Genomic DNA, 131,369 nt, shown 5'->3' on the forward strand with positions numbered 1-131,369 from the left:
GGCCACCCTGCAGCACATGGACGTTTCTGGGCCAGGAGTCAGAGCCAAACCCCGGGTGTGACCCACACGGAAGCTGTGGCAACGCTGGATCCTTTAACCCACTGTGCTGGGCCGGGGATTGAGCCTGTGTCTTGGTGCTGCAGAGACACTCCCAATCCTGTTGGGCCACAGTGGGAACTCCCTTCCTTTCTTTTAAGGAGATGATTTATGGAGGTAAAATTCATAGAACATAAAAGTAACCTTTTTACAGCAAACAATTCAATGGCATTTAATACATGAAAAATGTACAACCACGGAGTTCCCGTCATGGCGCAGCAGAAACGAATCCGACTAGTATCCATGAGGATGCGGGTTCGGTCCCTGGCCTCACTCGGTGGGCCGGGGATCCAGCGTTTTCGACTCTGCACCGCGGCCTCCAGCCCCTCCCTGCGGCCCCCTGCCCACAGCCGCCTGCTGTGCTAAGCGGTGCCCCCCTGTGGCACCGACGGGAGAGGCCAGAGCCCAGCGTTGGACAGCGTGTGCCCCGCGCACTGCACGGGGCTTGGGGACTTCGGATGGGACAGAGTGGCCTTGGCACCCATGGGCCAGGGCCGGGTGGCCTCTGCCCGCTCTTCCGCGTTCCGCCTGCCTCCCCTCCCTCTCAGAAAGCAAGCGGGCACCACAGCCGCGTTTAGCGAAAGCTGGATGACTTTCCGAATCATTTTTATTGCAAATCACTTAACAAAAAGATGGGAAAAATACATCATTTTCATCCTCTAGTTTTGCACGTAGATAACTTTTTTGAAAAGTTTCCTTTTTATGTAAACTACACTATATTTTATAAAACACAAGAAGAAGCACGATCTTAAGACGTGTCTGTCAATGCCCAACAGGGGGTCCCGCATCGCCCCCTCCCCTCCCCCCCAGGCGGCAGGGCTGCCCTGCGAGGGGCAAGGCCTTTCCTGGGTTTGCTCTGAGGAGCTACTGTTCCGCTTCTGGCGGCTGCAGGACGCGAGGCCTGGCTTCTAACGTCCCTTTAACAGCAGGAACCCTGACAGGTTGGTCCAATCAGGTTTCTTAAACAAAATCCCCTTGAAGATGTGTGTACAGACATTTCCTCCGCCACAGGCGTGTGCTGGGTCTTCTAAGAATCTGCTCCTCCCGGGCACGCCGCCCCCAACCCAGGAGGGGTGGCCGGCGAGCAAGCTCCAGGCGCCCCGAGCGCCCCACTGAGCCTGGCCGCGCCCTGGGACCAGGGTCTCTGCGCACTGAGGCTGGCTGGGCACGGCTGGCTTTTTCCTTGGAAAACCAGCAGCTGCGGTCCACCTTCCTGCGTCTGGAAGGTGCAGTTCGAGCTGAGATGCTCCAACGAGGCGGCCCAGGCAGTGTCCTTCCCCAGCAAGGGGGAGGCCTCCCCACGGGGGGTCCAGGGTGGGCACCACACCTCCGACTTCTCCCTCTGCACGATGCGTACGCGTCAGCGGTGCAGAGGAGCCTCCAGAAAGAACGAGAACTCCCCAGACCCCCGAACAGCGACGTGACACTGAACCCCAAACAAAGATTCATGACTCGGTACCATGACACGTACCCTCGGCCCGTGCTTGAGAAAAGTCACTGACGAGCACACCAAAGCACATGAGCCACATGGTCTTGTATTTTACGTTCCTGCCTCGGATGCAGATGCACCCACGCGCCGGAGGAGTAAAGGGCTGGCTTCCCTGGCTCTAGAGGCATCTTCCAACGTGCGGGCGGTGCTGGGAGCGGGGGTCCGGGTTTGGGGGAGGGGGCGCCTCTGGGGACCTCGCCGCCGGGCCCGGACGCGCCGGGAGCTTTTGGAGCTACATTGCTCCCTCCTCAGACATCCTTTCTCTTGAGTACAGTGAAAGGAAATCAATAAATAAATGGCATTTTAAAACCCTGAATCTTTGTTTATATTGTACACACACCCAGGAGCCTTTATCCGAAGTAGGAAAGTCCTGATCGAGCAGTAGCTTTTTGTTTGTTTGTTTTTCCGAGTAGATAAAAGTTTTTACCTGGTGCCATACAAAACAGTACATATAAATAAAAAGGCAGTGTTTCTGTGTAAAATAAAAGTACATAAATAAATACTAAAACAAAAGAAAAGTCTCTGTCGTCGTCTTCTGTATCAAAGCGTTTCTTGAAAAAACCCTCCTTTGGTCGGCCCTGCAGGGCTTGGGCCAGGAAGCGCGGGGTCCCCCACCTCCGGGCTCGGGCTGTTTACTTGAAGGCCTCCGGGATGTGGGCGGCGGCCTGCGCCGGGGGCACCCCGGTGGGCGGGCTGGAGACGCCCTCGGACCAGTCGGAGATGTTGGAATGCGGCGACGAGCTGGACCACTGGTCGGGGGACTCGGGGGACGGGGTGAGGAAGGGGTGCTCGGGCACCTGCAGCTGGTGGCTGGGGGTGTTGTCCACCGGCGAGGAGGAGTAGCTGTGCTGGGAGGGGGGCGTCAGGAACTGCGTGGTGGTCATGGGCGGGGCCAGCGCGGGCGGCAGCGCCGTGGGCAGGACCTGGCTGTCCTGCGGCAGGACGGTGTGCACCGCCAGGCTGCTGGGGCCCAGCGGCTGCACGTCGGCCTGGCTCAGCTCCCCCCCCAGGAAGCTCCGGCCCACATGGCTGGCGGTGGCCGAGCTCACGCCCAGGTGTGGCTGCGGCGGCTGCGGCGGCAGGTTTGGCTGCGGCGGCGGTGGCGGCATGCTGGGCGGCTGCAGGTTCTGCGGCGGCTGCATGCTTGGGGGCTGCATCTGTAAGTTCTGCTGCTGCACCTGCTGCAGCTGCTGCTGCGTCTGCACCAGGTGAGGCTGGGCGGCCAGCCGCGCGCCGGGCAGGGCCTGGTAGCCCATCATCTGGGACAGGGCGGTGGCGGACAGGCCACCGTGCAGCGGGCCCATGGCACCGTGCTGGAGCGCGGGGGCCTGCGTGCTCAGGGTGCTGGGTGCCACGCTCCCTCGCAGCGGGTTGTACTGGCTCGGCATCAGGCCGTTCTGCAGCCGGGACAGCCACTCGCACTGGCCGTTCAAGCCTGAAGCCCCACCCACGGTGAAATTCACAGCCCCGCTGCCTCCACCGGCGCCCAGGACTGTGCCAGTGCTGGAAGCCACGGGCAGGTGGGAGAGGCGTGGGGGCCCAGCCTCGAAGGCCAGCCGGCCACCCCCGCCCAGCGCCGCCATCTCGGGCTTGGCCGCCACACTCAGGTGGCTGACGCCCAGGTGGGCATCAGGCATGCCGGGCAGGTGGTTGAGAGGCAGAGACGGAGACTGCTGGAAAGGGGAGGGCAGCAGGGGCGGGGAGGCCACGTCCGACAGGTAGCCGTGGGGGGACTCCAGGGAGTCCACGGGCGACAGCGCGCTCGAGCTGTCCAGCAGGCAGCCCTTGCCGTCCTGGGGCTTCCGCCTCCGCGCCCTGAGCTCCTTGGCCTCCTTGCCGCTGCAGGCCAGGCCCTTGGTGCTGGGCTTGCGGGCCTTCTTGCCCTGCCCGGCCGGCTTGAGGTTGCCCAGGTAGCCGTTGGGCGAGCAGAGCGGGGGGGACAGGGTGGGCGCGCCGGCCAGGGCGGCGCCGTGCAGCGGGGGGCTGCGCACCAGGCTGCACTCGTCCAGCAGCCGCACGATGTCGTGGTGCATGCGCTCCTGAGCCACGTCGCGAGGCAGGCGGTCCATGTGGTCCGTGATGTCCCGGTTGGCGAAGTGGTCCAGCAGCACCTTGGCCGTCTCGTAGCTGCCCTCCCGGGCGGCCAGGAACAGGGGCGTCTCTTCCTGGGGGGGCGGGGTCAGCCTCGTCGATGCTCGTACCAGAAGGACCCCCACGGGGAGGACGCTGACCTCGCACCCGCCCCTCCCCATCGCACCCCAGCCTTCTGGTACCTGGCCTGGTAGGTCTTAAAATAAACCTTCAGTGCCTCTTCTAAGATGCACCAGGGCTGGTCTGTGGGACTCTGCGTTCCAAACCAGTGGGGTTTGTCCCTTGAGGGGACCTAACAAACGGAGCCCCCTCCTCCAAAACCGTACAGACGCAGACACTGCTGCAATTTCAGGGGCGTGGACGTCCCTAGAGTGCATCTCTGGTCACCCAACAGTCCCTGAGGGGCCCCGACATCTTAGCCCCGTCCCTGGGTCTTGGGTTTCTCATCCGTCCTGCGGACGGGCCACACGTGCCCTTGAGACCATCGCGTGGGAGTGGTGCCTGCCTGGTACACGGGAGGCCTCGGCCGTGGCTGTGGCCATGCCAGGCGGTCCCCGGGGCCAGCCCCTGTCTCCCCACCAGGAGGCGGGACTGTGCCTCAGCCCCGCCGCGCACTCAGGAGCGCCGCCTGCTGCCCCTCACCCAGGCGAGGAGATCCCAGTTTAAACCAGGGGTCAGTGAAGGACAGGGACAGGCTTGGCGCACAGAGCAAACTGACGACAGATGCAGGCGACGTGGGGTCAGGCCGGGGTTAGGAAGGAAGGACAGTCTCCTGAACCTCAGGGACAGAGCCTGGCAGTGCGGGGGGGACGAGGGGGCAGTCCTTGTGCAGGAAGGTGGCTGCTGGCATTTATTTATATCTGGGGGCCTCTCGATGCAGAGCTGCGCCCCCCCCCCACCTCTTGGATCCATTGGCACCACATGGGTCACCCCGCCAGCCCCGTGATGGCCAAAGGCAGGTGAGGGCCAGGTCTCTGGGACAGATCGGGCGGCTGGAGCTGCTGCTCACAGCACTGGGACACAAGCCTCGGGCTTAGAAGGGGGCAGGAGGGGAGGCGGTGGCAGAACACACGGGCACCTGCTGAGGGTCACGTCTGGGGCCCAGGGCTTCGGCTGGGACCTGACCGATTAGGGCGCCGAGGCCCAGGCGTTAAGGTCCCCGGGTGGGAAGGCGCGCCCGGGGCACACGCTGGCCGCCCACCTTGTTGTTCTGCATGTCCTTGTTGGCCCCGTTCTTCAGCAGCACGACGGCGGCCTCCACGTTGTTGACCGCGGCGGCCCAGTGCAGGGCGGACTTGCCTGCGTGGGGAAGCAGAGCGCGGCTGGGGAGGAGCAGGCGGCCGGGCGCCGCCCCCCGCCCCCCGCCCGAGGGCTGGGGGCCCGGCTTACCCAGGTCGTCCACGGCGTTGACGTCGGCGTGAGAGTTAATGAGGTCCTCCAGCATGCCCTCGACGGCCAGGCGGGCGGCCAGGATCAGCGGCGTCGTGCCATCGTGCATGCGGGCGTCCAGGTCGGTGGCTCGGTTCCGGATCAGGATCTGAGACAAGGAAGACCTCAGGGGAGGCAGACCCCGCCCGGAACAGAAGCCCGGTGTCCGATCCATCCCTGAGGTGGAAGAAGCCCCTCCTGGAGACCCGACGGCTGGGGGGGTGGGGGGGTTGGGGGCAGAGCCCCACCGGCCCCGCACATGTGAGGACCTGGAGGGCGGAAGAAGCCGCGGCCAAGCAGAGAGCAGGACAGCCTCACTCCGGCAAAGCACCCGAGGGAATCGCTAAGTGCCAGAGGCGCCAGGGCAGACCCCGCCGGCTCATTGAGAATGGCCTCAATTTCTTATTTCCAAAGAAAGACGACACGTCGGAGATCATTCAAGGAAAACTCTGTGATCCCTCTGCCCTGGTGCCCGAGAACCAGCCCGTCTGTACAGAGCAGCACGGCCCAGAGGCTGGGGGTTTGCGGCAGAGGAGCCTCTGCCAGCGACCTCCCCCAGGGCCCCCGGCATCGGAGCCTCTAATCCGCCCTGATCCTGGGAGCCCCAGCGAGGCCAGAGCCCCGGGTGTGCAGGCGGCTTTCTCCCGACCGCCCGAGGCCATGCCTCCAGCCACAGCAGGGAGGAGAGGCAGGTGCGGCGAGACGCACCGCACGCCTGTCTTGGGTGCAGATGAGGAGGCCCTGCCCCGCAGGTCCCTGCGGCCTCCCAGGGAGGGGGACACTCGGGTCTGACGCCCTCCCCGCCCCCGCCCCGGGTGCAAAGGCTCGGGAGGAGGCCACCCGCTGGCCCGGCTCCGCCCCGCTCAGAATCAGGGCTCCGGGGCCCTGAGCAGGAGCATGGAGGGCACAGGCTGGCAGAAGGGCCGCCCACCTGAAAGACACCCTGTGCGTCGGCGGACACGGCCGCGTGCAGCGGGGTGCGTCCCATGTTGTCCTGGATGTTGGCGTCGGCGCTGGCCTCCAGCAGGCGCTTGGCCGCATCGGAGCGCGAGTAGCGGGCGGCCAGGTGCAGGGCCGTCTCGCCGGTGCGGTCCGTCTGGTTGTGCAGGCTGGCGCCCTGGTAGATGAAGTCTGAGATGACCGCCGGCGCGTCCTCCTCCTCCTCGCTGTTGCCGGTCTCCAGGCCCCCTCCGCTGCAGGAGGCGATCATGAGGGGCGTGAAGCCGTCTGCGGAAGCGGCACAGGCGGGGCTCGGTCAGGGGGGCGGGCCCTCGCGGCCGCCCTGCGCGGCCCGCGCACACGAGGCCGGCCTGCCTGCGACCAACCCACTCAATCCGGGCTTTCTGCACGACAGAGCCACGTCCAGCTGCCAACTGGCAGGTGGGCAACGAAGACCCCTGCCCGAGATCACCAACAGCCCAGCTGGAGGAAGCCAAGGTAACGAGCGGGTAAAGGAAGACTTCGGATGTCTTGGAAGAACTGTCTGGGGAGGAGGCGGCTAGAAGCTTCGCGTGGGCTCTGACCCGCAGCCCGAGGAGGGCGCCCGTGGAAGGCAGGGCGACTCCTCCACTCCCCGCCCCCCTGCCAGGCCCCGCTGCGCCCGGCCCGCCGAGCTGAGCCTCCCCTAAACCTCCAGGGACTGACTCCTGGGAGTCGAGCTCGGGGGAGCGAGGCCAGTGGCTCACGCGGTCAGGGAAGGGCCGGCTGCCCAACAAGAAGGAGCCCATCCAGGTGACCCTGGCCAGGAGCCCCTGGGGCGGTGTGGGGCACGGGCTGCACCTACCAGGCCCTCGGACGTTGACGTCCATGCAGTCGGCGTCGGCCTCACCCTGGGGTGGCGTGGGGGCCATGGCAGACACACGCAGGTCGGCGGCATCCAGGTGCTGCTGGGTCCACTGCCGGTGGTCCGTCTGGTCGTCCAGGTCGGGGAGGACCACGGGCTCCTCGAACTACGGAGGGGGTCAAGCCGAGAGCCACGTGCCACGGGGCCCGGGCGGGGTGGGGCGGGGGGCGGGGGGGGGGGGCCCTGGGGCCCGGACTCACCCGGAACTTTTTGGCCTCCAGGTCCTCGTCGCCCCACTCGTTCTGGTTGTCGTCCATGAGGGCGCCATCCGAGGCGTTCTTCAGGGGCCTGGGGGCGAGGGTCAGGGAAGCGGGACTGAGCCAGGAAGCCCCGGAGGCCACCGCTCAGCGGGCGCTCGGCGTGGGTCCAGCCCCGCCTCCCGAAAGCCAAGGCCGCCAGCGGCTGTGCCACTCACTTGAGGCCCACCGAGTCCTCGCCGAGGGGCTCCCGCCGCTTCTTCTTGCTGGCCTCCGACACCTTGAAGCCCTCGGGGAACCAGAGCTGGCCATGCTGCCGTCGGCGCTTCCGGGACAGCAGCACGCCGCAGCCCACGAAGAAGAGCAGCACGAAGGCGACCACGGCCACGTACATGAAGTGCAGCGGCGGAGGCGGGGGCGGCTCCACTGTCTCACCTGCGGGCGCAGGGGCCGCGGGCGGGCGCCCGGACATCAGGCAGCGCTACGGCAGGCCGGCGGCCGGGGGCAGCGCACTGGCTCGGCGGCCAGGCGCCTCCTCGCCCACCAGCCTCCATCCCGCCCCCCAAAATAAGGTCATTTTCTACGCGATTAATCAGAATTGCAAACGATCGCTAAATTCTCTCCTGCACCAGCCGGCTATCTGGAGACGGCGTTTACTTTTTTCTCCTTTAAGGGAAAAGGATTAACCAACTTCAAATCACCGCACTCGCATCGAGCTGTTAAGACAGAGGATTTAGGGGGATTTTCCGGATACAAACTTCAACACTTCACATGACACCGATCAATTCTCTGCTCTCTCTCTCTCTTTAAAAAAACGCTGTAATGATTTTGAAATAATACCCAACAAAGAAAAATCAGGAGGAAGAGGTGGGGAGAGACACGGGCTCCCACTTTCTGGTGGGTGCGCCTGCTCCCCTGGGCCAGCCTCGCTGACAGCTGGCACTATGGGTGGGGGAGCGTGCCAGGCAGGAAACGCCAGAAAAGCACTTCCCAAACCCTGGATGGCGTGACACGCCCCTGTGGGTGGCAAGAGGCCCCAGAACAAGAATGGGGGGGGAGCTGGGACGCAGCCCCTCGCAGGGCTCCCCTCCCAACCCAGGCCACTCGTCCCGAGGGGCTGTGGCTGGGACAGCAGGCGGGCCACTCACTCTGCACGGCCTCGATCTTGTAGGGGATGTTGAGGCTGCCCAGCGAGGCGAGCGCGCCCAGGAAGGCGGCCACGTCGGTGGCGCTCTGGAAGCACTGCGAGGACGACTGGACGCACTGCCGGTTGTCAATCTCCAGGTAGACGATGGACCTGGGGGGGCACCCGGTCAGAGGATGAGAACCCAGCCCAGTCCGCGTCCGCCCAGAGAGCCGTCTCCAGGGACAGCCCTGGCCCCGCGGCATCTTTCCGATGGGCAGGGGAGGCTTCCGGAACCCGGGTCTGGACGGGAAAAGCCCCGGAGGTGGGCAGGGCCCGGCCCGTCCCCACGTCCAGCACCAGCCCCAGCCAGGCAGCGCCGGTACCCATGCCGGCCCCCGGCCCCGTGCTCCCCTGAGCCCCACGAGCATCCCTGCCCTCGGCTCAGGACAGAGTCCTCTAGAGCCCGAGGCCCCCCAGAGCTGACCTCAGTCGGGTGTGGCCGTGGCGTCAAGAGCCCGGGGCGGGGGCTGGTGGCGGGGAGTGCTGTTGCTGCCCCCGCCCGTCCCCGGACCCGGGCCTCCCCACCGCCTCCCCCAGCGCCAGCCCCGAGGGCAGCAGGCCCGGGCTCGCACCCGCGGACATCCATGGGGTCCAGCTCCCTGCGCCGCCGCCCGCCCCCTGTGCCGCCGCCGCCGCCGCCGCCGCCACCGCCCGGGAGCAGCGAGGCCCCGCCGGCCACGGAGCGCCGGATGGGGTGCTTGTGCAGCTCCTCCTCGCGGCCGTAGTAGGGAAAGATCATCTGCTGCCCGCTGGCGTCGCGCTTGAAGACCACGTTGGTGTGCAGCAGGCGGCTGAGCTCGCGCAGGAAGTGCAGGGAGTGGTTGCGCAGCTGCTCGGGGGGCATCAGCACCACCAGCACCAGCGTGCCCGCCGCCAGCCGCTCGGGCACGTGCTCCGCGCAGTCCAGCCCGTCCCACTCGCACTCGGCGCTGTTGCAGCCCTGATCGCAGTGCCCGTCGCTGAAGTGGTCCTTGCAGTACTGGTCGTACAGGGGGCTGCGGGCACGGGGCGAGGGTCAGGCCTCCCTCCGTGCCGGCCCCCAGCCCCGCCCTGCCCCGTGGCCCTGGGAGACCCCGGGGCCGGTCCGGCCGCCGCCTGCCACCCCGCCCGGCCCCCACCTGGGAGCGGACGGCCGCTCCGTGAGCCCGGCCCCGCGGGGAGGAGCGGCCTCCTCACTTGCACTGGCCTTCCGCGCGCTGGCAGTCGAAGCCGTCAAAGAGGCAGCCGGCCGAGTTGCACTGGCTGTCGCAGTGGCCGTTGCTGAAGTACTTCCAGCACTGCAGGGACTGCGTGCAGTTCTGCCAGGGGTCGTTGAAGTTGAGCGAGCAGTCGCCGCCGTCCCAGCCGCAGGCGTGGTTGTTGCACTGCAGGCTGCAGACCTTGTTGCCGGCCTCCTCGCGGCACCCGGGGAGCTCACAGGCCTCCTCGATCTGTGGTGGCGGGATGTCGAGGCCCACGCCGCCCTCGAAGCTGTAGTCCAGGATGTGGCACAGCAGCCCGTTGAACTTGGCGGGGCACAGGCAGCGGTAGAAGGGGCTCTCAGGCGTGGGCTCGCAGCTGCCCTGGTTGTAGCAGGGGTTGCCGCCCACACAGGGGCTGCTGGCCGGGAACTGGCACTCGGGGCCGGTGAAGGGGCCCAGGCACAGGCAGGTGGGGCTGCGGGGGCCCGAGATGCAGGTGCCGCCGTTCAGGCATCGCAGGCTGCCGCAGCTGCGCGCGTCATTCTCACACGTGGCGCCCTCGAAGCCCTGGCGGACAGGGGCACAGCGGGTGTCAGGGTGGGCCGGCTTCCCCGACAGCACGGGACCCGCCCAGGCCCGGCCAGCGCACCGCACGCCCCCCCCAGAAGGGCCTGCAGCCTTTTCCCGGGCAGCGTGGCCCTGTACATCAAGTCTTTCAACGTGAGACGGTCAGGGGTTCCCAGGGGCTGAGAGGGAGGGGGCACAGGCAGAGCACGGGTCCTCTCAGGGCACCGAGAAATTCCACGCAACGCGCAGTGGTGCACACGGGACACGGCACGCGTGTCAAGCCCACACAACGCACGACACTGGAGTGGCCTTCGCGACGTCTCAGTGCTGGTCATCAGCCGGAGCCGCGCGCCAGAGGAGGGCAAGACGCTGATGGGGGAGGGGGTGGGGGGGGGCTCCCCGGCACCTTTTCTCTACGAAGCGCTTGCTCTAAACGCGGTTTACGAACGTCACAAAGACAACCTCAAGGACAAGGCGGAGGACGGAGCCCAGATGCTCCGGCCGGCCTCTGCCCTCCGGTGTGCGCAGGCCCAGGGGCTCTGGCCACCTCAGCGGGCCGGGTGCCCCGAGCGAGGGTGCGGACTCGCCGCCTTCAGACCAGGGAGCCCTCCCGGCTGCACGGGGCCCTCCGCTTACTGCCGGGCATTTGCAGATGAACCCGCGGGCGGTGTTGGCGGCCACGGCGCAGGTGCCCCCATTCTTGCAGGGCCTGTCTTTGCAGCCGTTGATGATGGACTCGCAGCGGCGCCCTGGGGACGAGAGCAGGTGTGAGGGCGGATCCCCACCTGGCACCCCTCCCCCCCCTCCCCCGGCCGGCCGGCGGCACCCACCGGTGTGGCCAGCGCGGCACTCGCAGTGGAAGTCGTTGACGCGCTGCACACAGTTCTGGGCGCCGCGGGGGTCGCAGGGGTTGGACAGGCACTCGTTGACGTCGCCCTCACAGCGCTCGCCCACGAAGCCGGGTGGGCAGGTGCAGCTGTAGCCGCCCACCTGGTCCACGCAGGTGCCGTTGTTAAAGCACTTGGGGCCCCGGGAGACGGGGTCGACGGGGGGGTCGCAGTCGTCCACGTTGGTCTCACAGTGCACACCTGCAGGGCCCAGGTGGGCTCAGACCCCCGCTCCCCGGCCCTGCTCCTCCCAAACGTGCTCCCCTCGGCCGGCGGTCAGGATGGGACTGCAGGCGCCCGGGAGACGGACGCCAGCGACCGCCCACGGCCTCCCTGCCCCGGCCCCTTCCTGGTCGGCGCTGCGTCTGCCCGGGCACTGCCCGCCTACCCTGCGTGCCCCGGGGGCAGGAGCACTTGTAGGTGTTGGTGAGGTCGATGCAGGTGCCTCCGTTCCGGCAGGGCTGGGACAGGCACTCGTTGACCTCCTCGGAGCAGTTCACCCCGTGGTAGCCAGCCACGCACTGCAGGGGGACAGAGGGGCCAGGCCCGCGGCTCAGTGGGCGGCCCGGACGCGGCCCCAGCCCCTAGGCAGGGGTGCCTTCTTGAGAGCGAGGCCGTGGGCTCCTCCCAGCTGCAGACCCAGACCCCGGGAAGGGCGCCGGTCCACTGGGGGCCTCGGCCAAGGTCAGGGTTAGATGTGTTCCCTGGGATGGAGGTGGGCACCTCGGGGCAAATCCGGGGGAGGGCAAACCCTGCCCACTTGTCGGTGAATTTTCCCCTTCCAGGGGCCCCTGGAAAGGACTCCTCCTGTCAGGCACGCCGGACGCCCCAGCCCCCACGGGAAAATGGGTCTGAGAGGGGCACACGTCCCCTGGGTTTAGTGTTCCCAGCCCGGGGCCCGGCCCTTGCAGACACCCATGCCCGGCACCCCCGCCCTGACCCGGGACGGGCCCCCACCTCGCAGGAGTAGCCGCCGGGGTAGTCGGTGCAGGTGGCGCCGTTCTGGCACGGGCTGGGTGAGCACTCGTCTACCTGGTCCTCGCAGTAGCTGCCCGTGTAGCCCGCCTGGCAGTGGCAATGGTGCGTGTTGCCCGCGTTCACACAGAGCCCCCCGTTTCGGCACAGGTGGGTGACGTTGATGCCTGCGGGGATGCGCGGGGACAGCGTGAGGCCCGGGCTTCCTCCCGGGGCCACGTCCGGCTCCGGACAGCACCCCTCCCGACCTCGGGAGACAGACGCCCGCTGGGCGCAACGCGGTGGCTCACCTTGCTGCCAGGCGGCCACCTCACAGGAGACGCTGGGCACGTCGCAGTAGACGCCGGTCCAGCCGCTGTGGCACTCGCAGCGGTACAGGGTCTGGGCCTGCCAGCACTCGCCGCCGTTCTTGCAGGGCGACGAGTCGCACCAGCGCACGAGGTTCTGGGGGCGCAGGGGCAGCCTCGCTCAGGCTGCCTCACCCGGCCAGCTCCCGGGGGTCCAGCCCCCCTGGCGCCACACCCCCACAAGAGACCCTCGGCCCGAGGGGCTTGGGACCCCACCCTACAGAAAGGGAAGCTGAGGCCCAAGGTCCCCGCTCAGGAGCAGCCCGGCGGGGCCGGGGGGGTCTCAGGCTCCGGGCCCTCGGTGAGGCGGGACACCTGCTGCCTTTCCTGAGGCCGCGTCTCCTCGCAAGTAAACCGCTCGCCTACAGTGGCTGCTTTACGCGAGTCTCCCTCATGCTCTTCCATGAAGACACTGGCTTTTGGCTGTCTCCCCCACATCAGCCCACCCACGTTCTTGCTCCACGAGCCCCCAGTCACCACCTCCGGCTCCCATTCCTCAGTACAGCCCAGGCCCAGGCACCAGGCTGGCAACCCAGGCCCCCAGAGCCGCGAGACCGCGCCGTCTGCCCTCCCGGCGGAACCCGGGAGGCGAACCCGGCTGGAGCAGGTGCACCTTGCATTGCGCGGCCCCTCCCCCGCCCCTCACTCACCTGGCAGTTGAGGCCAGTGTAGCCCTGAGGGCAGGTGCACTTGTAGGCGCCATAGCTGTCATGGCAGGTGCCACCGTGCAGGCAGGGCCGCGAGTCACACTCGTTGACGTCGTGCTGGCAGTAGCTGCCCGTGAAGCCAGGTGGGCACAGGCAGGTAAAGGAATTGATGCCATCCACGCAGGTGCCGCCGTTGAAGCAGGAGCTGGAGGGGTGGGCAGCGCGGGTGGTGAGCGGGGTAGGGACCCGCCCCAGCAGCTGCCTCCATGCCAGCACCTCCCCTGGGACCAGTGTGAGTGCTGGGTCCCAGGAGGCCCCCAACGCAGGTCCAGGGAGCTCAGGCCCCACACGGCGTCAGACCACGTTTTATAGCTCATGCCGAGAGAAGCTTTGTGACACACGCAGGGTGGAGGTGTTGAGACAGAGCAAGGCAAGAACTGGAACTGCAGACACCACATGGGCGAGAACTAGGGCAGAAACCCGGGGGTGGGGGGAGGGGGCATTTAAGGCTGAGCTCCCTGGCAGCCCAGGCGAATAAGGAAAGGTGGTTGCAGGTCTGAGAGGAGGTGGCGCCCCAGTTCTTCAGCACACGCAGCCAGGGGTCCTGCTCCCAAGTCACACGACATGTGTGACACTGCCACTGCCACACGATGAGCCGCTGCCATGCAACAAGCAACACCCGACTGCGCCTGACTGGTCCCAAGTGCCAGCCGGGCACACACTGTGCGCAGCTGCAAAGACGCTGTGGGCAAGGCCCCCTCCCCATGCGGGCCCGAGGCCCGGGACCACCCCGCTCGGCTGCCACACACCTCTCCGTGCAGTCGGGCGTGTTGTTCTCACAGTGGATCCCGCTGAAGCCCGTGGGGCAGGTGCAGGTGTAGCTGTCCACGCAGTCGGTGCAGTTGGCACCATTGTGGCAGGGGTTGCTGGCACACTCGTTGATGTCCTCCTCGCAGAAGGCACCCTGGAAGCCGGGCAGGCAGTCGCAGAAGGCCGTGTTGACGCCGTCTGTGCAGGAGCCCCCGTTGTGGCACGGGTCTGGGAGGCGACAGGAGGCCGGGCCTGAGGGGCGGGCGCCACCCCTGCCGCCAGGGCAACTAAGGCAGGGAGGGCCCCGGGCCCCGCCCCCACGGCAAGCGAGGGGTCTGCCGGAGCCCCCGCCCCATCTCTCACGCTTAGGGCCCGAGGCCACGAGGGCGGAGGAGAGCGAGCAAGGCCGTGGTCACCACCTTCCCCGTGAGCCCTGGACCCCAGGGCTCTGTGAACCGGGAGCGGGGCGGGGAATCTGGCTGGGAGGGGCCTGGAGCCCCGCAGGCTGGCCCCAGAGCCTCTGGGTCGCCTGGAACCGCCTCGAATGGCCCCCACAGGCCCTCGATGACACGGCACCAATAGCAGCCACCTGCCCAGCGCTTCCTCTGGCCCCTGAACGCGCAGGCCCAGGCCAACGCCGCCTGTGCCAAACCAACCCTGCACCCAGGCGCTGCCTGTCCACTGTCCACCCAACCCTGACCAGGCCCTGCCCCGTGCCGCCCGGGGACACAGTGCGGGGGCCCCAGAGGGCAGACCGGCCGGGCCACTCACTGGGCCGACAGTCATCGATGTCCGTCTCGCAGTTGCGCCCCGTGTAGCCCGCCGGGCAGTGGCAGCGGTAGCCGCCGTGCGTGTTCTGGCAGGAGGCGCCGCTGCGGCACGGGCTCTTCACACACTCGTTGACGTCGACCTCGCAGGCCTGCCCTGCGGGAGGAGGGGAGGCGCCCTCGGCTCAGCGCTGCCCCCGGGCCCAGGGCCTCTGCTGGGGTGTCCTGGGAGGCAGGGCTCTCGGGCGCGCTGTCCCGGGTCCCGGGCCAAGCAGGACACAGGTGCTCAAGGCCGGGAGGGCCCGTTCCTGCTCGGGGTCCCCTGGGCGGGCGGCTCTGCAGCCCGCTGGCTCGTCTCCAAAGACAGGGAGCTCACTACCTCTTGCTCTAGAGCCGGAGCCCCTGGAACACCCCCCCCCCCACCGCATCCCTGCGCCTCAAGCGCAGCCCAGGCTGCCTCACCCTGCCAGCCCGAGGGGCAGGCGCAGGAGAAGCTCTCGTAGTCCTCGGACTCCTTGCACTCGCCACCATTTCTGCAGGGTCCGGGGGCACACGGGGCCAGCAGCACCTCACACGTGGTTCCTGAGGGGAAGAGGGACAGCTGAGAAGCCCCGGCCCAGAGGTCAGTGTCCCGTGGTGCCAACTGACAGAGGCCACCGTGGCCAGCACCTGCTGGTCCTTCCCCATCGAGGCATGTCAGGCTGGCCCTACAGAGGGGGTATCGGTGCTGCCCCGGGAGCCCGCGTGAGGCGCCCGGCTGGGTCGGGACCTGAAGACAAACCAGAGGAAGCCCGCCCCCCACCAGGCTGCGGGATGCAGCCCCCGCCTCCGCATTGCAGGCCCAGCACCTGCTCCCAGCCTCACACTCCCTCCTCGCCTGGCAAAGGGCCCTGCGCAGAGCAGGGGGCCTGGGAGCTAACCCCAGGGGTTCGGTGTCAAAGCACAAGTGCTCATGGCCGGAGGCCACTGGACAAAGGCTATGGCAGCAGGGGACGAGCCCCCCACTGCCGGGGGATGTGCCAGCCTCAGCCCCAAGCATGTCCTACTTATCAGGGGCGTGTCGGGCGCGGCATCGGCGCCCTGGGACGGGACGGGACTCTGGCTAGAACCCTGTGCCTGTGCACACAGGGTGACTTTTCCTCCGTGCTGTTTCCTGTTGACAGCCCGTGGGGGCTGAGTCCGAGGCGGCCAGGAAGCGCTATCTCCCTGCAGCCCGTTATCTCCCCGGCTTGCGGCTGCGATTGTCCAGGGCCTTTCTTTCCATCGGTTTCCACAGCGACCTGGGCTGCCAGGAAATTCGCCAGAGTTTCCGACAATTGTGCAGAGGGAAGCAGGAAGCGGGCAGACGGGAAGCAGGTCAGCGCAGGGCAGCTCCTCCCGCCCGCCAGCCTCCGATGTCGACGCGTCCGAAAGGGACCCGGGTGCGCCCTGGGCGGCCACCAGGGGGGAGTTTCCTCACCGACATAGGAGAGAGTCCAGGTCCCCGGCTTCGGTCAAGGAAAACATTGCTCTGGCCATGGGCCGCCCGATGTCATGAGAACCACTGTCTCGGCCCCCCCAACACACACACACTGGGCCAGGCGGGGCCTCGCGGGACCTCCAGGGCCCACAGCCATCCCAGGGGCAGCGCCCTCTGCCCGCTCCCCCGTGGCCGCGGAGTTTGCTTTTAACCACTGGGCAAGTCCAAGGAGGGGACCGTATCCCGCGACCCCCGTGGCCGCGGAGTTTGCTTTTAACCACTGGGCAAGTCCAAGGAGGGGACCGTATCCCGCGACCCCCATGGCCAGGCCATGGCCGAGACGCCTGGGGACACGTCTGCCGCTGCTCTCGCTGCAAACAGTGGGCTCCTTGTTCTTTCTCACAAAGAGGCCCGCCATCAAAGGCGTCCCTCAAGCCTGGCCAGTGGGCGGCGAGGGTGGCCTGGCCCCCGGGCCCAAGCAGCACGAACTCCTGGCCGAGAAGGCTGACGGCCCAGGCCCAGCTCCCAGCTCCGCCAAGGGTTCCACCTTGTCACCTTCCAGACAGGCTCCTCAGACACGACAGTGGGGGCCTCCTTACGCTAAACTCTCTCCCGGGCACCCCGCGTCTCTGTGTGCTTAGCCGGCAATGACGCCTGCAGGGTGATGGCCCGAGGAACAGAGCAGAACCCTGGGGAAGGCCGGCTAAGCAAGGCCAGCCCAGCACCTGCCAGGCCCCGCCCTCACCTGTGTAGGGCAGGAGGCAGTTGCACTTGTACCCGGCCACGTCGTCGATACACGTGCCCTGGTTCAAGCAGGGGCTGGACGCACACTCGTTGATGTTGGTCTGGCAGTTGGGGCCTGGAGAGGGGGCAGCAGTCAGGGTGGCCGCCCCCCCCCGGGGGGCTCTGGCCAGGTCCCACCCCGGGGGCCGCTCTGTTCCGGACGCCGCCACTCACCACTGAAGCCTTCGCGGCAGGTGCACACGTAGCCGCCGGTCATGTCCTTGCAGGTGCCCCCGTTGACGCAGGGGTTTGACGCGCACTCGTCGTTGTTGACGTCACAGTTCGCGCCACTCCACCCGGGGTCGCAGTCGCACTTGTACCTGCAGACGCGACCACACTGCGGCTCGGGTGTGGCCGGGCGGGGGGGAGGCGGCGGGCGCCATCCCGCGATCTGACGGCAGGGGGGCGCCAGTCCCCTCTGACCCCTGGGGTCCCTTCCACTCCTCGACAGCCCGCCTTGCCCGAGATAGAGAGGAGGCTCATTAAACTCGACGTGGGACAGCGCCCCGTGCAGGGCTGTGGTCGGAAGGCCCTCCACCATTCGGCTGCCGCTGTGCGGCTCTGCACAGAGCACCTGCCCTCTCTGTGCAAGACGAGGCCTGTTTGCACAAAGCAGTGCTGGGCACGCAGTGGGGGTCAGAAGCCAGAAGCTTGTCTCTTCTCCACCCTAAAACGCTTGATACCACGTGGGGGGCCGGGGGGGGTCCCCACACCAAACCGTCCTCCAGCTCTGGGGACCCCAGCTGGCTGACCCACAACCCAGTTCCTGCGCTAACCACCCAGAACCAGCACAGACCCCACAGGGGAGCGGCTGGGCCCTGCAAGGCTGCGCTGGGGTCAGGCACTAACCCTGAGGCCCAGGCCGCCGCCTGCACTGTGAGCAGCTACCAATCAGACGCTTCCTCGTGACTGGCTAGAACGGCTCAGAACCCTCTCGAAGGTAGCTTCCTTACGGGACTAGCGGTTTGTTTTATTACAAAAGCTTAAATCAGGAACAGCCCCCTGGAGGAGCGGCACGGAGCCAGGAATGGGGAAGGCTCAGGGCCCACCCTGCCCCAGCCCCGCACCTGGGCTCACCAGCCGGCAGCTCTGAACTCCCTCGGTTAGTGTTTTATGGAGGCTTCCCTCATAACCCGCTGGCTGTTAGTGATTAACTCCCGCTGCAGCCCTCCCCGTCCCTGGAGGCTGGGGTGGGACTCGGGGCCCCCCGGTCCCAGGCTCCCCGGCACCCAGCCTCATCGTCAGGTGGTCCCAGCAGCCTCCGTCTCCTAAACTCAGGTGTGCTCACAAAGGCTCTTACAAACAACAGATGCTCCTTCCACTTTGGCGGATCTGAGGGATTTCAGGGACCAGGACAAAGACCGCACAGTCACCTCTCATTGGACACAAGGCCCAAGAATCGCCAGCCGTTGCCTGGCACAAACGTGTTTCCTGAGCCCACGCTGGGGCCCCCGATAGCGCCGGGCATGGGCCAGAGCTGAGCATGTGCCTGGCTGGATCCGTCTCCGGGGGAGCACCCAGCCGCTCAGCCCAGGCCCCCGACAGCCCGTCTGAAGCCTGCCCCCCCTACCCCCCGCAGCTGCTGCCTCCCGGGGCCGTGTGCGCACCCGTTGAGGCTGTCCCGGCAGGCCCCGTGGATACAGGGGTTGCTGTTGCACTCGTTGACCTCCGACAGGCAGGTGGGGTCGTGGTAGCCCTCGGGGCAGCGGCAGGTGAAGCCGTTGATGCCGTCCTCGCAGGTGCCACCGTTGTGGCAGGGGCTGTCCGCGCACTCGTCAATGTTGATGTGGCACATGCTCCCTGAGGGCGGGGTGGGCTCAGACACCGCCGGCAGCGCAGGAGGGGTCTCCGCCCCAAACCCCTCTGCCCACGTCCTCCCGAGGCACAGGCCCGGCCAGCGGGCTCTGCACACACGCGACTTGCACCCACATGGGCCCTCCTCCCAGGGGTCCCGGGGGCAGAGCTGGCTGACAGCACCTGGGGCGCAGGACGCCCTGGACGTGCTCAGCACAGAGGGTGGCGGCAGGACAAAACAGGCCTGGGCACCTGGCTCTGCTCTTGGCCTGCGGGGCCGGCTCTGACCAGGAACGAGAGGCTCGAGGACGCCCGCCCTGGCCCCGGCCAAAGCCCCAGTCCTTCCGTGGTCTCTGCTGCCGTCAGCCAAGGCTGGCAGCCTGACGGCGGGGCCCCCCAACCCGCCGGCAGGGCCCCCAGACCTGCCCTATCCCAGCGACCCTGAGCAGAGGTGAAGCCGTGAGGAGGGCTGGGGACAGAGCCCTGCTGTCCTGCCCCAGGCGGCTCACCTGTGTAGCCCGGCTCACACGCACACTCGTAGCCGTCGATCTTGTCCAGACAGGTGCCCGAGTCACAGGGGTTGCTGGCACAGTCGTCCAGGTTGATCTCACAGTTGGGTCCTGGGCGGGGGGCGGCAGGCGGTCAGCTCCTCCCCTCTATCCTTGGGCACCCCCCCCTCCGCCAGCCCACAGAGACACCTGTGGTCCCCTTGAGGCAGAAGCAGAGGTAGGCATTGTCGCGGTCCTGGCAGGTGCCCCCGTGGCGGCAGGGCTGGCTGTGGCATTCATTGACGTTGGTCTCGCAGTGGTGACCGGTGTAGCCGGGCCGGCACAGGCAGGTGAAGGTGGCGACGCCGTCCTTGCAGGACCCATAGTGACAAGGGTCGGGGCTGCACTCGTCGATGTCCACCTCGCAGTGGGGCCCCGTGTAGCCTGCAGGGCGGGTCCAGGGGACTCAAGGTGGCCCAGGGCACGCAGCTGTCCCTGTCCCACCGCCGGACCCAGGGCCCCTGGTGCTCGGGTGGGAGAAGACCAGGCGGCCTGATGGGAACCTCGCCGTGCCGTTGAAGCCTGGACAGGAGGCCCCACTGAGGGGTCACCTCCTAGCCTCAGCTCCCACCTGTCCCCTCCCTGGGACCGTGGTCACCGGCTCCGCTCCCCACGCTTGGCCCTCACCTTCTGTGCACACGCAGGTGTAGGCGTTGGGCCCGTCCAGGCACTTGGCGCCGTTCTTGCAGGGCGTGCTGGCACACTCGTCCACGTCGTACTGGCACAGGTGCCCGGCGAAGCCTGTGGCCCAGTGGGAAGGGGACACTCAGACAAGGTGGGCTAGGGGCGGGGCGTGATGGCCCCAGCCACTGACACGAGTGCCTGGGAGGGCTCCCCAGAAAGCCCTCGGGCCGGGCGCCCCCATCCCTCCTCTTGCCCCCTCTTCAGGTCCAAGCCCCGGCGCCCCCATCACAGGAGGGCCCTTCCCCTCGGAGCCTGGTTCCCATGACTACGGCCCCGCAGGGCGGTGAGTGGGCTTCCCGCTTGGCGTCTGGGACAGCCGAGGTGCACCTCGCGGTCCGAGGCTCTGGCCCATCTCAGACGGACCCGGGCACCCACGGGGCTCCCTGCGTCCTCCTGGCCATTGCGTCCACTGCAGGCTGCCGAGGCCCCAGGGGAGGTCCAGCAGGAAGGAGGCTCTCGAGGCCCCAGGCTCCCCACCCTGAGCGAGCACAGCAGGAAGGTGGGGGGCCGGCACCCCTGCGCAGCAGCCCTCCGGGACAGCGGGCACCCGGGGGACCAGGCCGGGCGGGGCCTCACCCGTGGGACACTCGCACTGGAACTCGTTGATTTTGTCCAAGCAGCGGCCGTTCTGGAGGCAGGGGCTGCTGGCACACTCGTCCGTGTTCACCTCGCAGTGCACGCCCTCGTAGCCTGGCGGGCGATGGGCGCGGTCAGGGCTGCAGGGGACCCACAGCAGCCCCCCCACGGCCGAGGGCTCGGCCCCAGAAAGCAGCGGCCTGCCCTCCACGTTCCCCGGGGCCCAGACAGCCACCCAGACGGGGATGCTGTCTGCCGTGGCCATGGGCCTCGGGGCGGAGGCCGGGGGGCCGGGCGCTGGGGGGGTCCCCTGCCTCCCACCGTCCGGCGGCGCCCCCGGGGAGGCATACCCGGCATGCAGATGCACTGGAACTCCCCGATCTGGTCCAGGCAGGTGGCGTCGTTCTGACACGGGTTCGACACACACTCGTTCACGTCGATCTCGCAGCGCGGGCCGGTGTAGCCCTGCAGACACTGGCACTCGAAGGAGCCCAGCGTGTTGATACACTTGCCTGCGTGCTCGCAGGGGTTGGCGCCTGGGGGGCACACCACAGATGAGGGGCTGCCCCAGGAGCCCTTTCCCCGGAACACTCTGGGGCTGCCCGCCTCCTCCGTCAGACCGGCAGTGCCCCGCAGCGGCGGCGGGCCACCTCCCTCAGACTAGGAACCCCAAGGACAGGACAGCCCGGGCGGCGCCCCAGCCATGCGTACCCAGCGAGCACTCGTCCACGTCCTGACTGCAGGCTGGCCCCGTGTACCCCGAGGGGCACGTGCAGATGGCCTTGCCGTTGACGGGGTTGGTGTCACAGTTGGAGCCCTCGTTGCAGGGGTTGCTGATGCAGGCGTCGCTGAGGTGGCACAGCAGACCTGGGCAGGATGGCGGCAGTCAGTGGGCACTGCCCCCGGCCTGGGAGTGGCTGGGAGCCCACAGCTGGGGTCACCAACCCAGGGAGCGGCTGCCACTGTGACACGGCAATAATGCTGCAGAGCGTCCGGGAACCCTGGGAGGTTCACGGCCAGCAGGCCCAACCACAGGCAACCCCCTGCCTGCACTGCCCGCTTCCCTCCAGAAAGGCCCCTTTGGGGTCATCCCTACAGGTCCTGAAAAGCCACAGTCTGTGTCTGCGCGAGGCCTGGCTGCCAGGCTGACCCGAGAGCGCCGACCGAGGTCCCCGCCGCCCCCGGCCCTCCCTCAAGCAAGGGCAGCAAGACCCCGCCTCTCCGGGCCCTGGCACTCACCTGTGCGGCCGTGGGGACACTCGCAGTAGAAGGAGGCGACGCGGTCGTGGCAGGTGGCGCCGTGGAAGCAGGCGGCACTGGCGCAGTCGTCGATGTTTTCGCTGCAGTCCTCGCCCGTCCAGCCGTTGACGCACACGCAGTTGTAGCTGCCGTGGGTGTTGTGGCAGGTCCCGCCGTTCTGGCAAGCGTTGGGCATGAGCTGGCACTCGTCCACGTCCTCGGTGCAGTACTGACCTGCGGGGTCGGGACTCCTGAGCCGGGCGGCGCCTCCAAACCCCTCAACCACAGCCGAGACCCTCGCCTTGGGGCGCAGGGCCGCCTCCACTGGGAAGCCTTCCTCGTGGACTCCTCCACCCTCCGCCAGCCTGACTCGCTCCTTCCCCTGCACCCCTGGCGCTGGGGGGCTCTCGTCTTGCTGGTCTGTGGCCACAGGCCCCCTGAGGTCCGGCCCTCTCCAGACGGCGAGCCCCTGAGGCCAGGACCCGTGTCCCCTCCACCAGCGTCCCCGTGTCCCGCCCGGCAAGCTGGGCTCACACCTGGGGACCTGATTCCAGGCTGCCTACAGCCTGCTGACACCACGTCACTGCTGACCGCTGACAGCTGAGGGGCCATCAGACCCTGGCAGAGGGGCAGTCCCGGGTCCCGGCCCCTTTCCCGGCCCAGCCAGGCTCTCGGCCCTCCACCCCCCAGACCCACGCGCATTGGCTCAAGCAGCGGTGGTGCCCGCGCGCGCACCTGTCCACTCGGGCGGGCAGCGGCAGTTGTAAGTGTTCACGCCGTCGACGCAGGCGCCTCCGTTCTTGCAGCTGTTGCCGGGACAGTCGTCAATGTTCTCCTCGCAGTTCTGGCCGGTGAAACCTGGGGCGGGAGGAGCCAGGGCCGCTCAGGCCTCCCCACGAGGCTGGCCGCAGGGGCTGCGTCTCACCAGCCCCACCACGCTCTCCTGGGGCTCTGACACCTTCCTGGCCGGACCCGCGACCCCCGGCTCTGGATGGAGCTGCCCCTCTGAGGCCTGCCACCGCCTTGGAGCCGCTGGAATCCCCACCCCACGCCCTGCCCCGCCACGCCTGTGAATGCCGCACACCCAAGCCCATGGGCAACGCGTTCCTCCCCAAGGGACCATCTTGCAAAGGGCGGCTGAGCAGACGGATGCAGGGGCACGGCTTCTAGAGGTTCTGTGGTGGAAGGCGTTCTCCCACAAGAGGGCACTGCCCGAGGGCAGCGGGCTCTCGGCAGCGCCCGGTGTGCAGCCAGTTTCCCATTCTGCAGGGGCTGCACTGGGCCTGGGGACCAAGCTGGTGACCGGAGACGGTGGGCCCGGGGCGGGGGGGGGGCATCCCGGGGGGGCCGTGCAGACACAGCTCTCCGCTTCCCGGGAACGGAGGCGCTGACCCACCCCAGCCTGGCCGACCTCCCAGTACCGCCTCGGTGGCCAGCCGGTTAGCTATTAATCCGTCCAACTCCCGCTGGTTCAATAATCAACCCAGAAAGGTGCGCCTGGCAATGGCCAAGCTGCAGCCAGTTACTAATCACTGCCCCTCCCTCCGAGCTCCCCCCAGCCCAAACTCCAGTCCCACTGTGTGTGGGGACGGGGGCATCGGCACCCACTCCATGTGTGGGGTGGCCCCCACCACGGCCCCTCTTGACCCAAGTGGCCAGACTCCAGGTCCCACAGCCACCAGCAAGGCATCTGAACCCAGAACCCAGGAGCAGGCCTGGCAAGAGGGCTCTGCCTTCAGCCCCTGGAGGGCACAGGGGCCCAGCCGGGTGGCCAGCAGCGCCAGGGCCAGCAGGTGGCGAGGGGAGCACCCAGTGACATGCAGGAAATGCATGCGCCTGCTGTCTGCACTCAGAGGCGGCCGCTGCAGAGTCGAGGCCGGGGCCTGGCAGACAGCGGGCAGGCAGGGCACTTCCTCTTTGCAGGTCCCGGGCTGGCAGGGGCAGCGTAGGGGCTGGGGCAGCTCTGGGTTCACCCCTGGGTCAGCCGGACCGTGGGTCCCAAACCCCAGCAGCCCCCGCTCCTCGTCCCCTGCCTCTCCTGAAACCCCGCCCCTTCCCGGTTCCTGCCTAACCGCTGTGTGCGGCTGCCGCACTAGAGGCTCTCAGACCTATCGTCATTACCATTAATTTTAGATCCGCGGCAGCAAAACTTACTCAAATGAAAACTACAGCGGAAAGTGTGGGACACACAACAGGGACGGGAGCTGCTGCAGGGATGGTGGGCGCTCCGCCCGCCTGTCACTCTCCCCCCAGCCCCCGTGGGAGACAGGCAGGGCCAGGAGGAAGGGCCACCATGGGGGCAAGTGACCCGCCAGCCTCAGCCCCACTGTCCCCACCCTGGGGAGCAGGGGAGGCCCCAAGGGCCACACAAGCAAGGGCGCCCCCTGCAGCGGTGGAGTTTCGTGATTTGTACGTGGTCCTACGGACTCCTGAGTGGCTTGAAGAAGGCTGGTGCCCACCACGCCAGGACGCTCAGAGCAGGGACCACCAGGTGCCAGGGGCCGCGAGGGCAGGAGGGACCCAGGGCGGAGCCCCACACTCCCTCCGGTGGCCTTGGTTCCCGCCAGCCACCCGCCGGAGGAAGCGGGGGCTGCCCCCGAACACACCACCCACGGGGGCCCGTGGGGCAGTACCTGGCAGGCAAGCGCACTCATGGGTGGTGTCCCCCGTGGGGCGGCAGGTGCCCCCGTTCTGGCAGGGGGAGGGGCTGCAGGGCACGTAGGGCAGCTCACAGTGCGGGCCGGTGTGGGTGGCGCGGCAGGCACAGCGGTAGGAGCCCAGCTCGTTGTGGCAGGTGCCCCCGTGTTGGCATGGCCCGGGACTCTGGCTGCACTCGTTGATGTCCTGCCTGCAGGTGGGGCCGTGGAAGCCGGGAGGGCAGCGGCAGATGTACGAGGCCTCGAAGGGCAGGCACTGGCCGCCATTGGCACAGGGGTTGGAGGCGCAGGGGTCGGCCTGCTGGCAAGTCTTCCCTGGGGAGCGAGGGGGCGAGAGGGTCAGGCAGCCTCCTGCCCCCGGAGCCAGGCCGCCCTGAGAGTGCCACAGAGGAGGTGCCCGCCGGGGATGGAGCAGAGGGCACCAGCTCCTCGAACCCCAGGACCCCGACCATCTTAGAGGCCGAGTAGCTGTCCCAGGATCCAGGGCGGACGGGGGCACTGACCCAGGCAGTTCCTCCACAGCCTCTGCTCTTTTTTTTTTTTTTGTCTTTTTAGGGCCGCACCCATGGCATAAGGAGATTCCCAAGCTAGGGGTCCAATTGGAGTTGCAGCTGCCAGCCTACACCACAGCCACAGCAACGCGGGATCCATGCCGCAGCTTGTGGCGGCGCCGGATCCCTGACCCACCAAGGGATCTAACCTGCATCCTCATGGATAGCAATCAGTTTCTTAACCTGCTGAGCCACAACGGAAACTCCCCGAGCCCATGCTCACAAAACTGGTGCCCTCCTGGCAGGAAGCAGGTGGGGTATCCCCTTTTCTCACAGAGGCAGGGAGGGGTGGGGGCCCTCGAGCCGAAACCCCCCCACCCCCAGGGCTGGAAAGGGGCAAAAGGACCCTCAGGGCGGTGGGGGGACGGGGTCTGAGTGATTTCTAGGTCACAGACCCTGACCTTAACAGACCCTAAGCACAGCCTGGGACCCTGTTCCAGCAGCACAGACGGGAGCCCGGCTCTGCCAAGCACATCTGGCTACCTGGGCAGCTCGGGGGGGACCAGGCCTGCCCAGCCCTCTTGAGGGCTGAGGATCCAGTGGGAGCCCTTGGGTGTCCTTACCTGACCAGCCTGGGGGGCAGCGACACTTGAACTCGGTGAGCGTAAGCAGGTCACAGGTGCCACCATTGAGGCAGGGGCTGGCGAGGCAGGCATTGTCGCGGGGCGTCAGGCACAGCGGCCCCGAGAAGCCCAGGCGGCAGGTGCAGGCGTAGTCCACCACACCGCCGCGGTCCAGCGTGTGGCATGTCCCGGCATTCTTGCAGGGGGCGCTGAGGCAGGGGTTGGGGGCCTGGCATCGCTGTCCTGCAAAGGCTCCGCTGCAGCTGCAAGAGACATGCCAGGGTGAGTCCCGGCTCCCCAACCCCGGGCAGCAGGCACAGCCAGGCACCAGCCTCTCGAGGGGCGACGACCGGGGTGGCAGTTGCACAACCTCACAGTTGTGCCAAACGCCACGGAACTGTATCCTTGAAAGTGGTACATTTTTTTTTGTCTTTTTGCCTTTTCTAGGGCCGCTCCCACAGCATATGGAGGTTCCCAGGCTAGGGGTCGAATCGGAGCTGCAGCCGCCGACCTACACCAGAGTCACAGCAGTATGGGATCCGAGCCATGTCTGCGACCCACACCACAGCCTCACGGCAACGCTGGATCCTTAACCCACTGCGCAAGGCCAGGGATCGAACCCGCAACCTCATGGTTCCTAGTCGGATTCGTTAACCACTGAGCCACGACGGGAACTCCTAGAGCGGTTAACTTTATTTATGTTAAACGAATTTCACCTCCATTAAAAAAAAAAATTATGTTAATTGAAGAAATGGGCTACAGACCAGAAAGTTCTGTGGGACCTGGGTTAGACTTTAAAACCCACGCAGGCGCCTGTCTGTAGCTTGGTGGGCTGCCCAGAAGGGGCCACCCGGGTCAGGTGCAGCCGTGCTCGGTGGAGGGAAAGGGTGCCCTGTGAAACCTTTTGGTTTTTTTGGGGGGGGGCGCTTGTCTGCTTCTTTTCTCTCCAGCCTTTCTGGAAGGCACATGTGTTATCGGGTGATAAAAGGGCTCCGGCTTTCTCCTCTTTCGATGGCAATATGATCAGAGGGAGAGGATGCAGACACATGGTCTGGCTTCCCATTTTCTTTTCGGCGTGAAATTCTGTCGGGGTCTTAGGGGACGGGGCTCGTGCTCGCTGGCACCCCACCTCCACCCGCACGTGAGCTTTTCCCTTTGGGCGTCGAGTCTTTACAGCAGATGTCCCCACAGCATCAGCAGGGAGAAGCACCCACTGCCCAGCTGGGGAAGCCAGGGTCCAGGGACCCACCTCAGCGCTCCGGCAGTCCCGGGCCGGATGGGCGCCCTCCCCGGGTACACGCTGCTTAGGTTACGACGGGAGAAGGGGAACCGCGACGGGGGGGCCCTGGCTCCCTCGCCCCCGGGCCTGGTCTCCCCTGTTCCCTGTGGGAAAGGGTGCAGCACTTGCCACCCCCCCACCACCTGGTGGTTCAGCTTCTAGAGGCTGGGCCATAAATTGCCCCTCGAGGTCACCGCGTGGCCTCGCACTCAAGGGGACAGCTCCGTGGCGGCCCTGGGACCAGCCAGGCAGTGCTCTTCCCAGCGGCAAAGCCTCTGAGGCAGAGCGTGCCCTGGCGCGGCCCCCGCCCGCGGGCCTGGGAGGGCAGCTCTGACCACGCTGGGCCCACAGGTCAGGGTGCTGGGTGGACAGGGCCCCCTCCCACCTGGGCGGAGGGAGGGCTCTGCTGGGCACGGGCCACTCCGCCTCCCAGAGCCCACCAGCGGGGGCTGCTCCCTGGGGCCGGCTTCACTCCAGGGACCCCAACAAATGCCAGCCCAGTCCCCCCCCCCCGCCACTCCCCGCCTGCCCCAGGGGCCAAAACCAAAGCGCACCCGGGAAAGGGGGTGGGGCGGCCCCAGAGAGGCCCTGTCCCCGAGCCCGGCAGTTTGGGGGGCTGGGGTCTGTGTGTCTCAGCAGCTGGACTGCTCCCCTGTCCTCACGGCCTGGGAGGCATCTGTCTCCCTGAAGGCCTTTATCTGTGGCTGTGGCTAGGGCAGGGCGGGCGGGGAGGACGCAAAATGGCCACTCGGGCCCACCATCTGTTGCCAGAAGCCAAAAGTCCCAAACCAACTGGTTTAAAGAAAACCAGCTGCCCCTCTGGGAGGGGTCCGGGGGGGTAACTCAAGCCTGAGCCCTGGCTCCCGACCAGCCCGCTCAGGAAGGGGAGGAGGGGGAAAGGGGAGGCTCCTATGAGGGGCAGAGACCCTGGGGCGCACCCCCCAGCAGCTGGTGCCCTGGCACCTTGGGCTCCTGCAAGGCCACACCCCGGGACTGTGCGTGGATCCAGTTACAGGCGCCTGGTCCTGGCCTGAGTGGAGCTGGGAACGCGGGAGCTGGGGGGAGGGGAGACCAGAGGCAGCGCCTCCCCCGGACCATCAATGGCCTTCATTGTCAGGCGGGAGCTGGCCGGCGCTCCCACCCCACCGGAGAAAAGCCTCTTTTTCCTCTGGCAGCTACGATGGAGCAGGCAGGCGGTGGGTGCTGGACAGGGCGCTGGGCCCCCAAAGCGGGGGTAGGACTCCTCCCTCTCCCCCTTGGTGCCGGGCCCCACCCCCCAGCTCCAAGGGTAGGAAAGCCCACCAAGGTGGGGAGGCCAGGCCCACCCTGCTCTGGGGGATTCACACAAGGCTGCCCAGAGCCATCCTTTCATGGGCCAGGCCTCATCACGGTGTGTGGGGGGGACACGCTGGGGACCGCCACCACGAGAGGAGCCCCCTTCTCTGCACCTCAGTGTGTCAGAACGTGAAGTGTAAGCACGTGGACCATGAGGCCCTGCCCAGACACACAGCCCTCCGCCCGCCGGCCCCCTCCCCCGCGCCCGGCATGGGGCGCGTAAGGGGGGGACTGTGGGAGAATCCGCCTGGACCGGGAGCATCGCGGCCAGCAGGCTGTATGATGCTGGGCCAGCGAGAGGGAAAACACGCCCAGTAAATCGGGCGTCGGCAGCATGGACAAAGGGCAGCCGGGGAGCAGGTGCGCCTGTGGCCGGGGACGCGGGCGGCAGCTGCTCCCGGCCGGGTGCGGCGGCCGCCAACCCCAGCGGGCGGGGCGGGAGCCAGGGAGGCTCCTCCGTGGGGGAACGCGGCGGCTGAGAGGGTCCATTGTCCTCCCCACTCCCGCCCAGGCCTGGCGGACACTGCCGCGAAGGCACGCTGCCCAGCCGGGCCGGCTCCAGGGCCAGGCCTGGCTGCCATCCACTGCCCGCACCCCAGCTCTGGGACAGGCGGGCCGCGAGGGAGGGGCAGCCTCTGGAGCGGGGGCAGCCGAGGCAGGTGCTCCGTGGGGGAGCGCTGGGCGCGGGGTGCAACCAGGGCTTGGCCAGGTGCCCGAGCTGGAGAGGGGAAGCTCTCAGCCAGGTAGGCGGGGTCTGGGCCTGGGGTGGGCGGAGCAGCTTAAAGCCAGTCCTGGAGCCCCCCCCCACCCCCCCAGACCTGAGCTCTGTTCCCGCTCTGGGCAGCCCCCAGCCCTGCCTCTCTCTTGTCTGCATCTCTCTGCCACAGGGCTGTAGCCGCTTCCTGGGGCAACACCTGTTACCTTCTCTGCCCACAGCATCTGGACTTCCCCGAGAAGTGGCTGCTCAGACGTGGCCAGGGCCACCAGACAGCGACCAAGCCCTCCTGCCGTTCTGTCCTCAGCACCTGTCCCGGCGGGTCCGTGAGGGAAGTTGCACCCAACACCTGCCAGGCAATTCTGGGACCTCCCAAAGGGGCCCCGCTGACGGAAGAGCACCTCCCTCTGGGGGCTGGGGGGGCAGTGCCGAGGGCCCACGACGGGAGCCCCCACAACTGGACAAGCACTGTCCCAAGGCTGCCGGGCCCCCATGGCTCTCCCCTCCTTGTTTCCCCCAGGAGGTCACCGCAGCACCTGCCCCCCCGCATCCCAGCGGCAGGTGAGTGGAGGGGGGCGGGGGCAGCGGGGGGAGGGCAGAGGGGCCAAATGGCCGCTGCCTGCGGTCCCCCAGCCTCCCCCGCTGTTCCTGCCTTGATATTTCCTCTGTGCCGGGTCCTGCCCTCCCCCCAGCCCTGCCCCAGCGCCGCTCCATAGAAATGCAGCTCCAGAAAGCATCCGGAGGCAGATGTGGCCTCGACCTCTTCCCCTTTCACCCGGGACTAATTCTAAATTGTGCTGTTTTCCTTTCTAAGCGAAGTGAGCCATCTGCCACCCCCAGGGGACAGATGACAGCTCCCGCCTCCCCTCAGCCCCAGTGAGGAGAGACTATGCAGGGAGGAGAGATTCCTGGGTTCGGCCCTCGAGGAGTTCATGGTCGAGGGGGGGTCTCGAGAGGGGGCCTCGCTGCGCTCGGCCAGGTGCGTGGGGAGGGGCTCTCGCTCCAGCCATGGCTGCTGGGCTCGGCACTGCCGCGTTTACCACCGCGTCGCTGGGAATGTGTTCCCTGCACCAGGGGAGCGGCATGGGTTTAGAGAAGCCGTGGGGACACAGGGCTTGCCAGGCGCAGAGGTGGCCCATCTCACGCTGCCTGGGGACCAGGACATGCAGCAGAAGAGTGAGAGACCCTGGCTGGAGGCCACGTCTGCAGGGCCCGGGGCCTGCCCTCCAAAGGCGGCAGGGGCTGCGCCACCCAAGACGGAAAGTGACAGCTCTGCAGGTCCCTGGCCCCTGGACGCCCCACCAGCCTGCACGCCCAGGTGGAAGGAGCCACCGGCTGGAACAGGCCGTCCTGTCCTTAACGGCCCTCTGCAGGACACTCCGGCCCCCAGCCCCTCTTCCCACCACCTCTGAGGTCCAAAGTCCCCTCTGGCAGCAGAGGACAGAGTGGCCGCTCATGAGCAGTAAAGGGGGGTTATCCTCAGCAAAGCCCACCTCAGGCAAGGGCCCACCAAGCTGCCTGCTCCAGGGGTCCCCCGGCTGGCCCCTCAGCCCGGCCCCGGCCCTGTCTACATCGGGGTGCCTGCCCAGAGGCCCACTCCCCAACCAGCACTGCCCCTTCTCATGAACTTTCTGCCCAAGAAGCAGAGTCCTTGGGCCCCTGCTCTGGACCCTCCACTGCCAGAGTCATGGGGGCCTCTGGTGTTGGGGGCCGGGGGCAAGGACAGCTGGCTATGGCCCTCCCCAGAGGTGGGCCTGCGGTGCTAAGCAAAGACCCACTAACCCACTGGCAGGCAGGCAGGCCCGCCCACCCCTGGGCCGCTTGGCAGGGAGGTTCTGAGACCCTGGGGCCACCAGCAGACTGGGTGGAGAAGGCTCTTGACCCATTGCTGAAGGGGGACTGAGCAGGAGAGAGCGGGACCATGGGGCCCCCAACGGCCCCCCCACTTCCCCCACACTCTGGAGCCCCACTGTGTTCCTAGCCAAGGCTCGAGGGGGTGAGCAGAGGGCAGGCTGAGGCCTCCAGACGGCAGTGGGGGCAGACACCTTCCAGGAGGCACCAGCCACTAAGGGGGGACATGCTCACAACAGGCTGGGTGGGGAGCTCGGTGACATCTGTCATCCCCGGGGTCCTGGGGTCCTTTCCCACTGGGAACAGACAGGACAGCCTGGCTCTGGCAAACAAAGCCCCGGGGACACTGAAGGGGCACCAGGTGACTCCTCGCGGCCCTTGCCCTCACCTCCCGAAGCCACCAGGGAGGAGCCACGGCACATGCCAAGTCCTCAGGTCGCCTTCAAACTTGCAGGACGCCCGTCAGGGACGGGCTAGAACCCAGCTCGTTTGTTGTGCCAGGGGCACCTGGAAGGCAGCCGGCGGCACTCCCCTACCCCTCCCTTTCCTGCTTCGGGGCACGGGCGGGCAGGGGTCAGGTGGGGTGTGCCTGGGGCAGCCCAGAGCACAGCACCCGGGCTTGGAGGCTAGAGTGTGGGACTGCTGCGCCCCAGCAGCTGTGGCCCCACTGCCCCGGGATGTGACTGCAGGGGAACCGGGCTGGGGCAACTCAGTGCCGCAGCTCAGAGCCGTCGGTCTGGCCCCCAGGGCCTCAGGAAGGAGGCAGGGGGCCGTCGGGGCTGCAGAGGGCCTGGGAGCCCAGAAGAGGGACCAGCCAGGTCTGATGCAGACGGACCCCAACCCTGGACCACAGCTGACCCTTGGCCCTGAATGGCAGCGGCCGGAACCCAGTGCCTGGCGGGGTGGGGCGCACAGCAGCTGCTCCTGGCACCCGGGGCTCTTTGTCGCGAAGCTCCCCGCGCTGCACCTTCGGATGGTCCAGAACACCCTGGGAAGAGGAAGTGCGGAGACGGGGAAGCCCTTTGTGTGGGACGGAAGCCACCTTTCCCACCGCAGGGAGGACAATGGCCCTGGGCTCGCTGCCCCCACGGGCGCTCCGGCGGCCCCGCCCTCGGCGTGGGAAGTGGGCGAAAGACGGAAAGGCCAGAGCAGAGGTCCAGCGGCTTCCCGGGGGCGGCCAGGCGGCAGCGGCAGCACAGGCCCACGACGGGGAGGCCGCTGCCTGGCCAGCCCCGCCCGCCCAGCGCGGCAAAAGGCACAGCCGGGAGTGCAGGTGCTCTGGGAACTGGCCGTCTCCGGGCCCAGGGGCCGGTGGGCATGTGACAAAAGCCTGCTGCCCCCACAGCCCTGCTCCCTGGAGGGGCTTCCCAACCGCCCCCTCAGGACTGTAACTGCGCGTGTCCTCAGGCTGGAGGGCGGCTAGAGGGGCGCCCTTCCCTGGGCTCACGCCAACGCTCCTGCTCCCGGGGACCCACGTGGCCGAGCCCGGACCCGCCCCCCCCAGACACCAGGATGCGCTGAGAGGGGATTGATGCCCGCAGCCCAGGGCCATGGGGAGGGCTTAATCCAAACTCGATTAATTAAGTCAGCAACTGCAGAGCGAGCTCCACGCTGAAGCCAGAAACGATTCTGCCCACTTCCCGCCTCTGCTCGCAGGCGCAGAGGCCGTCTGGGGGCGTCGGGGGAGGGGGGCTGCCCACCGGTGCTCCTGTCCTCTCCCGCTGACCGGCAGGCCCTCGGGGGTAGCCTGGCTCTGCATCCGGGTCTGGTTGAAGACGCGGTGGGGGGACACCAAAGCATGACGTGGGCCCCGCAGTGAAGCAGCTGAGGACGCCCCCTCCCCGCTCCCGGACCTGTACCTGGACTCTGCCGGCCGTACCTCCCACACCCGGGCGGCCCTGCGGGTTCACGCCAGGCCCGTTTTACAGTCGAGCAGCCCATGCCATGGCACCACCGGATCTGAATGCGGTTCCTAACCTCTCCTGCCACCAAGAGTGGCCAGAGGCCACCGGGGGCCTGGACTTCTTGCCCGACCCCCTGATCTCCCCAGACCGGGAGGCCGGAACAGACAGCGCATTCTTACATCCCTACAAGACCAAGCGAGACGAAACACCCCAGATTGGCAGCGGGGGACTGGTGGACGCGGGGTCGGGGGGGTCTGGGCAAGAGGCCTGGGAACTGGGGAGCTGCCAGCCGGCGGGGGGATGGCTCTGGGCCCCCGCTCCCTGCACCCCTTCCGTGCAGCAGAGGGTCACAGCCGGGCCAGACACCTGCCACCACCCTCACCCACGGTGCCCGCGGGGCCTTCCTTCCTGTCTGGCCCAGGGACAGAGGAAATGCGGCTCCGTGTGGCTGGCCAGCCGCCGCACAGGCCAAAGGGGAGCAGCCCCGCTGCATCCTTCCGTGCTCCCAGGACGCCCCCTTGACTGACGGTGGCCTCTGACCACGTGCCGCACGGTGCACAAGCTTCCGGGGTGATCCTTGCAGGGTGATCCACCCCGCCCGCAACCAGGGCCTTTCTGAGGACTCCTCCCCCAGCTCAGGCGGGCCACCTGCCCACCCCCCGCCCCCGCCCCAGGCCCCCCAGGCTTGCTCCCTTGGCGGTCCACTCACAGCCCTGCTCTCACCTGCTCTCACCCCGGGCCCAGCACCGTCACCCCGGCTCCGAGGAACACAGCCAACACCTGAAGACAGAAGCCAGCCAGCTTCACCCAGGCCCGGTGACCAGCGACAGGCCTGCACTGTCACACCCTGGGAATGGCCCGGCAGCCTGGCCAGCTGGCGGGGGCGCGGGCGCTCTGCGGGCTCTTCCCTACGGGAAGAGTCCCGGATTGTCTGCACGAGCTGCTCGTCCAAATCCTGGGCTGGCTGGTGCCAGGGAACTTTCTGGACGGGGATCTGGAACACGGGGTCAGGCCCCAGTGTGGAGTCCAGGAAAACGGACACATTCCCCCCAGGAAACAGAGACCACCCCACCCGGGACCCACCACCTCACTTCCCACAGACTTGTGTCAACCTACAGCTGTCTCGAAATACGACGCCGAATTAAAAGGGACCACAGACAGGCAGTGAGGTGACCTCTGCGGCTCAGGACTGCGGCGGAAGGCCTCCCCTCCCCCTCACAGAGCCAGGGTCCCATCTTCCCACAAGCAAGGGGAGCTCAGAGAGGTGCGTGAACAGAGCAAGGTCACACAGCCCACGCAGCACCCCCTGGCCCGGCCTGGGGGGACGCTGGAATGCGGCAACCCCAGCATGCAAGGTGCAAGCCAGCACTGGGAAACCGGCCTGGACGGTGCCTCCCTGCGGCCTGGAAGCCAGGCCTTCCGAAACCTGGACCTGCCCGCCTGCCTCCCCTTCCAGCTCCGAGCCCATCTGGCTCCAGCTTCCCCCACCTGCCGAACGCCTGTACTGTGTCAGCCCTGGACCCTGGACCACCGGGGACAATGTGCCACAGGCCAAGCCCCTGCCACGGTGGACACCGGGACACACAGCCCTGCCTGGCCACCCCCGTCTGGTTCTCAACCAGACAGGCCTGAGGCCGCCCTCGTCTGACCCCTGAGGGGGAAGCAAGGGGAGTCCCGCCCCGGGGGGCCTCCCTGGGAGCCAGGACCAGCCTGGTGAGAGGGGTAAAGAGACCCCTCAGGGGACCGGAAGGCCCAGAGGGCATCACCCCTCAGCCCCCTGTGGACACAGGGGAGACGAGGCCCCAGGGGGCGGAAGCGTGGCCCGGTCCCCGCTGGTCCCCACCGGTCCCCACCTCAGGCCAGCAGCTCAGCATCTTTTACTGAAAAGCTGTCAGGGAAAAACACACACACTCAAAACTCCGGCTTCTCCCCCAAAACTCTCATTTCCAGTAACTGTGTAGTTTCCGCTTATGAACAACTGAAACCGAGAGGAAATGGTAGGAGGTAGGTCCCCGCGCCTGGTCCCTGCCGCTCAGGCACCGACAGATCTTTCCAGAGCCTGCCGCCCACCCACTCCCACACGTACCCCCTGCCGTGGGCCCAAGACAACCAGGGGAAGGGGGCCGGGCTGGGGCCGCGCCCTCCTGGCAGCTTCCGGGGCCTGTCCGGTCAAGGGTCTCAGCGGGTCTCGTCCACGGCAGGTGCCTGTGGCTTGGCTGGGATGCGCTGGCCCACGAGGGTGGGTAAAGGAGGCAAGAGCCCCGGAGCCAAGCAGCCGCCCCTGTCTCCGAGCGGCCCCCGGGGAAGCAGACGGCCGAGCGCCCGAGCATCCCCTCGGCACCCGAACCAGGGTTCTTCCAGCCCCGGCCTCGTATCTGTCCCCGGCGTTTCCAACCCCTCATGGACACCTCTCGAACCCCAGCCCTCTCCCGGGCCCGCTGCACTCACAGAGATCAAGGGGCACACGGGATCTGCCCGCCCGGGGCCTCGGCCAGGCTGGGAGAGGCTGGCTTTTGCGCTACCTGTGGGGCGAGAGTTTGTTCAGCAAATCAGCAGTGTCAACAGAGGGACAAGGGGACCGTTTACCCAGCTTAAAAGAACAACCAATTCAAGCACTTCAGAGACACAAGCCTGACACCCAGCCCGGTGACGGAAGGGGTGAGCTGGGACGGGTGGGGACAGAGGCTCACGCTCAGAGCGAGGCCACACCGGCGCAGAGGGTCCAAACACGGCGTGTCGCTGCTGAAAAGCTCAACGGCTGATCTAGGCTTCGGCCTGGCCTCCCACGGGTGACAGCAGCGCCCACCCGGCACCCACCTGTCCCGCAGCCCCATGGGCGCGGGGATGAGCTCTGGGAGGGGAGCTCCAGACCACCCGTGGCCGGGCAGCCTGTCTGCGTGACTCAGGATGAGGAGCCACAGTGTGGGCGTTGGAGGAGAGCCCCCCCCCACCCCCCCGCCAGGCACCTGCCGCCTCACTGAGGCCTTCGTGAAACTGGGACCCCAGGCACTCCTTCCAGGAAACTCAGGTGGAGGGGCTCCAGGTCAGACCCCCGGTCCCCAGCCCAGGAGGGCCCAAGACCCACAGTGCTGCACATGGGGTGGGAGGGCCTTTGGGAGCCCTGGGCTGCAGAGTCGGGGGGATGCCTCGCCCGAGAGGCCGGGCCTCCAGGGGCATCCACAAGCCCTCGACGGCTTCGTGCCAGGAAAGGAGTGGGGAGGAGGCGACGCACTGACCCAGCTAATTCACTCCCAGTGTGAACGACAGGTCAGACTCCCTTCCCAGAAGCTCCTGACGGAGGGCAGGGGCAGGGCGTGGGTGGAGGAGACCCCAGCAAGAAGGGGCCTCCCCGTGGCAAACACGGGGGAGTGGGTCTGTGCCCAGGGGCCTCTGCGTCCCAGAGCTGCACCCAGGGCTGTGCCAACCGGTGATCCTGGGATGTGGGGACCAGGGACCCTCCCCACCGGGCCGAGCAGGTGTCCACGTGCTGACACGGTCCGGTGTCCCTGAGGGCAATGTAGAGGGACCTGTCTGTGGCCAAAAGCGAGGGGCCAGCCCCCAGCCTGCTCTGTGCTCACACACGCCAGAGCACCTCCCAGGGGCATGGCTGGTGACTCTGAGCTGACCCTGAGGGCCCAGGACAAGCTGTGCCCTCACCGCAGGAAAAAGCCGGGAAGTAGACAGATGGCACGGGCGGGCAGGGGCACGGGGTCCCAGCCTGCTCGCTCTCACCCCCAAAGCCTTACTTCCCAGTGATGCCCCTGCGGCTCCCCTCCACGGAGGACGCACCCCAAGGCTGCAGCAGCCCCGGGGCACCCGGGCCCCATCAGCGGGCGGCTAAGGCGTCTGCCCCGACGTCTGGTCCTGCACACGCGCCTGCTCTCCCACGGGACCGCCTGGCCCCAGCCCCTGGTAAGCGCTCCATGAAAGCCCACGCCCCCCATGCCCGCGGTGCCAGGCAGCGGACCTCAGTGGGGCTCCTCGGCTGCCAGGGGCAGACACACAGGCACAGACACGCGCACCGGCTCCTCCAGGAAGCCTTCCGGGCATCCGCCACTCCCAGCACCCACCTCCTCTGGACTTCCGTCCAAGCTGGCACAGGGACTTCAGTGCTGGTGGTCCACCGCCAGCCAATCCCGGACAGTCCAGCGTCCAGTCCAGCGTCAGAGGCGTGACGCACAGACACACACGGAGTGAAAGACGCCGGATAAGAGGCACAAGAGGCCCCACTGTGATTCTACTCACAGGAAGTGACCAGAACAGGTAAAGCCAGAGACAGACAGCACATTAGTACCTGCCAGGGCCTGGGGGAGGGGAACGGGTGCCTGTCTAAAGGGTGTGGGGCTTCTGTTTGGGTGACAAAAAAGTTCTGGAACCATCGACCTTGCGAGAGTACTAAATGCCACTGAACCGAACGACACCCTCGACGGCTAACATCCCAACACTGATAAAAACGGGGTCATTCACCACCCGAGCACTAATACCTCCCCCCGTCTAGTCACAGGGCCTGTGTTCGCAGACAGCAGAGCAAGGGGGAGCGAGGCCTGAGAGAGGAAATGCCGGGCGGGGGTGGGGGAGCCGCCGAAGCCTCCCTGGCAGAGGGCTTTCCCCTGCCCACCTGCCCTGTCCATCACGGCCCCCTCTCCAGCAGGTGGGTCCCCAGCACAGCAGGTCAGGTGATCAGGACACCAGAGCCCAGAGCTGGCCCCAGACTGGCAGAAGCGGCCGTGCTGCACGGCCAGGCCTGGCTCCTGGGCACCCACCCCAGGGTCCTGCCCGGAGGTGGCTGGAGGGGAGCTCAGGGGCCCCCTACCCCCACACACTCACGTCCAGAGGACGAAACTGAGGCCCAGAGAAGAGAGGCGTGTCTGAGAGGCGCTCTATCTTCCAGACTGCCCACGGCGGGGCATGGGTGGGGCCCCCCAGAGACAGCCCCACCGGGAACTTCCAGGCCATCAAACACATCCTGACCCACAGTCATGGTGCCCCGAAGCCAGCCGCTCGTTAAAGCCTCTGAGAAGACTCTAGAAAGTTCTGGATGTGCCCGTACATGAAGGCAAAAGCGGGCACCAACAGGCCTCGGGTGCCCACACCCTTTCTCAGTGTCTTCGTCTCTCAGCCTCAGTTTTTCCCACCTGTAAACTGGGCATTAAGAAAGGGCAGTGCCGGGCACCCCCCGGAGGGTATGAGCCAGCTGAACAGGACGGCTGCCAGGGGTTTCTTGCTGCTGGATAAAAGCAGCTGTCTGTGCGAGGAGCTGTGATCATTGCATTGTTAAGGAAAAGCAATCTAGACGCTCAATCAACTCTGCGAAGCCACATCCTTTCACTATTTATAGACGAGACATGAAACAGGAAAGGTGCCCTCCCTACCCCAGGAGGGCGCAAACCCTCGGCCCAGCCCGGCACTGCCCAGTGGGCCCCATCTGCCAGCGCCAGCCACGACCACCCACCAAAGTCCCTCCCAGTCGAGGGGAACAGGGCCAGCCCCGGCTCCTGTGGGACCTTCGGGCTGCTGCCGGGCACCTGGGGACCAACGCCTGATGCCCCTCTGGACCACCAGCCCTGCTTCTAGGGTTCCCAGCACCCGGCCTGAGCGCCTGCCGCCCTGCTGTCCTCTCGACGGAGGGCATGGTTTTCTTCTCTCTCCCCGCCCCCCTTTTGGCCGCACCCACCGCATGTGGAAGTTCCCAGGCCGGGGATCGAACCCACGCCACGGCTGCAGCCAAGCCGGATCCTTCACCTGCTGCGCCACAAGGGAGCTTCCTTTGTTCTTTGAAAAACACTTTATTTTTAAGAGATTATTTCTTCTTCAGTGGAAAGGACTTTGGCTGCCGTTCAGAGGCAGGGCCAGGCCCAAGGAGGCACCTTCCTTTAGAAAACACAGGTTCCCTCCGCTTCGCTGTCAGCCGGTAGGTGAGACTTTCTAGCTGACGCCGGGCGTTTAGCGTGTTTTTCTAACCCTGCGTCCTTGAGGCCGGGCGCTGCGTAAACAGAGGAAGTCCTGCGCAGACCCTTCTCGCTCTCAGCCCAGGGGTGCGGGTCAGCGTGTTAACCTGTTCCTCCCCGGCCTCGCCCCAGACCCGCAGGTGACTCAGTGGAAACGGACGGACCAGGTGACAGGCGTAGCGTGCCATCCCCCTGCAGCCAGGCCGCCGAGTCACTTCCCACCCGACCCTCCGAACCTCCTCTTTTAAAGGGAAGTTGGCGTCCCTGCCCTGCTTCCTCAGAGGAGGGCCAGGGAGGGCCGGGCGGCGCGGGCAGGATGCGGCAGTGGTTAGGACACACGCTTTGGAGAAAGAGGCAGGGCCGGGCCCAGCTCTGCGCTGTGTGTTCCCGGGGCCGAGAGCCGACCTCTCTGTGCTTCCGCTTCCTTTCCCGTGCCCGATCCGTGTTCGGATCTGCCCAGAGCCGCGTCGGGCCAGGCTGCTCCCGCCCCGCGCTCCCCCCCCAACCCCGCGCGTCCCTGCCGCCTCTCCTGCCTCCACACTGGGGAGTCAGCTCCCTCCGCGAGGGCAGGGGCTGGGACCTGAGTCCACCGCGCAGGGCCCAGCACGCACCAGGCACTAGGGTGTCAGAAGGAGGCGGAAAGGCTGCCGAAGGGGCCACCGCGGGCGAAAAAAGTCTCCCAGTTGGCCGGCCCCTCCCGGGCAGCACCCTGCTCAGGCCCACCAGGCCGCCCCCTCTGGGTTCTCTGAATTAACTCATCAGCCAACTCAACGTCGAGAATGAGGATCCTGAAACCAGCACCGTCAGCTCAAAAGGAGAAGGCGGGGAGGAGACGGCTGCTCGGCGTGTGCCTGTGACTGCCGCACTTACACAAGCCTCACGCACCAATGTGGCTCGGCCCCAAATTACAGCCAGGGGCGGGGGATCTGATTCTGGCGACCTGAAGATCTGGGTCACAGAGCTACCAGGCGGCAGAGCCAGGCCTCACACGCCGGTGGTCCAAGGCTGAGGCCACCACCTGCCAGCCGGCCGGCCCTCCCTCCCGGCACCGGGGTTCACCCCCCCTTCTGCCAGCACCTGGAAGACCCCAGTGAGCCTCTGACTTGCTCGCCGGTGGGGGGCCTACCTTAGTCCCCCTGGGCCTCAGCTCCCAGCCCAGAACCAGGCAGCCCCCAGTAAGCCTTGGAACCGAAAATGCACAGCCCACAGAGGCAGTCCCCGTGGGCCTTCCCACCCCTCCCCCGCTCGAAAGGAAAGAGGGGGGCCCACTGCAGCGTCTTCTCCACACCGACGGGCGGACAAGGAGGCTGGAGGGGGCAGAGGGCCGCAGCTCCCCATCGCAGCCTGCCCGTGGGGCCACTGTGCACAGCTGCCATCCAGAGACCGGCCTCGGCCCACGGGGACCTGAGCTGAGCCCTCCTCGTGGCCGCGGCTCTGTGACCTCCTGGGAAGGCATCGGCCCAACAAGAGCCTCTTTTTCCGACCCCGAGCCCTGCAGCCACCTGACTAGCGGCTTCTGGGGAAGGTTCCTTCCCTCTGGGGTGGAAACAGATGATTCACCAGGTACTAACACGCCTGGCTCGACGGCACCAGCGTTTCCCACGCCCCGTCCACAGGGGAGCCCGCGAATCGGCACGGAAAGTCAAAGGACGTTCTGAGGGTCCCGGCTGGACACTGCGGAGCTGGAAGACACACCCATTTGGCGGAGCTCGCCCCGCCCCCCCGCCCCCGTGCCCCGACGCCGAGAAGGAAGGCGGCTCCTGTCCTTGGGGGGGGGGCGAGCCTCCCCCACCCGCAGACCCCCGGGGCCTCAGGGCACAGGCCCCTGGAGCAGCCGCAGCGCCCCCAAACGGCCCGAGCCCGGACCTGTGCCTCTCGGCGGCCGGCCGGTCCCGACTCTGATCCCACAGCACTTCCGTTCATCGGCCAAGTGGATCCGTGGGGCGCGCACAATAGGGTCTCTGTGGGCCGAGCTCGGCCGGGTGCCAGGCCGCACCAAGGGCAGGCTTCCCGCCAAGGAGGAGGGGGCGCAGCCGGAGGGAGGAGAAGGGCCAGCACCCCAGCCCTGATGTGTGGCCTGGCCTGGGGGCGCAGGCCTTGCCTCATGCCCAGCTCCTCTCCTCTAAGGGCCTCACCCTGAGGCCAGGGAGCAGCAGCCTGTGCCCCGAGGCAGCCCCCTCCCTGCCCAGTGCTGCCCCTGGGAGACCACAGGCTGGCCCTACTCCCTGGGGGCACTAGAGGAGACTGCCCCCACTGTCCCCAGTACACACTCACCGCCCCCCCCGCCCTCCCAAAGCTGTCTGCAGTTCAGAGACTGCCCCCCCAACACACACACACACACACACACACACACACACACACACCCCAGTGAGCTGAGCGCCAAAGCCAGAGCAGGAGCCGCCAGGCGGCAGGGAAGGGAGTTGTGCATTCTGGGAAGCCACGCATAATTAATCACTCAGCATTAATCCGCCTCCCCCAACAATAGCCACTGCACTTCCACTGAATCCCAGCTGTCGGTCTCTGAATGAAAGGAAACAAGACTTAGGGCATCAAGCGTTGGTGAGGCTTCTGCAGGAGGAGAAAAAGGCCCCCAAAAAGCAAAAAAAAAAAGAAAAAAAAAGTAGAGTGCATTCATTAGCGTCTGACAAAGACACAATGCGCTTTGTCCATTAAACTGCTCGCAGACCTGCTTAATTGGCTTCGGTGGGCGGGGGGGGGGGGCAGGAGGGGGCTGCTTGCCCACCGGCCGGGCGGGCAGCGGGCCGGGCTGGGGGTTGTCAAGGGAATGGGCCCTCCGCCGTTGGAATGAGGGCGCGCCAGCCCGGCTGGGGAGCCGCTTCTCCTGCAGCCTGGGTGGGGGGTGCGTTCCTCCAGCCACCAGGCACCTCCTCATTATTCCCATCAGGGATCAACTCAAGTTGAAGGGCGCCGGCCACAACCGAAAAGCCTCCCTCCGGCTGACGGGTTCACAGGCAGGCGGCAGCAGATTTTAACCGGATTCCTCGGCCAAGGCGGGGAAAACCGGGGCAGACCTCGAGTCACAGCTGAGGACCCAGGGCTGGGACGGCGCAGGGCCAGCCGTTAGGAGGTCAGGGCTGCAGATGCCAGGACAGAAGGCGAGCTCCTGGCAGGTGCTGCCACCCGCCATGGCAATGAGCACCGCCAATCGGATGAGTCCCAGCCTCACGCCCCCAACCTCACCTGAGGCCGGAGAGGAGTGGAGAGGAGGGCAGAGGGCTGAGGAGGGGGGGCTCGGCTTCGAAACAGTCCGTTTCTTTTGGGCCTCACCTGCCCAGAGGAAGCAGCACCTGCCCAAAAGAGGGGCCCACAGGTGGCAGGGTGGTGAGGCTGGGCCTCTCGACAGAGGCTCCCGAGCCTCCCCGGCAGGTCTGTGGTTTCTCAGGACCGTGAGGAAGAAACAGGGACCAGGGACCCCCACCTGGCACCCCGGGAGCCTGCAGTGGCCCACAGAGGAGCACGCAAACCTCCAGCGGCCAGACCCGCTCCGCATGCAGCATAATTGCTGGTGATTAAGTAATTGCCAGACTTTGTCCAATAAAAGTAGCACGTGACCGCGCCCAGCCTTCTGGGCCATCTCCAGAAGACAATGGGCCAGTGTTCGGTGGCTGCGGCCTTGCTGCAGAAGGCAGGGGCTCTGCTCACCCCCCCCCAACGCAACAGGTCCCCGCAGGGGTGCGAATACTCACACGCAGGCCTCCGTGCCGTTGGGGAGTCCTTCGCACTTCCCGCCATTCAGGCAGGCCTCGCTGGGCTGGGAACACCGCAGGCCTGGGGAGAGGCAAGAGGAGAGGTCAGCCGGCCAGCCCCAGCAAGGGCCCACCCCAGGGACCTCCGGACATGGGGCTGTGGGGGGGCGGGGGCCCCCGGAAGCCCGGCCTGAACCCCGGAGGGCTTCGTCATTCCGCCCAGAGTCCTGGGGCCAGAAATGCGGGGGAGGGCTGGCTGGCGGGCAGGTGGACAGGTCCCGCTCCAGGCGGAGCGGGGTGGCCTGGAATGCCTGGAGGCCAGCAGTGGAGACAGCCGGGATGAGCCGGGCCGCTCTCCCGAACTTCTCACTCCCTCCCTGTCCTCCCTGGGGACCCGAGCCAACCGCCAGGATCATCTTGCTGTTCAAACAAGTTCTTCGAGGGGACGGCGCGCGGGGGGGGGGGGGGGGGGGGGGGGGGGTGGCCACACTCAGCTCCCCCGCTCGTGGGAAAATGCGACAGCTGCAAGGCCCGCTGCCCCGCCCGCCAACAAAGCGCCGGCAGAGGAATCAGAGCAGCCCATTGTCAGGCCAGGGCGCCTCCTGGGGCACCGGGACTGCACCCCAGGGACCTGGCCCCGCCTCCGCAGACACCCAATTCCAGCTCCCCAGGGTGGGCATCTTCAGCAGCAGCCCCCCCCACCCCTCCCAGGAGGGGGGATGAAGATGCTCCATTTGCCAGGAATTGGACCCCCCTCTCGGGAAGGGGTCAATTAATTAAGCCCCTTCCTCTCCATCTTACCAGGGCAGGTAAATTAAGCTCCCCTCCCGGAGGGGAGGGTGTGTGTGGACCGAGGGTGACAAGGAACCCTATTTTCTGGAAGCGCCGGAGTCATTCTCCCTCCAACTTTTAGGGGAAGAGCAAGATCAAACCCCATCGGATTCCTCCGAGAGCCTAAGTGAGCCGAGAGGACTAAGCGCCCCCTCCCAAACGCTGCAAGCTTTCCAAACTTGAACTCCACAAAGCGAAAGTCCCGCCGGAGGCAGCCGAGTCTTCAGCACGCACACCCATCCCCCCAAATAACCGTGAGCCGGGCTGAGCGCAGGGACCGGTGTGGGGAGGAGACACCGCGGGCGGGGCGGCCGGGAGCCCGGGGACCCCGGGGTCCGCGGCCCTCGCCCCAGCCCCGAGCGAACGCTCGCCACCGAGAAGGAGGCCGGGCCCGCCGGGCCCGCCCCGCTCCCCTCTGCCCACCACGCCCCGCAGCCGCCGGCACCGGCCGTGCGGCTCCTAACGACGAACGCGGCGCCCGGGACCCCACGCTCCGCGCCCCAACATCCGCCCCCGCCGCGGGCAAGAGGCGAAGAAAGAAGATAAATGGCCTCAAAGCAACAGGAAACCAAAACCGGCTCGATTCAAAACGAAAAGTAGTAGGCAGCTCTCCCGCCCGCCCGCCCCGGCGGCGAGCCCCACGCGCGACTGGCGAAGGGCGAGCCCAGGGCTGGGTCTCCCGGGCCCCCAACGGCCCATGCCGGCCTTCAAACCCGACTTCAAACCCGTCCCCAAACTCGGTTCCAGGCGCGAGCAGCGCGATTCCGCCCCATGGGGCAGGCGACGCGAGGAAGGGTCAGCCTTTCTCCCCGAGTCCACGACTCCGGCCCCCACTCCGCCCCGGGTCGCCCGCCCCCCCCCTCCCCCGGCCGCCTGCTCCCAGCCACCCGGGGCGCGCGCGTAGGGTGCCGCCAAAAGTTTCCGAAGGCGCGGAAAGTTGCGGGCTCGCGGGAGCCTACCTCGTGCGGCGAGCGCAGGCAGCAGCGCCAGGCAGAGCAGGGGCGCCAGGAGCGGCGGCATGCCTGCCCGCCGGCTGCCCGCTGCACCCGGTGGTGGCCTCCTGTGCCCGGCCGGCTGGCCTCGGGCGTACACTCGCGCGCCGGACTGTCCCACGGGCGGCGGCGGCCTGCTATTGCCCTCTCCTTGCTGGCAGGGGGGCGACACTGAGCTCTTGGGGCCTCCCCGGCCCGGCTCCGCGCCCAGGATCGCTCCTCCGCTGCGCTCCCGCCCGCGCCCCGCGCCCAGCACCCAGAGGCCCGCGCCCCTGCGCTCCCTCCCACGGCCAAGGCACTAGTGAGGCGCTGGGGCGCCGTGCGCTCCGCCCCCGGCCCGCCGGCCCCGCCCCTGGGCCCCGCCCCCGCCGATGCCTCCGTTGCCTTCGATCCCTCCGCACCCCTCGCCCCCTCGTTGGCCGCGCCCCTCCGCGCGCCTGGACCGGCCCCGCGCCTGCTCTGGCTGGGGCGCGCTTCCCGAGCCGGGGCCTCCGCGGTTGGGGGCCATGGCGCTACGGCACCCCGTCAGCGCCCGGCCCTAGGGACTACTTCTCTGTCGAAAGTTTTCGGAGGCCAAAAGTTTGGTGCGAGGCCGCGGAAGGATCCGGCTCTGGGTGCCGCCGCGCTCGGCGACAATTGGCAACGATTTGCATCTCAATAGCGGAGGAGGCGCGCGGGCCGAGCAGGGAAAGGGGAGCCCGGGGCAGGCCGTGCCCGGCGAGGAGCTGGGCTGGGGCAGGTGGGGAGGAGCGGCCGATGCCCAGTCTGGGGGCTCGTGGGACGGGGGCTCTGCGTGAAGTAGCGCCCTCGGCAGCCGTGGGTGCCCCCCTCGTCCAATGCAGGAGCTCCACGGTCGCAGCTTTAAAGCCTTCGAGAGACCAAGCCCAGACACCGGGCTGTTCTGAAGGCCGGGCACTTGACCCTGAGGCATGGTGGCACCGGGGCTGCAGCCTCCGAAAAGGGGGCTCTGGGTGCCCCCCAAGGGAAGTCTGGGGCCAATGCGTGGCTAGCTCCCTCAGGAGAGACTTGCCTCTAGACTCCTTGGTCACTGTCCTACCTCTCAGCCCAAGGTGCCCTGCAAAGCGCGCGCGCGGGTCAAGCGGACCTGTTGCCCTCGCTCTTGCAGCCCTGGGCCCCTCCCACGGGCTCCTTCCGGATTTCTTTCTGCGCGGCTGTGCCAGATTTGGGCATCTCTGGCCAACCCCGGTTAAGTGCTGGGCGTCCAAAATGCCTGTGGTAGTCCCTACTCAACCAAAGTTCACAGCCTCACCCTGGGTACCCACAGCGCCCCCCCATCCCGACTCAGGGTATGGAGCCTCCGGGCCGGAGGCCCGCCCACCCAGCCCTGGGGGCCTTCCTGGAGTAGGTGATGCCAGAGGGAAGCCCCTAAGGGCTGAGAGGGACCTAGCTGCGTAAAGGGCCCAGGCAGGAGAAACTTCAGGACCGAAATCCCAGGGGCTGGCTGAGAAGCAGTCCTTGCCAAAGAGGCCCGAGAGGAGGGCAGAGAGGGGTTGCCTCGTGGTGGGCACATTTCACACCTGACCCCAGCCCACTCTTCTGGGCACACCTGTTGCCGGGCACTGGTGGCAGCTGGGATGCTGCGGCACAGCCAGACCAGGCCCCCAGCAGCTGTTGTGGGACACCCCCCCCCCCCGCCACCCCCGCCTGCCTCCTCCCCCGGCTGGCAGCATGTCTCAGAGCCGGGGTAACTCCTCGGGGTCAGTGCCCGGGAGAGGAGGCGTCTGGAGGCAGCAGATCTGTTTATATAACAGCAGCCAGGCAGGCTGGAGGAGCAGATTTTCCCTAGAAGGAAGAGGGGGGCTGCGAAGTCCCCCCCAGCTCTCAGTCTCAGGGCTCTGCATACCACACCCCCTCGGCCAGGCTGTCCTCTGTGAGCCACTGCCTGCGTGCCCCCCGGAGCCCTGCGTCTCTGCCAGGAGGCTCCAGGCCGGCAGTAAAGGCCTGTCCAGGGCTGGCTGGGGGGCAAGTTCTCCCCCTCTGCGAAGGAGCAGCCCTGGAGGAGAGGAGGCTCACCTGGGTCTGCCCAGTGCTGCCAGTTCTACCCTGGGCCTCTGCCCAGGAGCTGGACGCTCTCCTTAGCCCATGGTGCAGACGGGGCTACCAGGCCTTCTGTGGCAACCCCTGTGCCACCTGCCTCCTGAGAAACCCTCAGGGGAAGCCTGAAGTGCCTGGGGCTGGGAAGGGGCTTGTGCGTGAGGCCTGGACGGGGGCTGCTGCCTCCTCCGCTCCTCCAGGCCTGGCAAGAGGCACCAGGCTTCTTCATTCACAAATTAGGCTGGAGACCCCTGGCCCCCTCCTCTCTTTATCAGCAGTCCCAGGCCAGGGGGTTTGAGGGAGGGGAGGACTCGGGGGTCCTGATGGACTAGGCCCCGGAGACCTTCTGGCGCAGCGTGGGCAGCCCAGCGGCAGCCCTGGCAGATGGATGTTGGGGCCGCTAAGGAGAAACACCGGCGGGAGGGGAGGTGAACTTGGGGTGCTGGCCACCTCAAAAACCCAGCGGGAGGACGGGGCCTGGGACAGCCAGAGCTGAACTGAGGTGCAGAAGTGGGACGCAGCCCAGGGCTTCCTGTCCGCCAATGGTGGGGCCAGTCCCACAGGGCGCTCCCTTGCAGGCCGGATGCAGAGCCCAGGCCGTCTGGGGAACTGGAAGCAGCAGGGTGAGGCTGCAGGCCTGGCTCTCAGAGGGGATGTGTGTCCAGCGGCCACGTGCTTCTTCAGGGGCCAGCTTGCCGGACCCGAAGGGGAGCAGGTCCTCTCGTGCCACAGCCCAGGCTGAGCTGGGTCAGACCCCCTGTCCCTTGCCTCCAGAGAGAGAGACACAACGATGCCATCGCCAGGATGGGCTGGGGAGGCTGTGCTGATGTTGGCCCATCCCCCCCCCCCCGAAAAGCCACCCCGGCCCCTCCTGCAGCGGGTCCAGCATGACTCGGCCTGCTTGGTGGGGGCGGGGGGGGGGGTTGTCAGCCAGATGTTAAGGTGCAGCCAGCCTGAGCCTCCTGGTCCTGGGGCACCAGTCCCTTTCCTTCCTGCAGGGCTTGGCCTTGGCACTTTGGGTCCCCTGTGACCCCACAGCCCCAGAAAAGCATGATGCTCCCGACGTCAGAGATGTGGTGGGCCTGGTTCAAGGGCGGCCAGGTCCCGGCCTTGCTCTTCAGCAGGCAGGTGGGCCCTGGAGGGCTGCGATGGGCTGTGTGTGACCACAGCAGGCGGGGCACGTGGCCGCCTTCCCTGGCCTCGTGTGCTGTCCAGTGCAGCGCCACTGTCCAATTGAGGGCGCAGGCACTGGCCAGCCTGTGTGGGTTACAGTGGCCTGAGGCAGAGGGGAGGGGGCGCCGGGAGGAGGGGGAGGGCTTGGAGGTGGGGCTGGGGCTGAGGGTGGCTTGTGATGGGGGCGCCAGCCCCACTCAGGGGCGGCTTGCGGGCCAGGGTAGCTGGGGTGCGGTTCCAGAACACAGCGGGTAGGGCTCTTCCACCTCTGGAAGTTCACCATGAAGCACATCTGACCCGCTTGCAAAGAGAGAGCCCTGGGCCCTGAGAGGTGCCCGGCCTCTGACCCCCCCACCCCCGGCCCCCAGCCAGGCCCAGGCCCAGCTCCGGACTCTGGGCAGCGGGCCGCTGAGAGGTCACCACTGCATCCTCAGTTTCTGCCTCTACCAAGAGAGCTTTTTCTACATAACACTTCCAGAGGTTTGAGCATTTTCCCGGGACGTGGTCTCAGCGGCTGTGTGGTGTGACTTCAGGTGGAGGGGCGAGGGCTGGCTTCCAGGCCCCCGTGCTGGACCCGGGCCGTGCGTCTCCATGCCGGCTGCACGCGGGGCTACGCTAGCTCCTAGCTGCTCTTCCCCAAGGCGGGATTCGGGCGGACCTCGGAGCCCGGCCCCTCTTTCAGAGCAGGGAACGGCCGGCTGGGGTCTAGCATTTGCTTCTCTGCTCGCCTTTGCCCCCCACGCAGGGACCCTCTGTCCCCCGGGCCCAGGTGTGTACCTGCTCGGCTGCACGGGGCTCCGCCTGGCGGGGGCCCTGCCGGTGCTGGCATCTCCCCCGGGCCAGCCTCGCGGGCCTGTTCGGGGAGGCCCTGCTCCCAACGGCCTGCAGTGAGTCAGTTCCCTGCTCTTCCGTCTGTGCCGTGTCCTCTGCTGAAACAACCCCTGCTCTTGTCGGCCTTCACCTTGTCCAGAAGCCATCCCAGAGCCCCTGGGCCTCCTGGCTCCTGCAGCAATCACGTGGCGCTCTCCGGGCGGGGTTCCTGGACGCAGGGACCCATCCCTCTGGGTCCTACCCCCCCCCAGTAGACGTGGCTAACAGACAGCTCAGTGATGTGGGACTCAGTACAGGGCCCAGCCCTGCTCAGAGTCCTGTCCACCTGTCCCCACATCGGTCGCTGCACGGGAGCCTCAAGTCCGCTTGGCAGCTCGGGCCAGGAAGCGGGTGGCTGTGAGCCCCCTGCTGCCCAGGAAGGAGGGTCCGCGTCCCAGAGGCAGGCATAGCACCTGGGGAGTGTGTTGCCCGGGCAAGTCCCCTGACAGGTAGCTGCCTTCCGCAGCAGGTGAGCCCAGGAGGCCTGGCTGGTATGGGCACCGAGGGCCTATCTGGTGCTGGCATTTGAGAAATGGGCTGCAGGACAGCGAGTGGAGCCCAGGCCCTGACAGCAGCCCTGCTTCTCCTCAGGAGCCCCAGGGACAGGTGGCCCAACTCTGAGAAGGAGGGGCCCCGCTTGGCCCCCTCCAGGCCCCCAGCCCCCACATCTGCCCAGAGGGCCTGGGCGGGAAAAGCCCGGGCTTGCGTCAGTCACCCAGGGCCCGGTGGCTCCCCTGTGGGTCCCTAGGGAGGCGGCTGGCCTCAGAGAAGGAGGGCCCGCCCAGGACTCTGGGGCATCGTGGGGCCAGGCCAGGCCGCCGAACTCCTGGCAGAGGGTCATGGTGGGTGGGCTCAGAGAATCTGTCCAGCCCAGATCCGACATCTCCCGGCCGGGGCTAGCAGAAGGGCCAGGCCGCCCCTGGGATGCCGTCACCATGTCCCTTTTGTGGACAGGACGCTGATGCTCCGAGGGGGCTCGTGGAGCCCGGCCTGGCACCGGGGTCGAGCCCTGCCAGCCCCATCCCCGTGGGTCCTGGGGACCCCTGCAGAGCTCGCTGGGAGCCGCAGGCTCTGGGGAGCTTCCAACCTGCCTGGCCCTGCTGGCTGCCGCTCAGAACTTTCTCCAAAAAGAAAGTTCCCTGGGGGCCGAAACTGCTCGGCCCCACCCTCTGTAGGATCCACGGAGCCTCCGCAGGCCTGAGTCACTCAGGGAGAAGCCAGCTGGCCGGGCATCTCCTCTCCCTCCTTCTTTCTTCCTTCCCCGTCCTTCCATCTCCCCCTCCTCCGTGCCTTCCTTTCTGCTGTTAAAAAGAACTGGAAATGTCCTTCCCAAAAAAGTCCATTTTTATTTTTACGGGGAAGATATAGGCTGTTCGCGGCAGGTCTTTCTGCCCCAGCAGAGGTGCCAGGAGCCCTGCAGACGGTTCGCCGCCCCCCCCCCCCGCCCCCGGTCCCCCAGGTGGGGCTTCGGCAGGAATCTCAGCCCCTCAGCAAGGGTCTCAGGGCTGCCTGCGTTTCTTCCCATTTGCTGCAGACACACTTAAACATGTCTGGGACTTCCGCCCTCACCCCCCCAGCGGCCCGCTGGTAAAAAGAAAATTGGCCTGGAAATCGGGGTTTGAGTTACAGGGCGCTCGGGGAATTGTGCTCTCGAAGGATCGAGGGGCAGGTACGGCACATCTGTGAGTTATTTTCATGTCTCCGGGGGGAAGGGCAAAAACCCCAGCCCTCCTTAAGTAAGACCAGAATCCTTCTATATTTCTGCCTTGACAGCTAAGGAAAAAATTTGCCAAAAACCAGAGGCACTGCTGCGTGTTGGCGTGGGAATGTTAGTTTAGTCAGAGACTTGCTCTGGGCCATTTAAATAAAAACAGGCACTTTGGTGGCAAATGCCAGTGGGCTGGGCCTGCGACTGGAGCTTCTGCCATCCAGAGAGGGGGTTTTGCCATCTCCCTCTCCAGCCCCTTTCTGCTCGGCCTCTCCAGCCTCCTTATCATCACAGTCAGCATCTCGCGGGCGAACATTTGGTGCGATAATTCTCAAAAAGCATCAAGGAAAGCCGCCTTTCATGCGGCTGTGACGGCGTGGCCCCAGCTGGAGCGAGGCCGGCCCAGCGCCGACGGAGCCTGCCCGAGGGGCCTTCAGCCACTGGAGGGGCTTTGCACAACATAAATCAGAGCCACTGTCACTCGGGCGGAGGGAGGATAAAAATACCCCAGTGCTGTGGGAGCCAGCGCTGGGAGTCGCTCGCAAGTTCCCAGGGGCGCGGCCCTGGAGGGGGCGGCGGGCGGGCCGGGAACCCAAGGCCACCAGCCCTCCTGGCCTCAGCCACACGCGGGACCTGCCGTGCGTGAGGACGACTGCAGGGCGCTGAGCACCTGCGGGGGCCCCTCACTCCCACAGGCCCCAGGAGGATGGAGGAAAGCCCCCCCCCCCGGTTTTTTCCTCTTTGGTTCTCACGCATCTCCTGGCGGATGGAGGCCGGTTCCCACGGCCGGGGCAGGGCCGGGAAGGGGTTCAGGGGCTCTGCCAGTGCGGTGAGTGGTGAGTGTTGGGGGGTTTGCCTCAGCCACCCACCCTCTGTGCCGGGTGCTGGGGGAGGTGGGCCTCACCCCTCCCTGGGGGGGCCTTCCTCGCAGGAGGTGGGGGAGTGTCTGTCCTTCCCCCCAAAAGCGGGGGTCCAGAGCGGGGTTACCCAAGCATCTGCACCTCACTTAGTACAGCGAGGCTTGGCGTTAAGTCAAGGGAAGAAACGTGAAGCAAAGCAGATGCTATCTGCCTGGGGACCCCGTGCTCTGCCCCCCGAGGCCGTGGCCGGGGGGTGGGGCTTGCAAAGCCGCAGGTGAAGGGGGGAGCCCTGACCCATCAATGCCCCACCCGGCTGCACAGGGGGCCGCCTGGTCTCAGGGGCCCCAGACCAGTGCGCTGAGCCATGGACCACAGTGGCCTGCAGTCCACCCGTCTGTCTGTCTGTCCATCTGTCCGTGTGCCTGGGCCCCTCACTTACTGGGGTTGTGACCCCCACCCCTGGGCAGCAGTTGCACCCCTGGCGTCTGTGCGGCGAGGCCAGCAGAGCCCTGACCTCTTCCATCAGCCGAGCCTGGGCCAGCCCGGCCGAGCCCCGGCCGAGCCCCACGCGAGAAATGGACCCTCACGCAGCGCACAGGAGCTTCCGCAGGGGGTTGAGCAGAGGTCCGAGGAGATCTCAGGGTCCGCATCCAGCAGGACGGGTGCCCTGGTCGAGGAGGTGAGAGAGCTTTTTAAGGATTCGGGGGGCTCCTTCCCACAGCGATGGGGCAGGAAGCAGGGCACCGCTGCCCTGGGAGTGAGGGCAGGGGCCGCATAGGCATCAGGCGAGGAGCCCGGGGCAGAGCGTCTCCCGCGCTCCCTCCTCTGCTCCCCGGGACCGGCCACGCGTGCCAAAGGCTCCCCCGGTGGGCCTGTCAATAAAACTAAAACGACAAATTCAGCACAGCCCGCCAGCCTGTGGCCCTCACTGGCTGGGCCCCACCCGCCGGCGGCAATGCCGGGTCTGTCGCTTGCCACTCGTGGGTGTTAGGAGCTGAACGGTGTCCCCCAGTGGCACCCAGGAGGGTTTCCCCCTGGAACCGTGACCGTGGCCTTGTTTGGAAACACGGGCTCTGCAGATGTGACCCAGTTTAAGTGAGCTTGGACGCAAGGACAGTGTCTCGGGAAGAGGGACCGTGGACCTGGGAGCAGGGCCGGGGGGACCAAGGCAGAGATGCGGTGACGTGGCCAGAACCCCGAGGGCGGGGGCCCTCCCCCAGAGCCCCCAGAGGGAGGCCGCTGTGGCCTTGGGCTCAGAACCAGGGGAGCATCCACGTCTGCTGTTTTAAGGCCTGTTTCGCGGTCATCCGTCTCTGTGGCCCCGGGAGTCTAACATGAGGGGTTTTAAGGCCGAGAAAGACGGATTTTGAACATCACACGCTTTGCGTAAGGCCGTGGGGGTGGCAGAAGGGTGAGAGGGGTGTCACTCACAGGGAGGGGAAGCTAGGGTCCGCAGCCCCTGCCTCCAGGCCCGCTGGCCGGCACGTGGCCCCAGTCGGTCGCACTGCATGAGATGCCCTGATGTCTGTCACGCTGAGAGGTGGGACCCGGATTGTCGCAGGGAGAGCCCCGCCCAGTCCCCGCTCTCTGGTGGCTGAGGGGCTCTGTTCTGTGTCCACGGTCCCAGGGCCCCAGACGACTCCCTCCTCCGGCCGAGGCGGTGACGCACCAGAAACCCGAACTTGCTCAGTCCCCAAACCCATGCTCCTGCCAGCAAACTGCGTGGCTGCGCCCCCGGGCACGTCCAGCCGTCCCCTCCGAGCCCGTGGGCTGGGCTTTACCCTGGGAAGGTCAAAGCAACGCAGAGGCCTGGGAAGCGCTAACTTTAATGTGGGAACTAAACCAGGCGGGCCCCGGCTCTGTGACTCAGCTGAAAAGTGGGGATAGGCCTGGCTGAGTCTGAGGCTTCTCTGCCTTGATTTCCCCTCTTGGGGGGGGCTCAGGGGCTGCACGGCTCAACAGTGGCCAGGAGGAGGAGGTGAGCGGGAGGAGGTGAGCGGGGGGGGGGGGGTGAGCAGGAGGAGGAGGCCTGGTCCTCCCCTAGTCTCTCCCCCCAAAGGCACCCCCTCCGGGCCCTGGGACCCTGGCCTGCGTGGCAGGGTCACCACCCTCCCACCGCCGCCGTGTCTGGGCGAGGTCTGAGAGGAGGCAGGTCAGGATTCAGGGTGACACAGGGGTTGGAAGCAGACCAGGGTGGGAGTCCTGGCCTGCCTCCCTCCTCAGACCCTCCAGAGCCCCCGGGCCGGCTGGCTGGTGCGAGAATGACCACTCAGGACCTCCTGAGCTGACCTGGTAACCTGCCAGAGCTGGGAGGCCAGGCTGCCAAACAGCAGCCAGAACCCTCCCGCGGCCCGCCCCCGCCCTCTCTGGCCTCTGAGCCTCAGCCAAGCCAGCCGAGAAGGCCCCGTGGCCCGCAACCTCAGGGCTCAGAGCACAGCTTTGGGCCAACGCCTGTTGCTATAGAGGCTGGATCCACCCTCTTCCTTCCCCGGTCACCCGGCCGGGCTTGGGCTGCACCACGAGTCACCTGGGCACCAGAGCCCCTTTCCCACCCAGGCCCTGCCATGGGCACCCCTCTCCAGCTGCGCCCACCCCTGTGCCCACTTCCTTCCGCAGCCCTGGCCAGGCTGCTGGGCCAGGGGAGGGTGCTGGCTGCGCTCGGGAAGCAGCCCGACCCCGAGGTTTGCGCACCCACAGCCTTCACCCCAGGCCCCAGGCAAGAGCAGGTGTTTCCGCAGCCAGGGGACCCGAGTCTCGCAGTGGGAGTCAGGGCCCCGGAGGCCCCACAGCTCCACCACTGTTTCTGTTCACTCTCAGGGAAAGTCCCTGTCCGCCTGGGCAGGACTGGGCTTCGGCGTGTCCCCCAGAGCCCGCCGGACCAGCCTAGCCCTCGCCAGGCCGCTGTCACCTCTGTGATAAGTTCAGCAGGGCTCCGTGTCCGCTGGGAGCCTCGGAGTTGGCTCCCCGGGCTCCGCGTGCCCTCACCGTCCCCAGGCAGGTCCAGGTCTCTGTGCCCCCTCTGACCCCTCTAACGTGGGTCCAACATGCCCCCCCAGTAGCTGCGGTGAGACAGGTTGGGGGCACAGGGCAGGTGCAAGGGGGGCTGGATTTCCGACTGGGGCCCAAGAGTCAAACAGGTCCCAGCAGCAGGGGCCAGGCCTCCGCCCGTCCTGGGGGCTTTAGCCTGCGGTCCAGGTGGCCTTTGGGCCCCTGACCCCAGGAAAGCTCCCAGGATGGGAAATGGCCCCCTGGGCACTGTCCCCTCCCTCATTTGACAGGAGAAGGCCCACATTCAAGGCCTCACCCTGCCAGTTCTGACCAGTTTTGTGACCACAGACAAGTCACCTCACTTTTCAGAGCCTTAGCTGTCTCCTCTGGAAAAGGGGACATTTCCTCCTACCCTGTCTCCCCGCCCCGGGACTGGCCAGGTGACATGGGGTGAAAGCGGGTGAATTGTGGGGAGTGTGGGCTCCTCCAGCCGAGCCCTCCGCCCTGCCCAGGACCACAGGAGCTGCAGTCGGAAGGTCCGTTGGGCGTACGACCGTCTGCACAGCGAGGCCGCTCACGCTGTGTCGGGGAAGCCCTCCCCGTGACGCCCTGGTCTCTGCGACACCAATGCCCCCCCAACCCTGTCCCCCATCTGGCTCTTCCTGGAGCACGGAAGGTGGGGTCACCACCCTGCTTCCTAACCAGGCCGAGCCCCTAGAAACGGGTTCACTGGGACAGAGTGGGGCCTCCGAGCACCGGGCTCCGAGACCCGAGAGGAGCCCCACATGCCGGCCTCGCTTGGGTCCTCGGGGCGGATCACAGCCTCCCAGGCTGGGGGCAGGCAGACAGCCCGTTGTGGCCCCAGAGTTCTGAGCCCAGGGCCTTTCTCTGCTGCTGTGGGTTGGGGACAAGGGTGGCCTGGAGTTGGTCGGGCGGCTGGATGCTGAGCCCCAGAGCAGCCTGGCTGCCCAGGGCCTGAGGGCCTGAGGCTGAAAATGGACTGCGACCGTCCCCTCGGGAACCAGGCCCGGAGGAGGGAGCCAGGTCAAGGCCAGCCTCTGGGGTGCAGTAAACAGGAAAACCCAGGGGGGCTGGAGGCTCCATGAGGAGGGGAAGGCTGGGCCACGGGGCTCCAGCAGGGTTTGCAGTGGCCCGGAAACGATGACTTCTTTGCGTCCACACACACACACACACATACACACACACACCCTGCCCCGCTCGAGGCCACTGGGGTCCCGGGTGGGAATTTCATTTTCGGGGAGCCCACAGCACGGGCTCCTCTCCCCACCCCCAGGGGCTCGCAGGGGAGCGGATGGTTTGCAGGGCTTCCTGGCCCCAAAAGGTGGGTCTGCACTGGGTCCCCCACGGAACCCCAGATTTTTCCTGACGTCAGTGTGTGGCGACAGGAAACAATTGTTCATATCTTTGACCCAGTGATTCTCCTTCTGGGCATTTGCCCCGAGGAAACAGCATGAGACCCAGCAAACCCGCCCCCTGGAGACTCCCTGGCTGCGTAATTTATAATCGGGAGAAGCCGGCGAAGCCCAGACTTACCGAGAGGCCAGCTAAGCAGACCGTCTGCGTCTGTCTAATTGACTCATGTGCTGTCCTTAGAAGCCAGGCCTGCGACCTCTCCAGAGAGGCGGGAAGCGCTTCCTCCGTGACGGGAGGGGGCCAGGCAGCCGACAGCAGCTCTGGGCCAAGCAGAGGGCAGCCTGGCGTTTCCAGGGCCCCAGCGTCGACCCTGGCTCCGGGGAGCGAGAAGCAGTGGTTTGGGGTCCAGCAGCATCTGCTCTGGCCCGTGGTCCATGATGGGGACCTTCTCACAAAGCCCTGGACTCAGAGATCCTCCAGCCAGGCCCCCGCAGCCTGGGATTCCAGCTCTGCCTCCAGGTCGGCAGCTACACAGGGCAGGGGGGCTGCTGCGAGGAGGTGCTGGGGAGGGGGCCGTTCTCACAGGAGGGACTGGACCCTGCTCTCCCAAGGGTGGTTTCTGGGATGCGTGGAGTCGGGGGCGGGGGGTGGCGGGGGCGAGACAGGCCGTGGGGTCTGTACAGTTGAACCCTCTTCCAGCCACCCCCAGCCCCACCCCTGGAGCCTGCTGGGTCTTAGCAAGGACAGGGGCTGGGTTCGGTGTCCCTGCCCCGTGACAGGCTTGAGGAGGGGCTGGGCCCCCTGCACGTTTGGGAACATGTGCTCCAGGCCCCTGGGGGCTGCCTCCCTCAGCAGGAGGCTCCGGCCTGTCTGCACCCAGCCGGGCAGAGGGCACAGCGGGCACCCGGTGGAGGAGGTGGGGTGGGCTGTCAGGGAGAAAGCGCGCCCGAGCCACACGCTGACCCCGGGGTGAGATGCAGGCCACCTTAGGGGGGCGGGTTGACAAGGACCTGAGCCTTGAGGGCTAGTGGGTCCCATGAGCACAGGACCCTGGGAGAGGGCTACCTGCAGCCGGGCCTCCCGGGGCCAGAGGCGCCCTGGGCCCCTCTAGCCTTGGCGCAGATACTGCCGCGGGGGCTGGGCTCCAGTGCCAGCCTCAGTTGGGCTGGGGGCTCCACTTTGACTTTTTCTAATGTGTTATGACAATCCTATGAGGAAGGCCCATTTAAAATGGGGAAACTGGGAGTCCCCGTTGCAGCTCGTTGGTCACAAACCCAGCTCGTGTCTGAGGACGCAGGTTCGATCCCTGGCCTTGCTCAGTGGGTTAAGGATCCGGCGTTGCTGTGAATGTGATGTGTGTCACAGACACGGCTCAGTTCCGGTGTTGCTGGCAGCCGCAGTTCCAATTCATCCCCTAGCCTGGGAGCTTCCATATGCTGCAGGTACGGCCCTAGAAGGACAAAAAAAAAAAAAAAAAAAAAAAAAACACAAAAAACTGAGGAGTTCCCCCTGTGGCCCAGTGGGTTAAAGTTCTGGCTTGTCTCGGTAGCATTGCTAGTTCAGTCTGGGCCCAAGGCAGTGGGTTAAGGATATGGCGTTGCTGCAGCTGTGGTGTGGGTTGCAGAGGTGACTCAGACTCCATCCCTGGCCCAGGAACTTCCATATGCCTCTGGGGCTGCCAGAAATGGGAAAACTGAGTCACGTGGGGCAGGGCAGGGAGAGAGGCAGAGACCCTTGGGCTCCAAGGACCACCTGGAATTTCAAACACTACTGTGAGCTTCCAGTTTTTCTGGGGAGAGGGTCTGAGCCTTCTCCAGGCTCCCTGGAGCCCCCGTAGCCGCACAAACATGGAGAGGCTGGAGCTGCCCTGGCTGGAGGGGCTCCCGCTGCCCCCGCCGTCTGGTGAGAGCTGGGCTGCCCACATCTCCCTGTGAACGCTTTCCCTTCTTCATATGTAAGACTTAATTTTGGGGGTGACCCAGGAGCCGAACAGGGCTGGGGAAGGGCCTGCACGCCTGGGGAGCACCGCACGGCCAGGCCCTCATGGCTCATTCTCCTGCCCCGGGCTGCTGGGTGGGGGCCTGGGATGCGCCCAGGCAGGCCTCCTCTGGGTACCCGGGGCTCCCTCAGTCCCCCCACTCCCCAAGTGGGGAACAGCCCCAGGGATGTGCAGGGAAGCCCGGCTCTGGGACTTCGGGGGTCTGCTCACGGCCCCCTGCCAGGCCCACCCTCCCTGCCCCTGAAAGCACAGCTGGGCCGGTCCTGGAGAGCGGTGCCAGCCCAGGTCACCTTCCCGGGCCTCAGCCTTCTCTACCTGCCTCCTGGGTTGCAAGGGGGCAGCTGCAGATGTGAGATCTGGGGACCCCATGGGGACAGGGGGAGTGCTGCCCTCGGCACCAACGGGTGGGGTTTGAACCTGGGCGCCCAGCTGTAGAGCAGATGTGTAAAGAAGGCCATCTGACCCCGCTCTGCTTCTGAGACACAGGCCTCAGGCAGGCAGCAAGGCGAGGCCCCGGCCTGGGGGCAGGAAAAGCCTGGACCAGGCCTGGGGGCCGCGGACGCGGGGGATGCTCGTGTAGGGGCCGCGTTCTCCACTCTGGATGGTCAGCCCTCCCGCCCACTTCCTGGGCCGCCGAGGGCCTGAGTCTGGCCTGACCCCTCATGTAAACAGCTCTTGCGGCCACCGCCCCCCCCCCACCTCCAGCCCCTCAACCCAAGCCAGGCCCCCCTCCAGCCAGAGCCCGGGAGCCAGGCCAGGGCCCCACGCCAGGGGCCAGAGCTGGGCTGAGGTCCGCTTCCTGACGGGCCTGCTGGCACTCGGACCCGGCCTGAAATGGGGGACAGGCCCCCAGCCCCACTGCCTGGGTGGGTGCGGTGCCCTCTCTCTGCCCTGACCCCTGTGACATGGCCACTGCCCTGTGGCCAGGATGGTGCCACAGGGAGAGGGCAAACCTGTCCTGAGAAGCAGGTCTGCCCCCCAGCGGACACCCCCTGGTCTCCCCCACCCCACCTCTGCCTCTCAAAGACCGTCCTCATGCCACCTGCTCAGGCTTCAGGCGACCTCGTCAAGGGACCCTCCCCAACCCCTCAGCCTCCCTCCCGCGCCGGCCGGATTTCCCCTCCCGCGGGTCAGGGCTGCGGGTGCAGGTTCAGTGGGATGCCAAGGCCGTGCCTGCCCAGTGACGGGGGAGGCTTTTCTGCAGGTGCTACGTCTGCCGTTGCCGGTGGGCGGGACATCAGCCCAGGCCCCGCCCGGCCCCGCCCCCTGATGCCGACCCCCAGGTGGTGGGCAGGGCTGGCGGGCGTGGCCTCGATTCCCCCAGGCGGCACCTCCTCTGCGGTCCGCCTCAGTCCCTGCCCCGGGACCCACCCACTGTGTGCGGGAGCTCCTGATGTGCCAGCAGCCCTCTCCTCTGCCGCGTCACACCCCAGGCCTGCTCACACTTCCTGACCTTTGCCCTCAGGTTCCCTCCACCTGGGGCGCCTCTGCCCGCCGCTTCCACTGGGCGCACCTGGACCTGAGCCCCCCGCTGTGATTCCCTGCGCTGACTCTCCGATACTTGCCAGCCCACTCCCCTCCCGCGTTGGCGAGGCAGCCACCATCCCTAACCGCCTCCCCATTTCAGACAGCTGCCAGCCGTCACCCCAGATGTGCAGGGGGGCTCCGTCACAGTGTCCAGGACCCCACGCGGCCACAGCAGCCCCTCATGTCCCTGCAGGGCCCACTCTTTGTCAGACAAGTGGCCTCTCCCTTCTCAAAGACTTACCATCGGGGATTGCCTTCCTTGCCCCTCCTCTTATGCCCCATCTCCCCTTCCCCTCCCCCATGCCCCTTCCCACCTGGGGCTGAGAGTAGACACCCTCTCGCGACAGAGCTGTCCCCTCTCATTTGATGGCTGAGATCACTATGGTCAACAGGAGGCTGCAGGGTGGCTGGTGGTTGTGGCTGCCCAGGTGAATGGCGGACCCTGGAGTTGAGCAGTGCACCACCTGTACCACTGTGCTTGGTAGCCCTAGGTCACTCCCACCTGGTGCCTATACCTGGCCAACCTCATCCCTGTCCCCCCCTCTGCTGGACAGGTGTGAGGGACCAGAGGACCCTGAAGCCTGGTAAGGACGTGCTGGGGCGGGGGGCCAAGGCTGGAGACCCCGCCCCAGGGCTCAGGCGGCATTCTTGGGATGCCTGTGCCCCATTGAGCAGCCCGGGCACTTGCTATACAAACAGGCAGGGCCCCACACACAATGGTTCCCGCCAGCCCGCGGGCCAGCCGGCCCCTCCTCCACCTCCTCCCCACCCCATTGTCCTTCCCTCCGCAGGGGCCGTGGGGGCGCCGCAGCAGGACCCAGGCTTTTCTCCAGGGCAGGAAGGGCTTCTGGGGTGGCTGGGAATGCCGGAGAGAATGAACGACTGTGCAGATGAGATGCTGGGGGGCCTGGGCCCGGATTCCCCAGAACGTGAGATCTGGGCGCTGCCCCACCCCAGCCCGCTCCTCCCCCATGTGTGGGCCGAACCCACAGCCCCTCCTTGGGAACGTCCTTGGCTGGAGAGGGCAGCTCATTGGCCATGGCCTTGTGCATTCTCTTCCTTTCTCTGGGTCCCCAGCCTGGTGGGCGTGCCTCCTGGGACCTGGCTCTCCACGGCGTGGCCCTTGCCGCCAAGGACTGCCAATGCCCAGCCACAGTGGTGCTCTTGGCCCCTGCCGAGGTCTGAGTGGGAGAGGGAAGGGCCTACTTGGTCAAGAGTTCTGGGGCCAGCAGCGCTGTTTGATGAATGAGTAAGTAACCTCGTCATCCTTCTGCACCTCCTCCCACACACCCAGAGCAGGACCCCAGGCCCTCATTCACTCCTCCCTGCTGCCTTGGTGTTTCCAATGGACATGCATCCCCCTGGTTCCGAATCAGTGAGGATCCAAAGAGTGTCCTGAAGAAGGCGTGCCACGCCCCGTCCTGTTTCACAGCCCGTCTGTGTCTCACCAAGTGCTCTTGCCTGTGGACCCTTCCCTAGACCAGGGTCTGCAGGCGTGTTGAGTGCACGGCTCTCTACACCTCCCCCCTATCCCCTGACGCAGTCGGGGGCACATTCTCCCACATACAGCACAGAGAAATGGCCCCTTTGCCCCTTCAAGGCCTTCCCTCCTCTTTTCTTTGCCCGTGGAACTGTCTGCCCTGTGGATTGCCTAGTCCACTGCTGGGCATTGAGGTGTTCATCTGGCCAGCTCAGGGACAGTGTGTACCTGAAATCACTGCGGGCAGGATGCCTTCCTAGAGGGGGGACCCCTGGGTCCAAGGATGTGCACTCTAATCTGAGAGTCCCAGGGGCTCCCTGCTGAGCTTGTCACCATTAATAGTAATTTACAGTAACAGGTGCAAATCCCTGTACCCTGACTGCACTGCCAACAGTGTGTAATCAGAGGCTCTGCGAATCTGACAGGTAAACACACCATGGGGTGGGCTTTAATTTGCATTTCTCTCACCAAGAGTGAGGCTCAGCACCTTCTGTCTGTTCCTGAGCTGTTTCTGTTTCCTTTCATGTGAATTCTCTGTTCATACCCTTTGCTTTTTCATTTTTTCCCCCTACTGGATTGGTGACCTTTTTATTGATTTGCTAGAGCTCTTTACATATGAGAAAGATGAGCCTTTTGTGTGATATAGCTTGCAAATATTTTCCCCATGTTGCTTTCGGTGATTTTTGCTCAACAGAAATTTTATTTCATGTATTTGAATTTATTAAAACACTTCTTTGTGTGTATTTGGCTTTCATATTTTGTGTCATGCTTAGGAAGGTCTCAAGTTATAAACTTCAAGTTTATTTATTTATTTATTTATTGTTGTCTTTTTGCCTTTTCTAGGGCTGCTCCTCTGGCATATGGAGGTTCCCAGGCTAGGGGTTCAATCGGAGCTATAGCCACCGGCCTACACCACAGCCACAACAACACGGGATCCGAGCTGCGTCTGCGACCCACACCACAGCTCACAGCAACGCGGGATCCTCGACTCACCGAGCAAGGCCAGGGATCAAACCCACAACCTCATGGTTCCGAGTCAGAGTCGTTAACCACTGTGCCACCACGGGAACTCCTAAACCTCAAGTTTATAAAGAAACTTTTCCTGTTTCTTTCTAGGCCTTTGTGGTCTTATGCTCCACTTTGGAATCTATGACTCATCTGGACTTTATCGGGTAGAGGGATGCGATGCAGCTCCAATCTTATTCTTTCTTCATTCTTTCCGGACAGCTTCCCAGGTATGGGTGGGTTCTTGAATAATCCATCTTTTCTCACTGATTTGAAATTCTATCTTTGTCACATTCCCTTGTGTGTTTGACTCTGTGTGGGGCTCTATTCTGTTCCATTAATGTACGTGTTTATTCTTGCACTCGTATCACACTGTTTTAATTTTTGTAGCTTTATAATGGTTTTGATACTTGGGGGGCGGGTAATTTCCTCTTCTCACACTGGCAAAGAAAGCAGGAGCCCCAACATCCGTGACTTTCTCCCTTCCTCCTTTATAACCTGAGTTTATTTGAGGCAGCAAAGCACTAAGAACCTGCATCTCCCAGCTTCCATGTGGAGACGTGTGGCTTCGGGATTAGGTTCTAGACTGTGAGAGGGAAGGAGACGTGAGGTTTGGTGTTTCCAAGGACTTTCCCTGTAAAGGAGGGCATGAAGGCTTCCTTTCTCCTCCAAGCCACCTGGAACGTAAGGTGATGGCTGGAACTCCAGCAGCCATCTTGGGCCACTGGGCAAACTTGGAAAGGAAACCACACAACAGAAGGCTGGGGTGGCGAGATGGAAGGATTCTGAGTCCCGAATACCATGGAGCCACCACAGCCCTGTGCTGCCTGCCTCCCTCACTCAGGTCTTCTTTTATAGGAGAGAGAAATAAGAACTTATCAAAATAAGACTCTGAATATGGATCTCTGTTACAGCAACCAGACCTCTTATTGAAAGATACTTGTTCTTTTTCAGAATTTCCTTGGCTGTTTTTACTTGTTTAATTTTCTACATGAACCTTAGAATGAGTTTGTTTAACTTAAAAACAAATCTTAGGTTTTGTTTGTTTGTTTTTAGTCTCTTTTGCCATTTCTTGGGCCGCTCCCATGGCATATGGAGGTTCCCAGGCTAGTGGTCTAATCGGAGCTGTAGCCACCGGCCTACACCACAGCCACAGCAACCCGGGATCCGAGCCACGTCTTCGACCTTCACCACAGCTCACGGCAAGGCTGGATCCTTAACCCACTGAGCGAGGCCAGGGATCGAACCCGCCACCTCATGGTTCCCAGTCGGATTTGTTAACCACTGTGCCACCACGGGAATGCCGCAAATCTTACTTTTTTAAAGTGAAACCTCATTATACTTACGGATTTATGAAGGAGAATTGATATCTTCATGATATTATTTCTTCATAGTTTCAAAGCTAGGTCTTTCCGTTTGCTTATTCTTTTATGTCCTTCACTTGCATTTAAAAATCTTTCTTAATATGGATCTGCGTGGCATTTCTTATTGATTTCCAAATATTTTACAGTTTTTAGAGCAATCATATGGGGGGGGGGTCTTTCTTCCATGTATCGCCTAATGGGCTAATGTGTGTACGTGAACCATTTTGAGACTTCCCATAGCTCTTTTTCTCCCAGCCACCCCAAGAAATTCTTTTGTTGCTTGACGACTTTGCTTTTCAGATGTTTAATAGAATCGCCTGCAAATAATCAAAATAATCTTTTTCCCAGTAGTTAAAACCTTATTTCTTTCTCTTGCCTCGTTGCCCTGGCCAGTGCCTCCCGACCAGTGGTAGAGACTGGGGGACACCGTTGTGCCATGGCTGACTTTCATAGATGTGCTTCTCGAATTTTCCAATTAGGCAAGGCGTCGGTTTAGGGTTAAGACGTAGCTATTTCTCTAGTCAAATTTCATTAGGGTTGTTTGTGTTTGTTTGTTTGTCTTTTGAGGGCCACACCCCTGTCACACGGAGGTTCCCAGGCTAGGGGTCCAATCAGCGTAGCTGCCAGCCTCCACCACAGCTCACGGCAGCACCGGATCCTTAACCCACTGAGCGAGGCCAGGGATCGAACCCGCGTCCTCGCGGATACTAGTGGGCTTTGTTACCACTGAGCCACGATGGGAACTCCCATGCGGGTTGTTTTTATGGCCACACCTGTAGCATATGGAAGTTGTTGGGCCAGGGACTGAATCCGAGGCACAGGTGCCATTCACACTGCAGTGGCAGCAGCACAGATCCTTTAACCCACTGTGCCGGGCCAGGGAGCAAACCTGCACCTCCTCAGTGACCTGAATGGCTGCAGTGGGATTCTTAACCCACTGTGCCAAAGCGGGAACTCCTTATTATGGTTTTTTTAAATCAAGAATTTTGTTGGAGTTCCTGCCATGGCGCAGTGGTTAACGAATCCGACTAGGAACCATGAGGTGGCGGGTTCGATCCCTGGCCTTGCTCCGTGGGTTAAGGATCCGGCGCTGCCATGAGCTGTGGTGTGGGTCGCAGATGCGGCTCAGACCCCGCGATGCTGTGGCTCTGGCGTAGGCCGGTGGCTACAGCTCTGATTAGACCCCTAGCCTGGGAACTTCCATATGCCGCGGGAGCAGCCCAAGAAATGGCAAAAAGACAAAAAAAAAAAAGGAATTTTGTTGAATTCTATCAAATGCTTTTTGGACATCAATGGTGGTGAACATTTGTTTTTTGTTTTTTTTTCTCTCGAGCTCTTCAAAGGTAAAGTATAATACAATTCAGAGTAAAAAGTAAACAGATGGTGTGCTCAAATGAGGTAATTTGAGCAGATTTAGTAAAGGGACTATTTACAGAGGGCAGGGATTAGGTAAACGGCACGGGGACCTGCAGCCAGAGGCCACATGAGCTGCAGCCTTTAGGGCAGGTGAGCGCAGGAAGCTGGAGAGAAGTCCCCCGGCAGGTGCCATGACCCTCAGTGGAAGGATGAGCCCCCGAAGAGCGGAGGCAGCAAGACCAAGGCCCCCACCCACCCGCGGCCCTCCCCCAGCCCCACCCAGGGCCTCAGCCGGCAGGTCCCTGGTGGTTGGAGACAAGGTCTCGGGGGTTCCCACGGAGTCCTGCCCCCCAGGGCCCAGCCAGCGGTGGAGAAGCGGGGGGCTTCATCATTTTAGGGGGCTGCTGGGTCCTGCCAGCTGCTACTTGCTTAGGGTTTTTGCATTGATTCTCTCTCTCTCTCTCTTTTTTTTTTTTTTTTAATGGCCACGCCTGCGGCATATGGAGGTTCCCAGGCTAGGGGTCGAATTGGAGCTAGAGCTGCCAGCCTCCACCACAGCCACAGCAACGCCAGATCCTTAACCCACTGTGTGAGGCCAGGGATCAAACCTGCGTCCTCATGGATGCTAGTCGGGTTCGTTAACCACTGAGCCACAGCGGGAACGCCTAGGCTGAGTCAGTTTGAACAGCATTAGGACAATCGCTTTCCTGAAGGGCTGGCAGCATCCCGCGGGGCTCTGGCCTGGGTTTGGTGGGAACGGGGCGGGTCACGTGTGGTGCCTTCGTCTCTGGCCACTGGTATGCTTCTATTTTCTATATTTTCCAGTGTGAGTTTCTGTTAAAACTGCCCGTTTCATCCAAGTTTTCAAAACCCATTTGCATATAATTGAGCAGAGCCGGCACCCTTGGTCCCCACATCTCCCTGTTCAGTTGGGGTATTTCTACCCTCCCCGCTTTTAAAATCCTGGTTCGCAAGAGTGTTGTGCTTTTTGCTAGAGGAGGTCGCCATCAGTCTGCTGCGCCTCAGCATCTTGGGGAATCTCGTACGTCTCTGATGCTCCAGAAAGTTCTCAGAGATCCTTGGTCCAGCCTTCCCGGTGGTGCGGGTGGGGAGCGGAGTACAGAGCCGTCGAGGGACCCGTCAGCCCCAGAGACAAGGGAGTCCAGGCACAGCCTCCGTCCGCACCAGCATTTGTCGGTCGCTTACCGAGTGCCGGGTGCGGGCGGGCGTCTTGCTGACCTTGTGTTGGTTCACCCTCCCCCCGGGAGGCTGGGCCGGCTTCCCAGTCCTCCCAGGGCGGCGAGGCTCAGAGAGGTGGACCTGCAGCAAGGGGGGCGACCAGTGTGAAACCCCCTGCCGAGTTCCTGCACCCCACGGGGAGTCTGCGGACAAATGCCCTCACCTGCCCAGGGCTTCCCAGCGAGGCTGGGCTGCACCGGATCCCCGCCCCGCCATCACCTCTGGGCCTCTTCCTGGCCCCTGCCCTGCCCCCGCCCAGCAGGCTGTGCTCAGGGCCACAGCTAGAGCAGACTTTCAAGATGCGGCTGGGGACAAGGCACCCTCTGTCTCAAGCCCCTGGGCCATGGCGCCCCGAGGAGCAGCCAAGTCACCTCTGCAGCCAGCACAACCCCCTCCTCCCCGCCCCCCACCCTCACTGCCCTGCAAGCCTGCCTGGCCCCAGCGCTGGCTGTTCCCTCGGCTGAACACGCATCCCCGCGGGCTGCCGGCTGTCCACTCACGACCGTCACATCACTGCCTCGGCCACCTCCCTGCTCCCCTTTTACTACGAGGATCTGCCCTGTCCCACGCGCCCCGCCTGCCCCCTCGAGGCTCCACGCAGGGTGAGTGAGACTTGTCCCCTCCCTCTGTGGCACCCCCAGTGCCCCAACGGGGCCCCCCTTCACGGATCTTTGCAGAATGATGCACACGACGGGGTGGGATTCAAAGAGAGAAACCCGAGTGAGCGAGCCCGGGCGGCTGGGCTCGCTGGCGGCCTGGCGACGGTCTGTTAGGTTACGAGACCCATAAAAACGTCCCATCTTCCAGACACAGCTGGCCCTGTTCAGAGTCACGTAAAGGAGTCATCCTGTGAGCGGAGGGGGACCCGCGTGGGAACAAAGGGACGATGCGAGGGGTGTGGGGAAAGCTGGGGACAGCCGGCCACCTTGCAGGTTCCCCCAGGGAGCGGGGCCCAGGGGGTTCGGTCAACGGGGCAGGGGACAAGAAAGACGGATTTCTCCTCCGCGTGGCCTAATGGTCCAGCCGTGTGTCAGCAGCGCCGCCGGCCCTGGGGCCCAGCCTTCCACTGTGACCCCTGCTGGCGTGGGGCCGCTCAGGCTCAGAGGGTGGCCTGGGGGCCATAGGCGCTGAGTCAGGCCCCCGGCCCTCTGCTGCCCCCCCGCCCAGGGCCAGCTCATCCGCGGCCCTCTGCTGCCCACCCCCCAGGGCCAGCTCATCCTCTCCTTGAGTGATGCAGCCAGGATGTTCTTGGAAAAGCCACAAGGCGCTGAGCCCACCTCCACGGGGCCCCGAGCGCCCGGCACCCACAGCTGCGGGGGCCCAGCCCCAGGGCAACCGTTACTTCCTGGGGGGGCCGGGGCTCTGTTTTGTATCAAGACTGTTTTCACAACAAATAAAGATTCTAAGTGACTCGGCACATGTTCTCAATGACAAGTCACATTCCCCGGTAAAAAAATGACAGCAGCCAGGTCCCGGATGTAAGGAGGCCGCCCCGCGCCCCAGGAACCCCTGGCGCCACCCCCACATCTCGCCCCAAGACACAGGCTACCTACAGCAAAGCCAGCCTGGATATTTGTCTTGGAGAAGCCTTCTCCAGATGCAGCTGCCAACGGCCCCGGCCACGTTCAGAGAACTGCGGGTGAGGCCCTGGGGCGGGGGGCTCGGAAGGAGGCACCCAGGGGTCATCCGTCCCAATCGAGTTATTTTTAGGCCCAAAAACGTTTGTGGGAATGTCAGTGGGAGGTGGACAGAAAGGAGACAGAAAGACCCCAGGCACAGGCGGGAGGGTTGTCCCTCCGGTGAGGCGCCCCGTCCCCAGGCCTGGGGAGGGACCTGGGGGCAGAGGAGCGCAGGCTGGCCTTCCCTCGGCCTGGCCAAGCTCCGGGGCTCAGGCCGGGCCAGGGCCGGGCGGGGGGCTCTGTATGACACAACTCGGGGCTAATTACAGCTGCCGAGGCTGCAGGGGCCATGCCCCCACTCTGGGCTCTGAAAGATGCCTGTTCAGACAGGGTCTGCCGCATGGTAGAGCCGTTCCCAGCCCCACTGGGCCACAGGGATAATTTTCTGTGGCCAGAGGTCCAGCCAGAGGCCTGGGGGGGGTGGGGAGTGTCTGCCCAGACCAGCCCTCACCAGGCAAGGAACCCCACCCCCCATCCAGCTTCAAGCCACCGTCAGAAGGGACGAGTTCCTGCTGGGAGCACCCCTCCCCTCCCCCATCCTGCAGCCCCGGGGCGCCCAGCCCGACCCCCCCCCCCCTCCTTCCGGAAAGGCTGGGCAGCTTCTGGGCCTGATGAGAGAACTTCCTGCTGGGAACGCCCAGGTTCCTGGGCTGGTGGGCCTGCCCATTTCCTCCTCTTCCCTCGTCACTCACCCATTCATTCATTCAACAGATGTTTTCCCAGCACCAGACACAGACATGGCGGGAGGCCGGCGGGAGGAGCCCAATGTCCACACATCTGTGCGACCCAAGGGCCCCGAGATGTCGCCCCACCACGGCGGGGGGCCAGGCCAGCTGGGCAGCGGACTGCCTCCCCCGCTTCCCTTCTCCAGCCTCTCCTCCAGCCAGTCTCCTGGGGGCCCCCCCCACTGGGGAGGGTGGCCCCGGGTCCGGAGAGGCTCCCTGGAGCCCCGTGGTCCCCGCGCAGATGGGGAAACGGAGGCGTGAAGAGCCACGGCAGGTCCCAAGCTGGCCGCGGACAGGAGGACGAATGGGGTGCCCCAACCTCCTGACTCCTCCCGGCCACACTGGCTGATGCCCTGCCCCACCCCCGTGTCAGCCTCTGAGCTGGGACACCAGCGGGCTGGCTCAGGGTGGGGCACGGGGCCCTTGAAGGACACACTTCTTGGCCCTGCCCTGGCGGTGCCGAGGGTCGAGGGCTTTGTCTTCAGAGGGACCCAGGCATGAGCCAAGGAGGAGCAGCCCAGACCCCCAGGCACCTGTCACAGAGGGGGGCACCCCACCCGACTCCGGCCCAGCCTGTGCACACCTGTGTCAACCTGTGCTCACTGTCTATGTATGCGCCCACCTGAGTGTGTCTGTGCCTGTTGTGCCTGCCTGTCTACCTGGGCCTTATCTGATGGGCCTGCTATGCCCCTCGAGAGCACAGCGCCCCTAAAGCAGGATGCAGTACCAGCTCAACCCCGCTCCATCAGCCCCTTCTGGCAGCCTTTCGCCGCCACTCCTGCTTGCGAGGCACCTGTCCAGGCTGGCCGGCTGGCTCCGGCCTGGATCTCTGGTGTCCCATCTCACGGCAGCCTGAGATAAGGGCCCGGCTCAAAGCTGCTTTGTTCAGCCAACAAAAGGACATTTCTGCGGGGCCCTGGGAGCCGGGCCACGGGCGGGCCTGCGCTGGGGAGGCCCCGGCCCAGCCTCGCCACCAGCGCGGGAAACCTTAGCCCGGCCCTAGCAGGGCCATGGGGGGTGGGGACGCACCTGCCACAGGCTTCCCAGGCCCTCAGGCCCACAAGAGGTGTCTCATTTCGGCTTCCTGGCCTGGCCCTGCCCACGGCCGCTGCTGTCTGCTGCCCAGCTCCCGGCTGCAGGGCCCACAGCCCCCACCTCCATAGCCGCCCGTGGGCCGAGGGACGGGTGCGTGGCCAGGAAGCATGGCACAGCGGACAGCCATCCCAGCCCTGCCTCCTGCTTACCTGGAGCATTGTCTCTGCTCCCCCCGCCACGAAATCCGACTCGGGGGTCTGGGGGACCCAGATGGGCTGGGGTGCCGTGCAGATGGCCGGTACCAGACGGAGGTCCGTGCGGTTTGTGGTGGGTTAAGGTGCGGCCCCCGCAATAGATGTCCCCTGGGAACCTCCGAACGTGAACGTCTCTGGAATCAGGGTCTTTGCTGGTGCAATTAAGGTAAAGAGCTGGAGATGGGAGCCTCCTGGGTTAGGGACCCGCATCCGGTGCCAGGTGTCCTCGTAAGAGAAGAGGGGACACAGACACACGGAGGGGACGGCCCTGTAAAGACAGAGATGGGGTCCGGGATGGGGACACGCCCAGGAGCTCCTCAGGCTGCCAGCAAACGTCCAGAGGCGGGAAAGGCAGGGGCCCTCCCCGACGGCCCGGGAGGGAGCACGCCCCGCGGCGTGAGGATTTCAGACTCAGGCCCCCAGAACGGGGAGAAAATTAACTTCTGTCGTTCTGGGCCGCCCAGCGTCTGGGACCTTGTTACGGCCTCCCCAGGACATGCACAGAGTGTCATCAGATGCCCCCGCCCCCAGGCGCAGCCACCGGGGGCCTCCCAGGCCTCCATATCCTCGGGCCCACCCCAGGCTAGGAGGGTCCCAGCTGAAGTAACCTGCAGCAGGACGGGCCTGTCCCCTTCTTCATCTGACTGCTGTTCCCCACCCCTGGGACACGACAGCTTTGGCCACTGGCCCCTGGTCCCTCGTGAACCAGTGGGGCTGCAGGGGCTAGTCCCCAGGGCGCGGCCTGGGGGGCTGGGGAGCCTGACCTTGGCCCCACCAGCCCCCACCTCCCTCCCTCTTGGGGTCCACAGGCCCCCCCCCAACTTCCTCTCTCCTTCCCCTCAGCCCTGGTCATAACGAGCAGCTCCCCGGGGCGTCCCTGCCTTCACACTCCCCCAGGCTGGCTGGAGCCGGCCTTCCTGCCACCTCGCCCGCTGCTTCCCATGGCGGGCAGGCAGGAGAGCTGCCCACCCTGGTCCAGCCTGCCTGCCTTGGGTCACGGGGTCCCGGTCAAGTGGGGCACGAGCAGCCCAGGGTGGCCCCTGGCCCTGCTCATAGCCAGGGAAAGGAGGGAAAGTGAGGCAGGCCCAGAGAGGGCAAGCGATTCGCTGAACGTCACACAGCCGGTGAGCAGCAGGCTGGGCCTGGACACTTGGGGCCTGACTGGCTTTCCTATCCCTCAGTCCCTGTCCCTCCCCCCGCGGTCCCTCCTGGAAGCAGCGAAGGGCGGGTGCTGGGTGGGGTGATAGCCGCTGTCCTCTCCCTAGGGGTTAAAAGTTTGGGCTTGAGTGACTTTGGGCAAAGACCTGAAACCTTCTGAGCCTTGGTCTTTTCGTCTGCAGGACAGGTGACAGGCAGCCCCTGGGAGAGGCGGCGGCGGGGGTGCCGCGCAAGGCGTTTGGGGGGGGGGCTGACTCTCTTCCCTGCTTCCTCGCGCTCTTCCTGGCCCAGCGACTCATTCATTCATTCATTCATCCGCCCGTCCCCCACCCTCCTGAAGAGCGCTCACTATGAGTCGGGACTGTGGGGCCTCACCCGGGGGCGGGCCAGCCCTGTGGGAGGCGGGTCCTCAAGACCAGAGGAGGGGGGCACTCTCTTGCACCAAGACCGGGGAGGGCGGGGCTCCAGCGGGCAGAGGCCCAGGGCCCTTCGAGGAGTGGGGAGCCCGGGCGCCAGGGCCTGAGGGGAGCAGAGCAGGGGCCGCAGGGCCTGAGCCCCACAACCAACCGAGGGCATCCTGGGCCGCCCCCCCTCCCCCAAACCAGGAAGGGCTCCCGCAGCGGCCGTGCCCCCTCCCGCAGCGGCCGTGCCCCCTCTCGCGGCCAGAGGGGCCTGCCGCCCCCACCACGCTGCTCACACCGACAAACACACACTTTCTCACGCGCTGCGGACTGCGCCCTCACCACCCCCACTCTCACTCACGGTGGAGACATGCACTTAGGCCGGGCCGGGCAGGAAATAGCCAATAAATGTTTATCCGGTGACCCCTGGGGGGGCTGAGTCAGGAGCCTGCGGTGGGCTGAGCGCTGTGGGCGGGAGGGCGCTGTGCTCGGGACTCCAGATGGCGCGGCGGCCCCGGGGAGCCGTCCTGGCTCGGGCTGTGCGGGGGCCCTCTGGGCAGGCGGGCGCCCTGTCCTCTTGTCCTCTTGGAGAGCGTCCCTCATCCCCCTGGGCTATCACACAGCTTCACGGCAGCTCCTGGGCCCCAGGGTTCCTTGACCAGGGCCCGAGGCTAATACCCTCTGGGTTGCTCTGGGCTTGGGTGAGGCTCGTGGTGGGGGGGAGCAGACGGTCCTGGGGCTCATGTGCACATGTGAGTGTGCCCGGTCTGTGTGCAGGACTCTACCGCGTGCACGAGAACTTGCCATCACGAGCACAAGCTGCATGTGTGGTCCTGCGTGTGTGTGTGTGTGTGTGTGTGCACACAGGTGTCCACACGTGAGCATGAGCCTCGTTTGCCCGTGTGACCACATCCACGCGTGGCCGTGTGAGGCGTGTGTGTGTACACACGTCTGTGGGGACAAGCCTGTGCACATGACGTCTGGACGTGTGTATGCAGGCCTGGTGCCTGCGTGTTAGGCCCAGAGTGGGGCTCTGCGGCCCAGGCTGGCCTCCTGCAGGACGCAGCCCGCCAGGCAGGGCCTCCGAAGGCACTGGGAAGGTGGACAGCCGGGGGGCACTAGGCAGGTGGCCCGGGGCAGAGTGGCCCCCAAGAGCCCTCTACAGTGACCAAAGGGTCAGGCGGGGCCTGCAGGCCCGGCCCCTCCCAGCCCCAGCTCCCCTGTGCCCTCCGGGCCCACCCATCGCGAGGCAGGCAGAAGGAGGCCTGTGCCCCAGGGCCTGGGCGGGTCAGCCCCAGGGCCTCCAGGCCTCCGTCTGCCCATCTGATTAGTGGGCGTGGGGCAGTGTGGGCTCTGGCCCCCTTCTTTGGGTGCCCCCCCCCCAAGTCCCCAAGCCCCAGCTTGTGCTCCAGGCCACACTTCCCCAGCCTCTTCCTCCCACCCTTCCACGGGCCACTGTCCCAACATCTGGTTGGTGTTTCTAGCGAGCGGAGGTGGGGGGGCGGCTGGGAGCCAGGAGGGGCCGTGAGGGGGTCGGCCCCCGGGGCTGTGAGAACCAGCGAGCCTGGGGGTGGAGTCTAGTCTGCCTGGCGGGGGGGAGGTATGAGAGGGGAGGCCATGAGGACAAAGCCTCGCAAGGGCCGGGCAGGTGGGCGCGAGACAGCTCTCCAGGGTCTGCAAAAGGGGGTCCTGGGCAGCAAAGCCCCACCTCCCCGCAGGAGAGGCAAGGGCTGAGGACCCCGCCGGGCCGTCCCCAGGGGCCTCCGAACAGCCTCAGTTCCCTGTAAGGGGAGGGGCTGACCCTGCCGGTGCCCCCCGGGCCGGAGGGAGGCTGGGAGACCCAGAGGCCGCAGCTGGGCCCAGTGTTACCTTCCTTGGGGTGAGGCCACCTGCCTCCGTGCGTGGCCCCCACTCTGCCTGTAGGTTGATCCATCCGCCTTTATCCACTCCTGCATCCACGAGGCTGCAGAGGACCAGGCAGGGCTGGGGGTGGCTAGGAGACCCCCCCCACGGGGGAGGGCTGGGGGGCTGGCCGTGGGGGGGCAGAGACCCCAGGCACACTGGGTCCCCTCCTACCCCTGGCTCCATGCAGAAGGGGACGCGGGCGACCGTGTGGCGGGCAGGCCTGGCGGCAGCTCTGGAAAGCTCAGCCCTTTCCGGGTGAGGTAATGGGAAACGCTGCTGCAGCCGAGCCCCCGGCCCAGGGTCCCCCAAGCCCCCTGCGCAGTTAGCCCAGCTCTGGCGGCCCGGGGCCCCAGGCCCCACAGCCTGGTTGTGGGGGCCGACGCGGGGGCGTTTCCGGGCTCTGAGGCTCCACGGGCGGGGGTTATTTATTGCTGTGGCTTTGACCTGTGTTTGTTCAGCCCCCTCCCCCTCAGAGTGGGCTTCAGGAAAGCAGCTCCCCTCCCCGGGCTCTGGGAGCCTCCAGGAGCCCAGGCCGGAAAGGGGACCATTTAAACCCCGAGGAGAAGGAGTGAACCCCGCCCCCGCCCCAGCCTGCTCCCTGCACACAATTCACCAGGAAGTAAACCGGAAGCACTTTGTTTCCATTCGTCCTCAGAAAATGCAAGGATTTCCTCCCGGCAGGGTCTGGGCTGGCCCCCCGGGCCCCTTTGAGCCCCAGTGTGGGGGCAGGGAGAGTCCCCCGGTGGGCAGCCCCTCCTCGAGCCCCCTGCCACCTTGTCCCCCTTAGAACCTGTAGTGGGCAGGGGTCTCTCAGGGCCCCCAAGGGGATGGGAGCCCCACCCCCCGCCCGGGGCCAGGGCAGGGGAGGAGGGGGTGGCTCATGCCCTCCCTCTCTCCCTTGTTCACAAAGACCTACTATGTGCAGCCCCGCTCGGCTCTCAGGAGCTCCCCAAGACTAGAGGGCAGCCTCGCGGGTCGTCCCGGTTCGGCCAGGCCCCTCCCAGGAAGACGAGGGCCCGCTGTCCTGGCCAGGTAGCAGCTTGTGCAAAGGCCCTGTGGTCCATGTGCTTGGTGCCTCCCCGAAACAGGAAGGAAGGGAGGGGGGCTGCAGAAAGAGGGCGCCAGGGCAGCAGCGGGGCCTCCAAGGCCACAGGGCGGCATTTGGAGCTCGATCCCCCTACACCCCCACAGGGGGACGTCCGGGGGGATTTTAACAGGGGGTGCCGTGGTTGAGATGCTGACCTCGGTGGATGGTAACGGGGGCAGGAGAGGGGCCAGCAGAACCCGAGTTGCTGGGATAGCCCTGCCGAGCGGGCACACTGGGAAGGGAGGCCGTGGGGCCCGGTTTGAGGGGCTTCCTCCCCAGCGGGAAGGTGGAAGGCTGACACGCAGCCGCAGGACTCCGGTCACCCGTGTCCGTCAAAGCTGTGGACCCGATGGGGCCTCCCGGGGATGGAAGCTGGAGAAGCCCTGTGGCCAGTCCTCCGGCGGTGGGCTCCGAGGGCACAGGGAAAGTGCTGCCTGGTGCCCGTGAGGCTGGAGCTGAGGAGGTGGCAGGTGTGGGCGCCCCTTCAGGTGTCCCCTGGCTGCCCCTGGTTGGGTTTCCTCACCCGGAGAGTGAGGGTGGGAACAGCACCTCCCCCGTGGGGTTGTGCCCTTGAATGAGGTAGCGATGGGCTCATTAGGTGGGAGCTAGGCCTGGGTTGGCCACCCGTGGGAAGCCCTCCTAGATTGCCTCGCTTCGCTGGCTCAGCACCTGTCCCCAGGCTGGCTGTCCATGCTGCTTGACACCCCTTCCTCCCCAGCCCAATCGGTGGATGCTCCACCCGTGTCCCCTCCCTCCCGGGGGCTGGCACCTGCATCCTAATCCACTTCGCCCAGAGTGACAGCGTTTGGGGCTGGAGACGTGGGAGCCCTGCGGTGGGTTTTGAGCTGGCCTGGTCTTCGTGTCTCCTTCTGGGAGGACCACACTAGGTCATTTGGGACTGGAGTGGCCCCAGGAGCGGGGCTCAGGGTTGCATTCTGGAGCCAGACCGCTGTCCAGCCAGGAGGGGCGCGGGGCCCGGCAGAAATGGAGAGCTGAGTGGGCTGAGCGGGGGGTGGCCCTTTCTTGGCCACTGGGAACCTCAGCAAGTGACATTATTTGGAAATAGGGTCTTTGCAGATGTAATGAGTTAAGGATCTTGATACAAGGTCACCCCGGATCAGGGAGAGTCCTGGCAGGTGTCCTTAAAGGGAGAAGAGGAAAGAGACGGAGGCTGAGGAGGCCATGGGAATGGAGGCAGCGCCTGCAGGGACGTGGCCACAAGCCAAGGAGCCCTGGCGCCCCCAGAAGCCGGAAGAGCTGGAAGGACCCTCCCTGGAGCCTTGGGAGGGAGCTGGGCCCTGGGAGACGGTGATTTCAGACTGCGGCCTCCAGGACCCGGAGAATCTGTTGTTTGCGGCCCCTGGTTTGTGGTCCTCTGCTACGGTGGCCCCAGGAGACTTGTGCCATGCTGACCATGGGACGTGATGTCCCTGTGACCAGGGCTGCTCTCTAAGTCGTGAGTTGGGGCACTGGCCTGCCAGGGCATCTGCGCTCCCAGGGCGGCCCTTGGCCCATCCCTGCCCGGAGGCCGGCCTCCTGCCCGCTTCAGTCCCTTGTCCATAATGAGAGCAGGAAGCGCGTGGGGGCCCCAAGAGTGGACAGAAGGACATGCGTGCTGCCTCGATGCCCCGCCTGCCCGGGGTTTCTCCAGAGGTGACACCTCCGGCCTAGCATGGGGGCCAGATTAAGAGTGGCCTTCAGAGGTCACCTCCCCTCTCCAGGTCTCCCACTGCCCAGCGGGGTCTCCTGCCTCTCCCCCAGAGCTTCCTTCCCTGCACCTGGTCTCGGGGGTCCTGGGGCAGAACCTTGGGAAAGGACCACCCACCCACCAAGATCTCCGAGGGGTGTCAAGGGATAAAGAAGCTGCTCGAGTTCCCGGTGTCTCAGCATGTTGAGGGTCCAGCATGGTCATGGCTGTGCTTCTGTCACCGCCGTGCTATGGGTTCAATCCCTGCCCATGGGGACTTTTTTTTTTTGCATGCCATGGGCACGGCCAAAAAAAAAAAAAAAAAGGAGCTGCCCATTGGACTGTGTCGTAATGAAACATCTGCACTTCAAACAGCACTGTCCAGGCCATGGGAAGGCAATTCCACGGGATAGCGGGGATGTGCCAGTCACAGGTGACGAGGCACGAGCATCTGGGCTTCACGAAGAACGCCTACGACTCCGCAGCCATAGAAACAGACAACCCGATTCAAAAGTGGGCAGAAAACTCAAATAGACATTTCTCCAGAGAAAATATACTGATTGCCCACCCGCACGCGAGAAGATGCTGAACTCCACCGGTCATTAGGGAAAAGCAAATCAAAGCCGCAGTGAGGAGCCGCCTCACCGCCGCTGAGCATGGCGTTATAAAAACAAGAGCAGGAGTTCCCGTCGTGGCGCAGTGGTTAACGAATCCGACGAGGAACCATGAGGTTGCGGGTTCGGTCCCTGCCCTTGCTCAGTGGGTTAACGATCCGGCGTTGCCGTGAGCTGCGGTGTAGGTTGCAGATGTGGCTCGGATCCCGCGTTGCTGTGGCTCTGGCGTAGGCCGGTGGCTACAGCTCCGATTCGACCCCTAGCCTGGGAACCTCCATATGCTGCGGGAGCGGCCTAAAGAAATAGCAAAAAGACAAAAAAAAAAAAAAAAACAAGAGCAGCAGAAGACGCCCGGCATTGGGGAGGGCTCGGGGAAATCGGGCTCGGTGGGCCCTGACGGGGCGGGTACACAACTGGGCATTGTGCTCGCCAGCGGGGAGGGCTGGAACGCGATGAAGGATGATGTGAGAAGGAGAAGGTGTGTCTATATACGTGCATATATGGTCACGACCGGGTCCTTTTGCTCTGCAGCAGAGATGGACAGAATGTGTAAATCAGCTGTAACAGGAAAAGTAAAATAGTGCAGCTGCTTCGGAAAACAGCATGACGGTTGCTCAAAAAATTAAACACAGGAGTTCCTGTCGTGGCGCAGTGGAAACGAACCCGACTAGGAACCATGAGGTTGCGGGTTCGACCCCGGCCTTGCTCGGTGGGTTAAGGATCCAGTGTTGCCGTGAGCTGTGGTGTGGGTCGCAGACGAGGCGCCAATCTGGCGTGGCTGTGGCTGTGGCTGTGGGGTAGGCCGGCAGCTACAGCTCCGATTCGACCCCTAGCCTGGGAACCCCCATATGCCACGGGTGCGGCCCTAAAAAGGACAAAAGACAAAAAAAAATTGAGCACAGGCGTTCCGGGTATGGTTGACTACTGGACGCTGTCTCTGTGAGGACGTGGGCTTGATCCCTGGCCTGGCTCAGTGGGTTGAGGATCCGGCGTTGTCGCAAGCTGCTGTGCAGGGCACAGACGCGGCTCGGATCCCGTGCTGCTGGGGCTGTGGTGTGGGCCGGCAGCCGCAGCTCTGATTCAGCCCCTAGCCTGGGAACCTCTGTATGCCGTGGGTGTGACTGTTAAAAAAAAAAAAAAAAGCATAGAATTACCATACGCTCCAGCAATTCCACTTCTGGGTATTTCCCCAAAAGAATTGAAAACAAGGACTTGAGCAGGTATTTGCCCGCCCGTGTTCGCAGCTGCCTTACCCACAAAAGCTAAAGTGTGGGAGCAACCCAGTGTGCCCTGAAGGGTGAAGGGACGAGCCACACGTGGTCTGTAGGAGCCGTGGGTACCACTCCGCCCAGGGAGGAAGGGATCCCGACACAGGCGGCGGCGCGGCTGGACCGCAGAGACTTGATGCTGAGGGGAGTAGCCCGCGGGACAGGTCCCAGCAGGACGGGTTCTGCGAGGTCCCTAGAGTCATGCTCAGGAAACGGTCCAAAGACAACTTAAACTTCTGCTGGGAGGGCCTGACTACAGGTACCAGGAGGGGACGGTCCAGCCCTGAGCTGGGGTTCCCTCCTGTCCCGCGGTCACGGCGCGCCCTCATGGGTGGGGCGTCGGAGGCTCCCGAGAAGGTGCGATGGTGACAGAGAAAGCCTGCTGCCTGGCCCCACGGCCCCTCTGTCGCAGCCTCTGGTTAGGCCCCAGAGAGCCTGGTGCCGGGAGAAGCAGCCCAGCCAAGGCCGACTCCATCCAGGCACAGAGAGGCGCCCGCAAGGGAAGCTGGGAGAGAAAGTCACCCGCCAAGTCAAACGGACCCCTTGTTCCCACTGGTGCGCCCAGCAGGCTCTGTCTCGGGCCCTCGGTCTCATGACCTGTGCAGCGGGTTGCAAGGGTTAAAAAAGAGCAGGAGTTCCCGCTGTGGCCCAGAGGTTAAGAACCCGACTAGTATCCACCAGGATGCAGGTTCGATCCCCGGTCTCACTCCGTGGGTTAAGGATCCAGTGTTGCCGTGAGCTGCGGTGGAGGCCAGCAGCTGCAGCTCCCATTCAACCCCTAGCCTGGGACCATCCACATGCTCTGGGTGTGGCCTGAAAAAGAAAAAAAAAGAATGAATAAAAAATAACGGCACCAGATCCACGGGTCCCCTGAAGCCTTGCTCACTGTGTGCCTGGCTCATAAAGAGCAGCTTTAAAATGAAGCCACAGCAAAGGCCTCTGGCGAGCCTGGTGGGCCCGTGGAGGCGTGTGTCCCACGACCACGTCTGGTGGTCCCGGGAGCGCTGGAGATCTACCGTCAGAGCAGTGAGAAGGCGGCCCTGTGTGTTTCCCCCGTGACTGTCCCACCTTCTGGAGGGCGAGGCAGGGCCCCAGAGCCACTCATTTTCAACAGCACCACGGGTTCAGGCGAAGCTCAGGCCCTGAGCTGCTGGATAATAGCTCGTGGGATAAGCGAGTGCGTGAACGAATGCGTGAAGCGAGCCTCCAGCTTCAGGAGGCGAGACGCACGTTACAAACGCTCAGACAGGAGTGTCCGTCGCGGCTCAGTGGTTAAGGAACCCGACTAGCATCCATGAGGACGCAGGTTCGATCCCTGGCCTCGCTCCGTGGGTTAAGGATCCAGCGTTGCCATGAGCTGCGGTGTAGGTCGCAGATGCGGCTCGGATGCCGCGTGGCTATGGCTGTGGTGGAGGCCGGCAGCTGCAGCTCCGATTCCACCCCTAGCCAGGGAACCTCTGTATGCTGCAGGTGCAGCCCTAAAAAGAAAAACAAAACAAAAAAAGCTCAGACAAAGCTTTGGAAGGATTTGCCCCCGGTACCAAAAAGCTGCCCCTGCCGGAGGAATTGCCGCTGATTTTCACCTTCTTTTGTGTGTGAACTCAAAAAACTTCTTTTTTTCTCCCCAAAGTGCTGCCGTGGATGTGAGGGCCTTCGCAGCTGGAGCTAAGGTCAGAGCTGCTGGACGGCTGGCGCGGCGGGGTGGCCACAGGAGTCGCAGGTCTGTGTGCTCCCAGGCACGGTGGATGGATGGATGGACTTAAGGACGGACCCTCGGACCCCAGGGTGGGCGCTGGAGGCCTGTGGCTTCAGGCACTGAGGAGCGTGCTTGTTTCAGCCCCTCCGCCTGCCCCCCCCCCCGCCCCGGTGCGGGGAGGGCCGAGGGAAGGGGCAGAGGGGAAGCCAGGCTGCAGCCCCCTCCAGGCCCCTCGCTTTTGCTTGGCACACAGGGCATTTTGCAAAGGATGCGAAGGGAAAGCCGGGCCCTCCCCGCTGCCATGCGCTGGCCTCCACAACAAAAGCGATTCTGTACTTGAGAAAGGCAGAAGGTTATGAGAAAAACGTCCCATTGCAGGGTTTTCCCTTCGGAGGGAAAGGCCGGGCCTTGCTGGGTTGTTCAGGGGGACCCTTCACAAAAGCCCCTTTGTTCCCCCCCAGGATCCGACAATGGCACAGAAAGAAATTATCTTTTCAGCAAAAGATTAAGCGGGGGTCCGCGCCCAGGCTGCCTTGTTTCCATGCAGCTGGGGAGTGGACTCCCCTCCAGGCCCAGGTCCTGGTGGGCTTCTCGGAGGAGGCGGCAGGGCTCCCAGCAGGGGACGGCACAGCAGAGAGCAGAGGTGGGGGTCCATCAACAGCCCTGGTGCCCAAGTCACAGAGAAGGCAGCCTCCCCTCCCCCACCGGGGTGCCCGCCAGGCCTCGGGAAGGCGATGACATCAGAGAACGGGGCCTGGGCCACCGCGGGGCGCAGGGGGGCTCGGGATGAGGAAACCAGTCTCCGCGCTCACCTGCCCGTCTGGCCCCGGCCCAGCCTCGCACCTGAAACTGTCGGTCTCACTCTTCACTTTGTCCAAGACCGTGGCCCCGCCCAGTGTCAGCCTCCCTCTCCCTTGGGGGGCCAGAGGCTGGATGGGGGGGCGCAGGCCTGCTGGGGGCATGTGCATTTCCAGAAATGCCTAGACCGCCTTCAGCCCTCAGCCCAAATGGGGCTCGTGGGCAGGGCCGCCTGTGAGGGAGGGGCCCCATCGGTGGGGGGAGGAGCCCCCACCTCTCTGCCAAGGGGGCTCTGTCCAGGCAGGGGCCCCAAGCTGTCTGAGGCTCTTGGTGGGCCCAGGGTGGCCCTGAGCTGGGAGGGGTGGGCACTCCCTGTCCTGTTCTGGGGTGGAAGCAGGGTGCAGGCCCAGGTGGCGGGAGATTGGGGGGGGGTGGGCCCAGAGGGAGGGGTGGGGCTATGGCAGAGTGTGGGACCCCCCCCACCCCCCCGACCCTCCCCCCGGCTTTCTTCCATCCCTCTGCCCTCCCTTGCCCACAGGCATCAACTCTAGGCCCAGAAGCTTATGCCTGGGGGCCGGGACTCAGTGGGGCCTCATTACAGAAGCCAAGCCCCTACCCACAGCAGAGCTGGTCCAGAGAGGTGGGCGGCAACGGGGTCTGGTGAGAACGGGTCCCTCCACCGGCCGCAGTGTGGACACGGAGGCTGCCACCAGGAGGGCTGGCCCCGAGTTGCCCATCTTTTTCCTGCTTGTAGCTCAGCCCAGGCCAGTGCCTCAGACGTTTCTGCAGCCTTTGAGAGCTGGCGGTCACCTCAGGTCGCAACTGTGCAGGGCCTGTCTGTCTGCTCCCCTCAGCACCCAGGTCAGGGCCTATGGGTGCCACACTTGGGGCTCAGCTTGGCTGAGGGCTCTGCTCTGCCAGGGCCGCCAAACTGTGGGTGGGGGCCCAGCCGGGCGGCAGCCTCTCTGCTGCCCACCGACCTTCAGGCCGTCTGGGTGGCCCCACTCTGCTCAGCGCCCTCAGGGGTGTGAGCCAAAGGGGGCTCGTCCTCCCGCCCTGCTTGGGCCTGGGAACTGGGGGCGGGCCGCTCCCTCACTGAGGAGGGCTGGCCAGCTTCATGGGGCCGCGGCGGGGGGCTGGAGGGGCCTCTCTGAGGGGCAGCCCCCACCATCTCCAAGATGCTCACCTGCTGCCTCCCCGCCACCTGGCCCTGCATCCAGGGCCCGTGTGTGCAACCCCCCGTCCCTGCTTTGAGGGGCGTCTCAGGGACCAGTCAGAACATGGGCTGTTCTCCATGAATCCTCACTGTGGCCGGGCAGACATTGTCACCCCCCGAGCAGGGAGGGGCCCTGGGCCCCCACACGGTGCACCTGGGCTGGGGGTCCCCCTCCGCCCCTCCTCGCAGGTACCCATGCAGGAGGTGCCACAGCCGCGTGGGGACCATGGGGTGAGCCCTGACAGTCGGGCCCAGGCCCCAGAGGCAACCCCAGGGGACTCTGCCCCAGAGTGCTCCCCGCTGTCTGCCCAGTCCTGGTCTTTAGGGGTCAGTCCTGGGGTTGGCAGACCGCAGAGCCTGGCTCTGCCACATCCAGGCAGGAAGTCGGAGGCAGGACAGTCGGGGGGGGGGGTCCCCCTCCCACTGCCCTTCGCCAGGCTGAGATCACGGCAGTGGCGGGAGGAGCTGCAGGAAGCCCCGAGCCTGGGAGACCCACTTCTAACCGCCTCCCCCCAACTTCTCTCCCACCCCACCCGCTCATCTTCCCCCCACCCCTGTTGAATCCTGCTGCGGCTGGGGGCCTGCCCACTGCAGCAGGGACACAGGAAGACTGCACAGGGGAGGTGGTCTGGCCCCTGGGCTGTTCTCCGGCTGCTGGTCCCAGAACGGAGTCCCACAGGACGACCGGCTCGCAGCATCCCTGCTCCAGCCTCCCCGCCCAGAGCCCTGACTTCCTGGGCTCTGGCATGGGTTCTGGGGGAGAGGGCATGGCACTGGGAGGGGGAGGCAGGAAAGGGGAGACCCCAGGGTAGTCTAGGGGCCCTGGCTGTGGGGAGGTGGGTCAGGGCAGAGGTGTCAGCACCTGCCCCCATTACCAGCCTGATGTCGGGCTCAGGAAGGCCGTGGGGGGCACGGTAATGGCCCATGACCCCTCTCCCTGTAACTTGGCACGCCTCCGAGAGGCTCACTCAGCCACCCTAACCCTGACAGCAGGCCAGGCAGTGGGGCACAAGGGCACCCGTCCGGCCACAGAGCCCTGCACCCTCTGTCTGTGTCTGGGGCCCACACTCCCTGTCCTCAAATGTCACCGAGGCAGCACGGTGTCCCCGCTCCCCATCCTGTGTCCCAGCCGGTCAGGAGCCCAGGAGGAAGGCCCAGCAAAGCCTTCTCAGGGCAGCGCCCAGAGCCAGGGGACAGAGCCACAGAACCTGAGAGCCCCAGGGCTCTGGCTGAAGGGCTGGGGGGCAGGGACTTGTGCCTCTGTGCGTGTGTTTGCATGCGCGCGTGTGTGCTTGTGTGTTTGCGCGCACGCACAGGGGGAATGTGCCAGGTGCTCAGCTCTGAAACACCTGCCCGGGCACAACTCCCCTCCCCGCCTGCCTCACCCCCCGGCCCCGGCTCCTCCTGTCCTGCCATCCGAGGGTTGGTCCGCGTGCTGCCCGGGCAGATTCCTTCTCTCCCAGTCTGGGTACCCTTTAGCTGCAGCCTGGCCCCAGCCTGAGGGAGGCGTCCTGCCGCCCTCCCAGAGACTCCGGAGAACCTGGGCAGCCCCTAGGCCGAGGACCAGGGAGAGGCCCCTGCCAGGAATCCCAGACTCACTGCCAGGCGGGGGCTTCCAGGCTCCTTGTGGAGCCCTGGGGTGGACCCTGGCACGGGCACTGGGGGAGGGGGCGAGGCCAGGACAGACCCCAAGGCCTAGGATGTGGAGTCCGGGGCCCAGGAGTCCCCTCGGAGGAGGGGGGCCCGAGGAACCCCTGGGCCCCTTGGGACGCAGGCAGACTCAGGGACTGGGCCCTCCCGTCCTCTGTCCACTCACGCTGGGTGCGGGCGCGGGGGCGCGGGGGGCGGGAGCGGGGGAGGATGGGAGCCAGGCCTGCCGTGTCTTGTGTCTCCAGGCAGTGATTTTCGGGGCGTGGGTGGGACAGGGAGGGGCACGGTCCCCAGGGCCCTGGCATGCGGGGGGTGGGGAGGGAAGTGGGCAGGAGGGCGGGACAGGTGGAAAAAGGACACCTGCCACCGAAGCCTGGGCGCGTGGGAACCGAGCTGGCCTGGGCGGCTGCAAACAGCTCTCATCCCGCAAGAGGAGGTGGGGCGGGGGGAGGGAGCATCTGGGGGCCAGGGGTCCCTCCGGCCTCCAGGTGGGCTTGCTCCAGGTGGGCTTGCTCCTGAGCTGGGCTTCACCCTCCCCAGAGCACAGCTGGCAGCAGGCAGCAGCCTGCGGCCTCTCAGCTAAACCCCCGGGTCCCGCCCCTGAGTCTGTCCTGAGGAAGAGCAATAGTCCTAGACCCAGCCTCTTCTCAGACCCCAGAGGACTTCGGGGAGGAGCCAACCCTGCCCAGGTTCCCGCCGCCTCCCCAGGCTCTGCTGCTTGCCGTGGGAGGGGCAGGGGATGCTTGCGCACCTGCTGCCCACGGCCAGGCCGACGGCCAGCTGTCCCTCACGCCAGCAGAAATGTTCCCGGGCCCTGATACACCTCCGGTGGCCCCTCCCTAAATTCCTGGCACGCTCCAAGTGCCCAGAACCGCTCATCTGTGGCCCCCTCCCCGTCAGGGACCCCCTCCCCCCCGCTCAACCAGCCCTTGCGGTTCTGGCTGAGGGTCGCAGGCCACGGAGAGCGTGGGAAAGAGGATTCGGGCACGGCCAGCTGCTCCCTTCACGGAGCGCCCACCCCTTCGTCCACAGCGGCCCCTCCAGCCCTCTTGAAAGGCCTGCGTTTGTTCCCCCATCTAGCAGGGACGCTGTGGCCTGGGAGGTTCGGCAGCTCCCGAGGGCACCTGCCTGGAGAGAGGCAGAGGTGGGGTGGGCACGCCACATCTGTCAGCAAAAGCATCTGGACCGGGAGCTGCGTCAGGTGCTTGGGGGTGGCCTCTGGGAGATGGGAAAACACGCAAGGACCCCACACGGGACCCCAGTCCCCACTGCCAGCTGGGGGTCCACGCTGGGATCAGCGGCCTGAAGCTGAGCTCTCATCCGTGCTGGGTGCCCTGGCGGGGGCTGGGCAGGACCAATCTAGGGAACGCTCTGGAAGGCTACCCTCTGGCCGGGCACCTCCAGGCTCAGGGCTCCCCCTGTACTGGGGGGCGCTGTGGAAGCCCTCCTGAAAGGGCTCCCGCTGCCAGCAGGCCGAGGGCCAGCCCACCTAACTCCGCACACCCCAGACACCCTTCCTGTCTCCACCCCCCAGGCCTCAGGTTCCCCTTCGGTCAGGTGGGAGGGGTACCTCCCCCCCAACGAGGAGGGCTGAGCCCACGGACGGACGCCTCCCGTGACGGCCGTGCTTGAGCCTCCTGGGCTCTGGACTGACTCTGAAGACCGGGTGTGAAATTCTGCCAGGTTGTGCGTCTTGCGGGGGGGGTGGGGGAGGGGCCGGGAGGTGTATCCAGCCTGAGGTGTCTCAGCTCCTATCACGAAGCGGGAAAGCAGGTGACACCCAATGCTGTTGGACAGGTGGGCAGGGGGGTGGCTCGGGGGGTGGGTGGAGGGTGCTCTGGGCAGGAGTCGCCCCGTGGAGGGGGTGCAGTGCAGACGAGAGGGGGCTGCAGCTCGGGTGCAGGATCAGGCCAGGGGCAGAAGGGGTCATACCCAGCCCAGGGCAGCAGTGGTGCGGAGTGCTGGACACAGGACCACGGGCTATTTCCCTCCAGGTCCCCCTCGGGGCCCCGACTTCACGGAGCTGGGGGCCGCCCGGCTCAGGATTTCCTGAGGCAGCGGAGGTCAGAGCCAGTGCTGGCTGGGGTGCTTGACAGGGCGGCTCCTGGACAGGAAATGGGCGTCCCTGGGCCCCTCTCCCCCTATGAGGACTCTCCTGAGCCCCGGATCAGCTGCCGGGTGGGGCCTGGGACGGAGAGTGGAGCCCGTGCCCACGGAGCCCCATCAGCCCCAAACCGCAGGCCCCCCCTGCTCAGGACTTGGCCACGTCCCCGGCCCGGGGGCTCACGAGGTCCAAAGCACCCCTGCTTGGAAGTCAGCCCAGGCCGGTCTCCACTGCTCAGGCCCCCTCCTGGCACCAAATACACCACTCGTCTCCTCCGCAGCCGGAACCACCCCTCCGTCATCTCAAGGGCCGTGTCCGAGCCTCCTCCTGCAAGAGGGCAGCAGGGACAGAACACCCACCAGGGGGTGTGGCCGGGCCCCTCGCCCCATATAGGGGGGTGCAGAGGGTCTCCCAGCAAGTCAGACCTCAGGCCAAGCTCTAGATTGAGCCTGGCAGGCTCTGCTGCCGCCACAGCCACAGCCAGGCCCTGGGCACTGGGGGGACCTGGCGTTAAACACCATTGGGAAGCTTGGACCGGCCTGCCCTGACCTGGGCCACGCTCACCAGTTCCCTCCCCTGCCAGGGTGGGGGCCTTGCCCAGGGACCTGCCCTCAGGTACAACCCCCACCCCATGATGGCACAGCTCGGGCTGCAGGGCTGGGCCCGGCCAGACAGGTGGGAGTCCCAGGTCTCCCAGGGCACGGTGGGGGCGGGGGGCTGCGGCACCCACAGGCAAAGTGCGGGGTCCCCAGTGTGAAGTGGGCTCAGGACCCCCGTCTCCAGGCTGCTTGGAGACCCCCAACCCGCTGTGGTTATCCGTGACTGGGGGCCTGAAGGGGCACAGGGACCCGGGGGTGGCAGCAGCTGGTCAGACAGGGTCGGCAGGGCCGCAGCCGTCATTTCCTACGGGCCTGGGGGGTCCCCGTACATTACAGGTGCAACCCAGCAAGGCTCCGGACTCCGAGCGGGCACCCGACCTGTCCGGGCCCCTGCCTGCTAGGTGGTTCCCATGGGACGGGCCCCTCTTCTCCTCCGCTCTGGCGCCTCATCTCAGTTCTGCATTCATTCATGTAACGCGCACTGATTTACTAAGCTCCACTCTGCCCTGCCAGCATCGCCCCCGGGGAGCCCCAGGCAGAGGGGTCTCAAGGACGTGAAATCTGGGGGGGTGTCCGCCTGTGGAGACCCATCGTGGGGTCGGTCCTGCGGGGGAGCCGAGGTCAGTGGGGGGACGGGGCGCTCCAGGCCTCCCACCCACATCTGCCCTCGGAAGTCAGGGCGGACCCCAGGCAGGGCCTCCGGCTGCTGATGGCTGCCCGAGAAAAGCCTGGTGCGGGGCCATTGCCCAGAGGGCCTTGCGGGCCAGCCGCTGGGGTGGCTGGCAGAGGCACCTCGGGGGCTGGCACGGGGACGGGGACAGGGCTATCTCGGCCGCCTGCCGTGGGCCTTGGTCACCACCCCCGCCTGGGACCAGCTCCTCACCCTGAGCCGCGAGTGCCTCAAACCGACGCGCCCCTGGGCCTCTCCCTCCGCGGGGCTCCCTGCCGCCCCTGACCCGCGCACATGACAAATTTCTGTCCCTTGTTACACCTCAGCTGGGACAAGCCCCCCCAAAGCCTTCCAGATGCTTCTCACCCCCTCCCAGGGAGGCCCCTTGCTGCTCACCCCTCTGTCCAGCCCTCTCTGGGCTCTTCTGGGCCTCGCCATCCCCTGAGGCCATCACAGCTGTCCAGCGAGCCCCCAGCCCTGTCCTGTAAGAACGAGCAGACGCGTGTACCAGGCTCTCCTGGGACGTGAGGGGGGAGCAGGAGAGGGTCCGCCCCCAGCCTGGTGACCAAGTGCCGTGCTGTGGAGGCTGGCCGCTGGTACCAGGCTGGTTCTGTCCTGGCTGGAGCCCCTTCCCCTCCCCTCCCCCCAGGTGCCTGAAGCTGGAGGGTGCCAAGGAGGGGCTGGGGGTGAGGGGTTTCTAGACCCCAAGGTGCCCTTGCTCTGGCTCGGGGAGGGCCCTAATCCTGCCAGCCCTGCTGGCACCGGAAGGAAGCTGCTGGCCGAGGAAGTGGGACCCGCCTGGGGACTTGCCCCTCACAGCCATGCGGAGGGAGTGGGGGCTGCTTCAGGGGCACCGGAGCCCCAACCTGGCCCTCACCCTGCCCCCACACTGATCGGAGGGGCCCTGTCAAGAAAGGCATGGTTAGCTGCTCCCCCAAGCTCTGAGATCCAGTTCTAGGTGCTGGGCTCGGGTCTGCGAGGGAGGAGACGCAAGAAATTAGAGGGGCGTGTGTGTGTGCACGTGTGGTGTGTGAGTGTGCGTGTGTGTGCTTCCCCCCCCACACCCACAGCTAGGTCATCCCTGAAATGATGGGGCTGCGGGTGGCCTCACACTCTGTGCTGGCACCGCGGTGCCTGGAAGACTGGCCCAGGCCTGGTCTTTGGAGCGTGGCCGCGGGGACAGGCGGGGACCTCCCCTGGCCCTTTCTCCAGCTGCAACCTCAGCATCCCCTGTGGAGACCCAGCTCGGATGACCTTCCAGCAAGGACGGCAGGAGGCCCCTCAGAGCGTCTCTCCCTCTGGATCGATGGAGGGATGCAGTCTCTGTTCTCTCCTCTGTATCCCCTCCTCCGAGTGGAGCCTGGCCGGGAGGGAATGCGCCATGAACCTGTGCTGAAGGGAAGACTGGAGAGACGGCACAGGGGTGGTGGACAGAGGGAGGGAGGGATGGAGGGGGAGGGAGGGATGGAGGGAGGGATGGAGGGATGGATGGAGGGATGGAGGGAGGGAGGGAGGGAGGGATGGAGGGAGGGATGGAGGGAGGGAGGGAGGGAGAGATGGAGGGAGGGAGGGAGGGCTGGATGGAGGGAGGGATGGAGGGAGGGAGGGAGGGAGGGAGGGAGGGAGGGATGGAGGGAGGGAGGGAGGGATGGAGGGAGAGATGGAGGGAGGGAGGGAGGGATGGAGGGAGGGATGGAGGGAGGGATGGAGAGATGGAGGGAGGGATGGAGGGAGGGAGAGATGGAGGGAGGGAGGGAGGGAGGGAGGGAGGGATGGAGGGAGAGATGGAGGGAGGGAGGGAGGGAGGGATGGAGGGAGGGAGGGAGGGATGGAGGGAGGGAGGGAGGGAGGGATGGAGAGATGGAGGGAGGGAGGGAGGGAGGGATGGAGGGAGGGATGGAGGGAGGGAGAGATGGAGGGAGGGATGGAGGGAGGGAGGGATGGAGTCTCTGTTCTCTCCTCTGTATCCCCTCCTCCGAGTGGAGCCTGGCCGGGAGGGAATGCGCCATGAACCTGTGCTGAAGGGAATACTGGAGAGACGGCACAGGGGTGGTGGACAGAGGGAGGGAGGGAGGGAGGGAGGGAGGGAGGGAGGGAGGGAGGGAGGGAGGGAGGGATGGAGGGAGGATGGAGGGATGGATGGAGGGATGGAGGGAGGGAGGGAGGGAGGGATGGAGGGAGGGATGGAGGATGGAGGGAGGGAGAGATGGAGGGAGGGAGGGAGGGCTGGATGGAGGGAGGGATGGAGGGAGGGAGGGAGGGAGGGATGGAGGGAGGGAGGGAGGGAGGGATGGAGGGAGGGATGGAGGGAGGGAGAGAGGGAGGGAGGGAGGGAGGGAGGGATGGAGGGAGGGATGGAGGGAGGGAGGGAGGGAGGGATGGAGGGAGGGATGGAGGGAGGGAGAGATGGAGGGAGGGATGGAGGGAGGGAGAGATGGAGGGAGGGATGGATGGAGGGAGGGAGGGAGGGAGGGACGGATGGAGGGAGGGACGGATGGAGGGAGGGAGGGACGGAGGGAGGGAGGGAGGGAGGGAGGATGGATGGAGGGATGGAGGGAAGGAGGGAGAGATGGAGGGATGGATGGAGAGAGGGAGGGAGGGAGGGATGGATGGAACGATGGAGGGATGGAGAGATGGAGAGAGGGATGGAGGGATGGAGAGACGGAGAGAGGGATGGAGGGAGGGAGAGATGAGTGGATTGCAGATGTGGATGAATGGATGGAAATATGGTGGAGAGATGGATGGGTGATTAGACGGTGGATAGTGGGTGGATGGGCAGATGAATGCATGGCTAGGAAGACATACGGATGGAAGGAAAGATGGACGAGTGGCAGGCGGATGGATGGATGTGTGGATGGATAGTCGGTGGAAGGATGGAAGGAAGAACGGATGAAGGTCCAGCCCTGCTGTGACCTCTGGAGGACACAAGCAGCAGGACAGGAACGCACAGCGCACGCAGGAATGCAGACGAGGGGCATTCGTTGCTGTGGGGCTCAGAGAAGCCTGGCAGAGGTCCGTCTCCAGGCAGAGACCTGAAAGGCAGATAAGAGGCAGAGGAGCAAAGGAGTGGGTCCCAGCGGGGGCACAGTGGGGGCAAGGGCCAAGAGTTTAGGTGGCGAAGGTGAGGCAGGAGCAGAGCTGTGGCCTGCAGCCCAGCCTAGCCTTGCTCCCCGTTCGTTCTCCTGTTGACCTGGGACCCCCAGGGGCAGTGTCTGTGTCCTCCTGGCGCAGTCCGGCCAACACAGGCTGTGACATTATCGAGAGGTGGGGATGGGAGCTAGAAAGTCCTGGCTCCACACCAGCCCCCTTGGATGGATCTGGTGTTGCGGCCCCGCCCCAGTCCCCCACCCTCCCCAGGACAGACCACACCAGGTTTCACCCAGTGGGGGGACAGCTGTGCCCCGTCCAGGGTGGAGGTGACCGCACAGCCCAGGTGTCCTGCTCTCCTCCGACTGTCCTGCTCCCTGGGACAGACTCGGCAGCGTTTGGCCATGATTCCTGCCTAAAATCCCAGGGGTTCCCACCCCACCCTTTGCTCAGGAAACAGGCCCTGGGGGCCCAGGCGCTAGGATGCTGAGGGCTGAGGGGAGCCCCCGAGCCCTATGGCTGCCCTGAGGCCCCGAGCTGGCCCCAGCAGCGGGGAGGAGGCGCTGCAGGAGCCACCCCCCCTTCTGCCTGGTCCCCTTCTTGGTGGGAGTGGGGCAGGCGGTGCTCGGGGGCAGGTCCCCCATCTGCCCTCTTGGGGATGGCAGCCAGGGTGGCTGTGGAGATGGGTGACCCTGCCCAGGGTCCTGTCTGGGGAGCGAGGCTCCTGGGAGCCAGGGGCCAGTTTGGTTTCACTCGGCGGCTGCATGAGAGTGAAAGTTCCCTAATTACAGCCCTGGCCGCCCCCTCCCTTCCCAAACTTCCCACTTCAAAGGCCGCCGGCCCCTAGGCGGGGAGGGGAGGTTTCTGGGTGTCCTCCTGGCCTCCCCCTCCAGGAGTGGCTCCTGCAGGGGCTTCAGTCCCAGGCGAGGGTGGGCGGAGGGGCGCAGCCCAGGGAGCCCCAGGCTTCCTCAGCCCCAGCCTCGTTCTGGACACTCTCCCGTGGGCTCCGACCCATGCAGAGCTCCCCAGACCTCTGACCTGGCTGGGTGGGGGAGCTCCAGCCCAGAGGAATGGGAGGTCGGAGCCCCCACACCCTATCCTGGTGTTTTCAGGCTCTGTCCTCTCTCGGTCCCCAGTGGCCACCTCCAAGCAGCCCACCCTACGCCCAGCCCCCGGAAGCTCTGCTCTCTGGAGTCTGCACGCCACCACCTGCTCGTGGCTCTTCGGAGCTAAGGTCCAGCCTGAGTTGGCTTCAGAGGCCACCCCGGGCCGTCCCTCACCCAGGCTGCCCCCAGGACACACAGAGCTGGCACCTCCAAGACCACACAGCCACCTTGAGCTGTGCGGGATGCTACCTGAGGCCGGTGCCACGCGGGAGAGGGGAGCAGGGGGCCAGGGACACAGGGACAGGCTGGCGCGGGCTCAGGGCCCGGAGTCTGGAGAAGGCCCAGGTATGCGGAGAGGCGGAGCCCGGGGTCCCAGGCCAGGGATCAAAGCAGGCGGAGCTGGTGGCTCATTAGAGGGGAAGCCAGTGTGCCCAGGAGGCTCTGTGGGCAGGGCCAGGACGGTGACGTCCCCCAGGGCAGCCGGCCAGCCCCCCACGGCCCACGCAGCCGGTTGGTTCCCACGGGGCCGAAGGGAGTGGGTGCGGGTGCTGGGCCCAGGATAGAGCCCACAGGGGCTGCGTGCTGAGCTGGGGTGGCTGTGGGGACAATGCCAGGCTGAGAGGGAGGCCCGCCCAGTGGCTGTATACAGGCCAAGTGTCCAGAATGAGGAGAAGGCCTCCTCTCTGCTCCACACCGAATGGGGCTCCCAGGCCAAACCCCACCTGGGCTCCCTGCTCCCTCCAAAGCCGCTGAGCCCAGGCAGGGCCTCCCCCACCCCACCCATCGCCCACACGCAGTTTGCTCCTGCCACCTTCCTGCCCATCTTGGAGGCCTAGAGCTGCAAGGTGGAGGCAGCAGCCGTCTCCAGCCTAGTGGCCCTAGGGGCCAGGGGCGAGCAAGCCCTCCCTGGAGTTCTCCTCTCCAGGAAGGACAGAAGGAGGGAGAGGGAGGGAAGGAGGGGAGGAAGGGCTCCCGGACCCCTCGCCTCTGGCCTCCTGAGGCGGCCTCTGCCTCACCTGTACCCCCACCCCCGCCTGACACCCCCGCGAGGCCCCGAAAGAAACCAGCTATACCTCTTCCCAAACTCAAATAAAACTCGAAGCATTTGATCTCGACTTCAAAGGGGTCTTTGTCCCGTGCCCGCTGGCATGTGGGCCTGGTCCACTCCAGATTCACCTGCCCCCCAACCCTGAGGCCAGGCAGGGAATGGGAAGGGCAAGGAGCAGGGGGGGCCTGGCCCGGCCCCGCCCCCGCCAAGCAGCCTGGCCCTGGGGGAGAGCTGCTGGCGGCCTGCTCCCCCAGTCTCTCTCCCCCAGTCCCTCCCTCTCTCTGCCTGTGTGTGTCTCCCAGCACAGGCCCCACTCCTGGGAAAACAGAGCCATGGGGTTTCGTTGGCCAGGGGACAAATGCCAAACGGGCCACAAGCGGCCCTCTCAGGGGGTGAGGCCCGACAGCTGGGCAGCAGCCTCAGCAAATGGTGTGTGAGGCCGGGCCTCCCGCCCTCCCCCGCCTCCAGCCCCCCACGGGGCCATAAAGATGAGATGGCCTCAGGCACAGACACTGGACACTGAGTCAGGCCCGGTGCCAGGCAGCCGACGGCAGCCACGCCCAAGAAGGCGTCCTGGGATGGGCGGGACCCCCCCTCGCCCATGCGGGAATCCCAAGGCCTCCAGAGCGGGGCGGGCGGGCAGGCCAAGGCCGGAGGATGCCAGCGGGCTGGCCCCTCCCCGGCCCTGCAGCTCCCCCCTACCCCCCTGCCACCCTGCTGTGGGCTGCCGGCCTCGTCCCAGCCCCTGCTGTCCGGCTCGCCTTCCCTTTGGGCACTGGCCCCAAATGCCCACGCTCACCCCTTCTGGGAGCCTTCTCCTCTCTGAGTTCCCTTGTGGGACCTCTTCCCACCAGCCCCGTTGAGGACTATGTGCCCACCACCCAGAGGCCCCTGAAACACGGGCTTGGGGCGACAGCGTGGGGACCAGCTCTGGGGGAGCACAGCGGGGCTTGGGGCCCAGGGCGTCCTGGGCTTTCACTCAGCAAATCTCTGGGCTCGTGCACCGTCGGCCTTTCATGAGCGCAAGGGCGGCCGAGGGGGCTGGCCCTCTGTCTCCACAGCATACGGGGTGCAGGGCGTCGGAGCCGCGGTGCGAATGCGGGAAGTCTGCTGCCCACTCTCAGGCCCTGGCCTCTGCTTCGGGAGGAACTGGTGGCCTCTGGGGACCTCACCTCTCCCACCCTCCTGGAGGTGTCACCTCCTTGAAAGTTCCCTGTGGAACTATTGAAATGTGACACAGAAGGGCAGCTGAGGGCAGAGCGCCATCGTGGCCAGGCCTGAAGCCTCAGCGGGCACGGGCGACTCCACCAGCCCCCGGGCGCTCCTTGAGACCCAGAGGCCAGGGTGCTTTGTACATTTGTCTGAGCAGTTGCCACCTCCCTGGGGACACCCTGGGCAGGGGTGGCGGTTTCTAGGAGCGGGTGGGCAGATGGCACTGCCCAGATGGCCTCAGGCAGTTCTGGGGGGGGGGGCAGGCCAGGGGAGGGCTGCGAGGAAGGCTGGGCCGCCCCCCCTCCCCCCGCACTGCGACCTCGGCGCCCAGTCCTGTGCGGCCCCCCTCAGCGCTGCAGGACATGCCAGTATCACCCAGGGCAGCCAACAGACGGAGCAGGGGCCACCAGGGGCCAGGGCGGGAAGGGGACCCCACGGGACAGGAGACCCCAGGCCGGAGGGAAGCAGCAGGGAGGGGGCTGCGCCCCTCGGCCGTCCATGGGAGCCCAGGGGACTGGGGACCACAGCTGGGTGGCCCCTCACGTTCTGGGCACGGGTGGCTCAGGGACCTCTGTGGCCCCAGAAACTTTCAGGGCTCAGGCCTGCGTGTCCTCTGGCTTCAGGCCCAATGGCCCACTCGGGCAACACGTGGGGCTCAGGTACCAGGCTGGGGAGCGTGGGGACAAGTGCCCCTGGGACTCCTGCCTCGCCCAGACGTCTGGAGAATGCTGACCAGCGAGGGCGGCAGGGCAGCCTGTGTCCGGCACTGGGGCCCCGGAGGAGGGGTCTCTCCCAGCCCAGCGAGCGCCTGTGAAACAGGAGCTCGGCCTTCCTGCCCCCAGGGCTGCTGACCTCAGACCGGCCTCACGGGTTCTAGGGAAGCCCAGGGCACGTACATGTCAGGCCACACTCACACCTGCCACCGGCTCGGCCGCGCCAGTTGGGAGAGCGGAGCCTGGGGAGCCAGGCAAGCGGCTGGGGACCCGGAACCCCACATTGCCGCTGGAGGCGTGAACCGGGGCAGTTCCTCGAGGGATGCAGCCAGCCTGGCGGGTCCCTTCCTAGGTGGAGGTGTACCCGGGAGAATGGCCTCGACCCACACGTTCCTGGCAGCGCGGTTCGCAGCAACCCAACGGCAGCAACGACCCGAGCGTCCGGCAGCGGATGACGACTGGGCACACGCGGTCCAGCACGTACTTGGCCGCGGAAAGGACTGAGTCCAGACGCGGCCTCAACCCAGATGCGCCTGGAGGACGAGGAGCCGCGAGAGGAGCCAGCCTCGACCTCCACAGCGCGGAGGTTCCGCTCGCGTGGAAGGCCCGGAACTCGGGCACCCACGGAGGCGGAGGGAGGCTCAGTGGTTCCTTAGGCCGCAGGACGACGAGGTGGGGCCCGGGTCGGGGGAGACGCCGCAGTGATGAGGGGTTTCTCCCCCAGGTGAAGGCAAAGGCCTAGAATCGACTGTGGGGCTTCCCGGGCGGCTCGGTGGGTCAGGATCTGACATGGTCGCTGCAGGGACTTCCCTGCCGGGGCGCTGGTTCCATCCCTGGCCCCGGAACTTCTGCAGGCCGCAGGCACCGCCAAAAACCAAAAAACACAGTAACGTAGATTGTGGTGAGGTCGACCTGTCTGAGATACACCGAGCAGTGTTGCATTGCACACTTTAAGTGGGTAGATGTGAGTTACATCCCAGTAATGCGGTGAAACAAAGACCCGCCCAGCGTCCCCAGCCCGGCCGGACGCCAGCCCGGGCCCCTCAGGAAGGAGCAGTGGCCGTGCCTTCTGTCACCGCTGTGTTCCCTGCAGCGGACGAGGGCGGGTGGCCGCGGGAGCCAAATGGCCTGCGGGGGGGGGGGGGGTGCGGGGGGGGGCCGCCGGCCTGTGCGGGTCGAGAGCTGTTTGTTCAGGAGGCCTGGGCTGCCCCCCCCCGCCCCTCGGAGCCTTCCCAGAAGGATGTTTTTCCAGGGACCTGCTGAGCAAATGGCGTTTGGACTCTGGCCTGGAAGCCTCATGGGGACGGATCCCACATCCCACCCCCGTTTAGCAGCCGCCTGTTTCCTCCGGACACCCCAGTCTGGCCAGACCCGGCTCCGTGGCTTCTCCATCTCTCTGAGCCGCGGGGTCCCAGGGCTGCCGGCCTCGGGGACTGTCCGGGCCACCAGCGGGCAGGGCCTGACACCACCCCCCCACCCCACCGAGTGGGAGTGGGTTTGTTTTTATCCCTAGGATAAAAATGGCTGGGGAGGCCTGGGCAGCCCAGTCTCAGCCTGGCAGCTGGGCCTTCCAGAGGCCTGGGAGGGCAGCCCAGTCTCAGCCTGGCAGCTGGGCCTTCCAGAGGCCGAGGGCCCAGCCCCCGGCCCCGAAGCACAACCGCGTTTCCCACATCTGCCCCCACGCGGCCGCGCGCGCCCTGAGCCATCGGATCTGGTGGGAGTTTTCCCAGAAACAGGCCTGTGAGTCACCAGCCAGCCCAGGAAGTGGCTGTCTCCGTGCAGCCCCGCCAGCTGACCACTGGGCCTCAGTTTGGACCTCAGAGCCAGCCATCACGCATGACCTCGGCCTTGACCGAGGGCCCTCTGCACCCCGTCCTCGAGGAGCTCCGTGGCCAGGGTCCCCCGTCGGCCGCCGACACAGGACGCCTCGCTGACCCGGGGTGAAGGGTGCTCCGGGAGGAGGGGGCCGGTGAGCCGGGGGCGAGCGGAGGGCCCCTTAGAGTGTGCGGGAGGAAGGGCCTTCCCACAGGGAACCCGCCGTGGGGAGCCCCCAGGTCAGAGCAGGCCGAGGAGCCTGGAAAGCGCGAGCCAGGCCGCTGAGCTGGGCCTCGAAGGCCTAGGAAGGAGGTCGAGGCGGCCAGGGCCAGAGAGCAGCGGCCTCTCAGGGGCTCTGGGGCCCAGGGGGTACCCCAGGAAGCCGAGAGGAGGCAGGGGACCAGCCGCTTGTCGTCGCCAAGTGACTCAGCTGGTTCCCTCTACCAGCTCGGACCTGAGCGTGGAAGGAATGAGAGAGGGCGGCAGGCGGCTTGAACCACACAGCGATCCAGGGGCGGGCCCCATAAGTCTAAATCAGCTCCCAGGGCCCCCGCCAGTGTGCTGGAATATTCCAGGGTGCGAAAGGGCCAGCAAGAGGCCCTTGCAGGAGAGGCAAGCAGGAAAGCCGGGCCCCGGGAAAGTGAGGCTCCTGGGCCTCCGGGGGCCGGCCCAAGCCTCGAGCAGGGCCCGCACGTGGCGCTGAGCTGGCTGGTGACGCTGGGCCTGTGGATCCCTGTGATGGGCGGGGGCCTGGGGAAGGGGCCTCGGGGATGAGGCGGGGCCTGGCGAGCTTTGTCCTGAGTCGAGGTGACCCGCAGGCTGGGAGCGGCACCCACACCCTCTGCCAGCAGCTTCCCCGCCTGAGACGCAGGGGCCAGGAGGCTGGGGCCCGGACCCCCTCCCCTGCCAGCAGCTGCTCTTGGCAGACCTGGGCAGGGGGTTTCTCCGTACGCCTCGGAGGTCGGCCACTGCAGGCTCGGCCCTGGAGCCCTGAGCCCTCTGAGCTGAGCCGCCTGCCACGGGCCGGAGCCCTTTCCTGTAAGCGCAGCTTGGAGGATGCACAGGGTGGAAGTGGCGCCGCGCCCGCCCCAGCACCTCGCAGCCTGGCGCACACTAGGCGCTCAGGGAATGCAGCCGCTGGGTTGCCAGAGCTGAAGGGACCCCAGGGCTCTTGGAAGACAGCTCTCCTTGGGCCAGGAGAGGCTGTGCCCACGGAGGACTGGGGGACCCAGGGACCCTCTGCCGGGCCTGCCAGCTTGTCCGCCGCCTCCTCCTGCGTCGGGGGGGCCCCTCTCGGACAGAGTCCCCGCCTCCTCTGCCTGCTCAGGTCGCATCCCCTTTCCCACCCCCTCTGGGGGCCCGGCCACCTCCTGCTCAGCCCCAGGGACCCCAGCCACCGCCACCGTCCCGCCTCAGCCCCTGCTCCCCGGGGGGAGGGGCTTAACCCCACCTACTGTGTGCAAACCACGGCTGGGGACCTTCTCAGCTTCCACTGTGAGCCAGTGCTGGGATGGGCCCCGCTGAGGAGAGGGGCTACCTGGGCCCAGGGCCTGGGCGACAGCTCATCTAGGGCGCAGGGGACCCAGGAGCGCCATTTGGGGCTCCCTCCGCCCCCAGCACAGATGGCAGAAGTCACACCTGGCTCCGCATCCTCCACCACGTGAGAGCTTCGCCGGCCTCACAGGCTTGCCACTTGCTCAGCTCTTCCCTAGGAACCGGGCTGCGCTGTGCTCGGTCTGGAGCACGCAGGGAACTGTCAGCTCAGGAAGGGACAAGGCCTTGCAGGTCCCAGTCGTGGCCAGGAACAGTCTCCCTCCCTGTCAGACCGACCCACCCCCCCACCCCACTGCACCTCCACCACCAGCCAGCCTCACCAGCCCAGGCAGAGGCGTCCTGGGTCCTGGCTGGGGCGTGGGTGTGGGACTGGTGCTCGTCTTTCCCTGAGCTGTCCAGAGCCCCAGCCTCGGGGGGTGGGGGCCAGGAGCCCCTCTAGGTGCTCAGCCCCTGGGGCTAAGAGCAGTAGCTTCTCCATCTCACATCTGTTCCTCGGAGGGGTGGTATGATGGGGAGGGGGTGAGATGGGAGGGGGTGTGATGGGGGTGATGGGAGGGGGCGTGATGGGAGGAGGTGTGATGGGGAGGGGGTGATGGGAGGGGTTGAGATGGGGTGGGATGGGAGGGGGTGATGGGAAGGGGTGGGATGGGAGGGGGTGTGATGGGGGTGGGGTGGGAAGGGGTGTGATGGGAGGGGGTGTGATGGGGGTGATAGGAGGGGGTGATGGGGAGGGGTTGAGATGGGGTGGGATGGGAGGGGTTGAGATGGGGGTGTGATGGGGGTGGGATGGGAAGGGGGTGTGATGGGAGGGGGTGTGATGGGGAGGGTGGGGCGGGCTTTTTTTTGGAGAAACATCCTCCCTCCAACATCCTCCTGGAGCCCAGAGCAGGGAGCTCTCCTGGGTCCCCAGCACAGCCAATTCCAGTGCTTTCTCCAGAGCCCCCACCCACCCCACCCCCCCGCTGTTTCCCATCCCCACCTCCAACTGGGTTACCCTTTCCCAGTGGAGGTGACTTCCTCTGCTCCGCCTCCTCCCATGGTCACCTCCAGAAAGACTAATTAAAAATGAAAGCGGCCAGGTCGAGGGCCAGCTCTGGCCCCTCCAGCTGTCTAAACACGCTGTGCCTGCAGGCGACCTGGGTGGGGCGACGGCTGGCCCTCGCTCCCAGGCTCTGGGGCTCAGGGACCCCTCAGCCTGCAGTAGCCTAGACCCCACCCTGCCTGGTCCCTGCCAGCCCCTCTGCGTCACGGATTTGTCACCATTGTCGGACGTCAAGAGGTGGCCGAGGGGGTGGTCTGGGGAGACCCTCTGGGCTGCGGGGGGCGGCGCTGGGGAGACACCGGCGGCCGCGTGGGGGAATGAGGTTTGGGAGGTGGGTATCGGCTTGGGTGGTCCCTGGGGGGGAGGCAAAGGGCCAGACGACCATGCCCGGCACCCTGGCCTCGGGGTCTCCAGAAAAGCCCCTGAGGGCTGGTGGAGCCACCCCTGCCGGCTTGGCCTCAGGCTCAAGGTGCTTTGGGGGGCAGGCAGCACCTGGTTGGACTATCGGGCTTTGGCGTGCGTCTCCATGGGAGGGGGCACGAAAGGAGGCAGCCCCCCACGCTGGGCGTCCTCAGCACGTCTCTCTGCCTCCCGGTACTGAGAACCTCACCTGTGAGCTGGGGACAGGCCCTCAAGCTGCTGCTGCAACATAAGGGAGACAGTCCTGGGAGGGGCTGCGAGAGAGTGGCTGGGTTTGGGGTGATCTGGAGCCTGGGCCCGCAGTCAGCTGCTCCAGGGGGTTCCCTGGATCGGGAGGGTGAGCAGAAGGCCTCCTGGACAGGTGCAGAGGGAGGCAGGCGAGGGCTGGGTGCAGAACCTGTATTTCAGGGCCATAAACTCCCCACCAGCCGAAACCAGGAGAGAGGAGGTGTGAGGCCCAGGCCTGCTCAGGCCCCAGGGATGCTGTGACACGCGGCCCCGCCCGCCCCCCCACAAGCGCCCCGGCAGTGGGGGAGAAGCTGCGCTGGGAGGTCTGGGGGGCTCCCAGGTGGGGCGGGCGGGCGGGCGGGCAGAGTGCGTGGGGCACTGGCGCTGCCTGGCTAATCGCCACGGGGAGAGGAGTGGGATGGGCTGGTCCGAATGAGGACTCCGACTTTTAAAGGGAAGGTGACGTGAACGCCGTGTTTTTGTCAGGCTGGATGAGGGGGGCCTGCTGTAAAACGGAAAGGAGGCAGCAGGCTGTGGACTGTCCCCCCAGGTGGCCCTGGTTCTGGGAGACCGTCGCCGGGCGGGGGGCGCCCTGGGCGGCGGTGGCGAGCTCCAGGCCCCCAGCCCGTGTTTCTCCCTCCTGCGCATCTGCGGTTTGTCTGCATTGGGCAGGTACAGCCCAGCTGTTTTATCAGCGAGGTAGGTGCCCTTTGGTTGACGGCAGCCAGGGCCCCGCACAGGGCTGCCTGTCCTGCCTTAGCCCCTCCCGGGCCGGAGCCCTCCCCCTGCACCCCAGGCCCCCCAGCCCGGGCCTGGCCTCAGTGGGCATCCCAGGCACAGAGGGGCCCTGGCCACCCTGCGTCCTCACCCCTGCTATAGGTGCAGACCCTGAGGGAGCACCCGGGGCGTGCCGAGAGCTGGTGGGAGACAGAACGCCCTGCGCTGTAAACCAACTCCATGAAACAAACTGAAAGAAGAGAAAGACAGCACCGGACAAACGCACTGTGCCCGAGCAGCCCCAGAGCGGCCGGGGGAGGGCACAGGGGTGGCTGTGAGTGGGGGCAGCAGCAGGAGGGGAGGGACTCCCCGCCCAGGGAGGCTGAGACCTCTCTTCTAGGTGCAGTAGTCCAGAAGGACTTCCCGGAGGAGGAAGAGGAATTTCGGGGGCCCTTGGAGGCCAGGCCTGTCCCTTGACCTCAGTTCCCTGCCCCTCCCGTGCAATGGAGAGAAGGGGCCTGTCCTGTTGGCTGGAAGGGTTTTGTGTTGTTTAGAAAAGAGAAGATGAGCTCACAGAGCAGAAGGTGCCAGAGCTTCTGCTCTTTCCCTGCGTCTGTTTCCCATTCACGGAACACGTCCCAGAGACACCAGGTCCCGGTGTCCCCCAGGGTCCCCGCGCAGACCAAGGCCTGCTGCTGCTCGCTCCCTGAGCTCCTGGGACTTGCCGAGGGCCTGCGAGACAGAGCCGGTGCAGGTCCCCCCGGGAGAGCCACGCTCCCTCGGCGAGGCCGCCCGCAGAGCAAAGAGGAAGCCGGGCTGGGAACCCGGTGGTGCAACCCCGTCCTCTGTGCCAACGACCTTGTGAGCTTGTGCAATGAGCCTGGGGTCCGGAAAACTGGCTCCCTGCTGCTGCACGCAACGGGCAGGCCGAGGGGTCACCCGGGAGGCAGCCCACGGGCAGAGGTGGCCCAGTGGGATCCCCACACTCTTCTGGCCCCTGAGGCCCACACTCCTGCCCTGGGGGCTCAGGGGCCAGGGCACCCTTCCTGGCCACACGCAGGTGGCCGCCGTCCTCCCGCCGAGGGGCCTGTCATGTGGCCCTTGAGCTCTTGAGCCCCCAGGGCAGAGCAGGAGGCCTGGCCCTCGGTCGAGCTGGGCTCTGGGCCTCCGGGTTTGGGGTTTGCGTCCCGGCCGCGCTGTGCCTGTGGTCGTAAAGGGTCCACCCGCTGGGGCCACGGGTGCCCTGAGAGGAGGGGCCCTCAGCCCTCAGGGGAGGAGAGATACCTGTGTGGGGGGAGCCAAGAGAGGGCCCTGCAGGCCAAGGGGCCGCGGGAGGTGAGGGATGGCCCAGAGAAGGCCGGCTGCCCTGGGTCCGGCCGTCTTTTCCTGGCTCGATGCAGGAGCTGAGATGCCCGCTGCGCCCCCCAGTGGTGACAGTCCCCCAGAGGACCTCCCGCGAGTGTGGGGGCCCGGGCTGGTCCCCCCCAGGACCCCCGGGCCCAGGCCAGGTCGGATCTGGGCTTGAGAGGGGCTGGTCGGACCCCGGTTATCTCAGCTCCCCTGACAGGGCGCTGGATACAGAGCCCAGAGCCCTCAGCCAGGCCGTTATCAGGGGCCGCAGCGAGCCTGACCTCACCAGGCCGGGCTGGGCACGGGGGCGGGGATGCCCGGGGCATTCCCAGCCCGCCCAGTACCCACTATCTGGGGCGGCCTCGCCCAGCGGAGATAATGGCCCCGAGCAGAGACAGGCTGGGAAAAAGGCCACAGGGCCGGCTCCCAGCCCTGGGGGCCAGGCCAGGCGTGGGGAGTGGACACGGCCCCTGGGAGAGACCCCGCAGGGCCAGTGCTCCGGCAGGTGTGAAGACCTCACTGGGGAGGAAACCGAGACGGGGCCTCAGGGAGGTTTGAGCAGGGCCCAGACCCGAGCTCGGTCTCCCGGCCTCCGGGCCTCCCGTCCAGACTGCCCTTCCCCGGGGCCTCTCAAGTGGCCTTTGCCACGTGGGCCCCACCTCCGCAGGCCTGGCCAGGTGCTCTCCCCTCGGGAGGAAGCTGCAGGGCGGGGGGTCTGCCCGCCCCCACGGCGCCCCCCGATCCAGGGCACCCGGCTGCTCAGCTCTACCAGGGACCTGCCGGCTCAGGTGGTGCCCGGGGCAGGGCCTCCTCCGTGCCAGGCCCAGCATGTGACTTGTGGCCTGGGGGAAGGGAAGGAGATAACCTGTGCCCCACCCAGCAGGGGCCCTGGGGCCCGGACCGGGCGTCCTGGGAGCAGAGGGGCGGCCTGCCTCTCGGGCGCAGGGGGTGGGTTTCCTGGGAGAACAGGATCCCAGAAAGCCCCTTTTCCCACACAGAGGGCCTTCCAGGCCCCCCACCCAGACCCACCCAGTGCCCGCGGCCAGCCTTCCTGCCGGCTCTTGCGACACCGCCCGAAGGCTGCAGCAGAAACCCAGGTCCAGGTTCAGGTCCCAACATGCCCCCAGCCACTCATCTGTCACGGCTCTTCTTGGTGGCAGGGCCTCAGTGTGAAACCCCGGGGCGACCCATGGCCCATAACCACAGGTGCTCAGGGGGGACCCCGGAAGGGACTGCCCCTACCCGAGCCGCCCACAGAGGCCTCTGTCCTGCCAGCGGCAGGGGCTGTGGAAGGAACCGGCCCCTGAGCTTTAGGGCACTGGGGCAAGTCCACCTGGGCCCCGCATCTCCCTCCCTGCCCATGAGCCTCTGCCCAGGCCCCGCAGGGGATGCTGGGGCTGGAACCCCAGCCTGGCCTCATCCGGGAGAACCCGGGTGCGAGGGCTGAGCTGTGACTGAGCCCCTCTCAGTGCAGGGCCCACGCATCCTCTGTCTCCTGGGAGAAGGGGTTCAGCGGGGCCTATGGGAAGGGGAGCCTGGGTACCGTGGGGATGGCGGGTCCTGCCCGGGCACATCCCAGCCTTAGGGAGCTTCGGAAGGACCTGTGTGATCAGAGCCAGGGAGAGGAAGAGCGGGCGCTGGGGCCCTAGACTCCGGCTGGACGCTCCCAGGACCTGTCCAGCTGCAGGCCCAGCCTCCTCCCTGGCGCCACCCCCACTCCTCTCGGCCCTGGGGTTGGGGGGCGGCCGAGGGCAGGTGGGCCTGGTGCCCCGGCTTCCTGTTCCAGCACCGGCCACCGCAGGTGGGGCCGGTGACAGGGGCTTCCTTCCTCTGCTGCGGGTGGCAGAGGAGCAGGGGTGACTGTGGGATGAACAAGCCATGGCCCCCCCCCCTGCAGGGGCGCTGCCAAGCCGGGTCCAGGTGGGCTCAGTGCGGGCGAAAGCAGGGATCTCCTCCCAACCTCAGGCCCAGGCCGCCCTGGCAGCTCCACACGGGACCCAGAGGGCCATCCTGCACGGGTGCGTGGCTGGGCCCTGCACGAGGCACCGTGAGTGACAGGGCAGCCTGCCTGCCCGCCGAGGCATCTTTCGAAAGCTCCAGGCGGAGCCCCCCTCCAGGGCGGGCTTACACCTGGAGCAGCGCACCCCTCCCCCCAGGAGGAAGCTTCACTCCTCCGCCGGCCCCACCACGGGGGGCTCTCAGCCGGGGCTCCCTTTGCTGTGGGCTCTGCGCCCCTGCTGTCTCCGCTGTCCCCACCATCACCCTGGTTACACAGGGCCGCCACCACCTAGTCCTTGGGACTCCTTTCTCCCCACCCACAGAGACCTGCAGGAGGCTGGGGCGGGGGCCTGGGGCTGCGGGAGAGAACCGTGGGCGAGGGAGCCTCTGGCCCGGGGCACAGTCCCAGGGCCGAGGACAGTGCGCTGATGGAACAGGGCCCCTCTGTGAGCCCCCGGGGCCCCTGCACCCCTGCAGCTCTGCCTTCCTGCCCCACACAGCCCGCGCTCTCCGGAACTCAGCTTTCCATGCAGACAGGAGCCCAGGCCCCTCCACCGACCCCCAGTTGGCAGCACCCACCACCCTCCCTCAGGCGCGCCTCCCGCCCCTGCAGCCACTCAGCTCCCACTCGGAGTCGTGCTGGCCACCTCCTGCAGGGAGCCCCCCCCCACCCCAGGGTTCCTGGGCAGAGCCCGCCTCTTCCCCAGCCTGGCGGGGGTCCTGAGGTGCCTCTGTGGGGCCTGGCTGGGCCCTTGGGACATTTAAAACTGGGGGACGCAGGGGGCCCATAATGGGGACCCACAGTCACTGACCCTGCTGGGCAGTCAGGGCCCCACCAGCCCATTCCCACGGGCAGCTCCGAGCAATGAGCACGGGCACATGCCCGGGCAGGGCCCACTGCTGCTGGTGGCTCAGGGCACGGGGCCGGCACCCCTGTCCCCCGATGGCTCATGGCCCCTTGGGGTCCAGGCTTCGGGGACGTGCTCACCCGTGTCACCCCCTCCTGGCGTTGGGCCGCCTTCCTTTCTCCTTCCTTCTCTCCCCCAACCCAGGAGCCCAGAAGCCGCCTCAGCGGGGCGGGGGGCTTTCTGTGCTCCCCTGGTATTGGGGAGCAGCAGCTTCTCGAGGGGCCTCTGAGGGCCTCTCAGGCCTCCACGCCTGTCCCCAAGGGCCAGCACCGTGTGGGCTTCAGCGACCCTCATGGGGAAGGAAGTGTTTGGGCAGCTGGCCTCTCTGCAGATGGCCACTGGCCGCGTAGCCACGCTGCCCAGCCGAGCCTCCTGGGGAGAGGCCTGCGGTCTCAGCTGCGAGCAGCTGCGCACAGCTTACAGGGCAGAGCTGGTGGCTGCGAGGGAGCTGCAGCCAGGGCCCAACCCCGGGGGGACAGCAGTGGGCCTGGTCTCCAGGCCGGGGCAGGGGCTGCGTGGCCCTGGCCTCCTCTCGGGCAGCAGGAGTGTGGGCACTAGCTGGTACCCACACCCGCTGCCTGCCACACCTTCTCCTCGGCTCAGGGTTTTCTCACGCTCCGAGCTGGCACGGGGGACCCGGCCGTGCTGGGACTTGTCACCCCGATCACGGGAAGGTGGGCGAGGCTTTCCCCTGGGGCCGGGGGCAGGGGCCACTGCAAGTCAAGACATGGCTTGGAGTTGGGGAGCCGGGTTGCAACACCGGCTGAGCAGCTGCAGGAGGCCCAGCCCACGCCTGGCACGTGTCCAGCCCGCCTGCCCCCCCTCCCCGGTACCCACCCCCGACCAGGGAGGGCAGAGAGTACGGGGCGGCGGCGGGGGGTGGTGGGGGAGCAGACATGCTCCCCCCTTCAGAGGGTGGGACCCCGGGGCCTGGGCCGAGGCCCTGCCCCTCCCAGGTCCTCAGTTTCCCCCTTTGAGGTTGGGGATCGTAACCCTGGGTGCAGACACTTCGCACAGCGCTCAGGCCGCGTCAGAGCCAGGGCTCCCCTCTGGAGAGCAGGGGAGGGCACAGCGACCTCAGGCTGCGAGGCGGCTCCAACAGCAAATCCTCCTGTTTGGGTCCTGGGCCCTGCAGCCCAAGGCTGGGCCTTTGGGACGGGCAGGGCCAGGGGGCTGATTCCCAGGCCTCGCTCGGGTCCAGGACAGGACCTCGGATCCGTGTGGGCAGAGCCAGTGGCCCCTCTCACCCCTCCCACAGGGCTGCAGCCGGTCCCCTCAGAGGCGAACCCCTCTGACCCCCGAGCAAATCAATTCCCTTTGAGGTCTCCCTGGCCCCCCACCGGGCCCTGGGGTGGGCCTGCAGTAAAACAGGGCACCTCCCCTGCCAGGCTGGCAGGATGCGAGCGGACGCTGGCCCCCAGAGCAGCCAGGACCGCAGCCGTCCTGGCCTGGCGGGTTTCCCGCGCTGGAACGGGGGACAGCGGACAGGCTGCAAGGCCGCCTCGGCCCGGCCACTTCTGTCCTGCTGTCACACGGGGAAAGTAAGGCCCGGGGGGTGCGGGCCCCGGGCCGAGTTCACGCGCCACGCTGGCCTCAGGAGCGCTGGGCCCTCCTGGCCTCGCTGCACAGGCCTTTCACTGGGCGGGAAGGAGGGTACGGGAGGAGGGGGGCACAGGAGGGTGCCCACAGGTCAGGCGTTCCTGCAAGTTACAGGCTGCCCCCAGAGGCTGGGAGGGTGAGAGGCTGTCCCCGGGGAGGCAGCCCCTTGACAGCCGGCTGCTCTCTGGCAACCCCCCCAGACAGGCGTGGGAATGTGGCTGGCGGGAACAGGGCCTCTCCCCCGGGAATCAGCGGCTGGGTGCCGGCCAAGACCAGCCTCCTCCAAAAAGGAAGCAAAGCTGAGCAGCAGCAGCACAGTGTGGGCCTGCTGGGAGCCGAGGAGCCGCTGGGGGCAGATGCAGGCCATGAGCCCGGATCCCAGCCATACACGGAGCCTGGATCCCAGCCACACACCGAGCCCGGATCCCGGCCACACACGGAGCCTGGATCCCGGCTACTCACCCAGCCCGAATCCATTACAGATGACCCCTGACTACGGTCATGGGCGGATTTCTTTTTTTTTTTTTTTTCTTTCCTTTTTTTAGGGCCTCACCTGCAGCATATGAAAGTTCCCGGGCTCAAGGTTGAATTGCAGCTGCAGGTGCCCGCCCACGCCACAGCCACAGCCACGCCAGATCCAAGGCAAATCCGTGGCCCACGTCACGGCTTGTGGCAGTCCTGCACCCTCAATCCGCTGAGTGAGGCCAGCGATGAAACCTGCCTCCTCATGGGTATGAGTTGGGTTCCTAACCTGCTGGACTGCCCTGGGAATTCCAGTCACGAGCTGATTTCCGACCCCAGTTACAGGCTGCGGTCTCACCCCCGTCACAGACTGAGCCCTGACCCCAGCCCAAGCCCAGTCCTGATCCAAGCCACAGACGGATGCCTCATTCCAGCTAGAGACTGGGCCTGACACAGGCACAGGCTGAGCACCGACCCGGCCATAGACTAACTCTTGACCCCAGTCAGACTGGCTCCCGCTCCAGGCACAGACCGCCTGGGCTCCACAGAGAGCTTCAGCCTCGTGTCTGCTGATCTCAGACTGCAATTGTGTCCATCTCTGGCTCTTTGCATCCTCAGCCCCTGGACTGAGACCACCCTCGGCTGCATCAGCAGAGGTCAACCACCAGGATGGGGTGACAAATGCTGCTGGCTGCCGTGTCCTCTCTTGGCCCTGCCCTTCCAAAGGGGCTCAGAAGAGCCAGAGGGCAGAGCGCAGGCCCGGGGGGTGCCGAGGGAGCCGAGGCTCGCTGGCGTGGAGGAGGGAGGCCTGGTGGGCCTGGAGGGACCCGTGTCCCCTCCCGCGTGTGTGCCAGTGTGTCTCCTCCACCGCCTGGTCTTCCAGCCAGCCCTGTGGAGAGCCCGCCCCGCTTTGGGGCCAGGGAACCCGGCTGGACCGGGTAGATCAGTGATGCCCAAAGGTGTGCAGCACGGGATCTGAGTGGGTCTGAGGTCTGACCATAGCCCCGCGGGTGGCGGCTTGCTCTTCTGGATCCCACCCTATCCCCCAGGGCGGGGGCTGCCTTGGTGGGTGGGGCACCTCCATGGGTGTTTGAGGAGGTGCAGGGGCTGGGGAGTCAGAGCCAGATCTGGGCTCCTGGACCACAGTGGGGTCAGCCTGGGCTCCCGCAGCCAGCGGCCCAGGCTCCTGAGGCTCCCGGGGTCTGAGGCTGGGGGCCCCGAGCTTGGGGGAAAGAGGCTGTGTTTGTTCGCAGCTCTAATCTCTGGGCCTTATCACCGCCTGTTTGCCCATCGAGAGTTCTGGCGCGGGCTGGAGGTCACCGGGGCGCGGGGAGGGGCTGACGGTATGTGCCCAGATTCCCTGCAGGTGTTATAAATAGCACAGAGCTTCTGGGCTTGGGGGGGGGGGTCTCCCGCGGGCACCAGATGCCAGGTGCTGTGCCTGGGGTGTTGACATTCCCCAGCTGAGTTTGGCTTCCGATAGCACTGGCAGAGGGCGTGGTGGGAAGGGCCCCTGCTCCTGGGAGAGCCCGGGAAGCAGCTGTGCACCCCGGGGGCTTGGCTGCTCCCCGCTCCGTCCCAGCCCACACCTGGGATGTGGGAACGTCCACCTGGAGTGTCCAGGGGCTGCTGCTGCTGCTGCCCGCGCCGGCCGTGGCTGGGGACAGCGAAGTCCCAGGAGGAGGTCCCGCCCAGCGCCCCCAGCCCGTCAGGGCCCGTCCCAGGGTCCAGGCTCAGCCCGAGGGAGGTTCCACGAGCTCGGGCAGCGTGGGACTTGTGTGCGCCTCCCAGCCATCAAGTGGGGTACGCGTGGGTCCCACGTCACAGAGCTGTGGGGAGATGGCGGCGTCCCCGGCACGTGCGGCAGGCTGGCACCCTGCCACCCCCCCCCACCCCCCCGCTGCTTCCAGTGAGGACCCTTTTCTGGGTTTACTGGGATTTACTTATCCTCATCACTCAGTGTCCGGGGCCTCCGGGCCGCTTCAAAGCCCACCTGGGGCCGGGTGCTGGGAGATTCCTCCTCATGGGCTTCAGGCCATCAAGAGAGGCTCAGGGCTCCCTGCTGGGCTCGGCGTCCGCCAGGGCCTCCGAGGGGCAGCCAGGCCGCGCGGTGCCTTCACTGCATCCCCGGGCACCGCGGGAGCCTGGGTCCAGGCTCACAGGTCCAGGCAGGCAGGCCCGTCTCAGGCAAGAGCGCCAGGGGTCGGGACCAGGCTGCAGTGTGACCTGGGTGTGAGCCCAGGCCTTTTGGCTGCCCAGGCCCCTCCTCCATAAAAACAAAAAGTATGAAAATTAGATTTCATGCCTGTGCTGGTCTAAAGACAAATACATCAATATTATACATGAAAGCATTTTCTTATCTTAAAAATTCATTTTTCTCTCTCTTTTCTTTTTTTCTTTTTTTTAAGGGCCACACCCATGGCATATGGAGGTTCCCAGGCGAGGGGTCAAATCAGATCTGCAGCTGCTGGCCTACCCCACAACACCACCGGATCCGAGCCGCATCTGAGACCTACACCACAGCTCACGGCAACACCAATCCTTAACCCACGGAGTGCGGCCAGGAGGAGGTGGTCTCTGGAGATTCAGGAGCCCAGACGGGCCTGATCTGGGTGGGGGTCAGGGAAGCAGCTCAGGAGGCTTGACCCCAGAGCCTAGAACAAGACACAGGAGGAGCCAGCCCAGACAGGAGGGGGGGCGCCCCTGGAGATGAGGGGATGCAAGCTCTGGGGCCCTCGGAGCAGGGCACCCAGGGGGCGGGGCCTGTGGGGAGGCGGGGCCTCGGGCAGTGGGGCCTGTGAGGAGGCACCCACTTCCACGGGACTGGGGGGCTTTTCCCCAGTACTCCGAGGAACCACAGGAGGTCTGGTGGACAAGATACCATCTGCATTTCAGAGGCTGCTGGACTGGTGGGGGTGGGGTGAGGGGTGGACTGAAGCTGCAGCCGGTGTGGATGGGAGGCAGGGGTCCCAGCAGGTAATGGGGGGCTTCCAGTGACAGAGAGCTCAGGGGCTGCTTGGCCCTGGGCCTCTGTTTCCCCACCTGTACAAGGAAGGGTTGGGCAGATGCCCTCCAGGGAGGATTCTGGAGGCCAATGCAGGAACTGCAGGCTTGGGGGGAAGGGGGTGGCATGGGATGGAGGGGCACTCCAGGAGGGGAAGAGGGTGGGTGGGGCGGGGCAGCGCCCCTGCCCCCTGCCCACCGGCACTGTGGCTGCCCGGCTCCAGAGCTCTGCCTGCTCTGTCCCTTCCTCCCAGAACCACCTGCCTAGCAGCCAGCAGACCTGTGGTCCCCCTCCTGGCCTCTCTCCGTCATTCTGAGTTCCCAGTTCATCTACCCTCCTCCCTCCGCTGGCCCTGACTCGGCTGCCACCCTCCTCTGGGAACCAGGGACCCAGGCACCCAGTGGCCCCTGGAGAGCCCCTGAGACAGGACTTCCCAGGCATGGAGGCTGCAGCCCTCCGTCCTGTGAACCCCCAGGAGCGCCCCCCACCAGAATTCTTGCTAGGAGGAGCCGGGCCCTGCACAGGCTTCTCGCCATCCCGGGGCGGCGGGAGGGGGGGGGGGATAGGCTTCCCTCAGGCTCCGCGACCAAAGCCCCCGGGCTCGCCCCCCTCAGCTCGCACAGGTGGGGAGGAGGAGCGGGAACCAGGAACGGAGCCCTCAGCTGCCTCCGCATCACTCGGGGTGCACCCGCACCCTCTGCCTGTCGCCTGTCAGGACCGGAGACCGGCTGCCAGAGACGCATGAACAGTGAGGACCGCTACGTGGTCACTGCGCGGACTTAAGGGAGCGGGGCAGGCGCCGAGGGAGCTGAGCCAGCTTCAGGTTGTGCGCTCTGGGGTTCCCTGTGTCCTACTGGGGGGACCCTGGAGACTGAGGCTCTCCCTTGGGCACTGACCAGCTTCCTGCTCTGCACCCCAGGCTCCCCAGCAGCACCAGGACCTGTGGTTCTGTACCAAGCGGGGGATGGGCCAAGACAGGTCTAAGGATGGGACAGGCCCTGGGGTGGGACAGGCTCTGGGCTGCGACCTCTGGAGCTGGCTTCCCAGCCCTCTCTTGGCAAACAAAGGCCCTGCTGACCATATGCTGCTGCTCTGATTTGTTGAGGCTGCGGGCACACCTGACCCCACCCACCTTGGCAGAACAGATAAGCCCCTTAGCCTGCCAGGGCCCTCCCTACTCAGGGGTCCCCGAACCCCCAAGCCCCACCCCCACAGCCCTTGGGACCAAAGCCTCTGGAGGCCCCAGGCAGGCTGCCATGTTGGCGGGGGAGGGCTCCCATAACGTGGAGGGGGTCACCGCTCAGTCCCCAAAGGGAGAGGACTGGGGTTGCTAGGACAGACCAGAGGCCTGGATTTTTTAGCTCCAGCCCAGGAGAGAGAGGGAAGGGGCAGCTCATTCAGGCACCCCCCCCCCACCTCCCCGCCCCAGTGCCAGGCTCATCCTGCTGCCCTGCAGAGGGAGAAGCCCACCTGTCCTGCCCTTCCGCTCAGGAGCCCAGAGCCCCCAGACTCCTCCCACCCCCGGCTTCCCCACCCCACCCCTGCCCCTCCTCCGGGCGGGATCCGGATGCTCTGCTCCCACCTGCAGGATGGAGCGCAAGGTGGTGTCTGGCTCTCACCAGACTCACCCCTGCATCCCCTGCCCCCCAGCCTCCTCCCCCCACCCAGTGATTAATAGATGCCCTGCAAACCACTCAGGGAGGCCTGGCCCTGCCCTCACACTCGGGACCGGCACTTGGGGCTCATGCCAGCCCTGCGAACCAGTCTCCAGCCTCGACGAAGAGAACCCTTCCTCTCGCACCCCCTTGCACCCCCTCCCACTCCCTCGCACCCCGCACCTGCCGGCCCTGGTCTCTCCCCCAAGCTCCTGGCGCCTCCTGCTGGGCCAAGTAGAGGCTTGCGGGGCTCCACCTACTCAAGCATTGAAGCCCAGGTGGGAACTTTGATGGGGAGGGGCTCAGGAGGAGAGGGGGTTCAGAGGTGGAGGGGCTCAGATGTGGAGGGTCCCGTGAGACCTTGGGTGGCCTGAGGAGGGGTGGCTCGGGAACACGCACAGGCGCGCGCGCACACACACACACCACGGCGGTTCCTGGGGACGCACTGCCCCCCTGTGGCAGCAGGTGGCACTGCATGGAACCCATTCAACCACCCCGTCGCCAAGGTTCCCCGCGGGGAGGCTGGAATCTGTGCGGGGACCTGGAGACCTGAGTGAGGGCAGAACATGGCGAGCCAGGGACCCCTTGCTCAGGCTCCGAGTCCCCAAGGATAGTCTGGGTCTGGTACTTGGAGCTCAGGTTTCCAAACCTAGCAGTCCCACGCCCCCACCCCTTACCCCCCACCTCCGTGCAGGAGGCTCCCGCAAGAGAGCCATAGCCTGGTCCTAAGGCCCAGACCCGCCCTTCCTGGGGACCCAGGCTGGACACGGGCAGAGCAGCCGGGCCCTGCTGAGGGCTGCGGAACAGAGATTAAACCCCAAAGAAGTGAAAGAAACAATAAAACAAGAGCAGATAGAGATGAGCTAGAAAACAGGTGAACAGTAGAGGAAACGGGTGAAACCTAAAGCTGGTTATTCGAAAAGGTTAAACTTTTTATCCAATATATGGATAAATTTCCAGCTGGTCTGATCAAGAAAAATAAAAAGAGTTCCCATTGTGGCTCAGGGGGTTAAGAACTTGACATAGCGTCCGTGAGGATGCAGCTTCAATCCCTGGCCTCGCTCAGTGGGTTAAGGCTCCGGTGTTGCCCCAAGCTCTGGTGTGCCTCGCAGATGCGGCTCAGATCTGGCGTGGCTGTGGCTGTGGTGTAGGCCGGCAGCGGCAGCTCTGACTCAACTCCTAGCCCGGGAATTTTCATGGGCCTCAGGTGCGACTGCAAAAAAAAAAAAAAAAAAAAGGGAAAGGAAAGGAAGAGACGAGTGATTACTATCAGGAGTCAGAGAGAATGTGTCCCCTTGTATCCAGAGACATTACAAGAAGGATATTTCCGCGTTATTCATTGATGACCAAAAATTGGGCAACTTAGATGAAATGGAAAAATTCCTTGAAGGACAGAAATGATCAGAGTAGGCTCAAGAAGAAATACATCGTCAGAATAGCGCTGTGTCTATTCAAGAAACTCCCTTTACAATTTAAATTTCGCCGCACAGAGTGTTCCCGGCCCACGTGGCTTTGGTGGATCCAAGCAAACGTTCGGGAAAGAAACGTCCGTTCTACACGGTGTCTTCCAGAAAACGAGATTTTCTGAGGCCACCTTTTTCCTGAGACCAAAATCAGACAAGACATCACAAGAAAATTTTAGACCCAGATCCCATATAAACAAGGACACAAACATCTATTAACAAGATTAGGAAGTCAAATCAGGTGACCTGTAAAGCGAACACACCGGGACCCCCAGCCAGCGCGTCCCAGGAAGGCAAGGCTGGTTCGCTCTGAGATCCACCAGCAAGGAAGTTCGCTGGCCGCCCAGCAGGTTTCGGATCCAGCACTGCCACAGCTCTGGCTCAGGCTGCAGCTCTGGCGCTGGCTTGATCCCTGGCCTGGGAACGTCCACGTGCTGCGGGTGCAGCAGATAAAACAAAATAAAACACATCGACCGACTGTAGCACATGAGCCGAAGAGACGAGTTTCCTACGGTCACCTCACTAGATGCGGCAGAGGCATCTGACGAAATTCAACCCTATTCATGACAAGAGCGCCCGGCACACCAGGAAGGGGATGGAACTTACCTTGATAAGAGCGTCTCTACAAAACCTGAACCTGCGGGGAACGTCACACTTAATGATGAAAAGCTTTTTTTTTTTTTGGTCTTTTTTTTTTTTTGTCATTTCTTGGGCCGCTCCCGCGGCATATGGAGGTTCCCAGGCTAGGGGTCGAAACGGAGCTGTAGCCACCGGCCTACGCCAGAGCCACAGCCACGCGGGATCCGAGCCGCATCTGCGACCCACAGCACAGCTCGCGGCAACGCCGGATCCTTAACCCACGGAGCAAGGGCAGGGATCGAACCGGCAACCTCATGGTTCCTCATCGGATTTGTTCACCACTGCGCCACGACGGGAACTCCTCAGTGATGAAAAACGTAACGCTGCCCCCATGTCGGGAGAAGGCCAGCATGTCCACTCTCACGGCACCGACCTAACCTGGTCCTGGGGCTCCTGGCCAGGGCAGGGGGGCAGGAAGGCGGGAAAAGAAAGAGAAGGCGTACGGGGCTAAGAGGAAGCGCCCCCTGGTGGCACAGCAGGTCAAGCAGCCAGCGTTGTCACCGCCGAGGCGCAGGTCCCATCCCTGGCCCGGAAACGGCCCCATGCCGAGGGTGCCAGCGAAAAAGTTAAAAGCAGGAGGAAGACGTAATCCTGTGGGTAGGAAATCCTCTTAAAATCACACGAGAAGCCACTAGAACGAATAAGTTTAGCAAAGTTGAGGGACAAAGGGTCCATTTAGAAAGATCAACTACCTTTTTTCCTGCTTTTTTAGGGCCGCAGCTGTGGCCTGCGGAAGTTCCTAGGCTAGGGGTCGAACGGGAGCTGCAGCTGTGGGTCTACACCACAGCCACACCGCGGCTTGTGGCAATGCCAAATCTTTAACCCACAGAGTGAAGCCAGGGGTAGAACCCGCATCCTCGTGGACACTAGTTCTCAACCCACTGAACCACAATGGGAACTCCAAGAAAAATCGACTGCATTTCTGTATATGAGTAGGGAAGCACTGGAAAATGCCATAAAAAAATTTGCAACAGGAGTTCCCATCGTGGCGCAGTGGTTAACAAATCCGACTAGGAACCGTGAGGTTGAGGGTTCCATCCCTGCCCTCGCTCCGTGGGTTAAGGATCCGGCGTTGCCGCGAGCTGTGCTGTGGGTCGCAGATGCGGCTCGGATCCCGCGTTGCTCTGGCTGTGGCGTAGGCCCAGAGCTGCAGCTCCGATTAGACCCCTGGCCTGGGAACCTCCATATGCTGCGGGACCGGACCTAGAAAAAAGGCAAAGAGACAAAAAAAAAAGAAAGAAAAAAAGAAAGAAAAGAAAAATTTACAATAGAATACAAAACATCAAATCCTCAAAATAGTGAATCAAATGGTAAGGAATCAAAATAATGAAAAAATACAGAAGGCTTTTGAATAAAGACCTGGCAAGCTTTGCTGAGACGCTAGATACCTGGAGAGAGGACCTGTATTTATGGACCAGAAAATTCAGTATTTCTAAGGCTGTCATTCTCTCCAAAATAATACAGAGGGCAGAGGTTCACTGCAAATTCTATCAAAATTCCAGGAGGTTCTGGAAAATTTTTTGACAAGAGGATTCTCATTGGAATTGCGAAGGATTTGGACCTCAAGAGAATTTTTAAAAAGTAGACAAAATTTGAAGGACCAACACTTGAACGTCTTACCATGGAGCCCCAGTGATTACAAAGGGCAGAGTTCCCATGGTGGCTCAGCGACAACAAACCCCCACTAGCATCCATGAGGATGTGGGTTCGATCTGTGGCCTCGCTCCGTGGGTTAAGGATCCGGCGTTGCCGCGAGCTGGGGTGTAGGTTGCAGATGCGGCTCGGATCCTGAGTTGCTCTGGCTGCGGTGTAGGCCGGTGGCTACAGCTCCGATTCGACCCCTAGCCTGGGAACCTCCATGTGCCGCAGGTGCGGCCCTAAAAAGCAAAAAAATAAGTAAGTAAAACTAAAAATAAATGAGAAAATGCAGCACTGGCAGAAGCATAGAAAAATGGGTTAATGGAAAACAGAACAGGGATCCAGAAACTGACCCCAAACGTGTGGGCAAATGATTTTTGTACAAGCTACCAAGTCCACTCAATAGGGAAAGAAAATCTCTTTAATAGATGGAGCTGGAAAAACTGGATATGCAGAGGGAAAAGAAATTGAACCTTGGCGTTCCCGTCCAAGTGGTTAACGAATCCGACCAGGAACCATGAGGTTGTGTGTTCGATCCCTGGCCTCGCTCCGTGGGTTAAGCATCTGGCATTGCTATGAGCTGTGCTGTAGGTCACAGACCTGGCTCGGAACCTCCATATGCCTCGGGTGAGGCTCTAAAAAGAAAAGAAAAAGAAAGAGGGAGAAGAAAAAGAAATCATAATTTTCTTCTCATCAGAAGGCATCATCGGAGTTCCCGCTGTGGCTCGGCGGTAACGAACCCAGCTAGTATCCATGAGGAGGCAGGTTCAATCCCCAGCCCCACTCGGTGGGTTGAGGGTCTGGCGTGGCTCTGGCTGTGGCCCAGGCTGGCGGCCGCAGCTCCCACTTGGCCCTTAGCCTGGAAGCTTCCACTTTGCTCTACACCTGAAACTAACACAGCGTTGTAAACCAGCTAGATCTCAACTTTTTTGCTTTTTGTCTTTTGTTGTTGTTGTTCTTTTTGCCTTTTCTAGGGCTGCGCCTGCGGCATATGCACGTTCCCAGGCTAGGGATCGAATCAGAGCTACACCACAGCCACAGCAACGCGGGATCCGAGCGGCGTCTGCGACCTACACCCCAGCTCACGGCAACGCCGGATCCTTAACCCACGGAGCAAGGCCAGGGATCGAACCCTCAACCTCATGGTTCCTAGTCGGATTCGTTCACCACTGCGCCATGATGGGGACTCCGTTTTTTGTCTTTTTTTAATTGAAGTACAGTTGACTTACCATGTGGTGCCCCTTGCTGCTGTACAGCCAGTTGACCCAGTCGTACACACGGATACACTCTGTTTCTCATATCACCGTCCATCGTGGTCTTTTAAAGCGACTGGGCACCGCTCCCTGTGCTGGGCAGCAGGACCTCTTTGCTGTTCATTCTAAACGTCGCAGTTTGCATCGACCAGCCCCACGTGCCCAGTTCCTCCCACACCCTCCCCTTCCCTGTTTCAGTTTTTTTCTGAAAAGACACCATTACGAAAATGATCAGGGGAGCTCCCACCTTGGCACAGCGGAAATGAATCCGGCTGGGAACCATGAGGGTGCAGGTTGGATCCCTGGCCTGGCTCCGTGGGCGAAGGGTCCGGTGTTGCCGTGAGCTGTGGTGTGGGTCACAGACGCAGCTCGGATCCTGAGTTGCTGTGGCTCTGGCGTCGGCCGGCAGCTGTAGCTCTCATTAGACCCCTGGCCTGGGAACCTCCATGTGCCTTGCGTGCTGCCCTAGAAAGGCCAAAAAAAAAGGAAAAAAGAAAATGATTAGGCAATCCAGAAACTGGAAAAAAATTCACCGTACAAGCTCTGATAAACGATTTGTGTTCTGCATATGTAAATAGCACTGACAAACAAACTATAAAAATGCAGACAACCCAGTTTTTCAAATGGGCAAGATATCTGAATAAGCGTTTCTCAAAAGGCAGTGGACGAGTGGCCAGGAACCCTGGAGAGGAACTGAGCATCCGCAGACGTCAGCGAAATGCAAATTCAGATCCCAGTGAATCCCAGTGACCCCAGTACCCGGCCTTAGAGTGGCTACGATCCCGAGACGGGGGCACGAGGTGGGACTGAGGATGCTTAGCACCTGGACCTCTCCCGACTGGCCAGGGGGACGGGGACTCGACATAACATTCCGAGAACTCTGGGAGGTTCTCGTTGTGTCAAACGTGCCTCTGCCTAAGCCCCAGCAATTCGACCGGCATTTACCCGAGGAAAAGGAAGGACACCACTGCGGCAGTTACCCGTGGCTGCACAGCAAACCCCCGCAAGCTTGGCGGCTGAAGAGGACACTTGCTGCCGAGTCCAGCCCCCCCATCTTTTGTTCTTTTTTGGTATATGCTCTGAGTTGTTTTCACATTTCTCAATTGTCCAAAAAAGCCAATAAAAGAGGAACAGTCTCATGAAAATGACATGAAATTCAAATGGCAGTTTCCATGAATAAAGCTTTACTTGCACACAGACAGACACACAGTCACACACACACACAGACACACACACGGACACACACGCAGACACACAGAGACACACAGAGACACACACAGTCACACAGACACACACACAGTCACACACACACACAGATGGACACACACGCAGACACAGACACACAGTCACACAGAGACACACACAGACACACACACACAGACACACACACAGATGGACACACACGCAGACACAGACACACAGACACACAGACACACACAGAGACACACAGAGACACACACACAGATGGACACACACGCAGACACAGACACACAGACACACAGACACACACAGAGACACACACAGACACACACACAGACACAGACAGACACACAGTCTCACACACACACACAGACACACACACGGACACACACGCAGACACACAGAGACACACACACAGTCACACAGACACACACACACACACAGATGGACACACACGCAGACACACAGACACACAGTCACACAGACACACACAGAGACACACACAGACACACACACACAGACGGACACACACGCAGACACAGACACACAGTCACACAGACACACACAGAGACACACACAGTCACACAGACACACACACAGACACACAGATACACACACACACACACATACACCCACAGACACACACACACAGACAGACACAGTCACACACAGACACACACACACACATGCACGCACACACAGACACACTGACACGCACAGAGACACACACAGAGACACACACACACATACGCCAAGAGGACACCTGCTAATCAGCTCCTGGGTCTGCAGGTCCGAAGTCTCTCTCTTGTGACGTGGGTTCCATGACGCTGAGACCAAAGGCCAGTCACCCTGGGCTTCTCTGGAGGTTCAGGCCAAAGGCAGCTCCTTCTGTTGTTGGACTCGGGTCCCTGTTTCCGGCTGGCTTTCCCTTTGCTCCTAAAGCCACCCTCTCACCTTAGCACGTGCTCCCTCCACCTTCAAAGCGTCAGCACGGAGGCCTCCCCCAGCTTCCTCCGGGCGGAATCCACCTGCTGCTTTTAAAGGGCTCATGGGCCTTATCCGCCTTTCCCCGCATAATGCGTAACGTCTCTTGGCCTCAGGACCGATCGCTGGCCACATTCACAGGTCTCACCCACACTTCACGCGGCAGGGGGGGGTCCCTAGGGGTCCACCTTAGAATCTGCCCACCTCCGCCACCAAGAGACCTGCAAAGGGATGTTCCCGGGAGCCTCGTTCGTAAGATCCGGAACACAGAAGCCCACCGAATACGAGACCCATCGGCAGGTGCATGGACCAGCACCTTGCACCGTAGCCGCACCGTGGACCCGCTCCCCCCGGGAAAAGAGCTAAGGTGCACGTAGCACAGAGGATGGCAACTATTACCCCGAAGACAGTTTCCCGTGGGAGTAGGGTAGCCGTTTGGAAGCCACCACACGTGCATCCAGGAATGGACATGAAGCAAACGGACGGGGGACCCAGCAGGGAAGGAGCGAGAATGGTGCCGGTGGTGACGGATTAGCCTGGAGACGACAGCTCGGACTCATGATTCGCTTCATGTACACCCGGGGTCACGGAGAGAGAGCGACGGGTAGGGGTACCTGGGTTCTCATAGGCACCCCTGTTTCCTCGTTCCGGCTGTGAGAGGGCCTGGAGGCTGTGACCCCCCCAAAGAGCAACGGGCACCCCAGCACCCAGATCTTGGTGTCCAACCCCGTCCTCCAAGGAAAGGACCCAGGGCTCCTTGGAGAAACCATTCTAGGTCTGGGGCAGAAGATGACACAATGAGCCTGGGACATCCTGGGGAGACAGAAATTAAGGAAAGCGCTCACCCCCCAAAACAACAAACCCACGGTGATGGGGTGCACGTCAAAGGGCGCAGATGCCAACCAGAAAAAGCCCCCGGGGGGCCACAGCTGGAAGGATCTGAGCAGCTGGGCATTTCGTATTGGATTCCAACCCAAAGGGTGAGCAGACACGCGGCGTCCGCGGTGCTGGGAATGGTGGTTGACCGCGTCGGGAGAGTTGGCACACAGATTCAGTGCAGAAAGAAGAACCCCCAGCGGTTTATGTGGATGCCCCCCCACCAGGAGGCGAGGCATTGCCCCCTCCCCAGAGGTGCCCGGGACGTCCCTCCAGAGGACAGCGTGGCACGTGGGCGTAGGAGCTTCACCGAGGACAAGCTGGGAGCCCAGCCCAGCCCTGCGGTCAAGGCCCACGCCCTCGGTGAGGAGTCACGCTGGCAGCAGACACCCCTGAGGACGCGAGGAGAAGGGCGCCCGGCCTCCGTGGTCCCCGGGCCCGTCCGGCCCGCGCTGAGGAAGACATCACACTGATCCCAAGAGAGGGACGTCCTGGACATTCCCGGCCAGTCCTCCCGAGACCCTCCAAGATCATCAGAAGCGACGGACGCCTGGGAGCTCCCGCTGTGGCTCAGCGGGCCGGGAACCCAGCCGGCATCCACGGGGACCCGGCTTCCATCCCGGGCCTCGCTCCGGGGGTTGAGGGTCTGGTGTGGCTGTGGCTGTGGTGCAGGCCGGCGGCAGCAGCTCTGATGGGACCCCTAGCCTGGGAACTTCCACATGCTGCAGGTGTGGCCCCAAAAAGCAAAAAAAGAAGGGGGGGGGAACATCTGCATACGGTTCAGACCTTTGGTTAATGATAAATATTACATCACAGTTGGGTCCTTAGCTGTGGCTGTCCTGATATTAAGACGTTATGCATGCGGGGGCGGGGTGGGGCTGCAGGGTCTTTGATGCTTTTGTACGAGCCTGAATCTATCCTAAAATTCAAAGTTCCCTTGGAAACCTTTGAACCGTGGGCTGCAGGCACATGACAGGCAGAGGGCGGCAGGCTGGTCAAACCCAAACCCCACTCCTGGTAACTCAACGCACGCGCTGTGGACAGAAACATCAAGAGAAACTCTGTGGCTGTCAAGGCCTGGTCTCATTTCTAAAAATGCCCGGGACCAGATTCCCATCCGCTTGGAAGCCTGTTTTCATCCATCTGATCCCGGCTGGGGCTCGAGGAGCTGCTGGGCAGGTGGCCGTGCTCTTCTGGTCCAGGAGGGGCTCCCTCCGGCCTGGATCCACCCTGCTGCCCACTCTCCCGCCACCAAGGTACCTGCGTTGTCACGTATAACTGCCCCTTTACTCACAACCCCCTCTCAGAGGCTGAGTCTTCCTGGAGCTCCCTGGTGGCTCAGGAGAGCAAGGATCTGTTGTTGTCACTGCTGTGGCTCAGGTTTGATCGCTGGCCAGGGAGGACTTCCACATGACACGGGCAAGGCAAAACAAACCACAAAAGCCCGAGCAGATTCCAGGCATCCATGCGGTTTAAACTAACTGCGATAGTAAAAATTTTAAAAATTATACTGGAGTTCCCTCTGCAGTGCAGTGGGTTAAGACTTTGACTGCAGGGAATTCCTGTTGTGGCTCAGTGGGAACCTGACTAGTACCCGTGAGATCGTGGGTTCAATCCCTGGCCTCGCTCCGTACCTTAAGGATCCAGCGTTGCCGGGAGCTGGGGTGCAGGTCGCAGACGCAGCTCGGATGCCGCGTGGCCGTGGCGGTGGTGCAGGCCGGCAGCTGCAGCTCTGATTCTACCTCTCGCCTGGGAACATCTATACGTTGCAGGTGTGGCCCCAAAAAGACCACAAAGCAAAAAGAATTGGACTGCAGGGTCTGAGGTGCTTCGGAGGCGTGGGTTCAATCCGTGGCCCAACACAGGGTTAAAGATCTGGCGGTTTGGCAGCTGTGATGCGGTCACATCTGCAGCTTGGACTCAATCCCTGGCCTAGGAGTGTCCATATGCAGCCGGTGTGGCCATAAAACTAAAAAAAAAAAAAAGAAAAAAAATTTTAAATACTCTGAGTCGAAGAAGCAGGATGTGGACAAAAACGGGCTGTCTGATTCCACTCACCCGACATCCAAGGTCCAAGGTCAGGCACCGCTGGTCTGTGGTGAGAGGAATCCGGGAGGGGCCGGGGGGTGGGGGCAGGAGAGGAAGTGGGAAGGGGCCTTCGGGACACTGGTTCAGGTAAGGCCTTCGGGGTCTCTGCTTTTTTGTTTTTCAATTATTTATTTCTTTGCTTTTTAGGGCTGAACTTGGCGGCATATAGAAGTTCCCAGGCTAGGGGTCAAATCGGAGCTACAGCTGTTGGCCTACACCAGAGCCACGGCCACGCGGGATCTGAACCTCGTCTGCAACCTACACCCCAGCTCATGGAAACGCCAGATCTTTAACCCACTGAGGGAGGCCAGGGATCGAACCCGCAGCCTCATGGTTCCTCGTCGGATTCATTTCCGCTACACCACGACGGGAACGCCTCGTGTGTCTACTTTTTAAAAAATTGTTTTTAATTGTGGTAAAATACACATAAAATAAACCTACCCTTCGTAAGTGCCCAGTCAGGGCACCAAGCGCCTTCACAGTGCCATGCAGCCATCAGCACCCGCCCAGGCCAGTCTCGGCTGCCCACACGGAAGCTCCGCCCCTCAAACACCCCCTCCCCTGCCCCAGCCCTGCCATCGGCTTCCTGTCTCCATGGATTTTAGTCTTTCTCGTTTCCTCTCTCTCTTTTTCACTGTGACCAAAACCATATAGCCTCAAATTGACCATCTTAACCATTTTTTTTGGCCTCGCCCAGAGCATGCAGTTCCGAACCCGAGTCACAGCTGAGTCCTTACGCTGCTGAGCCGCTGGGGAGCTCCCATCTGAACCATTTTTAAGTGGGAAGTTCCAGGGCGTGAGGTAGCTGCACGGGGCTACGCACCCATCACCCTCGTCCTCTCCAGACCTCTCGCCTGGCAGGTAGAAGACCCCACACCCACTAAACACCAGCTCCCCTTTTTCTAGTTCTGCGGATCTGACGACTCTAGGTCCTTTTTGGAAATGGAGTCGCAGGGGTCTGTCCTGCCGTGTCTGGCCCGCTTCCCTCAGCATAAGGCTCCCAAACCTCCAGCCCCGAGTCAGGATTTCCCTCCTGTTGGAGGCCGGATGATATTCCCCGTCTGATGGGCCGCCTTTTCGGCAGCCGTCCTGCAGCCTGACCCCCGCGCTGCCGCCACCTCCGGGCAGCCGTGAATGTGCTCTTGCAGCAGATGCGGAAGCGCGGAGTCTCATCCAGACCCTGCTTTCGGTTCTCGGGGCGCGCCCAGCCCTGGGGCTGCTGGGTCACACGGCACCTCTGGTTCTACTCTTTTGAGGAAACCTCACACTCGTTTCCACACTAGCGGCACCACGTCACAGCCCAGCATCAAGGCGTGAGGGTTCCAGTTTCCCCACACCCTCGCCAGCTCTTGTTTTCTGTTTGTTTTTTCTTTCTGCGGAAGCCCCCCCCCCGCCCCCGCCCCCGCCTCGGCACATGGAGGTTCCCAGGCTAAGGGGGTGGAATCGGAGCTGCAGCTGTCGGTCTACACCACAGCCACAGCAACCCCAGATCCACGCATCGTCTGTGACCTACACCCCAGCTCACGGCAATGCCGGATCCTTAACCCACTGAGCGAGGCCAGGGATCGAACCTTTGTCCTCATGGACACTCGTCGGATTTGTTTCCTCTGAGCCACGACGGGAATTCCCGGAGCCTTTCTTTTATGATTTGCTAAGTGGGTCCAGAGCAGGGTTCAGGCTACGGCTAATTATCTCCATCCCCGAGCAAGACTGTCCAGAGGTCCGACCGATGGGGCAGTGGAGGGATGGGCCACCGTCCCCTCTCATCTTTGCAGGTGGCCCTGCTCGTGCCCCTTCCGAGGCAGGCACGGCCAGCGCTCCCCTGGACACTTCAGGGGCCCCCTCAGGTCACCAGGGTTCTCAGGGCGCCACTCCCTCTCTGACAGGCTCACGGAGCGTCCCCACCTCCCGAGACGCTCACCCTGGGGACCCATCTGGACCACTCTGGTCCCCTCTCTCAGGCCACAGCCCGGAAGCTCCCTCAAGACGCTGAGTTGGGGCGGCTGCAGGCTTGGTCTCATTTGCCCCATCTCTCGGGGTCCTGGTCAATGTGGCCTGGGGTCCGGTGCCTTCAAACTGTCATTTCCGGAGCTCCCATTGTGGCCCAGTGGGTTAAGAACCTGACACAGTATCTATGAGGATGCGAGTTCGATCCCTGGCCTCACTCAGTGGGTTAAGGATCCGGCGTCGAGGTGGCTGTGGTGTGGGCCGGCAGGTGCGGTTACGACCCCTAGCCTGGGCACTTCCATGTGACTCAGGTGTGATGCAGAAATTCCTAGGCTAGGGGGCGTAGCTACGGCCCTAAAAAAACAAACAGGAAAAAAAAAAAAACCATGATTTCATGTGTTTGGTCTGGTTTTGTGTGGTTTTTCGCTTGTTTCAAGTGGGAGGGTAAATTCTCCAGCTCGGCTGGAAGGGGGCGTTTTCCCTGCAGAGACAGAAAGGTCCTGCGTCCGGCTGGGAGAGGGGCCACGCATTGACCCCACATGACCCAGCAAGTCCACCTCTGAGTAGACACCCGGACGGAAGCAGGGACACGAAGAGAGACCTGCCCACTCGTGTCCACAGCTGCATTCTTCACAGCGGCCGGAGGTGGAGGCCACCCCGGGTCAACCGACCGAGGAGGGAGAAAGAAGGCCTGGTGCCACCCACACAGCAGGACACCATTCGGCCTCGAGAGGAGGGAGATTCTGACCCAGGCGGCAACACAAGGAGCCTTGGGGACAGGGTGCGGGGACAGTTACAAAAGGACAGAGCCTGTGTGAGGCACCTGTGTGCATGTGAGGGTTAGTTTTATGTGCCAACTTGGCTGGGCGTAGAGTGCCCCATATTTGGGCAAGCGTTATTCTGGGTGCTTCTGTGAGGGGTTCTAGGTTTGGGATCCTAGATGAACATTCAAATCACTGGATTGGAGTTTCCGTCATGGTTCAGTGAAAACAAATCTGACTAGCATCCATGAGGACTCAGGTTCGATCCCTGGCCTCACTTAGTGGGTTAAGGATCCGGCACTGCCGTGAGCTGTGGTGTAGGTCACAGATGTGGCTCAGATCTGGAGGTAGCAAGACAGCTCGGACCCGGCGTTGCTGTGGCTGTGGTGTAGGCTGGCCGCTAGAGCTCCGATTTGACCCCTAGCCTGGGAACCTCCATATGCCTCGGATGCAGCCCTAAAAAGACAAAAAATAGAATAAAATAAGTCAGTAGATAAAAGAGGCTGATTTATTTATTATGGAAGCTCAGCAGGTTAAGGATCTGGCGTTGGATCACTGCTGTAGCTCAGGTCACTGCTATGGCACAGGTTCGATCCCTGGCCTGGGCACTTCCGCAGGCCAAGGGCGAAGCCAAAAATAAAAACGAATCGGTCGACTGAGTGAGGCAGGTCTCCCCCCCGGGGGGTAGTGGGCCTCAACCATGCAGAGGACGACCTCAAGAGGGAAAAGGCCGACCCTCCAGGAATAAGAGGATTCCCCCTGCCTGGCGGCCGTCACGCCCGGACACTGGTCTTCTCCTATTTTCAGACCCGAAAAGAAGCCTTGGCTCTCCTGCGTCTCGAGCCAGTGGACTCACCCTGCAGACCCTGGGACCTGTCAGCCTCCATAATGGCACGAGCCAGTTCCTCAGAATACATCTTTTAACACACACACGCACGCACACACACACGCACACACGCACACACACCCCCATAGGAGAAATGTACCACAATGGGCCCTAAGAGAGTCAGCTCCATGGAGACGGGACGCGGATGCTGGGGCCGGGGGGGCTGGTGCAGAGGGGAGGGAGGGAGTGTTTCATGGGGACAGAGCTTCCCTTTGGGAAGAGGAGAAATTTCCAGAGACGCATGTGCTGCTGGTGGCGCAACAATGCGACTGAATGGAGGCCGCTGAGCTGTGCACTTGAAAACGCCTGGGCGGCGGCTCGTGTGCACATGAATTTACAACAGACACGGACCTGAGCCCTCCGCTCTGCGGGGACACGTCATGCTGAGCCACCGCCGCACACCAGGGGCCGGCTGTCGCGGCCACCGCAGCCACCGCCGCCAGATGAGCCCTCTGAGCCCCGCGGTGGGCAGGTGGCATGTGCTGCCGAGACAAGAGAGCGCCTGGGACTTGCCCGCCAGCCGTGGCCGCGAGATGGCCCTCGCCGCCTGGCGCCCTGTGCCCCACGAGCCGCGTGCGCGACTCTCTCCGAGGGGTTATAAACATCGAGTCCACGTTCTTCTCACCTGCCCGCCTCCTGGAGCCCTCAGCGCCCCGTCCCTGCCACGGGGCCGCCCCTTCAGCCTGGGCCCCGCTGTGCCAGCGGGAATGCACCCCTGGGTCCCAGAGGTTCCGGCCCCTCCCCAGCACGGTGTGGGCATCGCTGCCCTGGGGGTCTCCTCTCCAGCCACAAAGCCAGGAGGCTGGGAAGCCAACTGCCTCGTGGGGCCTGCAGCTCACCCCGCCTCCCGCCACCCCAGGGGAGCCCAGAAAAACACAAGCATCCAGGGGCCGGGTCCAGCTGCCTCTCCTCCGGACCGCGGGTGCCTCACAAAGCGAGCATCTGGGTGCCAGGAGCTCTGAGGGGCCATGCCCGGGCAGAGACTCCGAGAGCGGCAGGTGTGGAGGGGGGCCTCCAGGCGAACCCTGGGCTCCAAAGTTTCTCTGGGACAGAAGGAAGCGCTTCATCTCAGCTCCCAGTGCTCCTGAAGCAGCTCTGGCAGGAACCACCACCCCAGGCGCCCTGGAGGACCACCCGCGAGTCAGGGTACTGGGCTGCTCCGGCGGGTACTGCTGAGCATCCCCAGCCCAGGGCCCGGCCTGTGGCAGGGCCCCACGGTGAACACCGCCACCTGGTGGACAGTGCGGGAACTGCATGCCCCCCAGCTCATCGCCAAGCCGGACTGCTGCTTGGGAGGGGCCCCAAACTGGGTCCTCACCCCTGAGCTAAGGTGCCCTGGGAGGCTCCCCCGACCCCCTGCCCCAGCCCTTCCTCCAGGCCTAAAGGGGACACGTAGTGCTAGGCCCGATGTCTGGGATGTGGGACACAAAGGTGACTGTGAGCTGCGACCCTGCCCTCAGGGGGCCCCCAGCCTGGCGCTGGGAGCCAGGTGTCACAGGAAGCAAGGCACTGGGGCCTCAGGGGTCCCGGGCGGCAGGGGGCTGGCGCAGGGCCCGGGATACCCTGTGCCCTGGAGCAGCCCGGATGGGTGGGTTTGTCGAGGACGGCAAGAGGCCACCAGGGGCTCCCTCCGTCCTCTCTGGTCAGCAGAGGCAAGGCCGGTGTGCACGTGCTCTGGACACGAGTGCTGGCCCTCCTGTCCCGTCCCACAGCTCAGCAGGGTCGCCTGCAGGGCTGGGGCTGGCACCACTCACCCTGGAGCTTCATCTGATGGGGAAACTGGCATGGACCCCAGTCAGAACCAACGCTATGCCAGGTACTGCCCACCGAGGGACTCAGTGGTCACCCCGTCTCAGCCGAGGACGTGGATATCACATCCCACAGCAGACTCAGGCCTGAACCCCAAGACTGGGCTCCCCACTGCCCCCCCATGATGCAAACAGGAGCATGTGGCCAGCCCCTCCTCACCCCCAACCACCCGGAAGGCGAAGCCTTGAGTTGCAGGAGTGGAGGGTCCAGGGGCCTCTCCCCCGGCCCTTCCCGCTCTCTGTAGAGACAGGGACCCCGGGCTTCCTGTCGTGGCTCAGTGGTAATGAACCCGACTAGCATCCATGAGGACACAGGTTCAACCCCTGGCCTCGCTCAGTGGGTCAAGGATCCAGCGATACCATGAGCTGTGGTGTAGGCTGGTGGCTGCAGCTCCAATTCCACCTGGCCTGAGAACTTCCACACCCTGTGGGTATGGCCCTAAAAAGCAAAAAAAAAAAAAGAAAGGAAAAGAAAAAAGCAAGAAAATGGGGGTCCTGCTGGAGCTCAAGGGCCCTGCAGGAGCCCACGTTCCGGGGAGCGTCTGCGTGGCCTCAGACGCTGGGTGTGGCCACAAGGACCCTGCTGCCCCCGGCTGGGTCCTGCAGTTTGTCAGGACCCCCGAGACTGGGGTCTCTCCCCTGGCCTCCCAGTGGGGCCCCCAGGGGAGATCTCACAGTGTCGGAGGGGCTCAGGCAGGGGACTGGCAGGGTTCCCCTGGTGCCAGGACAGGGACGAACCCCATCTCTGTGTCTCGCCTCTTTGTCTGGGACATGGACGAATCGAGCCAGTGGTGGTGGTTACAGAGTTGGGAGCATGAGCACTTGAGGGCCCTTTCGACCGGGCCTCAGCTTAGGCAGCCGGGCATCCAGGTGAGACCCCTGCCCATTTTATGGAGGGAAAGACTGAGTCCAAATCCTGCAGGGCAGAGCCTCGAACCTGGGGCCACCAAGGCCCAGGTTGGCGTGCTGGGGGAGGGACGAGCCGTCATCACCCCTGACCCTGAGCTTAGTGCTGATAAATAGTCACCCCAACTTTGGGTTCAGCATGCCGGGGGGACAGTTGTGTCCCCAGCGTCCCCACCTACTCCTATGTCCTCCCAGGACTGGGGCGGGAGTCCTGTGACACTTGCCTGAGGTGGAGCGGATGTCAGAGCCCTGCTGGGACACCTGCCCAGCCAGGAAGGCCAGGTGGCCAGGTGGTCAGGTCGCCGCACAGGCCCCCCCGCCCACCGCTCACAGCTGGGCAGCCGGGGCGGATTTCATGCCACAAGCAATGAGCATAAAGGGCCGCGACCTGGGTCCACCCCACCTGCAGTGTCTGCTGCCCCCACCGGCCAGTGTCTGCCCGTGGAGGGAGGAGCATGGGCGACGCCCTGTGGCCCAGCCCCTGACCCTGGGGCCGCCCGTCCCCAGAGGGTCGCTGGCACCTGGGGCCTCAGGCTGGGGGCTGCTGCAGGGGGAGGGTGGGTGGAGGGGCACTCGGGCTTGGGACCCCTTCTGCACAACTGAGTCCCCATGCCTGCCCCCCAGGGCGGTGGGAAGGGCAGGACCTCCCCCCCCCACAACCCACTGTGGGTCCTTGTAGGAAGCCACAGGGCCCCCAAACCCACTGCCCACGGCTACTCCTGTTTGTCAATCAAGACACTTTTATTTTTTTTACTTTTCACAAAACTTAATTCCATAGAGATTTTGTTTGTAGTTCTTAACATTCTCAGTATGAGCCGAGCTAGAATCCCCTGCCCCGCTCAGAAGTGGCCCCGTCCTGGGGGCCTGGGAATCGAGACACTTCGGTACGTGAACTAATGCGAGGGACTCCTCAGCGTGCCGAGTGGCTGTGACAGGCGTGTCCCGTGCCCACCCCCACCCCTGCCTGTGTCGCTCCCGCCGCCTCCCGCCTGTTCCCCGCAGGCCCCGTGGATGGGTGGGGGCCACGGACAGTGGTGCCCTGGGCCCCCACCCCCGCTGCCTGGGGCTCAGTTTCCTCATCGGACGGTGGGGTCACCTCCCGCATCCCAGCAGAGCGAGCAAGACGCTCCCGCGTCACCCAGACGACAGCCAGGGCCCAGGGCCCAGGGCCCGGGCCCCACGCGCCGGCCCCCCGGCCCCTGCACAGCCCCGGCGAAGCGCGGCGTGGCCGCCGGCGGCAGGAAGGCGGGCGGAGAGGAGCGTTTCCGCCGAGGCCCTGGGCCGGTGAGTGCAGGCCCTGATAAGAGCGCACATGGCCGGCCGCACGTCCGCCTTTTGTCCCCAGCTCCGGTCAGTCTTTCCTGCCAGGGCAGAGGGCTGAGCGCCTGGCCGTGGCCTTCCTCCCCTCCCCCCCGGCTCCCCTCTGCCCTGGCTCCGCGGCCCAGGGTCCGGGGGAGTTTGAGGCCCAGGTGGCAGGGGCCCCAGGACCAGCCAGGAATCTGGACAGAGCCGACCAGGCTTCCTTCCTGCCCAGTCTTCCCCAGGGCCAGCACCCTGCCCGCTCAGCTCGGGGAGGTGGGGACGCGGGTGGTCGCATGGGGAGGCTCAGGCCTGGCCCAGCTCCCGACCCAGCCCCTCCCTGCTCGAGGCCCCAGGCAGCGTGGGCTGTCCCCCACCCCACCGCCCACAGGGACACGCATCTTGGCAGGTCTGCGAGGAGGAGGGCTCCCCTCGAACCCCAGGAGCCCCTGGCTGTGGAAAGCCGGCCCCCGTCGGGGTGGGGGGTGGGGGGTGGGGGCGGGTCCTCTGCAGAGCCCAGAACGGCTGGGCCCATGGCTGCTTTCGGGTCACCCAAGGGGGTAGGAGAGAGGGCCTGCTGACCCTCCCACTGGCTCCTGGGGGCCCCCAAAGCCTGCCCCAACCCTTGTGGGGTTGGTAACAGGGCCTGGGAGGCCGTCCCTCGGACCGCGAGCTCAGAAAGCACTCAAACCTGGGGGGTTCTTCCTCTTTTTTTTTTTTTGTCTTTTTGCTATTTCTTTGGGCCGCTCCCGTGGCATATGGAGGTTCCCAGGCTAGGGGTCTAATTGGAGCTGTAGCCACCGGCCTACGCCAGAGCCACAGCAACGCGGGATCCGAGCCGCGTCTGCGACCTACACCACAGCCCACGGCAACACCAGATCGTTAACCCACTGAGCAAGGGCAGGGACCGAACCCGCAACCTCATGGTTCCTAGTCGGATTCGTTAACCACTGCGCCGCGACGGGAGCTCCGGTTCTTCCTCTTTTAAACAGCTTTCTTGAGCTGCGATTCCCAGGCACCAGGCGACTCACCCACGCAAAGCGGGCCAGTCGATGAGTTTTACTGTGTTACGTTCGTAGGATTCTCCTGACTCCTCGTAACACACACGGAACATTGTAACATTTGCCGCGTCCGCCATCGTCGGGGGTACACGTCAGTGTCGCACTCGTGTCTCGGGCCACCGCTGCCCATCTACTCCCCAAACTTTTTCGTCGTCCAAACCGAAACTCTGCATCCGCTGAACAGCAGCTCCTGAGCCCCCCCGCCCCCCCGCCCCACCCGTCGGCTCTCGGGTCTGCAGGGCTGTGCTGGGCAGCTTTTCAGGCGATGGAATCACTCGGTGTTTGTCCCTCTGCGTCCAGCCCCCGCCCTCAGCATCGCATTCCCAGCGTTCATCCGTGTTGGAACCTGGGCCAGGGCCTCGTTCCTTCCGCCGCCTGAAGGATGCGCCGTCCTGTGGACGGAGCACGCGTCACGCGCCCCCCACCCTTCAGTGCTGCATCTTTGGGGTGTTGCCCCTTGGGGATGCTGTGAGTTGTCACAGCCACAGGCCGCGCGTGTCTGTACCTCTGCCTGGGCCCTGCTTCCAGCTCCTTTCTGTGCACACCTGGGAAGGGAGTGGCTGGGGGTCATTCTGTGCTTACTTTTATTTATTTATTTATTTTTTGCCATTTCTTGGGCCGCACCCACAGCATGTGGAGGTTCCCAGGCTAGGGGTCGAACTGGAGCTGTAGCCACCGGCCTACGCCAGAGCCACAGCAACGCGGGATCCGAGCCACGTCTGCGACCTACACCACAGCTCACGGCAACCCCAGATCTTTAACCCACGGAGCAAGGCCAGGGATCGAACCCGCAACCTCATGGTTCCTAGTCAGATTTGTTTCTGCTGCGCCACAAGGGGAACTCTCTGTGTTTACTTCTTGAGAAACAGCGGGCCCCTTCTTTGAAAAGGGATTTTCTCTGAACTGTGGCCCATCCAGACCATGGGGTCCTGCTCAGCCCCAGACAGCCACGTCAGGGACCCACTCACCGCGAGCACTGCCTCTGAGGCCACAGCTGAGCCCAGGGCACTGCCGTGTGGTCCAGAGTGAGGAGCAGGGGCGAGCTGGGGACGCGGTGACCCCGGCGGTGTGGGATTGGTGGGCACGGATGGGGAATTCGAGGGGCACATCCGCAGAGATCATGAAACCGTCTTTGAGCAACGTGTGCATCCTAGAGGGGTTCGCAGGCGGCAGCACGCGTCTTGATGCGCCTGTCCCAGCCCAGGGAAACGCCCCGCGCCACGAGTGACCCGGACTGCGCAGTGCACTCCGCATGCGTGGTGGTCAGCGTGGGTCCCTCCCTGTGACAGGCGCACAGCTGGGGAGGTGTGGGGGCGGAGGGGGAGGCCGCGCCAGGGGCCGGGGTCCGCGGGAGCTCTCGGCGCCTTCCTCTGGGTATCGCTGCCACCCCAGAGCTGAGCTCAAAATCGTCCCTTCTTGCAGGTGTGCGTCTCACAGGGAGTAACGAACTCAGCGCGCCTGGCCCCCGGCCCGCAGCCTGGGAGTGCTGTGGGCACGCGGGCCCCCCCACCCCAGGCAGCGGCACGGAGGCGCCGCGTGCTTCTCGGTTTGGCTCTCGTGCGTCAAATCCAGTGGACCTTTCCAAACCAGCACGGTGCCTCACGGGCCAGACAACCCCCACGAAGGTGATTTTCACGGTGGCACCGTGCTACACAATAAAAATAAGCCATCCCGGGCCCAGAGGGCCTTCCTGTCCTAGTCCAGCCACAGGCCGCTGGCCTCTCTGCCCCTGGAGGAGCCCCGTCCACTCTGGCGCCCGGGGGATGGGGGGAGGCGTCGGCAGGGCCTCCTCGCCCTCCCCCGCAGCACAGCCCACAGACCCCCGGGAATCAGCCCGGAGAGGGGAGGCGGCTCTTTTCCTTTGGAGGGTGTTCCATTAAAACAGTGAGGAGCTGAATGAGGGGAGAGCGGGGTGCATCCTGAGCCAGACCCAGTACGACGGTCCTCGTGGTTCTGGATTCAGCCCTGAGCCCTGTGCTTTGCCCGTTAGCCCAGCAGAGCCTGGAGCTGGGACTCCGTGGAAGTGGGCCCGGGGCATGACGGCCACCTGCGCCCGCTCCCTGAGCCCTCTGCCAGCCTGGCCTCCGTGGGGACCCCAGAGGACAGCCTGCAGGGCTCCCAGGTCCTCGGTGGTGGGCGGGGGTCCTGGGGGTGGAGCAGAGCAGCCTCCCTGCCTCTCTGAGGGCCACTGGGGGCCTGCCCGGATGGCGGCCTGAGCGGCGTTTCCTGCCATTGTCCAGAGCAGGGGGTGACCAGGAAGCGGCCATCCCCAGGCGGGCTGGCGGTGCAGGGAGTGGGCTGGGGGACATCCTGGCTGAGTCTGGCTGAGTCTGGCTGGCGTCATCTGCGCCAGGACGGCAGCCTGTGGCAGCAGCCCCAGTGGCCTAGGGGTGGGGGTGATTGCCACACCTGGGGGCCTGCCGGGCCTGCCTGCCCGGAGGGGCCCGCCTCCCTCCCCAGGAAAGGACACGGGGCCACCTTGGCAGTCCCAGTCGGTACAAGGGCAGAACGCAGAGCCGGACTCCAGAGCAGAGACGGGCCTGTGGGAGAACTCGCAGAGTGGCGGGCAGAACCCAGACACAAAGCACTGATCGCCTGGGGCCCCTGGGATCCTAGATCTGGGGGGGTGGGGGGGGCGGGTGGGAAGGGCAGGGAGAGCGTGCTGGGCGGCCTGGATTCTAATCCTGGCTCCACCATGTGCCAGGTGGCCCCAAGGGGCGGTTGGCTCCTCTGTTTTCCTCCATGGAAGCCAAGGAGGAAACCTGAGATTTAGCCAAGGGGTCTTGAGAAATCCTTACGACGGGGGCCGGAGCTGAGGGGCTCCCCCGGGGTCGCCTTTGGCCTCAGGGGGGCTGAACACACAGCCCAGCTCAGACCCAGCCCTGCTGTCTCCCCAGGCTGAAGAGGGCCCTGCCATCCCATCCTGGTCCCCCCCCAGATTGGGGGCCGGGGAGGCGAGAACGGGCTGGGTCTGTGGGGGATTCGCAGGCAGGGATGGGGCGGGGCCCCCCTGAAGGGCCCCTTGAGAACACGTGGGGGGTGCAGTGCCGGGACGCCTGCGGTCCAGGGGCTCCAGTGACCAAGTCCATCACGTCTGGGGAGGGACGGGCTCCTGAGGGCCCGTGGGACCCCTGGCTCGCAGTCCGCGAGGCGGGCGTGGCCCACAGTCTG

At 64.9% G+C, this 131,369-nt stretch overlaps 1 protein-coding gene and 1 long non-coding RNA gene across 2 annotated transcripts; both read right to left on the reverse strand.

Annotated features, from left to right (window-relative positions):
* Nucleotides 1–669: 669 nt before the first annotated feature.
* On the reverse strand, nt 670–44,195 carry NOTCH1 (notch receptor 1). The gene is made up of 34 exons (XM_047768960.1): nt 43,895–44,195; nt 42,105–42,186; nt 25,366–25,628; nt 24,228–24,566; nt 22,330–22,452; nt 21,595–21,828; nt 21,067–21,222; nt 20,706–20,891; nt 20,356–20,469; nt 19,723–19,836; nt 19,246–19,479; nt 19,057–19,167; nt 18,361–18,553; nt 16,928–17,073; nt 16,716–16,829; nt 14,974–15,093; nt 14,516–14,668; nt 13,744–13,972; nt 12,938–13,139; nt 12,231–12,384; nt 11,923–12,107; nt 11,354–11,486; nt 10,909–11,166; nt 10,715–10,827; nt 9,507–10,078; nt 8,903–9,325; nt 8,293–8,441; nt 7,363–7,579; nt 7,148–7,235; nt 6,888–7,053; nt 6,036–6,331; nt 5,066–5,213; nt 4,878–4,975; nt 670–3,750 (listed from the first exon to the last, which is right to left on the reverse strand). The coding sequence occupies exons 1-34, from the start codon at nt 43,953–43,955 to the stop codon at nt 2,218–2,220; spliced, it is 7,707 nt and encodes a 2,568-aa protein (XP_047624916.1). The 5' UTR covers nt 43,956–44,195; the 3' UTR covers nt 670–2,217.
* A 66,617-nt stretch (nt 44,196–110,812) lies between these two features.
* Nucleotides 110,813–114,519, reverse strand: LOC125121427 (uncharacterized). The gene is made up of 2 exons (XR_007133462.1): nt 114,359–114,519; nt 110,813–110,990 (listed from the first exon to the last, which is right to left on the reverse strand). It is a non-coding gene; the product is annotated as an uncharacterized LOC125121427 (long non-coding RNA).
* Nucleotides 114,520–131,369: the final 16,850 nt, after the last annotated feature.

Source organism: Phacochoerus africanus, chromosome 2, assembly GCF_016906955.1.
Source record: "Phacochoerus africanus isolate WHEZ1 chromosome 2, ROS_Pafr_v1, whole genome shotgun sequence".
Taxonomy (NCBI): domain Eukaryota; kingdom Metazoa; phylum Chordata; class Mammalia; order Artiodactyla; family Suidae; genus Phacochoerus; species Phacochoerus africanus.

Coding starts and splice junctions, on each gene's coding strand:
- NOTCH1 (XM_047768960.1), bottom strand. CDS start 43,955: ATGCCGCCGCTCCTGGCGCCCCTGCTCTGCCTGGCGCTGCTGCCTGCG. Junction 24,567..25,365: donor CTGCCCCCCAGGCTGGTCAG/GTAAGGACACCC, acceptor CTCGCTCCCCAG/GGAAGACTTGCCAGCAGGCC. Junction 12,108..12,230: donor GGTGGCCGCCTGGCAGCAAG/GTGAGCCACCGC, acceptor GCATCCCCGCAG/GCATCAACGTCACCCACCTG.